Source organism: Saccopteryx bilineata, chromosome 1 (genome assembly GCF_036850765.1).
Source record: "Saccopteryx bilineata isolate mSacBil1 chromosome 1, mSacBil1_pri_phased_curated, whole genome shotgun sequence".
Lineage (NCBI taxonomy): Eukaryota > Metazoa > Chordata > Mammalia > Chiroptera > Emballonuridae > Saccopteryx > Saccopteryx bilineata.
Window position 1 is genome coordinate 231,188,562 of NC_089490.1, and position 121,896 is coordinate 231,310,457.

General features: G+C 40.8%; 1 long non-coding RNA gene across 1 annotated transcript; it reads left to right on the plus strand.

Annotated features, from left to right (window-relative positions):
* The first annotated feature begins 12,893 nt into the window (after positions 1–12,893).
* Positions 12,894–118,830, plus strand: LOC136320323 (uncharacterized). The gene is made up of 3 exons (XR_010728310.1): positions 12,894–13,018; positions 17,572–17,675; positions 118,704–118,830. It is a non-coding gene; the product is annotated as an uncharacterized lncRNA (long non-coding RNA).
* The last annotated feature ends 3,066 nt before the right edge of the window (positions 118,831–121,896 follow it).

Sequence of the window (121,896 nt, forward strand, 5' to 3'; positions counted from 1 at the left end):
CTGCAGAAAATTAGAAAGGATATGAGTCCAACTGAAGACAACAGAGGCATCACAAGTCAAGAACATTTGACTGAAAATATCTAGGTGATAAAATATATTTTTAAAGCATGTTTTCTGAGTCAGTATTGCCACTGCAAGTAATAGTAGCAAGCCACAAGAAAAGTTTTATTTGGCTCAAGTCCCCACCCAAGCCTCACTCTGACACAACGGACATTCTTGGTAACTTGGCAATAGAATACCTCCTGTTACAGAAAGGCCATGTTCTTGAACACATATTCATTCCTCCCTCTGGTGTCAGGGGCCAGTCAACACACAAAGCTGTAGGAGCCGATACCAGGCTCCCCTTCCTCCCTGGCTTGGCTCCTCTGTCCCACCCCTTCACCAGTCCTACTCCCGTATGTGGGCCTTCTTTGTCTGAAGGACTTGCTCGCAGCCTCTGCTCCAGACCTCTGTAATCACCGTGACTCTTGGTCAGAAAGTGTACGCATGGGGAAAACGGACTGTTGTTGGAAGTTGCCATCAGGGAAGGTGAGAGGTACTCTTTCTTCAACAATGTTCTTGCCTTTGGAAGCAGGGAGTCAGAACTTCTTGGACTGTTGTGTATTGCTCTTCATAGAGAAGTCTCATGAAAGACTTAAGAGTGAACAGGTTCTAGATACAGATGAACTTGAATTTGAACTGTAACTCTCCCACTAGTGTGTGAGCCAGCCTCCTACAGTTCCACTTTGCCCAGTACCTGAAGCCAACGCCTCAGGCAGTGTGGAACCACATGGGGACTCCAGTCTACCTGTTGTGCAAACAGAACAAGTAAAACATATTACAGATTGAATCAAAACATTACAGAACAAGAAGGAAGGTCCTGCAATTTCATGCAATTCTCCAGGAAGAATTTAATAGCTCAAACTCAGGCCATTCTTGTTTTCATATACTAGAGAACAGAGGGGAAAAAAAAAAGACAATAACAGCTGTAGATCAGAGCTTGAAAAGTGGAATTAACTTACTTTTGGTTGTGGTTCTTTAGTGGAATTAAATTTAATGTTTGTTTTTTGTTTTTTTTGGCTGATCATGACATGGAGGGTGATATTGTCCACCAAAGTGAAAGCATGTCTCTATTTCTTTGTCTGAGGGTGCGTGTGTAAATAGAAAGAACTGATCAACAGGTTCATTTTGTTAGGATAATAAACGCATCGCTAGGCATTTCCTTATTAGAGTAAGTGGTCATTGTGCTAATTGCCTGGAACCGAGGACCACCTGATGCTCACCTTCTGTCGGGGGGCCATCTGGCGGTTCTCAGTGGCGTAGCAGAGTTTGCAGGGAGCATCAGACATGGGCTCTCAGCTTCCCGCTGCCCCACACTTTTGTGTAGTTTGGGCTGCTTTTCTAAGTCAGGGAGATTTTCTTTCAGGGAAATGTAGGGAACTGAGAAGCCCTTTGTATCTTCCGGGATGTGAGGCGAATGGGATTCAAGTCCCCTGTAGCCTGGAAGGCAAGGGAGACCAAATGGAAGCTCACAATGGATGCCATTTTTTTAATGCATATTTTGTGTGTTTATTTGTAATATATATGTATTCTTACAATGAAAGGCGAGAGGAAAAAGATGTTATTAAGAAAAGAGAAAATACATATACTGTATTTATTGAAAAAAATCACATATAAGTGGATCTGTGCAGTTCAAGCCCATGTTGTTCAAGGGTCAACTCTGGTCAGAACAAAACCTTCAATGTAAGAGAAAAAAATGAATTAAGTTAAAACTGCATATTGTTAAGTTTTGTGGAAATGTCAGAACTAGTTGACATTTTATTTCTTAAATATTTGTGTAGTTCTTAACTTTTTCCCTAAAAAGACCTAGAAATAAGTGACAATCAAATAGCAATAAACACCTCTAGCCCCAGACTATTTTTTTTCTTTTTTTTTTTTATAATTTTATTTTTTTAATGGGGCAACATCAATAAATCAGGATACATATATTCAAAGATAACAAGTCCAGGTTATCTTGTCATTCAATTATGTTGCATACCCATCACCCAAAGTCAGATTGTCCTCTGTCACCTTCTATCTAGTTTTCTTTGTGCCCCTCCCCTTCCCCCTTTCTCTCTCCCTCTCCCCCCTCCCCCCATAACCACCACACTCTTATCAATGTCTCTTAGTTTCACTTTATGTCCCATCTACGTATGGAATAATGCAGTTCCTGGTTTTTTCTGATTTACTTATTTCACTTTGTATAATGTTATCAAGATTCCACCATTTTGCTGTAAATGATCCGATGTCATCATTTCTTATGGCTGAGTAGTATTCTATAGTGTATATGTGCCACATCTTCTTTATCCAGTCATCTATTGATGGGCTTTTTGGATGTTTCCATGTCCTGGCCACTGTGAACAATGCTGCAATGAACATGGGGCTGCATGTGTCTTTACGTATCAATGTTTCTGAGTTTTTGGGGTATATACCCAGTAGAGGGATTGCTGGGTCATAAGGTAGTTCTATTTTCAGTTTTTTGAGGAACCACCATACTTTCTTCCATAATGGTTGTACTACTTTACATTCCCACCAACAGTGTATGAGGGTTTCTTTTTCTCCACAGCCTCTCCAACATTTGTTATTACCTGTCTTGTTAATAATAGCTAATCTAACAGGTGTGAGGTGGTATCTCATTGCAGTTTTGATTTGCATTTCTCTAATAACTAAAGAAGATGAGCATCTTTTCATATATCTGTTAGCCATTTGTATTTCTTCCTGGGAGAAGTGTCTGTTCATGTCCTCTTCCCATTTTTTTATTGGATTGTTTGTTTGTTTGTTGTTGAGTTTTATGAGTTCTTTGTATATTTTGGATATTAGGCCCTTATCTGAGCTGTTGTTTGAAAATATCATTTCCCATTTAGTTGGCTGTCTGTTTATTTTGCTATCAGTTTCTCCTGCTGAGCAAAAACTTCTTAGTCTGATGTAGTCTCATTCATTAATTTTTGCCTTCACTTCTCTTGCCTTTGGAGTCAAATTCATAAAATGCTCTTTAAAACCCAGGTTCATGAGTTTAGTACCTATGTCTTCTTCTATGTACTTTATTGTTTCATGTCTTATGTTTAGATCTTTGATCCACAATGGATGCCATTTTAAGTTTGATGAGCTGAGAGCAGGGTGACTATGTGAAGCCCTGGAAAAACCCCAGAAGGTGGCTTTTCTCCCTTTTAATACTAATGTGTGACTAGATGCCTAAAAGCCAATTTGATTTCCTTGGGCACAGGCCTTGAAGGCCGCCACTGTTCCCAGCGGAGTACCAGCCTTACTTTCTTGAGACCCAGCCAGTGATGTGGCCGCAGGTTCATGCACTGCGCTAGAAAACCCTCTGGCATCACCCAATTAAATATATCACTATGTCACCTCATACACAAATACTTTCCCTTAGACAAATATAATACTTATTCCAGAATGGGGCAAGAAAAAAAAAAAAATATATATATATATATTGCATTTACTATCAACATTTTACAAAGCTTTCACATTTTTATGGAAAGTCCTACTTTCTGGGGTTTTTCCCCCTGTAAAGCCAGAAGGCACGGCCAGGGCCACCATCAGAGCAGCCCAGCCCTTGCAGGTTCGCATTGGATTCGGACAGTCGGTAAAGAAACCATGGAGCCAAAAACTGGTGGGCCATAGCCTTTAATCCTACCTTGCACCCGGCGGGCAAGTAAAAATACACACTGGGCTCCAAAACCCAGTCACACTCAGTGCTCACAAAGCCACTGACTTATCCGAGTTTCCTAGAATCAAAGGTTTCTAGCTCACCAGCCTTATTCTCCTCAGTTCCCCATCTCCTTCTTTATCCCAGATACAAACACTACACAAACTGGCATCTCACTCAGCACTCCGCCATCTTGGCTGCTTTTCCTGGCCTACTCCACGTGGCCTCCTCCCGCTGCTGGCTCTACTCTCTCTGCTCTCTCATGCTAACCTCAGGAACCAAGCGCCAAGTCCCGTTCTGCCCCCATTTTATAGTGTAGCTTCACAACCTTTAATCCAATATACAAAATAGGGTAGTCTCTAATACAAAGTCACTTCTCTGAGGCATGATTGGATTGTACCACCCCACATCAAAAAGGGTAGGAAAGGCTTAATCCCAAAACCAAGCCTCAGGCTACAACAATTCTCAACACACATTAATATCACCTGGGCAACGGCCTCTTTAACAAAGTGAGCATAATACATTTTATCTGCCCAACACCCCCCAAGGTTCTAGATGAATTTCCCAAAGTGCTAAGAAATTTTGGGCTCTCCCCCCTCTGGCCCAAGCTTCTGGTCAACCATACAATCTTGGAGTGGCATTTGCTTTGAACCTCTGCTGGGGCAGAGTTGATTATTTTTTGCACATGGACATTCAGATGCCAGACTTCAGTTTTTGTCTCCTGGGGAAGCTATCTCTGCATTGAAGAGGCAGGCTTCGGCCAGTTCAAAGAAATTGTGCAAGTGCAAATTATGGGAACCCCAGAGAACTAGCTGTATTTCTGTAACTGAATCCCCTCATGGTTCTTCTGAAGATGCTGTGGTTCTTGAAGAAGCAGTAAATGCTGCCTGGGGGGTGGGTGGGGGGATGTTGCACCAATACTCTACCTACCCACATTCCTCTGAAAGTATCCTGCGGGGTGGGTGCGGCTGCCCAGGCACAGGCAGAGATTAGGTAATAGCCCCTCCCCCTTAGACTGCAGATGTGTGAACTAGTTTAAAACTTTTATTAGGGCTTTTATTAGACTCCAATGCCGTCCCAGCCTCTTGACAGTTGCCAACTTAGCCAGTTGCTCACAAGTTACAACAAATTAGAAATACCTAATGCCTAAGCTATTCTTACACTTTGGGGGCAAAGTCCCTAACAAATCATCATCTTCCTTGAGACTCAGGTCTCCCTCTTAGAAACAGAGTTTGCAGGCAGAATGGCCCCCACCCGGAGCCGGGATTTCACTGTGGCTTGGTAATAACGGTGTGGTTCAGTTCTCTCGAGCCCATAAACCCCAGTCTCCTTTATCATTTTCTGCCTGGCCACAGAGTTGCCCTGTCTTGGGCCTTTGATGGCTTTCCAAAGTCATTTATTCTCTTCTTTTTATTGCATGTATTCCTTAAGTGACCTTACAGTTTCCCTGAGCACCAGGTTCACATCTTCAAAGGCTGCCATTGGCTCTGGGTCCTCAGAAGCAGTAACCATGGTACAGAGGATACTCCCCCCCCCCCCATTTTTCCTCTGTTGAGGAGGAAGGGGTTGCCGCTCTTACCTAGGGAGACACAGCAGCCTGGACTTGGCTTAAAAAGTTTTTATTACGTGCCAGTGAAACAAGCTTACCAGGCTGTCTAGCTCCTTCATCTGAGAAAGACATTAATCTTCCCCCTATTTAGACTGATTTAAAGGGGAGTGAATAGCACCAAGCAGAGGGCTCCCTTTCTCGATGTTAATGGTGTGCGTTGAAATGCCCCCCATGCAAGAGTCCCTAAACATTTTGCCTTGAAGTTTCAATCCAGGCACCAAAATAACCTTGTTGTGCCCTAATAGCTGCACCAAAACCTAAATCTTTTGAACCAATGAAATGACAGAAAGTGAAAATGATCAATTGAATCACTATGTATGTTATATTTGAACTTATTAAAAATATCTTAATACGTGAGTCATATTGTGAGGATTGACCACCTGATCCATAACCAATATTCAAAAAAATTGACACAATTTAGTGTGCCTCTGGTTTTGTCCGTTTTTGTCAGTTTCTGCTTAATTTCCTGCCACTGCTTCCTGTGGTGATGGTTACAAATAAAGGGTTTGCTGAAAAATTAAGCAGATGTAACCCATTTAAATCTTATTCCCTTTATTTGATAAACAAAATTAAGGCCCAGAAAGAAAAAAAAAGAAAGTTTCCCAGAAAAAAACCTCAGGTTTAAATTTTGGCTACTCTACCACAGCCTAGAGATTCGGTTGTGAACAAGTTGTCTTAGCCTCTCTGGCCTCAACAGTGAAAAGGTGTCAATGTTAACTAAATGTAACACTGGTGTGCTCATTAAATAAAGTGCATATTAAGTGTCTGGCATGGAATAGATGCTCAGCATTCTACTGTTTTCCAACAATCTACATCCTTTTTAAAAAATATTTATTTATTGATTTTAGTGAGAGATAGAGAGAGAGAGGAACATCAATTTGTTACTGTATGTGCCCTGACTGGGGATTGAACCGATAACCTCTGTGCTTTGGGATGACACTCTTAACCAACTGAGCTATCTGGCCAAGGCTCAACAATCTACATTCTTTCAATGACACAATGCTGTTTCCTGTCAAGAATAGCAAGGAAGAAAGTAGTTTTTATGTTATAATGATATCAGGTTAGACAGTTTCACTATATCTCCAACAGTTTTGATAATATTTTAGTTTTTAATAGATGGTTCCTTTTAATTTCCCAAACTTATAATTAAAGTCTTTTTAAAAAAAGATTAAGATATACTGGAGATATAACATGATCTTCATTTCCAACCTACAACATAAGTATTCCTATATGCTTATATTGCAAAATGATCGCCACAATAAATCTTGTTCACATCCATCACTACATATAGTTACAAACCTTTCTCTTGTGATGAGAACTTTTAATATGTACTCTCTTAGCAGCTTTCAACTACAGTTACTGTGATGTATGTTACATCCGCAGGACTTATTTATGTGGTAAGTGGAAGTTTGTACGTTTCGACCACCTTCACCCATTTTGCCCATCCTCCACTGCCCCTACAGACTCTGGCAACACCCAATCTGTTTTCTCTATCTATGAATTCATTGTTTTTCTTAGATTGCACATATAAGTGAGATCACCTAGTATTTGTCTTATTCTATCTGACTTAATTTCATTTTATAATGCCTTTAAGGTCCATCCATGTTGCTACAAATAGCAGGATCTCTTTCTTTTATGGCTGAATAATGATCCACTGTTTTTATATCCATTAATCCATCAGTAGATGCTTAGATTGTGTCCATGTCTTGGCTATTGTAAGCATCACTACAATGAATGGGGTGGGGTTCCCTTTTCACCATATCTTTGCCAACACTTGCTCTTTCTTTCTTTCTTTCTTTCTTTCTTTCTTTCTTTCTTTCTTTCTTTCTTTCTTTCTTTCTTTCTTTCTTTCTTTCTTTCTTTCTTAACTCAGTGAGAGGAGGGGAGGCAGAGAGACAGACTCTTGCTTGCTCCCCAACCAGGATCCACCTAGCAAGCCCACTAGGGGGTGATGCTCTGCCCATATGGAGTGTTTCGCTGTTGCTCAGCAACCAAGCTCATCTTAGCCCCTGAGGCAGAGGCCATGGAGCCATCGGGGCCAACTTGCTCCAATTGAGCCATGGCTGCAAGGGGTGGGGGGGGGAAGAAATAGAGAAGCGAGAGGGGGAGGGGTGGAGAAGAAGATGGGTGCTTCTCCTCTGTGCCATGACTGGAATTGAAACTGAACATTGATACACCGGGCTGATGCTCTACCACTGAGCCAACTGGCCAGGGCCTATTTCTTTTCTTAGTTATGGTCTTATACCCATTTCCATTAAATGTTCCTAGAATGTCACTTCTTACTGAAGTATTTTAGAAATATATAAGTAAATAGTCATGGAAAGTAAATTTCCTACACTTGCTGTGTTGGCAAAGATGTGAACAGAGCTTTTCCACCTCTAATGACTCTCTCTCTAAAGTCAGCAGTTACCAAAGGCCTCTTCATAGAGTGATTTATGGAAGAAAATAACAAGTGACTTACATCTTGGATACAAAGAAGAACATCTTTACTTGTTTACTTTTGGTTTTCATTTTCTCAGATTGTTGCCTCATAGAATTTCTTTCTTGAATGTGGATTTTTTAAATCTACTTATTTTTTCTCTACTCTTTTGATTATTTGGCTTTGTTGAACTTTAAGACGTTTGTGCAAGTAACCATTTATCTTTCTTCCTCAATGAAAGCTGACACTGGCTAATGCTGCACACCTCTGTGCAAGCTGACGTAGGGCATAATGCTCTGATTGTGGCTCCATGGCAACCAACGGGAGAAGCCAAGAGGAGATTTCCACGTAGGGTATGTCATCCAAACTCAGCCTCTGCCACAGCATGTGTGTTGTACTCAATATGATGATTTGCTGACCTGGTGTAATCACTCACTCTGTTCCAGTGACCTCAACCCGTCCCAACCTATAGTGCCCCCCCACACTTACCCATGTATATAATATTTATGTGTCTATATCTGTATGTGTATATTTTATATAAAGTTCTATGTTTTTTGTTTTTTGTTTTTTTGTTTTTCATTTTTCTGAAGCTGGAAACAGGGAGAGACAGACAGACTCCCGCATGTGCCCGACCGGGATCCACCCGGCACGCCCACCATGGGGCGACGCTCTGCCCACCAGGGGGCGATGCTCTGCCCATCCTGGGCGTCGCCATGTTGCGACCAGAGCCACTCTAGCGCCTGAGGCAGAGGCCACAGAGCCATCCCCAGCGCCCGGGCCATCTTTGCTCCAATGGAGCCTTGGCTGCGGGAGGGGAAGAGAGAGACAGAGAGGAAAGCGCGGTGGAGGGGTGGAGAAGCAAATGGGCGCTTCTCCTGTGTGCCCTGGCCGGGAATCGAACCCGGGTCCTCCGCACGCTAGGCCGATGCTCTACCGCTGAGCCAACCGGCCAGGGCTAAAGTTCTATGTTTTGTGCATAATATGTATCATCTGATATAGTCAATAATATTTAAATTATTAAGATGTAATATATCTATAAATTTTGTATATTGCACGTTATATACATACACAAGTACAGACATATTTCATATGTATCTTTTTTTGTATGGATATAAAATACCTATACCTCTATAGAGTCATACTGAACAGTATTTATTTCTGTGGATGGGTCCTGGAGATTAAGGTAGAAGAAGACTAATGTTTTTTGCAAGTTTTGTATTTTTTTCTTTAACTAGGTAACTAAAATAAGTGCCTCCCAGTCTTCATCTCTCCAGTGATCTTCAAGACAAACCAGGCCTTCCAGCATCCAATACATTGCTGTATATTTGATCTAAGTCAATGAGAATGTTTGCTGTTGATACTCACTTGTCTTTTTGGTCCTCTTTCTGCCAACACACTCTCCAATCTGCTGTCATTGTCATCCTGCTTCATGCTATTCCCTAAACACTTGATGGTAATTGAGAAGCCCTAGCGACTATCATCACATTAGAAGTTACATGTTCATGTCATGTCTGCATGGGTTACGTTCAGCAAATGAGCCAGTTACCTAGTGGCACTTAAAGAACATGGTACTCGGGGGGGACAAGGTTGATGGAGGAGAGACATGAGAAGATTCCACAGGTCATGTGGAGGCCCCTGAGTGACACTGGTGTGACATTGATGTAGGAGAAGAAGAGGATAGTATGAATTGACTCCAAGCTAAGGAGGTTACTTAGGTTTAACTTTACTTTTGGGTTAAGTGTGTATGGACATGTGTGTATAAACTCTAAAGGCAAAAAATTATGATTAAACATAGAAAACAGGGTACAGAATATTAGCTCATTTGCAGTGGGAAAAAATACAGGTTGTTGGTGAGAGACTGGTTATTCCATCTAGATTTTCCTAGCTTCAAATATAATGAAAGAAAAACAGACGCACTAATACGACGTTTATTTGGATAGGTGAGCTCATTGATCAGATGTCAGTTCTCAAAAGTTATTGTTCAACCTAGAAGATTGCAATTTATTCTCCTGTGTTATTTTGGAAAGATAACTATTTCAGTTTTATTTATGCTTGTTATATTAGTTTTCCTTCAGCTGCTGGTCCAAGAACCCCTTTCCACCATTGCTTCTGTCTTTTTTTTTTTGAGGTTTTTTCACGCATGTAAGCAAAATGTCAACTACAGATACAATTAAAAAATAACTAGCAATGATAAGAGTTTATAACACACTTTTTCAATCGTGATTTACACTCTACTTTGAACGGTAAATTGATATTTTGGAAAAATCAAAATCCTTTGAGAGAAATACACTTATAAAATAGTCTAATGTGTATAATATAAAGTAACAAAAATCATTGAGTCTCTAAAATAATATTAGTTTTTTAATGTCAATTTTTCTTTAACATCGACCTCTTTTTAAACTGTTTTATTGAAAATTCTACAGACAGTAGCTTATTTTTCCACCGACCTAAGCACCTGAGACTTTTGGCTGATGGATATAAGACTAATAAAATTGCCTATAAAATGTAACTTTATATCATAACTTACACAATGTTTATAGAATATATTCCGACATTTACTTTTTTTCCTCCCAAAAGCAAACATCCCCGTGTTTGTATGTGTAAATTCATTGTATTACCATGGAAAACAAAAAATAATAACCTGATTTTGGATAATGATCTCTGGTACTGGCTCTGTTATGTTATGTTTTATACATACCAATCAATAAATATAAAGAGAGGGCACCAAACTCACTTAGTGTAATTTTTTCAGAGCCTACAATGAAGGAAATGGAGTCATATATTTATTTTATTTTATTGTTTTTCTATGTGAACATTTTTTTAATTAAATTTAATGCAGTGACATTGATAAATCAGGGTGCATATGTTGAAAGAAAACATCTCTAGATTATTTTGACAATTGATTGTGCTGTGTACCCCTCCCCCAAAGTTAAATTGTCTTCTGTCTCCTTCTATCTGGTTTTCTTGTGCCCCTCCCCTCCCCTAACCCCTCCCTCCTTCTTTGCCAATCCCCCCTCCCCCCACCCCCCACCCCTGTTGCCATCACATTCTTGTTCATGTCTCTGAGTCTCATTTTTATGTCCCTTCTATGTATGGATTCATTTAGTTCTTAGTTTTTTTCTGATTTACTTATTTCACTCCGTATAATGTTATCAAGGTCCATCCATGTTATTGTAAATGATCCAATGTCATAATTTCTTTTGGCTGAGTAGTATTCCATAGTATATATGTACCAAAGCTTTTTAATCCACTTGTCCTCTGATGGACACTTGGGCTGTTTCCAGATCTTTGCTATTGTGAACAATGCTGCCACAAACATGGGGGTGCATTTCTCCTTTTGGAGCTGTTCTATGGTGTCCTTGGGGTATATTCCTAAAAGTGGGATAGCTGGGTCAAAAGGCAGTTCGATTTTCAGTTTTTTGAGGAATCTTCATACTGTTTTCCACAGTGGCTGCACCAGTTTGCATTCCCACCAGCAGTGCAGGAGGGTTCCCTTTTCTCCACATCCTCGCCAGCACTTATTCTGTGTTGTTTTGTTGATGAGCGCCATTCTGGCTGGTGTGAGGTGATATCTCATTGTGGTTTTAATTTGCATTTCTCTAATGATTAGCGATGTTGAGCATTTTTTCATATGCCTATTGGCCATCTGTATGTCCTCTTTGGAGAAGTGTCTATTCATCTCTTTTGCCCATTTTTGGATTGGATTGTTTGTCTTCCTGGTGTTGAGATTTACAAGTTCTTTATAAATTTTGGTTATTAACCCCTTATCAGACGTATTGTCAAATATGTTCTCCCATTGTGTAGTTTGTCTTTTTATTTTGTTCATATTGTCTTTAGCTGTGCAAAAGCTTTTTAGTTTGATATAGTCCCATTTGTTCATCCTGTCTTTTATTTCACTTCCCCGTTTAGATAAATCAGCAAATATATTGCTCCGAGAGATGTCGGAGAGCTTACTGCCTATGTTTTCTTCTAAGATGCTTATGGTTTCACGGCCTACATTTAAGTCTTTTATCCATTTTGAGTTTATTTTTGTGAGTGGTGTAAGCTGGTGATCTAGTTTCATTTTTTTGCAGGTAGCTGTCCAATTTTCCCAACACCATTTGTTAAAGAGGCTGTCTTTACTCCATTGTATTTCCTTACCTCCTTTGTCAAATATCAGTTGTCCATAGAACTGTGGGTTTATTTCTGGGTTCTCTGTTCTGTTCCATTGATCTATATGCCTGTTCTTATGCCAGTACCAGGCTGTTTTGAGTACAATGGCCTTGTAGTATAACTTGATATCAGGAAGTGTGATACCTCCCACTTTATTCTTCTTTTTTAAGATTGCTGAGGCTATTCGTGTTCTCTTTTGGTTCCATATAAATTTTTGGAATATGTGTTCTATATCTTTGAAGTATGTCATTGGTATTTTAATTGGTATTGCATTGAATTTATAGATTGCTTTGGGTAAAATAGACATTTTAATGATGTTTATTCTTCCTAACCATGAGCACGGTATATGCTTCCACTTGTTTGTATCTTCCTTGATTTCTTTTATCAATGCTTTGTAATTTTCTGAGTATAAGTCTTTAGTCTCCTTGGTTAAGTTTACTCCTAGGTACTTTATTTTTTTGGTTGTAATTGTGAAGGGGATTGTTTCCTTAATTTCTCCTTCTGACTGTTCATTGTTGGTGTATAAAAATGCCTCTGATTTCTGAGTATTGATTTTATATCCTGCCACTTTGCTGAATTCATTTATCAGGTCCAGTAGCTTTTTGACTGAGACTTTAGGGTTTTCTATATACAATATCATATCATCTGCAAATAATGATAGTTTTACTTCTTCTTTTCCAACTTGAATGCCTTTTATTTCTTCTTGTCTGATTGCTGTGGCTAGGACTTCCAGGACTATGTTAAATAAGAGTGGTGAAAGGGGGCACCCCTGCCTTGTTCCTGATCTTAAGGGTATTGCTTTTAATTTTTTCCCATTGAGTATGATGTTGGCTGTGGGTTTCTCATAGATTAGAGTCATATTTTATCAGAGAGTATTTTACTACCTTTATTTTCAAATGCTACGGTAAAGCTGTGTCTTGGACTCTCTGTGCAGCCTGAAATAATATGGAATCATCATCATCATCATCATCATCATCTCTCTCTCTCTCTCTCTCTTTCTCTCTCTCTCTCTTGATTTATAATAGGAAAGAGGAATTGGTTCCCATGACCATGAAAGCTGAGAAGTTCCAAGATTGGCCACGTGGAAGTTGGAGAACCAAGAAAGCTTGCAGTGTCTGTCATTCAGTCTCCAAGATGGCCAACCATGGGAGTTGATAATGTAAGTTCTGGTCCAAGTCTGAAGGCTCAAGAACCATGAGGGCCAGTGTCTTAGGGTGAGAAGGGATGGGTGTTACAGTCCAAGCAGGGACCACAAATGTGCCTCCTTCCACCTTTTTCATTCCAGGCTGTCTATGGATTGGCTGGTGCCCACATGCACTGGGGAAGGTGGTCTTAGCCCACTGACTCAATGCTAATATCTTCTAGAGATATGGTCACAGACACAGTCCGTGGGTTAGCGTTACCTGGTGTAGTTGACACATAAAATGAACTATCACATCTCACTGCCTGTTCCCACCTCTGGGTCTTTGCCTGGAGTAGTACTTTTTACAGATATCCACTTGGCTCACTCCTTTACCTCCTTTAAGGTTTTGCTCAGCATCACCTTCTCGGATAACCACGGTCATCCTATTTAAAATCACCCTCTCACCATCCAGCACCTTCCATCCCTTTTATTCTCAGTCATGTTTCTCTGGAACTCATCACTTTTGAAATACTGTGAATTCACATATTTATTATGACCACTGTCTGTCTCCTCACAGTAGATTATAAAGGTCATGGCAGGAAGAACATCTTTCCTGTTGTATTCCCAATACCTACAGCCATGTACATCGTAGCCTCAATACATATTGTTGTAAAAATGAATAAATAATTAATAGGTGTAGGTTACTTTCTCCAGACATTTATATTGTACTCATTAGTTACTTTCTTTTTTTTTTTTTAAGTGAGAGTAGGGGAGATAGTGAAACAGACTCCCACATGTGCCCTGACTGGGATTAACCTCACAACCCTATCTGAGGCTGATGCTCTAATCAACCAAGCTATTTTTAGAACCTAAGGCCAATGCTTGGACCAGCTGACTATTCTCAGCACCTAGGGTCAATGCTCAAACCAGTCAAGCCACTGGCTTTGGGAGGGCAAGAGTTAGAGAAGGGGAAGAGGAAGGGGGAGAGAAGCAGGTCATTTCTCCTATGTGCCCTGACCGGGAATCAAACCCAGGATGTCCATATACTGGGCCGACACTCTATCCATTGAGCTACCAGCCAGGGCCTCTTAGGTTTTTTTAAGAAAGGAATTTTAGTATTTCATAAAAATAACAGATCTATGATAACCACCACTGAAACTGATGACAACAAACATTATAATAATTTAGAGAAAAAAAAATCCCAAAGAGAGGGAGCCAGTAATAAAATGAGGCAAATTTGCTGAAGATCATAGAATTTTTCTCAACCATAAAAAAATAATAAATCAATAAATGTAGTGTTACTCTGCCAAGTATGACAGAACCCAAGTTGTAAGTATGTGACTCATTCAGCACAAGACAAGAGATGGTGATGCTTAAACCAAAAGACTTGATAGAAATGTGATTTGTTACTTATCGACCGATATCATCCCGTGGGGTGTCGCAACCCCTGAAGTTTCTAAGTCACACACTGAAATGTGTTCTGGGCATTGGTCTCCTTCTATTGCAGAGGAAGCCAGGTAGAAAGCTTAGCAGCTATCCAGAATGGACTTGTAATTGATCAGAGACTTGAAGGAGAAAATGACAAGTGGACCAGAAGAGGAGGGGCATAGAGATGGTGCTCACATTTCTCCTTCCCTTTCATTTCTGCACCTTTTTCTACCTCCACAGTTCCACTTAGTTTGTGGTTCCACATTTGGGCCTAAAAGGGGAAACACAATGTTGTCTTTTCATTTTTATTGAGTGTACTTTTTGTCCTCGCTAACGATAGATATTTATTGAGGAAGAAAAAGCTGTAATAGGTATTCAGAAGGAAAAGTCTTACAGAGGGTAAGTGAAATCAAGCAGTAAAAACGGTGGCTAGAGGAGGGGGGAGTGGAGACTTGACTTTTACAGACATCATATCCCACCTGGTAGTGTTGAACCACCATTTGGTTCTTCCCATATTAGATTTCAAATTAATGTCTGGAAGAGGTTCAGAAGGGGAAAGAATTATTGCAATCATGTCATGATCGTGTGCCAAAATGTTGCACATTGTTGCATAACCCATACTGCAATACCCTGCGACAATTTCCCATCAGAATAAAGTTGGGCCTTATTAAATGGGGTTCAGCATGTCTAGCAAACATTGTTTACATTCAGTCAAATGTTAGTACCCAAAGAAACTATAAAAGACATAGAAAAGAGGAATGGGCACCAATTTCTTCCAAAGTATTGAGCATGAAAAATGCCATCTGTTCTATTTAATTCTGAGGATTTCGTCCTCTGAAGTCAGATTCCTGCTTTGACTTTTTAGATTTCTGGGCTGTCTACCTACTGAAATATCTCCCACCATTTTTTCTCTAGCATCCACCTCCCTATCTTTAACTACATCTCCAGTATGAGCTAAAACAGGGGATTGAATTTGAGTAGCTCTAAGTTTTACATGCATTGGTTGGTTTCCCTAATTATAAGAGAAATGGGAGCTTTTGAACACTACCCTAGAGGTCAGTACAAGTTATCCCACTATAATTACTTTTAAGTTTAGAGTATACACAGTTAGATTCATAAGTAACCAGAAAGATATGGGAAATAACCCTGAGAATTTAATCTCTCTCTCTCTCTATTTGTATATGTATTTGATTTCTATAAGTCAGTTTCATACATATTTTCTCATTTTACATTTTCTACATTAATAAAATGATTTTGTCATTAATTCCCTTTTATAGTGTAGGACTGGATTTAGAGAAGCCAAATAATTAAATAACTAACCCAGAGTCACGTGGCTACCACATGGCAGAGATGGAATTCAAACTCAAGCCCAGCCGACTTTGAGGTCGACAGCCATTCAGACGAGGGAGCTCCTGTGGGGCATGGCTGTCAGGGAGGCACAGGCACACTTGTCTTTGTGGCTCTCTCTTGAGAGAAAAGACTTCCTGTGGTTTGCTTTTAGAACTCCCAAGCTCACCCCTTTCACCAACAAGGGGAACCCCACCCTGCCACATGCTACTCGCCCAAATACCACTTCTTTCTTTCTTCCTGTTTTTGCGCTTCTATCACACTGATTTTATTCTGCTTCCTGTGAAAGTTACTCCTTGAGGTGGCTTTTCCCTCAAGACATGGTGCAGGCATCAAAGACAGGATTTTGTCTTACTCATTTCACCTTTCCTCTGGGGCAAAGCCTGCTCCTGTGCACATAGTAGGTGCGCAGTAAACATTAAAAACATCAAAATAGCTGCATATGAGTGTGGAGAGCCAGGGCTGTGAGATCTCTTAAGCCCTGTGAGATCTGCATTAGCACAAGAGATAGAAAGAACGGTTTTCTTGGTACTGTAGTTTCGTCTGCTCTGGCCAAACATAGAAAGCTGTCGTGTGAATATTTTTGAACCTCAAAAACAATTTTGGTTTAAGTCTGGGTGGTGGTGGTGTGGGTGGTGGCTCTAATTTCTCCCACCCCCGTCTTCCCCTCTGATATTAGAACATGTAATCCCCACAGTGCTGACTGCTCTGAATTTTGTGAACAGCATGTCCTCTGGACATATTGTTGGGTACACAGCTCGCCTCTTGAAGAAACTTACTTGTAGCTTATAATTAAATTAAAGGATCAGCTGCTGCCTAGATGCCTTGTTTACGAGTTTCTCAGGCAAGAGGTAGTCATGTCAGAACTACTATTGTTATGAGTTTGGCTGTTTCCAATGAACCCTTTGCACAAGTCAGTTGCTTAGCACCCATCAGTCAGTCATGCACCTTGGCTCCGTCCCACTGTTTCCCCTTTGCGCTGGCACAAACAACTCTGCAAAGGAAAACACTTCGTAAGAAAAGTCATAAGCATTGGCTTAAAATAAAAACCAAACCAAACCCATAGACTGGACCCTGTGACCAACTCACGGGGCTGCTGCCTCCAGTTCCAATGGCCCTGGAAGACCACAACAAACACGTGAGCCCACGAAGGCAGGGACCATCTCCTCTGCCCTTTGTTCCATTGATGGAATATTCTAATATGCAGTAGGTGGAGGACTGAGTCCCTGGCTTGGCTATGATTGTCCCAGTGTTGGCAATGAGAGTCTCCTGCCCTGGGAAACCCCTCAGTGCTGGTCAAGCTGGCATAGTGTGTCACCCCAGCATAAGGTGCCTTATTAGTGCTGTTCACCACGAGACTCCCATTCTGGGTCAGTTTGTGAGCTAGAAGGCTCTGGACCATGGTGCCCAAAATACAAATCCGTGGTTAAGTCCCAGTGACTTTTTGCTAAAACATAGTCATGCAATCCCCAAAGGGTCCGTGAATATCCTTGACTCCAGAGCTTCCAACCCCATATGCCCGGTGGTCTTGGGTGTTGACATGCTGGTGTGCTACTGATGGGTTGTGGCTCTGCCCAGCTGAGGACTCCCTTGGCTTTTGAGGTGGCCGGGCAGGGCCTGCTCTGCCTTCAGCCCCCAGTTTCTTTCCTCTGGCATGAGCTCTCTCATCTTTTTAGCCCAGTGAGCTCTGAAAAATGACCTCATTTTCTACATGTGTCGTAAGAAGAAAAATGTTGGGAAGAACTAACTGTTCAACTCCAACCCATTCATTTTCTGGATGAAGCTTAACTTAGATCATTTTCTATTAAATGCAGGTTTGTATCAAAGCTGAGGCAAAACTGTTTAATTTGTCTGCATTCAGCCGATCCAGATGACTTAGATCACTGCCTGGGAAAGCCGATGAATTACGCAGTGACTGGTAAGTGACAGAACCCAGAAAACTGATAAGCTGTGTTGTTGTCCATTCACTTGCATCAAAGGTGCACAACCAGCAGGTGAGAAAAAGAAGAAACATGTTTCTGGGTGCTATCAACACAGATCTCTACGATACCTCACTTCATGTATGTTTTCAGTAAACCTTTTACCATTCACGTCTGAATTACCTTTAAGTTCAAGTCACCCAGCTCATGTCTCAGTTCTACACTAGAATTTGTATGTCTACAACATGATAGTTTCAGAAATCGAGACATCAGAAATGTAGACAGCCAAGTGAAAATCATAGACTCAAAAACCCCTGTTCCCAAGACAACAGGCATTTACATCTTTGCCAAATTATTCTGTAAATCAAAGATGAGTTCAAGCTCACAGTGGGGAAAGGATTCAGAGAGAAAGGCAATATGCACATAGAAGTCTCTGCTTCCAGGGTACCGGAGTCTCCGATTCTTGGTTCCTCTGCTGTTTCTCTAAGGCAGTGGGTGGAGAAGGGATGGAGTCTGTATATGAAGTTGGGTCTTTACAGATCAGAACTTGACATTGCGCCAAACTTGATTCCTGCCCAACTTCTGGCTCTTCGATTGCTTAATACATTAGTGGCCTCCTTCCAGTTCCCAGTGGTCGGAGCTCCACATCACACAGTCCTTGTCCCATCTGGTGCTAATTGGCACCCTTGTTGGTAGTTTCCAAAAGCAGAAAAGGAAAAAAAAAGGCTACCTTTCTGTCCTTAGAAGCTAGAAGCTTAGTACAGGCAGTCCTCAATTTAAATGGAGATGTGTCTTAAACTATTGTATGTAAATCAGTTGTTAAGGACTCAGAACATTTTTATTTTTCAATTACTGTTTATATTCAATAACATTCCAACTTAGTTGCAGACATACAGCACAATGTGTACTTTATGGAGTGGTTTCCAGATATTTCAAGTACCCATCGGGCCCATACATAGTTGTTACAATATTATTGACTATGTTCTCAATGCTATAATTGACATCGCTGTGACTACTCTTTACCTACCAGTTTGTGCTTCTTAATCCCTTCACCATTTTCACCAGGGTCCCCAAACCCCTTCCATTCTGTCAATGGTCAGTCTGTTCTCTCTATGAGTCTATTTCTATCTTGTCTGTTTATTTTGTTTTTCTTAAAAATATTTTGTTCTTTAGAACCCACATATAACTTTAATCATATAGTATTTGTCTTTCTCTGTCTGACTTATTTCACTTAGCATAATACCCTCTAGGTCTATCCATGCTGTTGCAAAAGGTAAGATTTCATGTTTTTAAAATGGTTGAGTAGCATTCCATTGTGAAGAACAGAATTTTCCAATGAAATACATCTGTGCCTGATGGTTACTTCCTCAGGTCAGCTCAATTCAAAAAATCTGTTTGACCCATGATGCACCCAAGAAACACTTCCCATCTTGATAGCCTGGAGCCATCATGCTGTTGAGGAGAGAAAGATGAATCTGAAGAGCATGTGGCTCTTCAGGTGGGTGGGGGGATTCTGGAGGCTCTCATGGTGGCTGGATCTTCAAGAGTACAGGAGAGAGAGTGACGGAGGAGAGGACCTTTTAAATAAAAAGAAGATACCTTAAGAAAGTTCTGGTTTGAGGATCACATATAAGAAAAGCTCCCAGGGGAATAAGTCACTACTATTTCCCAGAGATGTGCTCATAATTTTTCCCCAGAACAAGTGAAAGAGAACCCTAGGCTTCTAGTGAAAATCTCTGAGGATATAGGAGTAACAGAGCCAGCTGGGTAAAATACAAGAAACATTCCTATCTTTCTTTTATCCTTTGATAATAAAGACACACGCCTCTAGAAGTCCCTAGAAACAACTCACTCATTACGAGGAAAAGTAGCAAAACAAGAGTATAAAAGTGGTATCTCTGCCCCTCATGGCTCACCACCAAAGCAGCCCTGCCACCAAGGGCTCTGGCTCATGCTAATAAATTCTGTGCTAAAAGTCCCCCAGTGGAAAGGTAGTAATCATGTGGTTCTGTTTAATGAAAGTATAAACAGAGGCCATCCCTTTCTAATTCAGACAGGGAGAAAACTTAGGACCTGGGGTTCTTGGGGCAGTGACTCAGACATGAGCCATTAACTCGAGAGAGAGCCTGTGTTGACATGTACAAATTGGGTGTGTGTTTTGACTTGACTGGTCAAGGAAAAAGCCAGGTTGGGGGTGGGGTGGGTGGTGTGTGTGTGTGTGTTTAAGGAGAACAATAGGCAGGACAGTCCAGAAACAGTCAAAGTGATTGTTTGACAGGTGATCATTGTTTCCGTTTTGGTTTGTCACTTACATCAAGTAAATCACACCAGTTAAAGCTCATGGACTTCATGTTCAATATACTCTTGGTGAAGTTCTACCACGCAGCTCATTTGGGTGGGGACTGCACAGTTCTCATTTGGCTCTCTCTCCTCTACTTAAAAATTGTGCAGATCCTTTCTCTTCTGAAGCTAATTTCCAATGCTGCTTCTAACTATTCAGGCATTATGTCAGAAGTCAGCTCAGGAAACTGACAGAAATCTATGTAAACATATTCACATTAGAGGAGAGAAGGTTTTGACAGGTCTTAAACAAATACCCAGCTTGATTTTTATTTGTGACAGAATGGCTATAAGTCACTTGCTGACACTTTCTAGGAATCAAAAGCTCGAAGCACCCCAGACTGGAAGTCAGATGGTTTCTACTCTCCTGCCTGGCCCACTTTCACCAGTGGTTGACTTTCTGTGTCCTGGGACTCAGTCTTGTATTGGAACATCAGAGCTGGTCTACTTAATTTCTACTGCTGTAACATCCTAGGATTGTGATTCTCAAAAGCTTCTATAAAATGGATCACCATTGTGGGGCATTTAGACACTATTTATTTAGACATGCTTAATGTCAATTTTGGCTTTCCTATACATACCTGATCTTGAACATCACAGCTAATGGCAGGCAGTCTTTCCTATACATTTATAAATAACTAATTATACAGACTTTATGTCTCCAAACCTGTCCTTCCTGTAGATAGCAATGAAGTATGCTAATATTAAAGACTTAAATCCCACCATCTCTTGCCTTCTTATGCTAACATTAGTACCCCCACCCCCACCCCCCAATCATGGGAAATTCTCACTCTGTAGGTCTGCCCTGCAGACTCACATGGCCACAAACTTGTCAGATCTCATGGTACTGGGCACAACAGTTCTTAAGTTGAGCCTGTTGTTGCTCTACTGGGTGTGACAGGTATGTTTTTTGCTCTGCCAGGCTTGGCATTTTCACTTGTGGTTCTGCTGGTTCAGCTGACTACTAGTGGCTGCTGCTAATGCCGAGCTGGGTATAAAATCTTGTGTCAGATGCTGCCTTTATTCTACCGCTGGGTATCTGTCTCTGTACTGATCCAGGAGTGTGGCATTTCCTCCTGACTGACCACACTTAGACTATTGACAAGGCATGGTGGTCGATACAGCACTTGCTCTGCTGGAGTCCTTGGATGGCTAATCCTGTGTGCTGATTTTTGGAAAAAAGTGGTGGGGAGAAATTGTTCCTTTTTGCTAAGTTCTGCTAGAGGGGATTCCAAAGCAGAATCGCTTAGGTTGTAAAGCAAAACAACCATTTCAGCATTTACTTAGAACTGCTTGCTTTCTGTAATACACTAAGCCCAATGGGGGGTAAGTTGGGGATAAATCTCCAACTTGCTATGTTCAGAATCATCTTCCTCATGCAATGACTAAGGCTTTTTGACTGAGTCACTTCTTCATGCCTGCAGCCTTCCTCCCTCTGGACCAGTTATCTCCCAGAAGTTTCTTAGTCTTCATGTAAGTAGATTTATAGAGGCTGACACTGCCCTTCTGCCAGATGTCCCCAGACACATCTGAATCTCTTTTAGTCTCAAGCTGAGGCCTTTATTATAGTTGCATAAAAAGCTGGATAGAGTTCAAATTCTTGACAATATTTTCTGATTCCCTTGGACATTTAGACTCTGCCTTTCCACAAAGTTCATCCTGTGTGAGGGTCTGAATGCAACTTGTTAATATGCTTTGGTTATGGTTTGCTATGTTTGTATATGGTGCCTCCCTCTGAGCAGTAACCTTCTCAGAGGTAGAACTTGTTTTCTTCTGTTATGTCCTTTGTCATGTCTTGCAAAGTGCTGCTCACATACTAGGATTTTGATTGGAAGAGAGATATTCAGGCAGATCACTGGAAGGTGCTCTTGGAACTGTAAATAAATCTCACTTCCTTGAGCAATAATAACTCTACATGCTCAAAACACTGGGACACAGCTTCTACCAGATTTCCGGAGAGCCAGACCTCATGGTAATACTGACAGTATAGAGAGAATGAGTTTTCTTCTTTAGCTTGGAAGCACTGGACTATATTTTAGTGGTTTAGTATATAGAATAACATGCTGGCAAAAAATCCTAGGGAGATAAGCCCAAGGCCTTAAGAAGATTGTAATTACACACACAGAATTTTAAGGGACTGGAACAATTGGAGTAACTTAATGTTATGGTTAATTGCAGGTTAGTCAGAAAATCATTCTGATTTCAACACTTTTTAAATAATCCCTATAAAATGACCCAAGCAAAGTCCCATATAATAAACACAGCTCCCTCATTCTTTGATGTCTGAGGATTTTTCAAGCCTTTAGGTTAATAGTAGCAACATGGGTTTTCATTTATGTGTTAGGAGGCAAGATGGTGCAGAACACTGGCCTTTGCCTGAACCAACCACTCTCTAGTCCCTAGACATTGGTTTTAGGCAAACCTTTGACCTCAGATTGATACGCCCATGGTTCTTTTGTCTTCACTATCCCACTCTCAAAATTAAGTTTGTGATATTTTGAGGAACCAAAAGTATGTGTATAGGAAAATATCATGCAAAATTATTCCCTCTACTCAGACACACCCTTTTTACCATATTAGGCTTTTGGTTTGTTTTGTTTCTATGTATTTTGTGATCTTTTCCCCCCTCTGTGCATTATAATTTTAAATGAATCTTAGTATCCACATACAAACTAAATATCTACAAGTGATGAAATCATTTAAATTCACAGAAGAGTAAAAAATATATATATATAGTTTTTAAATAGTCCCTCTCAGGCCCTAGATGGGTGGCTCAGTTGGTTAGAGCATTGTCCTTATGTGCCAAGGTTGTAGGTTAAATCCTTAGTCAGGGCACATATAAAACTCAACCAATGAATGGGTAAATAAGTGGAACAACAGATCGATGTTTCTCTCTCCACTCCTTTCTCTCTCTCAAATCAGTAAGTAAATTAAAAAAATAAAAATAAAAAAGCCCCTCCCTGTACACAAGATATAATATTCTGATTAAATTATAGTGCATCAAGTGTAAAGGACTGCTCATAAAATCTGTGTAAATGAAAAACAAGCCACATGTAAAGGAGTAAGGATTGGATTGGTATCAGATTTTCTATATGCAACTAAATATTAGAAGAAAATGAAGCAATGTTCTGTGCCAACATATAGGTCAGGTGTGAGGACAGAAGAGAGATCTTTTCTGACTTCTAGGAAGGGTAACATTTACCTTTTGATGATGGATTTTAGGAAGTTTGTTGAAGTTGTGGCTTGAGTCCAGCAGCAGGAGGAAAGACCCAAGGAATGGAAAATGTGGAACTCAGAGAATGGGGAACCAACCCAGGAGAGAAAAGAGAGGAGTCCCCAAATGACCACTATACAGAGAAAACATTTCAGTCTGGTGTCAGAGAGGACAAAGAAACCCATGAAGGAGATTTCCTTTTGGGGGAAAAAGGGAATTCTATGTAATAGAAGCTTTGCATTAAGGGATAAACACAGAAAACAGGATAATCAGAACCTCTAAAAAAATGAAATCTGTGGTAGAAAGTTAGGATCACAATAATTCATCAATTAAAAGCACAATTGAAAGATTGAAACAGATTCCACTTAACCTTGGTGCTCCTGGGTGTTTGACTTTCATGGGTGTAGGGGTCTGCTTTAACTAAACATGGAACGCGCAGGAAAAGAAATATTATGCTAAAGCGTCGACCTGGAAATGCTGAGGTTGCCAGTTCAAAACCCTGGGCTTGCCTGGTCAAGGCACATATGGGAGTTGATGCTTCCAGCTCCTCCCCCACTTCTCTCTCTGTCTCTCCTCTCTCTCTCTCTCTCCTCTCTAAAATGAAAAAAAAAAAAAAAAGAAACATTATGCAAACACAAACCTTGGGCTGATGATGAAAAATTTTTGCAAATTTAATGTGTAATACGTCCAGAGCAGGAAAGTCTTATTTGTTGTGGAGTGTGCACAGTCTTGGCAATGCAGAAGTCAACATCTATCTGACAGGGAGGGGAGGGATGGAGGGAGGGGCTAGAGGAGAGGAAAAGGGTGGCAAGGTTCTTCAAAGGAGGAAGTTGAGCTACTAATTAAAATTGATGGAAAAGAAATTGTAGGTATATATTTTTTTAAATTCAGAGGTACACAATAGAATTTTTATAATATTAATATTACCATCAAACTTTGCAATGCATGAGTAGTAGGGATGGAGAAATATAAATGTGTTGTAGTGCCTAAAGGTGATTTCATAAAGAAATAGCGGTCTAAAATATTCTTTAATGTTAGGACAGCAGTCGCCAGAGGAATCCCATTGACTTAAAAGAACATCTTTCTAGGAGTGGGTTTGGGGTTGCTGAGAAAGACATTTGCTTTTGTTAACTCTAAGCTTTCTTCGTCCCTTAATCTGTGACCATCTACATGTTCTATTTTGTTTACAAATTTAAAAATGTAATGGCCATTCACTATGGATATACCCCCTTCCCAAGTGTTCATTCACTGCTTCCTTTTCATAATAATAACCAGATTTTCAACCCTCTGCACATAATTCCTATGCTTTAGAGCAAAGGGGCCCCATCCCACATCCCATTTTGTGACCCAGGGCTTGGATGAGGACCGAGCATGCACCCTAGATAAGGCCCATGGGACATGAGACAGAACTTGGCCTGGGATGTCTAGGGAAAAAGATTTTCCTTTCTTTTCTGGGTGCCATGGGGTGGTGGTGGAAGTTGTCTTAAGTTTGGACATGAACAAGGACACATCTCCTGCTGACAGCCACATAAGGCCTTGAAATGAAGGTGACAGAGCAGGAATCAGGGAGGAGGGAAGAAAAATGTTTCTTTAGAGTCTCTAAAAAGAAAATCACTGTTTAAAGAGTCACATAGGCTGGCCCTACCACTGGAATAGTTAAGTACGCGGGCCATTAAATTTTATATTTAAAGCCAGGGTAACTCAAGTTCTTTGTAACTCTCTACCAAAAGATTTCTGAAAGACAAATAAATAAAAGAGGAAAAGTACACTCTGAGAACATCTATAAGACAAATAACAGTATAGAATATTTTATAGACGTGTATGGGTTTCAAAACACACAGCCCTTTAATCTTTATATCGTCCTCAAGAGGTAAGAATTGTTATTTAAGTATTACAGACAAGAAAAAAAAAAGCAAAAACCAGAATAGTCAGGTGACCTATTCAAGTTCTCTGGGTTACAACTGACCAGATCTCTTGACCCTACATCCTGTGCTCTTTCCAAAATACCACACTGCAGGTGTCAACACGGGAACCAATAGGACAGAATTGAGAGCCCAGAAATAGATCTCTGCATATTTGGAACTTTAATGAGGGTAGAGGTGGCTTGGCATTTCAGTGGAGAAAAGAGGGATTATTCAATAAAAGGAACTGGAAAAATTGGTTGTCCATTTGGAAAAAAAAAAAAAAAGTGAATTTGGATTCCACCCTTACACCATACTCCAAATCAACTCCAGATGGACCAGGGACTTAAATGTCAAAAGCAAACTTTAAAACACTCAGTAGAAAAATATAGGTGGATATCTTTCCGACCTTGGGGTAGGGAAGGATTTCTTAAACAGGCACAAAAAGTGCAAGCCATAAAAGGGATGATTTATGATTCTGACTTTATAAAAATTAAGAAATTCTGTTCATCAAAAAACTTTTGAAAGAAGGTAAAAAAGCAAGCTGCAAACTAAAAGAAAATCATTTTGCAATGCATAGAACTGGCAAAAGTTTAGTATTAAGAATATGTTAAGCCTCCTATAAAATACTAAAGAAAGATCAAACAGCTCAAAAGAAAAAAGATTTAAAAAAATAAGTCCAAAATACAGGAATAGACATTTTCACAGGAGAAAAATATTCAGTTAACAACATAGGGAAATATGCCCAGCCTTTTTATAGCAATACAGACTAGCAAAGCAAGTTATAAAATATTGAATCAAGATTATAACAGATACCATCTTATGCTCAATTTCGTGCTAAAAGTTAAGATTTTAATCTGTACCCCAAATTGGCGAGGTTGTGGGTCAACTAGCTTTCCTTATATATACTGGTATAAGTTGGTTAACCACTTTGGAAAGCTACTTTAAACAGTCACATAGTCTGTGACCCAGCAATTTTCTAGGTATACACCAAAGAAAAGTCTTTCATATGTACACCATGAGAAACATACAAAAGTATTCATAATAACGCTGTTTGTAATAGCAAAAACAGATAACAAAAAGACAATCAGTAGGGAAACAAATAGATTGTGGGACATTGTGGAATACATTATACCAGGGAAAATGAACAAACCACAGCTAATGTAATGGTCTGATGCCAAATGATACTGGGTTCTCCGATGACCACACCATGATATTCTTAAAACACTCAAAGATGACTAAAACTTGGCAGTACATTTTTTGATCAAGCCTATCCATGTGCTAAAATCATTTTTACAATTGAGCAAGAAAATGATGAAAACATAAAATTCAGCATGTCAGAGCAGTACAAGAAGGTAAGGGGCAGGAGAGGGGCAGGGCGGTTGATGGAAATATTGTTCATGTTCTGATTCTTGAGTTCTGTGGTTGGTGTTTATTACGAACAAAGTAACAGGCAAGTGAAACAAATAAACAAATGAAAAAATGAAATGGAGTCAGGCATAGTAATGATGGTGCATCATAAATCGGGTCTCCTCATCCGTGAAAGGGGTAATAGATAATTGTTCCTAGCCCCTGGAGTTGTTATGAGAATTAAAATTCTTAGAACAATGCCTTGTACATATGTTTGATATTAATGTTTGTGAAGGGAGGGAGGGAGGGAGGAAGGAAGGAAGGAAGGAAGGAAGGAAGGAAGGAAGGAAGGAAGGAAGGAAGGAGAGCTAATCAAATTCTGCCCACTTGAAGTTTATTATTAAACAATAGCCCCGTGCAAAGAAGTGTTAGAGGGTGCAAGTAAAGGCCAACTTAATACTTTCAAGGAAGTAAAATATGAAAAGGTTTTTTTTTTTAATGTAAAAGTGTTGCTAAAATATAAATACACCAGTGGGTAGGTCTACTGGTTAATGGGTTAACATTCAGGCTTCTAATTTCAGAGTGGAACTTCATTGCCAGGATAATAGGAGGTGACATTTGTTTGATTTTCCTTCTTTGAGTTGTGGAAGAATCCTATAAACTCCTCTATAAATAACCAAGTAGAGGCCGAAAGTTTTCCTGTAACTTACAGCCTCAAGCCAGTAACCTCTGATGGCAGTCAAAGTGAATCAGCAGGGTGGCCACACTAGCCAGCGACTCCTGCCCCCTCCAAGGAGGCTGGACTGGGCAAGAGCATCTCACATGCAGTTTGTTCTGCATTCTCAGTAGTAGTGGCACTGTAAGAACTAATGCACGTGAAATATTCCACATAGTGCCTCAGAGCTCCTGCCTCAGTGAATGAAGCTCCACCCCTTGGCCACAGAACACAGTGTCCAGCTGTTAATGGAAACCATGCAGTGTTAACTCACAGCAATGAGAACGAACTCCCAGGGATGAGCTGTGGACAAGGACCCTGACTTCATCTGAGCCAAGGGTGAACTTGATTCAGTTCAGCAGCCTGAGTAAAATGCAAAGGACCCTGTGTCATGGTCCCTTTAAGTTGGAATGGGGAGGGAGAAAGTATGTTGGAGAGAGAGGTTGAATTGGTCATGGGTGTGGGTTCCATGCAGAAATGAATCACTTTTCACAAGATATATTAGTAGAAGTTTCTGGCTTCTTTGTTGTATTGTCTCCAAAGCCACCATTGTCTTTCATTTATTTCATGATTAGGTGTATAACTTATGAAGTGATCCTCTGATCAGCCTAGTACCCACCTGGCACCACAGCTAGTTAGTACAATATTCTCTAACTACCAATTTGTACTTCTAAATCTCTCCACCTTTCTTGCCCATTCCCCCAACCCCTATCCCCTCTGGCAACTGTCAAAATGTTCTCTGTATCTATGACTCTGTTTCTATACTTTTGGTTGTTTATTTTGTTTTTTTAGATTTCACATATAAGTGAAATCATCTGGCATGTGTCTTTCTCTGTCTGACTTACTTCATTCAGCATAATACCCTGTATGTCCATCCATGTTGATGCACATGGCAAGATTTCCTTCTTTTTCACAGCTGATTCATGTCTCCTTGTATATGCACCACTTTTTCTTTATGTATTCCATCTATTGATGGACACTTAAGTTGCTTTCTTATTTGGCTATGTAAATAATGCTGCAATGAACATAGAGGTGTATATATCTTTTCAATTTAGGTTTTTGAGTTTCTTCAGATAAATACTCAGTAGTGGAATTGCTTAGTCCTTTTTTGTCCCTTGTATTAGCTTTTAAATTTTATTTTGTCTGGGATAAATATTACTACTGCAGCTTTTTTATTCATTTTCATAGAATTATCTTTTCTCTGTCCCTTTACTTACAGTCTGCGTGTGTCTTTTGATCTGAAGTGAGTCTCTTGTAAATAGCATAGGTAAGAGTCTTGTTTGTTGTCCATTTGCTACTCTATGTCTTTTGATTGGAGCATTTAATTCATTTGGATTTAAAGTAAGTGTGTGTGTGTATAGCTAGCTTATTATTTATACTTTAAATTTTATTTTCTTCTTTTTTTTAAAGAAGACCTTTTAACATTTCTTGTAATATTGGTTTGATGGTGATGAACTCCTTTAGCTTTTTCTTGCCTGGGAAGCTCTTTATCTCTCCTTCGATTCTAAATGATAGCCTTGCTGGATAAAGTTAATCTTCCTTGTATGTCCTTGCTTTTCATCACTTTGAATATTTTGTGCCAGTTCCTTCTGGCCTGCATAGTTTCTGTTGAGAAATCAGCTGACAGTCTTATGGAAGCTCCTTATAGGTAACTAACAGCTTTTCTTTTTCTGCTTTAGAGTCTCTCTTTGCCTTTAGCTTTTGGCATTTTAACTACAGTGTGTCTTGGTTTGAGCCTCTTTGTGTTCATCTTGTTTGAGACTCTCTGTGCTTCCTGGACTTATATGTCTATTTCCTTCGCCAGGTTAGGGAAGTTTTCCATCATTATTTTTTTATTTTTTTATTTTTTTTGTATTTTTCTGAAGCTGGAAACGGGGAGGCAGTCAGACAGACTCTCGCATGCGCCCGACTGGGATCCACCCGACACGCCCACCAGGGGGCGATGCTCTGCCCATCTGGGGCATCGCTCTGTTGCGACCAGAGCCACTCTAGTGCCTGAGGCAGAGGCCATAGAGCCATTCCCAGCGCCCGGGCCATCTTTGCTCCAATGGAGCCTTGGCTGCAGGAGGGGAAGAGAGAGACAGAGAGGAAGGAGAGGGGGAGGGGTGGAGAAGCAGATGGGCGCTTCTCCTGTGTGTCCTGGCCAGGAATCGAACCCGGGACTCCCACACGCCAGGCCGACACTCTACCACTGAGCCAACTGGCCAGGGCCTTCATCATTATTTTTTTCAAATAGGTTTCAATTCCTTGTTCTCTCTCATACTCTTCTGCCCCCTCACCCTCAAATGATACAAATTTTGGTATATTTGAAGTATCCCAAAGGATCCTTACAGTATCCTCACTTTTTTTTTCTATTTTTTTTTCTTTTTGCTGTTTTGATTGAGTGTTCTCTGCTTCCTTATCTTCCAAGTAATTGATATGATCCTCTTCTTCATCTATACTACTGTTCATTCTCTATAATATATTCATAATTTCAGTTAGTGTATCCTTCATTTCTGGTTGGTCCTTTTTATGCTGTTGAGGTTCTCACTAAGTTTACTGAGCACCCTTATAACCAGTTTTTTAATTCTGCATCTGGTAGATTGCCTGTCTACATTTTGTTTCATTCTTTTTCTAAAATATTGTTTTCTTCTTTCATTTGAGACCTGTTTCTTTATCTCTTCATTTCTTCAGCCTCCCTGTCTTAGTTTCTATGTATTAGGTAGAGCCACTATTTATCCCAATGTTGGTAGAGTGGCCTTATTTAATAGGTGTCAGATAGGGCCCAGTGACTCGGCCTCCCTGACCACCTTCTCTGGATGTTCCAGATGTGCCCCCCATGTGGTCTGTGTGTACCTTCCTGTTGTAGTCAATCCTTGGTTCCTGTTGCCATGTCAATGGGAGGGATTTACCCCCAAGCTGATGGCCTAAGATGACTTGCCATGACCACTTGGAGTATTTGCTGTGCAGGGGCTGACCCCATAGAGTAGAATTCACTTCTTCTGGGCTCTGATACCTGCCAGCTCCACCCCTTGAGTGTGTCTTTGTGGAGGTGGTTGGGTGTGTTTCATCTTGGTCTGAAGCTATCCACCTGGTGTACTGGCCCTGGGGCTTCCTGGGAGGTACAGGCCAAGGTCAGCTACCGCCTGTGCCTTTTCTGGGGCTATCTGGCATGTACAAAGAAGTTTTCAGGGACTACTACTTGTGCTAGCCTTAGAGGTGCCTGGCAGAAACCAAGCTGTGAACCAAGGCTGGCTGCCATTAGGGATGGGCTTGGGGCTGCTTAGCAAAGGGTGCTGGGCATGCTGAGGCCAGATGCTGTTTGTTTAGGTTTTATGGACCCTTGAGAGATTTTGGGAAAGTCTACAGTATGAACCAAAACAGGCTGTTTGTATGAAAAAGCCACTGAGTAGGACAGGGTCTCAGGGAATCACCTGAGCAGGACAAATAGCCAGGTTGATGGAGACTCAGATACGGCTCATACTTGTGTCTGCAAGGGAAAGGTTCAGCAAAAGAATAGTGGTGTCTGCCAGCACTCCTGTCTGGGAGAAAGCTGCCCCTCCTGCCCTTGATCTGAAGCCAGACAATTCAGTTCCTCCCCATACATCCTGGTGCCCTTTGAGCTGGAGCTCAGTGAGTGAGTCCTTTAGCAGGTAAGTCCTTGTGTAGGCACTTTAGGAGGAATGCTAGGGAGCCCTCTCTTTCACTCAGCCATAGTTCCTGATGGCTTTTACAGCCAAAACTTATGGGGACTTGTCTTCCTGGCACTGGGACCCTGAGCTGGGGGTCCTGATGTGGAGCTGGACCTCTTTGCTCTTCAGGAAGGGACTTCCATAGCCTTGATATCCCTCCCAGTTTTTAATTGCCACCTGTAGGCATGGGGCTTGCCTCTTCTGAGTCTCTGCCTCTCCTATCAATCTGGATGTGACTTCTTTTTTCTGTCCTTGGTTATAGGACTTGAGTTTAGCTATATTTCATGTGGTTCTGAATGATGGTTGTTCTGTAGTTTAGTTACAACTTTGATGTGGTTGTGGGTGGAGATGAGCACAGTGTTTATCTAACACTGCCATCTTGTTCCCAAAGATCTGCTTTATTTTTCATTCATGGAATTTATTTTTAAAACTTTCCAGGTCATGGTCTAAAAAGCTTATTGCACTTTGCATAATAGGCATGTTCTCATTTGGACCTTTAGCAGGTTGGCCTTGCTTAGGATTCAGCATCAATTTTAGGTTGTCCATAATTGAAAGCCAGTTAAGAACAAAACAAAGCAATGGGATAGGAAAATGTAGGCTGCCTTGTCTACTGTTTCGTGACTCTCATTGTTAGTGAAATTCAGGAGGGAGAGATGCGATATTTCCAGAGGCTCAGTTTAGCATCACCAAAGCCTCTAGCCCCTGCCTGCCCCCTGCACATTACTGTATCTGCTTTATTAATCAGAGGGAAATTTATCATGTAGGATTTAAGGGAGATATTTATGGTGTCTCTGAGAACAAATAGCTTTGCCTTGTGTGAAGTCAGCTATTCTCTTTAGGAGATAAAAGGCCACAGCTGATGAGATAATAGACCAGGGGCCATTTGAGAATTTCAAAACAAAAGAACTTGTTGAAGCAGAGGGGATTTTAAACAGCATTGGCTTTTATTTTGTTCCTTATTTGATGAACAAGTATGGGAGTCCATTCAAGAAATCTGCTTAGGGGTGAATGGTTTTGATAGTTGGGGAAAGATGGAGACTCTCAAAGTTTATCAGGCATATAGTCCAAGCCCTTTCTCCCTGTGAACCTCAAGGAACTAGGAACCTAGGCCAAGGCAAACCAAGATGGCGCTGGGTGAATTTATCATAAGTCATGGCATCCTCCTAGCTTGTCAAAAAAGAGAACAGTTATGTGATATGTCTGTTGTGAGCACACAAATGCTGTTTTAAATTCACTGCACTAATGGTGTGAAGTGTATGATGTGGGTGGGGGGGCATTCTATCATTTCTTGAGCTTGTGGGGGAATTGTCCTAAATATATGATCTCCTGAAAGATGTGGTAAAGTAGCATGATGAACTGATTTTTGAAAAAGATTAGGGTCATCATGTGGAATTACAGGAATTTAAAAATGACTTAGGACATATTAAACACTATGAAAAGTAGAGATTAATATACACATTAAAGGTTATTAACAGCATTCGTATTATTACTATTAAAATCCTTGCATTCTGGCATCATCTGTTTTTATCCTCGTAATCTCCTGATTCCACACAGTTTCTTGTCCTTAGAAAACCATCAATAAATATTTGTGTGGTGATAAAGAAAAGGTAGTTGCACTTTTTAAAGTGACTGCAAAGCTCTGGAACCACAGGAGACAGAATAAAAGAGTCACCTTGCTTTATGAATAAAGCACTACCTCTTGGAGGTGTTAAATCTTCCATTTGTTCATTTTTTCAACACCAGCTCTTGGGAAAATTGTGTGGCATTATTTTCAACAATTCCCCTTAGGAGCCCATTAAGTGGGCTTTTCTGCTGACAGGAGAGATGTCTTTGACAGCTGGCCAGCGCTCAGCTCTCTGAATTCCTGACCGAAGGAAGAATATGACAAGGATGTAGGATATCTGACCTAGAGATTGCTCATTCTCCTCATGAGTCAACCTTTGAAGTCCAAATAAAAATCGTTATTAATCACGAAGGTTTCCTAGCGTTATGAAGTCAGGTGTTCTAGCCACTTTCTAAATTATTATGCTGTCGGTGGGAGAGGCTGACTCCGCCATGGTCACCTTGGTTGATCCTATGAATGGGCAGGAAAGAACAAAAGAATTAAAAGTTGGTTAAGCATTGTTGACTTAATCCTGCCCACAGCATTTGCAGACCTAAGGGCTGCCTAATTGCTGGAAAGGCAGGGCTGTTTTATTGGGGGGGGGGTTTGGGGGGACATTTTCCTGACTTCAGTGAAACAGAGTCTGTCCACATCTTTATTGGACAGTGAACGTGCCCATCATACTGATCAAAGGTTGGGGATTTGGGACATGTGGGAATGCTTTAAGATCTCACCTGTGGCTGAGACAGATGTGCATTTTGAAATGCTAATTTCTTTTCCTGTGAAGCCAGGTGTACAAGGAGAGAGCTAAGGGAAAAAGTTCTACTCCCCCATCCCAGGTGAAAATATGGATTCAATTCATTCTGACTGAATTAAAAAAAATATTTACTTACTTTTTGTCCCTTAAGTAAGCAGAATATTATCCTGGGGAAATACTGAAGTATGCTCGGAAGGCAAGAAGGAAGGAAGGAAGGAAAGAAGGAAGGAAGGAAGGAAGGAATGAAGGGAGGGAGGGAGGGAGGGAGGGAGGGAGGGAGGAAGGAAGGAAGGAAGGAAGGAAGGGAGGGAGGGAGGGAGGGAGGAAGGAAGGAAGGAAGGAAGGAAGGAAGGAAGGAAGAGAAAGGAAGAGAAAGGAAGAAAGGGGAGTGGAGGGGAAGGGAGGAAAGGAGGGAGGGAAGAGGCAGAGAAGGGAGGGAAGCAGAGAAGGGAGAGGAAGGAGAGGACAGTGAAAGGAAAGACTGCTGAGTGACCTTTAGTGCTATTTCATAGATACGTGATCCCTTTTGGTGCTCACAGTCTTTAGAAATTGGTGGTGGTTGATCATCTATAGACAAGAAAGTGGCACTCAGGGAGGTTGTTACTTCCCTAGTAAGGTAAACATTGTTCATTTATTATGTCTGGTATCTTAATTCCTTCTTATATTTTGGATATTCCTCATGCTCCAATGCTTCAAAATGGGACAGGGCAGGCAGTTGTGTACTTGCTACTGGAACAGAAAATACTGGGTGCTCATGCTCCCCACTCTCCAGCCTTCTGCAATGCTGTGGCCCAGGATGCCATTATCAGAGGCATCTGCCCCAGATGTCCCCTCAGAAGAAGTGGAGAGTGTGCTCATGCTCACTAGCAGTGACCCTACCCTCTCTCTCTGTCTGTCTCAGTGTCTCTCTTTCTATCTTGTTCTCTCTCTGCAAGAGTGGAGCCAAAAATCCAATGCGTAGTGAAGATGGCAGGGCATTCCTTAGTAAGGTTTTTCTGAGACTTGATTTTGGGTAGTTTCTAGAAGCAAGATCATACACCTTGATTTTCTGTCCCTTATAATATTTTTTAGCTACCCAATATCTTTTTTAAAGAAAGCTTTGTTAGTGACTATTTATTATGTGTCAAAATATAGAGAAGACCATAATAAGCCCCCGTATATCAAGCTTAAAAAGTTATTGGCACACGAACAGTTTTGTTCCATTGTATCCTTATCCACATATATCCCTCATCTGGATTATTTTGAACAAATCTCAGACCTTGTATTATTTCATCCTTAACACTGTCAATCTTTATCTATGAAATACCAATACAGGCAGTCCCCAGGTTACGAATGAGATAGGTTTTGTAGATTTGAAAATGTTTAAGTATTTATATACTCAGAAAGGTAAAAATAAATATTATGTTAAGACAACCATCTGTCTAAGGTGCATTTAATAGGTAAATGTACCTGTTCCAGATTTCATATAAATTGAACTAAGAACAAACCTACAGACCCTATCTCATTTATAACCCGAGGACTGCCTGTATTCTTAAAAAAGAATTGCCACAATACCATGAGCCTATATAATAATGATCATCCCTTAATCTCACTATCAATAGTTGATTGCAGGAGCCTGGGTGTGAGCATCTGTTTTAAAGTGGTCCTAGAAATGGAATGGATGCTTTTTCAATGTATTCTTTGCACAAACATTTGATGGGTACCACAGGTGCAGATAACAGAACCTGATTGAACTAATTTCATCAGTAAGCGATTTAATTATATCCTTGGGTGCCTACAAAATAGAAGGCTCTGGAAGCCTGGGATCTAGGCTGACTCCTGTGCAGCTAAATAAAGCCTGGAGACCGAGCCTCTAGCTGCCATGGAAAAGCCAGGCACATTCACCCGCGCGCTGGTCAGCAGGAGCACGGCTCACGTCCGGTCTGTGGTTTGCAAGTCTCATTGGGCAAGTCTGCGTGGTGCAAGCTGTCCCAGGGTGGACCTTGACTTATCCCCAATGTTAGCTCTCTTGCCTCCAGCACAGAATATGGTTTTCCAGCAAAAAGAATTTGATATAGTTAAATAAGTTAATGTGTTGTATCCAATGTATGTCCCTACCCTGCCGGCAATTCAAAATGAATAAGAGCCAGTTTCTGTCCTTAAGGAGCTTATGGTCTACTAAGAAGGCAGACACCGGAAGAGAGAAGTATCCTTCAATGTCACCAGCACAGTGTTAGAGACAGCTATTAACAGGGCCACCAATGAGTGATATTCTACATCTGGGTTTTGATTATTAATTGGAAAATGTGTAAGTTGAAGTGCTTAACTTTCAGGAGAAAAGTATTCTATTAGTAATGTGGGCTCCCTCAAACAGCAAAGGGTTTAAGGGAAGAGAGAAAGTGTTGGCTTCTTTGGTTGTTGCTTTCCTAAGAGACTGACCCTCTGATTTCCCGTGGGGTTCTTCTCCCTCTCCTCCAGGACACACTCAGTGCCATCATCTCCACTTTCTTAGACAGTGGTGCCCTGTGGGTTGCCCAGCTGAGGTTAGTCATCCAGGCCACTGGCAGAGAGGACTGGCCCAGGCGAAGCCTGAGGATGAATTTACTGTTAGCTCTTTGAGTCACAAAGCAGCCCCCCTCCTTCTCCTCGCCCCCGGTCTGAACCCCTTGTGTCCTGTTCAAAGATATTTCTCCCTCCCTTTGACTTACCTTCTGAATTCATTTTGGAAGAATGTATCCAGATCCTTTGGATCCTACTGGAATGTTGAACTCAGTGAAAAGTGATGTGGTTAAGAAAGCAAATACTAGGCTGAAAGATGTTCATTGGAAGTGGCTAGGGACATCAAAGAGACTGACGGATTTGCATTTCAAAAAGCTGGCAGGGGGGTAACATTGCTGCTTACCTCCTATCCAGCCCTTATATCCATCCTGCTTCTAAACTGGGGATTTGCTGCCAATGACTTTTCTTCCTTCTCATCCGGACAGAATAAGACTCTAGCCCCAGGAAAGAGATGTCTGGAAATGGTATTGTCCTCTTAAATCAAAGCCGCTCAAAGAAATGTATCTTCTTTATAAACTGTAGAACACCGTTGTGCACATTGGGTGAGCACCTACTACATTTCAGGCACGGGGCTTGAGCACATAGGTGCATGACTTCATTGAATCCTCTGAGTTGCTGAAAGAGTAGTATTGTCCTATTTTACAGTTCAGAAAACCGAGAGGTAGAGAGGTTAGGAAAATGGCCCCAATTGTAAGTTCTGGAGCAAATATTCAAACTCTGTTGATCATGTAAGGCACTGTGTGGTGATGTTGTGTTTTTAATTAAAAAATCACCCAAGATTGAGGTGTGGGGTGAAGGAAATATAGAACACACACAATGTTTAGTGAAATTGATTTTCCAGGGCAAGCGAGAGAGCAGAAATGCTCAGATAACCTGCCACACTGAGCTTCCATGGACAATTATGGATTGCCATGAAACAGGCATACAGAGGTGAGAACTGAAAGAACCTGGAAGAAGTTACACAGGCAGGGCATTGAGTGACAACGTGGTGGTGGTGGAGGCTCAAGGTCATTAGCATCAAACCCCAGGTTGGAAGGGACCACGTGGAAGATTAGGCACAGCACATGACCTCAGTCCCTGCTCCAACATCTTCAGCAGCAGGACATGTTCTACCTCAGGTGATGGCTCTGTTTTCACATAACTCTTAAACTGAAAGAATAATTGACTTTGTGTTCATCCAAAACCCACATCTCTGTAGCCTCTATGGCAGTCATCATCTGGTTCTGACTTCTGCCAGCAGATGCATTCACCACTTTCCACGTGACAGCTCTTCAGCTGCTTAAAGCACCTTTCCCAGCTCCGTCAGCCATGCTTCCTAGATGTGGATTTGGACCACTCACCATGCCAAGATCTCTCCTTTGGGCATATTTCCATGCCAGTTGCACTTGGAGGAAGGGATTTTGTTAGGTAGAGAATGTAAAATTGAATAAGACATGTTTAATGTCTTAAAGGCTCCCTTAAAAGGCAACTATATAAAATTAACTATTGCCGAAAGACTCCTTAAACATGCATATGTAGAAGTGGACTGTTAGAAGGGTTTAGACTGGAATTATGATCTCCCCTGGTTGGACACCACCATCCTTTAAGGAAACCTACATTTACATTAGCCCTTTGAGTCAGCCTCTAAATCTTTTTCACACCAGGGGCTGCTAAACCACAAACCAAAGGACAGTCACTGTAGAGGCATGGAATAGGAAGGAACATGGGTTTTCTAGGCTTTCTCATCCATTTAGCAATTCACGTTAATATTACCCACTCATTCATTTACTTACTTGTTCATCCATAGCATTTTACTGAACACTTAAATCTGTCTAGTTATCCATAACATACTTGGGTGGGGTGAATGTGAAAGAAATATGAGACATCACTCCCTGCCTTCAAGAAACCCATAATCTAGCTAGGAAGAGGGTGGGGAATGGAACCAATAAAACATTGTTAGTTCTCAAAGTATCGCATGATGGAATAGCATGAAATCAGAAATGCTGAGTTCTAGATGGAACTTTGACAAGTCAGTCACATCACCTCTCCAACCTCAGTTTTCTCATTTAAATAATAAGACACTTGGATTTCTCGGGCTTTTTCTAGTTCTAATGATTTATGCTTCCAATTACAAGATGACCGCAAGCTTCTTGCGGGCAGGGGTGATATTTGATAAAGGAGTTAATTCCCCATCAAACTGTACAGGGTTCATCTGGCATATCATTCAGTACATATTTATTGAATGGGCTCAAGATTGCAGATTAAATACATATAAGGTTCTCTATACCCCTTGGCTTCAGCTTAGGGTACAGAAGCAGCCCAAAGCAGCCCCAAAATAGATATGGGAGTTTATACTTCAAGTGTCACTGGGTGCAGTGGTCCAAAGATTTGCATAAACAGTCTTGATGCTCAGATAACAGAAATGACATATATATTCTCACATATGCCATGATTAAGGGTGAGATCCAATTGCATGCCTCCTGGTTTTCTTCAGGGTTCTTGTCCCTTTCTCTTTAGGTCTTTTTACCCCTAAAAGGCCTATTTTGCTCCTTTTTCTTACCTAAGTATTTGGTGGTCCATAATGAAAAGTTTGATGGACAGTCTATGATGTGCCACGTTAGTGATCCAACACGTATTGATTGATTTACCTTCTTTCAAACACTAGCAAGAGCATCTTCTCCTTGATACAATCAGATTTCTTGCCATGGAAGCAAACACACACAATTACTAGGTGGTCACCCTACTACATGAGTCTTCACCCACATAAAAAGTAAAAAACTATTGGCAGAATAATATGCCACAAGGTATGAAATATAAAGGCACCTGTAGTTTGGAAGTTGAGTTTGAAAAGTTACCTGTGTGCAGAAGGAGGAGGTGATAGGCTGTTTGGAAGACTCTGAATGTTAAACAGATGAATTCAAATTTGATACAAGAGAGAGGCACTGTGAAGTCTTTAGCTACGGGAAGGCTATGCCATGTAGTATAGTGATTTGGGGCCGTGTCCAATAGCCTCGTTAGTCTTTTAACTCCTTAAGGTGGAAAATCACAAGAAGGAGGAAGACTGGCAAAGAGCTGGTCCCCCTCTGTAGGGTGGTGACAGGCTTTTTTTCCTACAACATTTTGGATGAGGAGAATGGCCGTTTTGAAAATAAAGTCTATTGTAAGCGATTGTTAAAACAGCTACTTGAAACTTACAATGTCTTGGTTTTGAATGTAACTCTGACCTTGGGCGTTGTATTTCCCTGGCAAAACTTGACTCCCACCAGCATCCATGTGAGAGACCAAGAAATGAAAGCTCAGGAAACTTTGGCAACACGTATGCAAATGACATTTTGATGAGTTAACTGCAAGGAGATCAGGAACACATGGATTAAATCTTCCCCAGAATACCCACTGGCTTCGAGAGCAAAGGTTCTGTTTTGTTGACATCATGGAGTTTCGATTGTGCTGAACTTCCCATCTTTGGAAAAGCCATTGAGCTCTCTCATCAGATGTATACAGCTGTGGGTTTGTCTCAGATCTGCTTTATGGTTTTACGGCTTTCCAAGTGAAGCCAAAAGCCTTCCAACAGTCATGGCAAGAGGAAGATCTGGAAATTTTTGAAAGCATGTTCCCAGGCAGAGCCATCGCGGCCACAGCCTTTTATAGCTGGTACCTGCCTAAGGGCTAAAGTTACAAGAAAACTAATTTGGGATTTTTGTGTGTTTGGAGACGGTTCTGGGTCACCAACTTTGCTGGGATGTTCTAAATGGAAAATTTGGCCATTTCTGGTTTTCCTACAATTTAAACGACAATTAAATTGGAAAAACTACAATTAAAATGGAAAAGAAAACTCAAAATTTTCTGAACTCAGGAACACAAGCAGCGACTGAAGGCTGTTTGGCAGCTCGGAAAAGATGCAGTCACAGAAAAGAACATAGCAAAGCTTGGTGGCTGATTAAGGTCCCCTCCAGCCGTGCCTTTCTAATATCTAAGGTTAAGTGATCTCTGAAGTCACTGTTGCCCTTCTGCAGGGGGTTGGGGGGGAGTCAAGGAAAGGCTGGGTGACTTCTAACTTTCACGTTCTCAAACTACAGACAGAGTGTCCTTGGTGAAAAGAGTCTATTTCACATTTCAGAAAGCAATGCTAAGTTCATATGTGCATGTTGGCTATAGTCCTTTGTTCTGTAAAGTATCCACATAGAAAATCCAAAATCACACACACAAAATCTGACACAGTCAAAAGATGTGGCCACTGAATCCACGATGATGGTACCTCTAGATCTATCCCTTTTGGCCATCTTTCAGATCCGACTGTACTTGGCCTCTGCTCCCCCTTTTTGGGTTATCTTCCCATGAGCAAGATAGCCCCCTAAGACTTATTTCTTCATTAATAAAATAAAGATGTAAAAGAACCTACCCCATTGAGTTGCTGTGGTCATTAAGGGAGATAAAAATATGAAAGGGTCTCAGAAACTTAGCTAATAAAATGCCTCACTAATAAATGTGGGTGCTCCCTGCCTCTCAGAGCAAATGGTTGCTGTTGCTACTGCACAAATTTCTACAATAAAAGCAAAACCCAAGGCAGACAATTCTTTTTCCTGCAAAGCTTCTTAATGTGAGTAGTAACTGCAAGAGACAACGCTGAAAGCGAATAGGACCAGAAGAACAAAGTGAGAGAAAGAGTTTCTACTTTAAAAACAAACAAACAAACAAACAAACAAAAAGCTAATGATCTAAACTGCTAGAATTTTCCTTCCCTAATTTTCCTCTTAGGACCGATCCACGAGGTTTTGGGGACAGAAGCATGGAAGGACGTGCATGGACGTCCTTGTGTTTCCTGTTTTGTCTCAGCTGCTCTACAAACAAGCCCAGATAGCCCATGGCCCAAGCAAAAGGGTATAAACACTCACTTAGGAGACTCGGTGGTCAGCTCTGCTAAGCTCATGTCCCCATATGGAGCCCTGAGAACTTCTCATGAAGTTTCTGCTGCATGGATTTTACAACTACACAGAACGAGGACCACAATGTTGAGTTGTTCTTTGGAACTGTTCGGTGGGGACCATAATGGAAGTGGACCTCAGGAACTACAGAATACTGAAATAGAATTTTCTTTTGTCTCAGAAATTATCTTTTTCCCCACCTTTGTATGTGGCCTGAATGTAGGCAGCACATAAGATGGCTGGTGTGTAATGACATATTTATACAAGAGAAGGCATCTTCGTATGCATGATCAAAAGGAAAAGTATGTCTTCTATAAAGCTCTCCCCATGGCCACACTCTGTACTAAAGGTTCACATATGCTGTACTTTCTTTCTGAATCTGACAACCAACTCCATGAGATAATTATAACAGTCCCCATTTTACAAGTGAGGTGATGGAGGATTGACAGGGCACGGTGACTTAAGTCTAGCCAGGAGCCAGACATCCTTGCAGGGTTTTTGTAAGGTTCTGGTTAAGTAGTATCTAAAAAATTTCTTCATAAACTCTATATAATAGTATACAGAATTATTACTGTTATGTGCCTAGTATATAAGTATATGAAATGAAAGGAAGTTGTCTAGTGGGACAAGTCATGTTCAATTTGTCTTTGGAAAATGACATGTAGCTTTGATGTGATAGGTCCTAACAGTTTTATATATCCCACTAAGACATTCATTTATGTATTTGGTATTTGTTTGTGCTTGGACCACTGCTCAGAACAGTGAACTACTCCAGAGAAAATGATGTACAACCACCCTCTTTTTGGAGCTTACAAGGAAAATATGGACATCTGTAACCATAAGACAGAGTTGAATGTCAAAAATGCCATGAAGGGTCCGGCACAGGTCTGTGCGTTCTGGGTGAGGATGGTGGCCAGCAAATTACTTCCAGTCCATAACAGCAGAAGATGGAATCATTCAGCAGTGCTTTGTAAAGAAGCAGGCATGTCCGGGCCCTGATGGTAAGGGTATGATATGTGGGTGCTGGAGGTGAGGTGTGAAGAGAGGAAGGGGTGAGGAGAGCACAGTGCTCTCGGAGAAATAAACTCTCTGGACAAGACAGGACGACAGGGATGTTTTAACCTGCCCTCTCTCAAAGTAGCCTTAGGAGTTTCCTGATTTGTCTGATGAATAATTTGCATGTGCCTTCATGGATTCTTGTGGGAAGGAGAGATGGTATACAAACTCATAGATTTCTATTTTTATGACCAAGAGCAAGTTATCCCTGACTGATCAAGTCAATGACTAAAGATGACTAATATTTAGTACACAGGCACCAAAATTAATAAGTTACTAGAATTTCTTTAAGCCTATAACTCTATCCTACTGTGGTGTCTGAGTGCAAGATCAGGCTCATACTGTCTTTGTAGGCACCTAGATAGATGAGATAGATGTATGCCCGCCCACCCCCCCGCCATCCCTCAGTTTTCTCTGGAACAAATAGTTTACTGTACATCTTGTCCTAAGTCGGTGCTGGCTTTCAGTTTCTGCTCCTTTATGAAAAATCCCTTAAAGATGTATTCTTGTTTTATGTTTTAGTTCTTATATAATTGCATTCAAAGGCTTTGACCTTTGAATAATGATTAATTTTTTTCACTAACTTTTTTTCTTCTGGACAAAAGGAGTAAGGGGTGGGGCTCTGTGTGTCCTTTTTCCTGCCATAATATATCTCTCCTGCACTGTGCCAAGCTTTTTTTTTTTTTTTTTTGCTGCCCTTGGACTAATCTTGTTATCTTCAAGGAAGGAAGTTAATGTGCAGGTAAAAGACAGAGTTTGTGATTCTCTAGATGAGGGGCTGGATAATTTCAACCCATGAATCAGATCGAGTCTGCCATCTGCTTTTGTAAATAGAACTTGTATTGGAACCTGACCATGCCCATTCCTTCATATATGGTCTGGGGCTGCCTTTGCAAATGGCAGAACTGAATAGTGCCAACAAAGTCCCAGCAATCTTAAATTTTTACTCTTCGTTCCTTTACTGGAAATATCTTCAAAATGATAGCTTATTTGGGGGAAGAAATAGTATTCCTAAGAGGTGAATCAGAGCAGGTTATGGAAACTCACTGAGTGATTCCTTCAAAGCTTAGAGTGACCCGACCACTTTGGGAAAGATGATGTTACAAATCCTCCTTTTATCCCAAATGGGCACAATCACATCTTTGTTCGTGACAGTGGTCCTCAAAACACAAGTGATCACTTGACTAATAATCCACATAAAATTAGTAATCCTTTAACTTTTCCAGGCTTACCCACTCTGTCTCAGATTTTCCTTTCTTTACATCATTTTGAGTCATCCTCTAAATCTACCTTCTTGTCAAGCAATGAACTCACCCTGAAATTGTCCCCTGCCCTCCTTCTGCCATTGTCCCCCTTGTCTCATTCCTTACCAACTTCAGTTTTATCACGTACACACTCATGGCAAATAATACTCATGGGTCTTCTAGCACAATAGGTCTTCTAAATGATTTCTGATGACCTTGAGGATGAATGTAGATCTGAGGGGTGAAGGTCCAAGTCTGGGTTTTACCTACTGGATATTACATAGTTAATAGAAGCATGGCCTGAGCACCGCTCACTTTGAATAGCAGCACATCTGAAACGCAACAGCCTTGTCAAGTATCTGCCTGAGATGTCAGGACATTGAGTGGCTTCCTCCAAAACTGTGGACAGGAGAATTGGCTGTGAATGTGGCTCCGACAGACACCATGCTTTTTCTCCAGGGGCCTCTGGGAGGGTTCTCATTTTGTTCACATATATTCTGATGTTCTTACTGTTAAGTCATCGACTTGCACCATGAAAATGCAAGGGAGGCCATGGGATTAAAGAGCTGAAAAATCCTTTTTGTATTCATGTCACTTAACCCTGACAGTTTGGTAGCTGGATGGATGACAGGATTCACATAGCTCATAAATTGAGCTTAATCCTTTATTTTTAAAATGATTACCTTAGGAATTTTAGGTTACACTCTGGTCACCAAAATTGTGAAACATTTCAGATCATATTGGGAGGTATTACTGGTTTACTGGCCATGTCAAATGGCCAAGCAAACTGTTTACTTCTCACTTGAACTTTTATTTAAAATTCCAAATTTCACAACAGTGCAGATTTCCCCTGAGGGTGTTTGCTTAAAGTGGATTCCATTTAGAAATACTTGGTATGTTTCTAAATTATAAGGATTGATCTGCAGGAATAAAAATTTCAGAATAGATTTAGAATATTCTGGATATTTTGCAAAAGCATGCTATCTCTAATTCTATGAAATCCAACATTACAATTAATACCCAAAGCTTGGAAACCCAGAATTAACTCTAATAGGGAAAATGTTAGGAAAAAATATGCCACCACAGTAGGAAAAATACATATTTCTAATTATTGTGCTTTTTTTTTCTTTTCTTTTTCAAGATGTGTTTTTCCATGACACTTAAATATTCTTTAGTAGGTGGTCAGCAATTTATTGACAATTGGCAAACTTATACAAAAGCAACATTATCAAATTATAAAGCAAGTCATTGGAGAAAAAAAATGTAGGTTATGGGTGGGCTACTCTTGGGATTTGCAAACTCAATATTTGAAGTATCCTGAACTGAATTGTAGATGACAATTTTAAGAGGAGTGGGTGGGTGATTGCTATTGTCTAAGAACAATTTCCAAATCAGTTTAGAGGCATAAAGAACAATGTATAACAAAATCCTTGTTTTTGCAATACAACTATTGTCTTTGCTCAGGATTATGAAAAAGTAGAGGGTGCAATCAAAAGGAAGTACAGATCATTAGGGTAAATATTCCATTGATAACTTTGGCTCATACTAGTTCTCAAATCTTTTATTTGATGCAATTACCTCTTGATGACTGTAATTCTGAGTTTTAGCGAGACCTTTCTGCAGCCTTTGGCATAATAGATGAAATTTTAACACTAAGTTTCTCCACATAGCTGTTCTTGGAGTTCCCATCTCAGGCTCTTTCCACATGGAGTCCTTGCCCCAAGTCTCCCTATTCAGATCTATGATGTTCTTGCTTGTGAAAATGACCCCACTGTGGACTTTGTCTAACTACTGGAGGTGATGAAGGATGACTGTGGACTTTGTCTAACTACTGGAGGTGATGAGGGATGAGAAGGCAGTTGAAATGGTTGGTCCCTTTCCTAAAGAATGGTAGCTGGTCCCTGTCCATCCAGTAGGAACCATGAGGACTTAGCATATCAATCAAGAGCCCTGGCGACTCAGTCCAATCACGAGACAACCAGCAGCGAAATCCCAATTGAGGGGCATTTTATAAAACAACTGATCAGCACTCCTCAACACTGTTAAGGTCATCAAAAACAATGAAAGACTAAGAAACCATCTGAGCCAAGAGGGATTGAAGGAATCATGCTGGCCGATTTCCTGGGGTTTTCTGCACGTATCTTAGAAAAAGGACATGAGGTGAAAACTAAAGAACTCTGGGTGAAGTATAAACTTTGGTTACTAATAATTTATTATTATTGGTTCATTAGTAGTGATAAATGTACCATATTAATGTAAGAAGTTTTATAAAAGAGGGGAACTGGCTGTGGGATGTCTGCAATCTCTCTATACGATCTTAACTTTCTAGAAATCTCAACTATTTTACAAAAAAAATTATTTAAAAAAATAGCTGAATGAATCAGAGCAAAATCCACCAGTTCAAATGGATCCACTCGACATTGCACAAATGTCTTGCAAGTGTTGAGGAGCATATTCAGATTGTTATTTCTTTTTTTTTTTTTTAATAAATTTTTATTAATGGTAATGGGATGACATTAATAAATCAGGGTACATATATTCAAAGAAAACATGTCTAGGTTATTTTGTCATCAAATTATGTTGCAAACCCCTCGCCCAAAGTCAGATTGTCCTCCGTCACCCTCTATCTAGTTCTCTGTGCCCCTCCCCCTCCCCCTAACTCTCTCCCTCCCTCCCTCCCATGTCCTCCCTCCCCCCCCCACCCTTGGTAACCACCACACTCTTGTCCATGTCTCTTAGTCTCATTTTTATGTTCCACCAATGTATGGAATCATGTAGTTCTTGTTTTTTTCTGATTTGCTTATTTCACTCCTTATAATGTTATCAAGATCCCACCATTTTGCTGTAAATGATCTGATGTCATCATTTCTTATGGCTGAGTAGTATTCCATAGTGTATATGTGCCACATCTTCTTTATCAGATTGTTATTTCTATGGATAAATTGGTACAGTGTCTTTAAGTCAGAAAGTTGCAACCCTCCCGGATGGGAATGTTGTGGTGGGTAAGGATTTTGTGCATTGCAAATTTTACTTTTCATAGAACCATACAGAACGAGATGGAGAAGTTACCTTTGAATTACTCTAGTGCACATGTCTTATTTTACAGAAATGCACTTACTTGTTCTTTACCAGCCTATATCTCTATGAGAATATAAGGCTATACAGCTTGCAAGCTGCAGCATTAAAGGTAGAATCAGGCCAGTCCTTTCCCATTGTGCCATGTTATCTGCCCAGGTGTTATTATAATTTGGTAGCTATTTTAACATTCTGTGATCACAGGTACATTGCAATGTATACTTAATAACCCTAAAAGTCTTTGAAGTAATAGAAACACTCATTATTTTTATCACTAGTTTCTTCCTCTTCTTTGCCTTTAGCTTCCTATTATTTTTTTAATTAGTGAAATGCATATTTATAGTGAAAATGTAAACTAATACGAAAAGGCTTATAATGAAAACCAGCTGCTCCCTGCCTATCACTTTTACGTCCCTGTGCCATTTTTCTGGAAGAATCCACGTTAAACTCTTTTAGCTGACTAGTACTTGCTCACATGTTTCTAAATACATTAATAGGATATACTGCTATGCCAGTAGCAAAGTCCAGACTTAGACTTACTTAATACAGTCAGAATCTGGATTAAAATGATAGGAGAATGGAAGGAGGAGTTATATAAACATGAGGGAAATAATAGTTCCAAGAAAAGAAAAGAAACATTTGTTTCCATTCATTGGGAAGAGAGCTGATTTGTTGATCACCTTATGAAATGGGTATGATTATCCCATATTATGGATGAGAAAGTAAGGCTCAGAATGTTCAACTAACGGCTAGGAAATGGACTGGAACAGAGTCTATATCTCCTCATCTGTTCATTCATCTAACAAATATTGTTGAGGCTCTGTTCTGTGCCTGCTGGTGTATCTTGGCTGTTTTCAGTCCCAAACTCATGCCTTTTCCTCCATCACTATTGTCACCAAGCAGGCAAACATGGGGAGTTTGTATAACCTAAAATAACATAGCACAGGGTACCCATGGAGAGACAAAAGTAAAATTGGATGTTGGCATTTATTGCACCACCTGGGAGCAATGGAAGCCATGAAGGGCAGTGGTCATGGCAGACAGAGAATGGGCTGACAGGGAGGTCTGGTCATCCTAGTTAGGGCCTTCCCCAAACCCTGTACATTCAGCCTTCTCCCTAGGGTATGCAAAAGTGTTTGAGTCGTATCAAAGAGGCTCAGAAGTACGTAAGAAATGAACATGGCATAAATGGTCTTCATTCCACGTTTCCCAAGTGTATGTTCTTGGGAACCCCCTACCTTGTTTATAGATTGCAATTTAATATGACACTGTAAGCTTGTGTCACAGAAAACTCTTTGGAAAGTATTCTTTCTCCAACTAATTGTGGAATGCAGTTAGGCTGTCAGCTTGTGAGAATAAGAATTGTGTCTCCAGTTCCTACCATCGTTCCCTGGGCACCATCAGAGCTTGGTAACTAGTGAATGCATGCATACATGCATGAATAAATGAATGACTATAAGAATTGTGAACACTCTGGTGGAGCTATTGTCTGTAAGTGGTTTTGTTTGCTTTATTTGCTTATTTTAAAAGGTAGGGAGCTCTCACAGAGCCCTTCAAATGACATTGGGGTGGCTGCTTACTTCTCTTGGCTGCAGTACTCAGAATGAGATTAAATACTCCTTTGTTGGGTAGCCTTTCTCTCTGGCCTCAGAGGTGATTTGAGTTACCAAAATAAATAGGGACTTCTCTCTTCTTACCAAAAGATATTACGGGTTATCTGATTCTTAAAGCACTGCTTTTCAAAGTGGTTATCCCAAATGGATCAAATTTGGAAGGTGCTTTGTTTATCTGGCTCAGGGAGCAGCAGCAGTCAGCAAGCCTGCCAGAAGGAAGATAGGAAATCCCTTATCTGGAGGAATTTGATGAAAATAAACAAAAAGATGGCTACTATTTTAGGAAGGCACAACCTCTTACTACAATTTCATTTCCTTTCAAGAAAGAAGATGATAGGAATTTTTAAAGATGCCAACATATTAAGGCGTTCTCTACACGCATTATTATTCCCCAGGGTAATCCCCAGCCTCCACAACCTTCAATTCTTTTTTTGTCGAGTAATTTTTCTTCAACACATGAGTTCCATTAGCCGGTTCAGTTACATCCTGCCGGGTATCTCTACCTACTTAATTTTGACAACACCAAGAACTGGAAGTCTAAACCAACAATTCCAAAAATAGTTTCTTTGAAAACCCAAGATGCAATCACAAATAGATTGGATTGAAAAGTCCCCTGGATAATGTCTTCTTGGGTTCCTTAAAACAAAAACAAAAAACAAAACAAACAAAATACAAATGTAATGAGCCAACTCATCATACCAGCGGGTCCCAAGAAGCAAACCACAAAAATGCATTTATCTCTTTTGTTGAACTTAATGTAAATTTTTAGCTTGGAGACCTTATCTGGGTCTGTCTGTATTGTGCCTCTTGCCTGTGTCGGTAACACTGGACTGAAATGCAGGCTCCCATGGGACCCTTTTCATATCACCATGGGAGTGATAAGTACCAGTGCTCTTTGAGATAGGACCTTTCAATTCGAGAAGATTCTGTAGGAATTAGAGATAGGATATGAATTCTTTGTTGTAGTCGTATAAGCATTTTGAGGCAACCCCTCTTTCCATTCCCTCTGAGCAGAGAATTTGCTTCCTAGGGCTAACCCACCTTTCCAAACATTTCCCATTGTAAGGCCAGGGGCCACTGCTGCCATCACAGCCACCTGGCTTTTGCAGGTTTGCATTTGATTCGGACAGACGGTAATGAAGCAACAGAGCCAAGAACTGGTAGAACATCTTCCTTTATTCTAGACTCGTTCTGGCCATCAGGTAAAAAACACATGGGCACCAAAACCCATTCTTTCTGTTTTTTTCCCCTAGAATCAAAGGCTTCCACCTCTGTTCGCCTCCATTTTGGCTGCCTCCTCCCCTCCAACCATGTGTCCTCTCTGCCCTCTGCAACAATGTGGTCTCTCCCTTCTACAACAGCGTGGTCTCTCTTCTACCCCAAAATGGCCTCCTAGTTCCTCCTTTTAAAACTTTTGGTGCAAAAACCTTCCCCCAGCACACATTAGCACAACCAAGTCCCTTTTCCCAAGCATGAAAGTCATCAGCTGTATCACGTGAGAGCATCATTACATGAGCAGCGGCCATTTTTAACAATAAGAGTGAGCAAAAACAGAAAATACAGATTTTAAAACTCATTTGCTCAACACCCATCAATCCCTAATCCAACCCTCCTGAATTACCCACCATTTTCCACGTATGACAGACTCTTGTGATCACTGGTCTGTCTACATATTTTCCTTCTAAATGGAGTATCATTTTCCCTTCATCACTTCTGAAAGTCTTAACTATCATTTATGTTTCATCTCAAACTCTTTCTTCTGCAAGAATTATTTAAACCCTGCCACCTTCTGGAAAGTTATTCCCACCCCCCAAACTTTTTAGAATAAATTGTTTAGACTGCTCATTATATAGTTATAAAACACTTTCTTGGCTTGTTAATGACCTTTTTCTTCATTGTGAAAACAGGATTCAGCCTCTGAGGTAGGACCTTTCTTCTTTCCCAGTGTGACCTGTACACTTCAAACAAACTCTTAGAGAGCTTTCAACTCGCTAGCATGGTTATCTCCTCAAGGCACCCACAGCCAGCTTCCAAATGGCTATTTAAAAAGGATCTAACGTCAGCCTAAAGTCTCTTTTTTTCCAAATAGTCTAGATCTTGGGGTCGAGTATAGGTTACCTAAGAAGCAGTAGTCAATCTGACGTATTTCATTAACAATCAGTATCAAAAAGAAATGCAGAATAGAGAGCCTTCATTTTTTTTTCAAAGCCAACTTGTTCATTCCTCTGCAGTAAACTCCAAGGTAGGAAACCTAACCACGGTCACGTGGGAGTGAGGACTCCATGGGTCTAAGGAGTCTCCCTCCCTGGGAATAGTAGATGTAAACACTTGACATGTATTTATGTATCTATTCAGTCAGGTTTCCCAAAATTAATGAACCCAGCTCCAAAGGTGAATCTCTTTCTGAAGAGATGGATGCTAGTGTGCTTTTTTGTTAACATTTTCATGAACAAAAACAAAACTCTCATATCCACACAGCAACTAGTTACACTAACACAGATATTCACAAATGCTGGGGTTTTATTTTTCATTTAAGCTCTAGATTTAGACATTTACTATGCCCTTGATATGGTACTAATTTCTAGGAATGGACAAATAAGGCACTATCCCTACCAGATGGATGATACAATCTAAGTTCAACATGGGGGTTTTCATAAACAAAAAATTTTGTTTTCCTTCTTCTTCATATCTGGTCAACCTAAAAATATTGGCATGATCATTTTGGCTTGATTTTTAGAAGAGCACTATGTGTGCAGAAAAAGAAACAGTATTTCTAAGCAAGGAGAGTCTGATCAGAAAACAAAACCATACAAGTGTGTTCATTTGCTAAGTTTATTAACCTAGTTAGTGACACGTAGTCCACCCAGTATTAACAAGAGCAGTAGAGTTATTAGAGCTGTTTGACTTTGGTGGGTACATACCTGAGCTGCAGAGATAAACTTACTTCAAATCCTGCGTGATATGTTTTTCTAGGCATTAGTGCCAAGCATGCTGGCTCAAATTTCTGTCTCCATTTGAAAGCTTCCCTTTCTCGAACAGGAGACAAACTGTCGCTTTATTTATTTATTTATTTATTTATTTATTTATTTATTTATTTATTAGCAAATTAAAATCAGTTCAGAGTGCCTGGCCCCAACAGCAGAGAAAATGGTTTGCCTAATAACAGCTTATTTCTCTTTTCAAAGGTGGGCTTCTGCCTGATACCTCAATGCTTCTAGGGCCTTTTAAGACAAGGGAGTGCTCAGATCTCATGCCTGTTGGGTTGCAGCTGGCACCTGACACTGGTGCCATTCACAGAGCTGGTTAATGTCAGCAGCCATCGGACTGACAGGAGAAATGAGCTGGAGGGACACTTTTATGATAAGTACACTTGCAAGGCATTCCAACTTTCAGATCCTCCACCTAATGGTGGCATACTCCTGACTGCCTCCAACGTGGCCTTACAGAGTGCTTCCCTGTTTGGAGGTTATTGGAAAGGATGGAAGCAAGGACCAGTAATGTGGGACGGATCAGGGCCGTCTCTGAACCTGCTCAGACATCTTCCATGCTGCTTTTGCATCCGTCTGGTGTATGAGCTTTGCTCTCAGCCATTTCCTTTGCACTTTGCTAGCACAGTGTGAAGCCTTCTATTAGAAACAAGGTTTATTGCTTCCTTGCAAACATTTATTGGGTAGTATCTAAAACATGGTGTCAAGTTATAGTAATGGGCTGTTCCGGAAACCTTTTTAAGAATTTTAGTGTTTCAGAAAATGGTCCTCTGAGAATTCTTGTGTTTCAGAAATGAAAAGTAGTAGAGACTATATTTGCACACACACACACATGCATGCACACACGTGCATGTGTGCATACACACACATCCTCTGATTCTTTGGTAGAGCAGTACCATTTTTCTTTCAAGAGAAACATCTATTCTGAAGATAGGTCATTCTTGGACTTTCAAGGAGTGCGCCTCAGAGAACAAATATCCAGATTTGCCTGGAGATATTATTCATCTGTATTTATACTAGGTCATGACACACATTGTAATCCTCAAGATAATTTATTTGACATTACTATCTATTCAATCAAGCTCAAACCTCTCTACTTCACAAGGAAAGAGTTCTATGTGAATTCAATGCAGATTTTTAGAAATGTTGCAAGAGGGGAAGAGGATTTACTTTGAGTTATTATCGTGGAAACATTGACTGTGCCACCTGACTGTCGCTGTGCAAGCCTCCTTTCCTCCCCATGACATCTGGAGAATGCTTTCTATTGGAAAATGCCCAGGGAATGGTTTGTTGATTTAATAGATACTGATTAAACAGATTAATCAATAAATGATGAAATATCTTGTTAATATATGTCTTGTTAGAAGACATTAGAAGACTTTACCAACTGATACACTGTTGTTTTTCCTAAACTATTTACAAAGCACTGTACCAGATAAAGTGATGAAAAAAAACATTGAGGTTTGTTCCCTGCTGTGAGGGAGGACTTGTTAAAAATGAACAAGCCAGTGAAGGGAATGCCAGCTCAGTACTTTTACAACATGCCCGCCCCTCTTTGACTTTGCAGTGTGCTTACTCACAGCCTCTCCATTGAAGACTGCTTGCTCCCTATGTCGCTGCCCTGCCACACCTGCCACCATCTCTGTCAGCCTCGGACTGGACCTGCGGGGCCCCATCCAACCCCCTCTCCTCCTCCTTTCTTCCCCTCCCCTTTAACCTTCCCATTCCCCATTCTCAGTCATCCTTTAGATCCCAACTCCCAGCTTTGGCTTTGATATCCGTGTGTGTGTGTGTGTGTGTGTGTGTGTGTGTGTGTGTGAGTGTGTGTGTGTGTGTGTGTGTGTTTCCCTAGTGCCCAATACTTATGTCTATTCAGGGTCAGCACATTGGAAAATTCCAGGGAAGTTTATTATTACTATTATGCACATTATTATTTTGTACCCTAAAGAAAAAAAATGACCAAGTGACTGTCTGAAGAGGCCATCTTCTGGTACCAAAATATTTAAAGATGGTGAGGAGTAAGTCAATGTTCTCTTTATTTATAAAATGACATAGTCGAAATGCCTAGATTACTTGCAACTTCCCTCTCCCCCTAAAGAGATTCCTTGTTAGGATGCTTGTTATATAATTAATATCTCAACTACTTTACTATGGACTGTATTCCCCAACAATCATATGTTGAAGCCCGAACCCCCTTCAATGTGATGTTTTTGAAGATGGGAACTTGAATACCTAATTAAGTTTAGATGAGGTTATGAAGGTGGGGCTGTCAGCATAGGATTGGTGCCCTTACAAGAGGACTAAGAGAGAAATGGCCAGGAAGAGAGCTCTCACCAGAAACTGACTGTTAGTGTCTTAATACCCAATCTGTGGTATTTTGTCATGTCAGCTCAAGCTAAGACAGACAGCTAAGCAGAGTTCCTTACAGGTAGGTCCTGGTGGATAAAAAGATTATGTTTTTAAATGAGAAATTTAAAGCAATTACTTCCTGGGAGAAAAATCCCAGATTAAGGTTCTTAAATTTCAGACAGTAGAAACAAAGGTATTAATTCAACAGTTTCCTAATATCTTTCTGCTCTGGTCTGGTCTTCTGTTTTCCATGTGCTGCATTCAGGGATGTGTCGAAAGGACCAAATATATTATTCTTCTACTTAACCCTCCCTACTGCCCTGAAGTCTGCTATTGAACTTGATTCGTCAGCAATAATCTGTCTTTCTGGTGGGCCTTTGCATATGCTGTTTATTCCTTTTGTAACCCTGACCTCCCTGCTCCTCCTCTCCTCCACAGTTTTCAATAACTGAATTCTACTCAGCCTTCAGAATTTAATCAGTACATTATACTTTAGGGAAACCTCCCTTGGGTTCCACAAAGCTGAAATGATGTCTCTTGCCTGTGCTTCTAATTCATTATAAGCATCCACTTTAAGTCCCTATGCTGTGACTATGTACTTGTCTGTCTCTGTCCCTATATTATAGTGTCTTAGAAGGCGATGGCTATTTCTTCTCTTCAGTATGTATACCTAAGAGCTGAACCAATTACTCGGCATGTGTGTGCACATCAGTTTTTATTGAGAAAATGGTTCAATGAGTCATTTACTTTCTGGGTCTTTCTGACTAATATTGTTACTATATGACTCATGGTCACAAGTTCAAGATTGGTCCTCACAGCTGAAAATTGTATCTCTCTGGTTTGCGTGTCCCTGTGTTTCAGTCTCCTTTTGTCTCTCCTGACCCTCAAGTCCCAGTTATTTCCTGGCTTTCAGATAGGAGCACAGTGTGAAGATCTATTTATTCTGACTTTAAAGTTTGAAGCAGGAAAGAAATAGATTCCAAGCAACGTCTCTGGTCTTTCTGACTTTCTCCTTCATTCTCTGAACAGGAAGACCCGTTTGTAGGTTTTATTCTCTCTCCCTTTTTAGTTCTTTCCCCTTTATCATAATAAGATGATATTAATATGATTTAACTGCCTAGATTAACATGAACTCAGAGAATAGAAAACATCTCTTTCAACACTTCTTAATCTTACCAAATGATGCATACAGTAAAGTTACAAATATTTGTACTTTAGCCTTTTCTATTGCCTCCTGATAGAGGCGTTCTTCAGATGGTACTGTGACAGTTAAGACAATCTAGTTTTTTTCAAAACCGTTTTAGTAGAAACTCACTAAAAATCAGCTTACTTCAGCCAAGATCGATGGACTCATTGATGTTAATGTTTATGAAATTTTATGATGTTATGTTTGATGTGAAGGCTTAGCTTAGGAGAAAATGCGCTTTTCAAAACAGATCTGATTTAGACAAACTAGTTCTAGTTTCAAGTGTGGTACTGTAAAACAAAAGAAAACAAAACATTCGATTTTTTACTTAAGATGGTGGGCAATTTGCTTTCTTTTTGGTCTGGGATCTGATTCAAATGCCTTGATTCAGCTTATTACAGAATTAACTAAGCTCAAACTCAAAGGAAAAATTTTAAAGATGATTTTTATAGCAATGACATCATGATATAAAATGCTGGCATTTCATATTTTCCAAACAGAAATTTGGAAATAACAGAATACGAGTTAAACAAAAAAAGTTGAAATTAATCCAATTCTGTATTTTTCTTTCCATTTTTTTTCTAACCAAGATGTTTTATTGCCAGCTTGTACTTTGCATAATAATATATGATGAATTGTCCAGAAAAGACACAGTGGGTACATTTCTCTTAGCCTCTCTGTGCAATGGGAGGTCAAGTTCTAGGACAATATACTTATATAATTGTGTAAGATTTTTTTCGTATTGCTGTACAATTGATCACCCTGGGCATTTGTCAGATATGCAAATTCATGGAGGGACTGGTCACCAGAAAATTGAAAACACAAATCACTCTATGCAAATACATTCCTATTTCTAGACAAACAACCCTATCTCAAACATACAACCTATTAGCAATCTTACTAGCAATATTATCTAGGTGTATCGAAGCAACATAATCAATAAAATTTTGCATTTGTTTATTTAATTGCTCTATATTATTACACATGTGGGCTCAAACTGTGGACTTGAAAATATCTTGCTTAAATATCTCCTAAAAGAATTTTGAAAAACTATGAATTATACTTTTTAAAATATACACAATAGTTCATCACAATTTGAAATAATTGGCCAACGATTAATTCTCATTATAAATACTGCTATTATAAAATAATTCTATAAAGTTGATGACAAGCTGAAATATATTCTCATTAATAAATATCAAATATAGAAAAGAAATAGTTATTGTAAACATAAATATCCTTGTAGATGTATTGGGATTCTCCTCATTCGATCATTTAATGGAAACAGGGTTGAATATGATGATTTATTGCCAGTTGGAGGAAGAGTCAAATGGAAATTACTAACAAAAATTTTAAAAAAGCATTGGGTCACTAAGAAAGTGAGGAGATTATAAAATGTTTTTATTTTCAAGAGCATCATTCACAGGAGAATCTATAATGTATGCTTATTAAGGTATGGCAATTCTAATGTATAGTAGAGCGAGAGAATCTGATCAAAGGTTGATAGATGAGAGAAATTTTGAAAAGAAATGAAAATATTTTTCTTATAAGTCTGAATAAATGGTTAAAAGATAAAATGTTAACTAATTTTAATATATATATATAATTTCAAAATGTAATGTTGATCTGTAAGAAATGTTACAAAACTTTTTAAAAAACTCCTTAAAAAATGCAAAACATGCAACTGACATTTGAGATAAATTAACATGTTTGCTGGGCTCTTTCTTTTTATTGGAATGAGAAAAAGGAAGAGAGGGTGTGTTTTGTGCTAAAGTGTAACTTCCCAGGATACTTTTAATGAACTTTGATTGTTGAATCCTAAGATAGGTAAGTATGTAGATAAGTAGAGAGGTAAGTAAGTAGGTAGTTAGATAGGTAGATAAAGGCACAGGACTTTGCCTTGAGTTTGCTTCCAGGATGACATCAGCATTGCAGGCTTGAGTATTTCTTACTGATCCTTGCTTTGCTTCCACAAGTCTATTCCTCTGGGAGATGCATTCTTTGACAGCACTTAGAGAATTAAGAGGGAAGTCTTTAAACAAAAATTCACATTATTGTTATCCTAGTATAGAACTCTACAAATATTCTAAATTCAAGATACGTCAATAAGGGCTCAAGTAACCCCCATTCTTAAGCATAGGCTTTGCCCTTAGCAGAAATATAGTTAAGACAAGGAAAGGTATGAACCTGTAATGTGAGATTATTGTGTATCATTAAAGGAGGTTTGTCAGATGCAAATATTTTATAATATTCCTTATTTTCTGCCCTGGAGAGTTTTACACCTCAGTATAGTGTACCACAATTTGTTTCAGGATGGATGAAAATTACACTTTTCTTTGGGACACAACGGAAAATAATGACTGTGTAAGGGGACCTGCGAAGAAGAGGACCTGGCTGATGTAGTGAACACAGGTCAATTCTTAGACATCAGTTTTAAGGAAGAATAAACATAAGGAAAGAGGATCTAGAGATTGTCTCCCTTAACATCATTTATCATTATATACCTCCTTGGGAAGTATTTCTAGACCTCCATGGTTGCAGGGTTTATTGGTCCATATAGCCAGAAAGTTTAAGGGTAGAGCAGGAATCAAGGCAGATGTGATTTAATGCCAACGGGGGTCAGGAAACTATTACTTGCAAACCTCAGTCCTTTCCTACTGCGGAGATGCAATCAACCTTAGTATCTACTTTATAGGTGATTGTAAGAATTAAATTATACCTGATAAAATATATAAATGTGTGGAATTGTTAATAGTAGTAGTACATTCAACCTATTCCATCTTTTTTCATTCACCAAAAAGATATGATAGATAAAGTTTTATCCAAGATGCTTGATATTCTATGTATTTTTATGGGATTCAGAAATTGTGTTTGCAGTTTAGTTTTGTTTACAGATCATAACTTGGTCTAGAACTTTACGATTTTTTATAACATGATTCATAATGTTAAGACATGAAATGATTTTGTAGCTATATTCAGTAATGAGTAGCGCAGAGTTCTATGAGCATGGTTGGCTCATCAGAGTTTGGAGTGTGACTCTTGGGTTAACTATTAAGGATTATACTGATATTATGACTAAGGTATACCATGTCATTTGAAATATCTAAAACTACTAAAAAATATATCCTCCTTGATTCTGGAGAATTAATTTTAAAAATAACCATGACAAAACTTACATTCTTTTTTTCTAACAGTCTTATCCAAATAGAGAGCTGAGCTTCAAATTGGAAAATATCTCCAGTGTTTGAGATAAGGTCTTCTAAATTGAATATATAATAAATTCTAATTTGATTTAAAAGTTTTAAGTTAAAATTTCAAAACTTTTAAGTCAAAATTGAATTAAATTTTAAATTAAAATTAATTTAAAATTTTTTGATTTTGAAGGGTTTTTTTTTGAAATCTCAAACTTTCTTATAAGTAAATAGTCTACTTATCAATTCTATGAGTATGAATTATTGAGATATTGATATGGCATTATAAAAATTTTATTCTAGTCACTCTCCAAGGACATTGAGCAATGCTGGTCCCAAATATACTTAGGTCATTTAGTCTAAGCTTTATTTCTTGGAAAATTTGTGCCCAAATTTTTTCACTTTTACATAACTTTAGCAAGAACATCTGAGTCTTGGAAGCCAGAAAAAAGATGCACCAAATGAGGGACTTCATATTTTTTCCAGAAAAAGAAAAGTTTGATAAGCACATGTTAATAGTGACTCGAAAACCCATCTTTACTTATCTTCCACATATCTAAATGAAGATACAGCCAGACTGAAAAAATAATTAGCAAACTTTAATACTTTCACTTATATTATTTAATAATTATAAAGAAATTCTTTAGTGAGGAAAAGAGGATAAACAGTCATCCTACATTCAAGTAGAGTTGGATGAGGTAGAGCAAAATCAATTCTACCACTTCATTGATGAGGAAAATTAGAACCAAAATCTTAACCCCTGTTTTATAACCTCTTATACTTCTTTATAAGTTGCCTACAATCTGACCACTAGAAAGCATGTTGAGAAATTATATTAATGAATATAAAATAATTTCTGCATGGGTTAAAGTAGTTAACAATATTTTGCAGGTTTTGTGTAGCTGGGTATAATAGCACATAATACCATTAAGACATTACAAGCCACATAAGGAGTCGAGGGAAAATTATTTAAAAACTAGAGATATTTTTAAAAAAAGAGTAAGAGCAAGTAGTAAGAATAGGGTGGAGGGGGAAACAGGTGTAAAGAGGAACAAATATAAGGTGATGAAAAAGGATTTAACTTTGGGTGATGGATATACAACATAATGAACAGTTCAAATGTTATAGAAATATTCACCTGAAACCTATGTACTCTTATTGATCAGTGTCACTTTGTTAAAGTTAATTTTCTAAATAAAATTTAAAAATTAAAAAAAGAAGATAACATATTCCTTATTTGCTAAAAAAATAAAATAAATGTTTGTACATCTCTATAAAACCTAATGTTCCCCTAAGGCTCATTAGTATCTGCAGGGGAGTCAATGACATTTCATTCTTTTAATTTACATTAATATTATCTTTTATGATCTGATGTTCCAGAAGTATTCAAGGAGAAAAATTGTATAGTAGACAATTTGGGAGATATTTTCCATGATTGATGCCTCCCCAACAACCCATGTATACACATGTGGACACTTGAAATCATATCTATTTCATGAGACTGTGTTTCCAGTCACAGATGATTTTGATTTTTTTTTTTTATGATTTTGATTTTTATAGGAATCCCACTAGTCCTGAATCATCCTAAACATACTCTCTCTCCTTAGAGTTTGGAAATTAGATGAATAATAGTAGGTTCTACTAGTCTTTCAAACTGAGAACACATTAACTCCAGAGTTATGCTTGAAGAGGAAAAGGAGTAAATCCACAGAGAAATAGACATGATGCAAGAGTATGGAGAAAAGAAAAGCAAAATCAGAGACTAAGAGAGAAAGAGAGTCTAAGAGAGGGCTTTTTTTGGTGCCTGGTGGTATTTCTGTTGCTTTTCCAGTCTTTTCTCAAGCTCAAGTACACTCCCTGCCTTTGGGATCTATGAGAAACATTGCATTCTTACAATGATTTTCTTACCTTATTGCATGGTCTTGTCAGGAATACACTTTTCCATGTGAAGAAACTGCATTTTTTTTCATGCTCAATCAATATTTTGTGAGTGCTTACTCTATACAGAGTACTGTGTTCTGAGTAGGGTATGAACAAATAAGCAAATAATGTCACACTCACAGTCTGAAAGACAGAAATTAAGGATGGCGATTAGTAGAGAATACACAGCATTTTCTGTGGCCATAATGATAACAGCTGCCCTAGTGCAATGGTACTGGAGAAGCCTACCACGAGGAAGAAATGTTGAGGCTGAGGCTGATGGGTGGAGATTATGGAAGTCACGAACTTCACCTCTGTATGAATTAGAATCCAGCCAACCTTGCTTGCCAATTATAAATATCAAATACTGCTGGGAAGGGAGCATATTAAATTGTTTTCTCCCTACTCAGGTTTTCACAGGTAATTGTACAGTTGAAAAAAGGGGGAAAAAAAGAAAATCAAATGTGAAAATATCATTTAAAAAGAAAGTGAAGAACAGTTGATGTATTACCCCTCTTCCAGTGAATTGTGACTCCAAAGATCTAAGAATCTTCTTCAAACCCAGAGGCTCAAGTACAATTCAGGTGTTTAAGATAACTTAAAACAATTTGACCTCAACAGAGTTATTATCTCTTTGTGTTGGATAAAAGGAAATTAGAGAAAACTGAAGCTTGCCACATGGATTGTAGAACAAGAATTAGATAGATTTCCTCCTTAGGGGACCTGGCTTCAATTTAGTTAATTATCTAATCAAATTTATTTGTTTTAATTTTAGTTTCTTTATCAAGTCAAAGCAAGACCTTCTAGAACACCCCATCTGTGTAAACATAGCCATTACAGGTGAGAGGGGACAGGTTCTTTTTCTGTGCAGGAGTCTTTAATTTCTTTCCCTTTAATGATGGATCAGCTAAAGGACACACACATATAGTATTTTAACAAAAGACATTTTTTTTATAAATAAATTTTTATTTTAATGGGGTGACATCAATAAATCAGGGTACTTATATTCAAAGAAAACATTTCCAGGTTATCTTGTCATTTAGTTCTGTTGCATACCCATCACCCAAAGAGAGATCGTCCTCCGTCATCCTCTATCCAGTTTTCTTTGTATCCCTCCCCCTCCCCCTCTCCCTCCTTCCTTCCCCCACCCCCCGTAACCACCACACTCCTGTCCATGTCTCTTAGTCTCACTTTTATGTCCCACCAATGTATGGAATCCTTCAGTTCTTGTTTTTTCCTGATTCACTTATTTCACTCCGCACAATGTTATCAAGATTCCACCATTCTGCTGTAAGTGATCCGATGTCATCATTTCTTCTAGCTGAATAGTATACCTTGGTGTATATGTGCCCCATCTTCTTTATCCAGTCTTCTATTTTTTTTTTACAGTGATTACAAGCCTTTAAGCAAACTCTTGGCCAATACAGCAAGAATCCATAAAAGAGTAGTGTCCTTAACATGTTCATCAAGTCCAAGTTGGCCCCATCACCATGCCAAATCCCTGAAAAATGCAACCCAACCACAGTTCAGTCTGTTAGGAGCTGTCACCGGGAGCAGGAGTCCAGAAAAGGTCCACACAGGAAAAGTCCGCATGGCACTGGAATTGTTGTCACCATTCTATATTTTGCAGCTCATGTCCAAGTCCAAATGACCACTGCTTCTAGCTGGTAATGATTCAAGTAGACTGGAAAAGCCATTTGCAACATGCGTGGATATGGAGCTTCTGTTCTCCTCAGCCTGGAGAGTTGAGACCAGGTTGCTTTTCCCTGGAGCTCTGCGACTGTGGCATGGTAAAGAGAACCTTGAGATACACTAAGTTGGGTGGCAAAGGTAAATTCATAATACAAGTTGACAAAAGGAGGAAAGAGAGCTCTAAATTAGGAGTAGGTCCCAGCCTGAAATATGAGTGGGGCATTGAGGTAGGAGGGATAAAGGAAACACTATATATTAAGCAAAGCAGCAGAAATAGGACTATCAACACCCACAACAGAGATCTTTGAGGGAAGAATAAAAAACCTGACTATTCAGGCAAAACATAGTTAAGTGGCCCTTGTGCCAATAAGATCAGTTTACCTGCTTCTTGGAAGAAATACCCTAGGCTCGTCCACAGTGTCGTAGATGGGGCCGACGGCCCTGGGCACCTTCAGCCTTCAGTGGAAAACCCCAGCTTTCTGGGTAAGGTTAGGTCATAGGTGGCTGGGGCAGAGCTGGAAGAGACTGAACCCTCCCTTAGAGGAGCGAGGGGGAAGCCTACCTTCCAGTGTCCCTGTTTCCTCACAGCAGAGGCATGTAAGCCTGGCAGGCTTTACCTCAATGACCTTCCTTTCCACTATTGAAGCAGGATCCAGATGGCATCCTATGAGACCCCTTTGGGGCGTTGGAGCCTTTAAGGGTGTATCCTAAAAGCTGGTAGTTCCCCTGATCTCTATTGGGCTTTTTCTGCCACTAGGTATCTTAAAAGCCATGCTCAGAAGATCTCGCTGAGGGGTTTGAGGATCCCCATCCGCCTATATAAATCTTTTCCACATATCTGGAGCTATTTGGAAAAAGACAAAACAGTGTTATTAGCTGGATCTAATAAAGAAGGTAGTAGTTTGCAGGCAAAAAATATTTGGTGTCTCCTGTTCATCAGCATTCAAAAGAAATGTAAATATTTTTTTTTTAAGTAAAAAACATGATATGGTAGACCTGTAGGAGTCATTGGCCTGGTGTGCAGGATTCCCGGGTTCGATTCCTGGCCAGAGCATACAGGAGAAGCGCCCATCTACTTCTCCACCCCTCCTCCTCTCCTTCCTCTCTGTCTCTCTCTTCCCGCCCGCAGCCAAGGCTCCACCGGAGCAAAGCCACCCCGGGCACTAAGGATGGCCCCATGGCCTCTGCCCCAGTCGCTAGAATGGCTCTGGTTGTAACAGAGCAACACCCCAGATGGGCAGAACATTCCCCCCTGGTAGGCATGCCAGGTGGATCCCGGTCAGGTGCATGCGGGAGTCTGTCTGACTGCCTCCCCATTTCCATCTTCAGAAAAATACAAAAAATAGATAAATAAAAGAAAAAATACTACAAAAAAAAGGGGGGGGGTATTCCCTTGTGCTAAAGCTCCAGGGAGCATGGAGTGAGTTTGAGTATGTCCTATGAAACATGGAGCTCTATGTTGACATATAAGTCTTTGAAGAAGGAGGAACTGCTGAAATAGTTCATCAGCATTTGTCCCTAAGACAGCAGTCTTTATAGTGGAAACACCATACGTAAATATTTGCTCTCTGTCTATAGATTAAGGGGGGAATATGGCAAATGCTGAAAAGCCATGATCTTTTTGCCCCTCCCCTCCCCCAACCCCCTCCCTCTTCTCCCCCCCACCCTGTAACCCCAACACTGTTGTCCATGTCTCTGAGTCTCATTTTTATGTCCCACCTATGTATGGAATCATATAGTTCTTAGTTTTTTCTGATTTCCTTCTTTCGCTCAGTATAATGTTATCAAGACCCATCCATGTTGTTGTAAAAGATCCTATGTCATCATTTCTTATGGCTGAGTAGTATTCCATAGTATATATATACCAAAGCTTTTTAATCCACTTGTCCTCTGATGGACACTTGGGCTGTTTCCAGATCTTTGCTATTGTGAACAATGCTGCCATAAACATGGGGGTGCATTTCTTCTTTTCAAACAGTGCTATGGTGTTCTTGGGGTATATTCCTAACAGTGGTATAGCTGGGTCAAAAGGCAGTTCGATTTTTAACTTCTTGAGGAATCTCCATACTGTTTTCCACAGTGACTGCACCAGTCTGCATTCCCACCAGCAGAGCAGGAGGGTTCCCTTTTCTCCACATCCTCGCCAGCACTTACTCTGTGTTGTTTTATTGATGAGCGCCATTCTGACTGGTGTGAGGTGATATCTCATTGTGGTTTTAATTTGCATTTCTCTAATCATTAGTGATGTTGAACATTTTTTCATATTCCTGTTGGCCATCTGTGTGTCCTCTTTGGAGAAGTGTCTATTCATTTCTTTTGCCCATTTTTGGATTGGATTGTTTGTCTTCCTGGTATTAAGTTTTACAAGTTCTTTATAAATTTTAGTTATTAGCCCCTTATCAGACGCAATGTCAAATATATTCTCCCATTGTGTAGTTTGTCTTTTTATTCTGTTCTTATTGTCTTTAGCTGTGCAGAAGCTTTTTAGTTTGATAAAGTCCTATTTGTTTATCCTGTCTTTTATTTCACTTGCCTGTGGAGACAAATCAGCAAATATATTGCTGCGAGAGATGTCAGAGAGCTTACTGCCTATGTTTTCTTCTAAGATGCTTATGGTTTCACGGCTTACATTCAAGTCTTTTATCCATTTTGAGTTTATTTTTGTGAGTGGTGTAAGTTGGTGGTCTAGTTTCAATTTTTTGCAGGTAGCTGTCCAGTTTTCCCAACACCATTTGTTGAAGAGGCTGTCTTTACTCCATTGTATTGTCTTACCTCTTTTGTCAAATATCAGTTGTCCATAGAGCTGTGGGTTTATTTCTGGGTTCTCTGTTCTGTTCCATTGATCTATGTACCTGTTCTTATGCCAGTACCATGCTGTTTTGAGTACAATGGCCTTATAATATAACTTGGTATCTGGAAGTGTGATACCTCCCGCTTTATTCTTCCTTTTCAAGATTGCTGAGGCTATCCGGGTTCTTTTTTGGTTCCATATAAATTTTTGGAATATGTGTTCTATATCTTTGAAGTAAGTCATTAGTATTTTAATTGGTATTGCATTGAATTTATAAATTGCTTTGGGTAATATAGACATTTTAATGATGTTTATTCTTCCTAACCATGAGCACGGTATATGCCTTCACTTATTCGTATCTTCCCTGATTTCTTTTATCAATGTTTTATAATTTTATGAGTACAAGTCTTTAATCTCCTTGTTTAGATTTATTCCTAAGTACTTTATTTTTTTGGTTGCAATGGTAAAGGGGATTGATTCCTTGATTTCTCTTTCTGACAGTTCATTATTAGTATATAAAAATGCCTCTGATTTCTGAGTATTGATTTTATATCCTGCCACCTTGCCGAATTCATTTATCAGGTCTAGTAGTTTTTTGACTGAGACTTTAGGGTTTTCCAGATATAATATCATATCATCTGCAAATAATGATAGTTTTACTTCTTCTTTTCCAATTCGGATGCCTTTTATTTCTTTTTCTTGTCTGATTGCTGTGGCTAGGATTTTCAGAACTATGTTGAATAAGAGTGGTGAAAGGGGGCACCCCTGCCTTGTTCCTGATCTTAAGGGGATTGCTTTTAATTTTTGCCCATTGAGTATGATGTTAGCTGTGGGTTTGTCATAGATGGCCTTTATCATGTTGAGGTATGTTCCCTGTATTCCCACTTTGCTGAGAGGTTTGATCATGAATGGGTGCTGGACTTTATCAAATACTTTTTTTGCATCTATTGAAATTATCATGTGGTTTTTCTCCTTTCTTTTGTTTATGTGGTGAATCACATTGATAGATTTGTGAATATTGTACCAGCCTTGCCTCCCAAGAATAAATCCCACTTGATCATGGTGTATGATTTTTTCCATATATTGCTGGATCCGGTTTGCTAATATTTTGTTGAGGATTTTAGCATCTAAATTCATCAGGGATATTGGCCTATAATTTTCTTTTTTTGTGTTGTCTTGCCTGGTTTTGGAATCAGAATTATGCTCGCCTCATAAAAGGAGTTTGGAAGTCTTCCTTCCTCTTGAATTTTTTGAAATAGCTTGAGAAGGATAGGAGTTAGTTCTTTGAATATTTGGTAGAATTCACTTATGAAGCCATCAGGCCCAGGACTTTTCTTTTTTGGGAGTTTTTTGATAGCTGTTTCAATCTCGTTTGTTGTAATTGGTCTGTTTAGGTTTTCTGATTCTTCCAGATTGATTTTTGGAAGATTATATGATTCAAGGAATTTGTCCATTTCATCTAGGTTGTCTAGTTTTTTGGCGTACAGTTCTTCATAGTATTTTCTTAAAATATTTTGTATTTCTGTTGTGTCAGTTGTTATTTCTTCACTCTCGTTTCTAATTTTATTTATTTGAGTCCTCTCCCTTTTTTTCTTGATGAGTCTCATTAAAGGTTCATCGATCTTGTTTACCTTTTCAAAGAACCAGCTCCTGGTTTCATTGATCCTCTGTATTGTTCCTTTAGCCTCTATGTCATTTATTTCTGCTCTGATCTTTATTATTTCCTTCCTTCTGCTAGCTCTGAGCTTTACTTGCTGTTCTTTTTCTAGTTCTTTTAGATGCAGGGTTAAGTTGTTTATTTGAGCTTTTTCTAGCTTCTTGAGGTATGCCTGTAATGCTATAAACTTCCCTCTCAGGACTGCTTTTGCTGTGTCCCATAAATTTTGAGTTGATGTATTCTCATTATCGTTTGTTTCTAGGAATTTTTTAATTTCTTCTTTGATCTCAATGTTAACCCATTCGTTGTTTAATAACGTGCTATTTAGTTTCCAAGTGTTTAATGTTTTTCAATTTTTCTATTGTGGTTGATTTCTAGTTTAATGCCATTGTGATCAGAGAAAGTGCTCGATATGATTTCAATCTTCTTAAATTTGTTGAGCTCGCTTTTGTGCCCTAATATGTGGTCTATTCTAGAGAATGTACCTTGAGCGCTTGAGAAGAATGTATATTTTGCTGTTTTAGGGTGAAAGGTTCTGAAGAAATATCTATTAAATCGAGTTGATCTAATATGTCCTTTAAGTCTGCTGTTTCTTTGTTAATTTTCTTTCTTGAGGATCTATCTAATGATGTTAATGGAGTATTGAAATCCCCTACTATTATAGTATTGCTGTTGATCTCGCCCTTTAAGTCCATCAAGGTCTGCTTTATATATTTAGGTGCTCCTATATTAGGTGTGTAGATATTTATAATGGTTATATCTTCCTTTTGGATTGCTCCCTTTATCATTATGTAGTGACCTTCTTTATCTCTAACTATGGTCTTGGTTTTAAAGTCCATTTTGTCTGATATAAGTATTGCTACCCCAGCTTTTTTTTCATTTCCTTTTGCATGAAATATTTTTTTCTGTCCTTTTATCTTCAGTCTGTGTGCATCTTTTGTTTTAAGGTGTGTCTCTTATAGACAGCATATGTATGGGTCCTGTTTTCTTATCCACGCAGCTACCCTATGTCTCTTGATTGGATCATTTAATCCATTAACATTTAAGGTTATTACTGATATGTAATTGTTTATTGTCATTTTTTTTTAAACTGTATTTCTCTTTTGCTATATTCTTTTTTTCCTTTGATCTGTTTACAACAGGTCCCTTAGCAATTCTTGCAGCCTTGGTTTGGTTGCAGTGAAATCCTTGAGGTTTTTGTTGTCTGTAAAGCTTTTTATTTCTCCTTCAATTTTAAATGATAGCCTTGCTGTATACAATTGTCTTGGTTATAGGTACTCGTTCTGCATTACTTTGAATATTTCTTGCCATTCCCTTCTGGCCTCAAGTGTTTCTGTTGAGAAGTCAGAAGTCATCCTTATGGGGGCTCCTTTGTAGGTGATAGTCTTTTTTTCTCTAGCCGCTTTTAATATTTTCTCTTTATCATTTAGCTTTGGTATTTTAATTATGATGTGTCTTGGTGTTGGTTTCTTTGGATTTCTCCTTAATGGAGTTCTCTGTGCTTCCTGAACATGTGAAATGTTTTCCTGCCTTAATTGGGGGAAGTTTTCCGCTATAATATGTTTGAACAAAGTCTCTATCCCTTGTCCTTTCTCTTCTTCTTCAGGAACCCCTATGATGCGGATGTTATTTCTCTTCATGTTGTCACAGAGCTCTCTTAGAGTTTCCTCAGACTTTTTGAGTCTCTTTTCTTTTTTCTGCTCTGCTTCCGTGCCTTTATTTATCGTGTCCTCTAACTTGCTGATTCAATTCTCTGCTTCATCCATCCTGCTTTTAATTCCTTCCATTGTATTCTTTATTTCAGATATTGTATTTGTCATTTCTGACTGATTCTTTTTTATTATTTCAATGTCCTTTTTTATATTTGTTATCTCTTTATTTATGTTTTTGTAATGGCCATCTATGCTTGTTCTAATATCTTTGAGCATCCTAACAATCTTTATTTTAAACTCTGCATCTGGTAATTTGGTTATATCTGATTCACTTAGGTCCTTTTCTGGGGATTTCTCTTGGTTTATTTGTGTTGTATTTCTCTGCCTCCGCATTTTCTCTTCACGGGAGTGGCTGTGATCACATGCTCGGTGCACAAGGGTTGGTGGCCTTGGCCTTTGCCCCGCCCCTGTGTGTGATGTTATGTTCGGTCCTGAGGGCACTGGCGAGCACCTTTGCTCAGCTGCGGGTCTCCACCTGTTTCTGGGCTTTCGCCCTGCCCTTGCAGGAGGATCCCACTCGAGGAACGGCTACTAGCCTTGGCTCTACCACCGGTCAGGGCTGCATGCTCAAGCTCAGCTCAGTAGCGGAACTCCGCCTCTTCTAGGCTTTTGGCTCCACTCCCGTGGGAGGAGCTGGCTACCAAGTCAGACTGCAAGCCTGGGTTGCACGGGCAGTGCAGGGCTATGCTCCTCTGCCCTTGCTCAGGGGCTGGTCTCCACCCTTTCCGGGGTTCCCACCCTTCTCCCGGAGGCTGGATTACAGGGTGCCGGCAGCTGAGCTTGACCACTTTTGCACGCCCCCTTCTCCCCAGCCAGGCAAGATTGAGCTCACACCTGAGCCCAGTGGTGGCCAGCTGGCTTCCACCCCTGCCAGCAGAACCGCGCTTTTGTCTCCCGCTGCCGCCCACCCTCCCGCGAGCTCTCAGCCGCGTGGGTGGGGGCGTTGCAGCTCAAACCCTACGACTCACTGCTGTAGACCCGAAAGCTCCCTCCTTCTATGCGACTCTGCTCTGAATGCCATGGGGGGGCTTGTTTGGCTGCTCTCCTGCTTCCCTTTGCTGGTATTGCTGTTTCTGGGGGAAATATTCACTTCAGCTTTGGGGAGTGACTTGTCCCAGGGGTTAGGGTGGCTATCTCCCAAAATGTTTCTCCCTATGCCTCCTAGATTACACTCTCTTCCTGTTACTCTGGTCCTCTCCTCTCTCCTTCCCTTCCCCAGGAGCCCCAGGTGATTGGTTTTGAGAGAGATGTTCTGCGTGGTCCCTTTAAAGAAGGATCCTGGGTCTGAGAAATCAGACTCTTTCTCACAAACAGTATCCTGACTTGTTTCCAGCTAAATACTGTCCTTACGCCTCTTCTGGGCTCTGGGGCTGCAGGCTGGGGCTTTGTTCCTGGGGCTCAGGACCCTTTCCCCTCTGCTAAACTCACTTCCCGCCATGTGAGTCTCTCCCTGCTGCCGTTCGCTCCGAGGAACTGGGCAGCCCTCTCTGCGTTTCCGTGTTTCCAATTTTCCTACCAGTCTCGGTGTGGTTTCTTCAGTGTTTCTTGGTTGAAGAGTCCTCTTAGTTTAGTCCAAAGTTGGTTTTTCCAGATGATAGTTCATAAAATTAGTTTGTAATCCACTTTGGTTCTGGGAGGTAGATGCTGGTATGCCCGCCTACTCCAGTACCATCTTGACTCCACAAAAGACATTTTTTAATGCTAGGTTAATATTAATAATCAGTGAGCTAAGTGTAGGTGGGGAGCACCTGATCAGACTGGAATAGCTAAGTGAAGGATGCAGAGCAGGAAGGAATGTGAAAGGTTGTTATATTTGGACCAAAGAGCAGGAGGGGAGAGTAGGAAGATACTGAAGAGATAAGCAGGGGCCAGATTATGCAGGGTTTAGAAGCCACAATAAGAATTTGTAAATTTATCATAAAAGCTGTCAAAAATTTTTAGGCAGAGAGATGATACCATCAGAGGTACATTTTAAGATGACGGATTAGAAGGGAGTGCATATAGGAATTTTTGTTAGAAAGTGATTGCATTAGTTTGTATGGCTTGAACTAGGCTACGGAAGATGGTTAACAGAGAGAAGGGGGGGATGGATTTGAAAGAGATTCAAGAGATAGAATGTATTTGATGATTAATGTTTTCTAAGGAGAGAGGGAAATCCAAAAAGGATGGCCATGTTTATGGGTTGGTAACACTGGAGAGGAAGCAGGTTTGGGTCAAGGTCACTGAGCTCAAGGTTCTGGTGAGAGCTAAAAGAAGGGGCCAAGAAGACAGATCTGGAACTCAAAAGGCATATCTGGGTACAGTTTTTGAATTAATGCTCACTGGTATGTAGGTGGTACTTGAAGCAATGGGTATCCTTTGGGATTTCTTAAGATTTTACAGAGTCAGAGTGAGCAGGCCTGGGATAGAGTCCTAAGTGGCTCCAAGTCTTAAAGATTCAGTGCATGAGGAAGCTAAGAAAAGAGCCCCCCCCCCCAAAAAAAAAATCAGCAGTAATGAGCTACTGGGAGAACTCTGGTCATATGTACAAAAATATTTCTTGGACCAAATTTCTAAATAACTCCTATAAATGTTTGAGGAATCTCAAGTTTCTCTTTGAATTACAGGGAAATACATTGACTATGACAATTCGGCACCAGTCACCCACACGGATACCTTTGTGGGAGAGTTGTGCTAGAACACAGGTCTGCTTACTCTTAGTATAGAAGTCTTTTTTCTGTACAATAATCTAATAGCTCTATTCTTTAGTGATTCTACTCAAAACTTTGTCAGAGTCAGTGAAAGGGTACAATGCCTCAGGGCAGGGGTCCCCAAACTTTTTACACAGGGGGCCAGTTCACTGTCCCTCAGGCTGTTGGAGGGCCGGACTATAAAAAAAAAATTATGAACAAATCCCTATGCACACTGCACATATCTTATTTTAAAGTAAAAAACAAAACGGGAACAAATACAATATTTAAAATAAAGAACAAGTAAATTTAAATCAACAAACTGACCAGTATTTCAATGGGAACTCTGCTCCTCTCACTGACCACCAATGAAAGAGATGCCCCTTCTGGAAGTGCTACGGGGGCTGGATAAATGGCCTCAGGGGGCCGCATGTGGCCCGCGGGCCGTAGTTTGGGGACCCCTGCCTTAGGGGAATAAAAATACTAAATGGTACCTGGCAGAGGAAGTAGGCTTCCAGATTCCTAATTTACTTTTGAGCCATATATGTGTAGCCAGGATGTTCTGCCATCTTCCCATTGTTGCCCAATGGGAATGAGAGATTAAATTATTCCAGTGCCTGGAGTCCACCTGGCCACTAGAGGGCTCCAACCACACAGGTGATAGGTTGTTGTAGAGGTAGCAGGGCCTACAACAGCCTGTTTCAAAGGCTATCTGTGAAACCAATGTGTTTTTCTACATTTCAGTCATACAATAGAGTTAGTGTTAGAAACACCGGCTGAGGGAGGAAAAAAAAACAACAGATGAAGTGATTATATTTCCCTCTGCTTGGAGGTCTTTTCCCAACTGCATGTAATTTACACAGGTTGGCAATCTACAAAATTCTTTGTTAGCAAATTATAGTGTACAATTACTTCTTAGCTCTCCCTTTGTTTCTTTACCCTCTTGTTCCTATGAATCATTTTATCCTTCTTTTCTCTTTTGTAGAGTTTGTAAAGGGAAAAAAAAGCAATTAAAACTGAATATAAGAGTTCTGTTCCTACCACTGGCCTTCTGGTCTACCACACTTACCTGAATGCTTCCTAATATGTATAATGTGAAGTTATTTTCAGTGTCCCAAATCAGGAACCATGCTCCAGCAATGGATCACAACTTTTTAAAGTGAGATATTGTAATCACGTGTCACCCCCAAATTCCTCCAGAATAGGCCAACCATTTTAGAATACATTAGATTGGAAACCTGTCTCCTTGCAGGATCTTTGAACAATTTTTTTTGAGTGGTCTTGGGACACAAACTCAGGGACTGGAAGAACTGTAAGAGGCAGCTCATGCTTTAACCCTTCTAATCCTATCCTGGCCTATACCTGTTACACTAATGTCTAGGGGCTCCTGGGTCAAGAAATTCAATTGTAGCTATATGCTCCTCTTCTAAAGAAGGTGGATTCGCTAAGTGTAGAGTAAGATCAAAGAGCTTTTTCTGCTTCCTTTTAAAAATAAGTTAGTTCTACTTTGGAGCCAGAGTGTTTAACATCTCTAGCAGACCTCTAAGTGGGTATATCTGCCACCAACAGAAAGCCTCACCAACATTGACATCTTCGGAAAATTACAGGGAAGAGCAAACTCACCATTCAAGTTAGCAGCCAGGTGTAATGGCCTAGACAATCCAAAATGAGTAGAATCTCATTTGGATCTATTGTACATCCTGCAGTGTGTGGGTTAGGGAGTTACTGTGTTGTCATTTTCCTCATCTCTTAGTGATGAAACAGTCACAGTAGTTAAATCTATTCTCTGGATGAGCAATACATATTTTTTGTCTGATGGGTTTCTCCTTTTTTTTTGCTTTTATCAGTGACAGGTTATATAGGAGTGTCATTTAGGACTTTCACATACAGCATTCCTGCACATATTTTATGGTGCAAAAACAAATCATAAACTACAAATGAATATATTATAGGGTTTAAATTGATTCATGTTCATGAAGCTCCTTACTGAATGTGGGTTACACTATATTTGAAGCCATTTAAAAATTACAAAATGTGTTCCAAATAGTTTTTTTAACCAAAGAGCATAATCAGATGGTTCACCTGATTTGTGGATTATACTCTGTATGTTTTGATTTTATCAACTGAAATCACCTTTGATCTGAAAAATGTTTGAAATAAACTAGACTATAAACAGAGGAATCAGATAGCTTCTCCTAGAAGTCACTGCTTGGATGCCTACCAAATGCTTCCTGATTGCCAACAGAAGGGTTATGCACACAGTTTAAGGGACACCAAAGAGAAGAACATTTTATGTAATCGAACCATCACGTGGCGATCCCTTGTTAATGATGGTACAAATGCAGGAGTTCAAAAATTGACAAGAGCACCCTCTCTCAACAGTTTCCTTTACCCATTGCGACATGGCCATTGGGATAACTTCTGAAGGAAGTTTCCCTGCATGGCCTCATCTGTTTTCCTTTCTCCTACCTCTTCCATAAATGAATCATGAGCAAGTTTTGGAATCCCTGGTAAAGATGAAGATGGATGTTTCCCTTCGTAACGCTGGTCTCCCTTCTTCATAAAGTCTTTGTTAGTCTTCCAGTGATATATTTGTTCATGTAAGATGGGTAGGCTGTGAAGGAGGGGGGACGGTAGGAAAGAGTAGGGGAAGATTGGCAGAGGTGAGGGAGATGGGTGGTGAAGCCTTTCTACTTGAAGAAAATGCCATTGTCCAAACAGAGAACGAGTCACATGTAAACAGGAATGACATCAATCATTCCTCTTTTTATTAATGTCCAAAGCCACAGGATCCATCTGTCACTGTATCTATCCTAAATCAAGCTCACATGGAATATTCCGCTGGTTCCCTGTGCCAAAGCATAAGAGAGAATCTTGCAATAAATGTGCATTGATTTGGTTGGGGGAAATATAAGCTACCACAGAATTGAAACAGATTGGTCATTCATAAACTCTGGAGTTATGCCTTTTATAATTTTTTTGTGTTTGCATTAAATATTATGCATGGGTCCTTGTATTAGTTCCAATTTAATGTTATGGCAAACTACTGACTGAGCAGATCTGTTTGCCATGTGGGTTATAGGCATCTGTTGAATATCAGGGAATATAATCAAGTGACTTGCCAAGGACTCCATTGGAGAAGTGTCATGTGCATTTTTCTGAGTGGAGAGCCCCCCCCTAAAGCATACTGACCTACAATAGTGCAGTAATTCATCAGAATTGGGGAGAGCGATTGTCAGCCAGATGTTAACGTGTCACAAATAGATAACTACCTTTCTCATTTATCACAACACCAATGCAATTTCTTATATCTACTTCCAGAACTTGCAGATCCCAACTCAAACTACCTGTGAATTTGATTCTTTTTCTATCACGGAACTTAAAGAGCTGACCTGAGTTTGGGGTAAAGTATAAAGCAAGGAGGTATATATTTTTAAAGACAACTAAATACACTTTAGTGACAATAATTTGTAATTTAAAAATTTTCTACACTAGGAATTGAGACTCACTTCCTATGGGACCAAGGATTGAGTTGAGTTTTTTTGTTGTTTCATTTGGTCAGTGGTCCAGAGAGTCTTTCTAAATATAAAACATAAGAAACACGTGTGTCATTGACTGTTTTTACTAATGTTTTCACAATACTGTCATATAGATGCACTATAGTTGGATCTGGACAGCAAAAATATTGCACTGGGTTAGATAGATGTTTTTGTGTCACCTTTGTCTAAAGTTGGCTAAATTTTGTTTTAAAATCTATTTTTCTTTTTGCATGGGTATGTCTTTTATTTCTGTGATTTACAGCAGGGTATAAAGACCAAGTTGTGTACAATCATGTTTTAAAAATGAAATTTAGTCACATGGATAGTTTTCTCTCTGACTGGTTAATTTTAGCATACGTCAGTAAGCTGTCTGGCCATTCTTTTATTTATTTATTTATTTTTCATTTTCCCGAAGTTGGAAACGGGGAGGCAGTCAGACAGACTCCCACATGCGCCCGACCGGGATCCACCCGGCATGCCCAGCAGGGGGCAATGTTCTGCCCCTCTGGGGCGTCGCTCTGTTGCCTCCAGAGCCATTCTAGTGCCTGAGGCAGAGGCCATAGAGCCATCCCCAGCGCCCGGGCCATCTTTGCTCCAATGGAGCCTTGGCTGCGGGAGGGGAAGAGAGAGACAGAGAGGAAGGAGAGGTGGAGGGGTGGAGAAGCAGATGGGCACTTCTCCTGTGTGCCCTGGCTGGGAATCAAACCTGGGACTCCTGCACGCCAGGCCGATGCTCTACCACTGAGCCAACCGGCCAGGGCCTGGCTGGCCATTCTAAGTATATATTTTCTTTCTTTTGCACAAGGCGACTTGGCTCTGGTCTGAAAGGAGGAAGAGCTTCTCTTTGCCATGAGCTCTTGCCCTCGCCTGAGCAGTGGATGTCCTCTCTGCAGGACTTCCCGCATGGCTGCAGCTCTCTAGCCCCTTCCTGGCCTCGAGCCTCGCTTTCCCTTTGAATTGAATACGCGCTGTGTGTAGTTGGGAGTCTCTGTCCAGCTAGGGAAGCCTACTGCAACAGCAGGCCACACTCTGCCAGACTGCCCACCTCCCTTTCTGTGCATTGGACTCCTCATGTGCCACCAGAGGGTTCTTGTCAGATGGTAAAGGTGGAGACTGGGCCTATTCACCCAGAAAAATGGTGGCTGCCCAGGGCATGGGTCCATGTACCCCATGTCCTTTCCTACAACCCCTGTTTTTCTGCATGGCCCCAGGTCACCATGACCTCATCACAAGGAAAGCCCGTGACTTATTTAGTCTCTAGTATCAGCACAGGGTCAAGATTAAAGTGGGGCTTCATGACTATTTGAATAAAACCAATAAATGAACATCTCTTATGCCAATTTCAGACAGAAATCCTTCTAGTCCTCCTTGAACACCTTCATAAAGGTGCCCTCTTATTTCAGGCTCTGTCTCCTCCCCATATTGTCATTCAGTGCCATGCTCAGCCAAAGCCATAACACTAAGCCACCTTGTGCTATGGTCCACTTTGGCTGTTTTCCTGGCCCAGAGAAATAACGTGTTAGGTATGTGAAGAAACTGCTTTCTGTTTGGTTCTCATATGGGAATGTATCTCTGAGTTCCCTCCTGGGTAGGTAGAGAAACTATCCATGAATCTATATAACAGCCAAAAATTGTTGGGAAGGAAATGAGCCAATATAACTGATTATGGGTATTCATGTCTTAAACAGCTTACTGCCCTTTAGTTTTCTCTTTGATTTGACTTCTGTTTCTTATCATAAAGCAGAGATTGGCAAACTATGGCCCTGAGGCTACATCTGACCTGGTGCCTCTGGTGCCTGTTTTTGTCAATAAAGTTTTATTGGAACACAGCCATTTTCATTGATTTTTCTCCCTACAACAACAAGGTTGAAGATGACTACTCTTAAGTACTTCATATGAGTAAAATTATATCATGTTTGTTCTTTTATACCTGGTTTATTTCACTTAACATAATGTCTTCAAGGTTCCTCTACATAGTGGCATGTGCTAGAATTTTCTTTCTTTTTAAGGCTGAAACTAGTCCATCAGAGCACCTACCATGCTTGTTTGTTTGTTCATTTTAGAGAGGAGAGAGAGAGAGAGAAAGAGAGAGAGAAAGGAGGAGGAGGAACAGGAAACATCAGCTCCCATATGTGCCTTGACCAGACAAGTGCAGGGTTTAGAACTGGTGACCTCAGTGTTCCAGGTTGACGCTTTATTCACTGCACCACCACAGGTTAGGCCTTGCCTACCATGTTTTGTTTATTCATTCATTCATTGATGAACACTTGGGTTGCTTTCCCCCTTTGGCTATTGTGAATAGTGATGTTAAGAACATGGATATACAAATGTTTGAGTCCCTTCCAATTCTTTTGAGTCTTGGTTCAGAAATGGAACTGCTGGATCATTTTTAATCCTAGTTTTAATTCCTTGAGAAAATTTGTATATTATTTTTATAGTGATTGTATGATTTTACATTTCCACCAGCAGCACACAAGAATTCTGATTTCTCCATATCATTGCCATCACTTAAGTTTTTCTGGCTTTTCAAAAATAGCCATTCTAGTGGGTAAAAAAAGTATCTCGTTGTGCTTTTGATTTGCTTTTTCCTAATGATTAATAACATGGATCACCTTTTCATGTGCTTGTTGGCTATTTGTACATCTTCTTGTCTTCTTTTGGGAAATAGTTATTCAAGTCCTATGGCAATTTTTAAATCAGGTTGTTTTATTTATTTACTTTTGTTGTTGACATATAGGAGTTCTATATATATTATGAATAATAGCCCCTTATCAGATAGGTGATTTGCAAATATTTTCACCCATTTTGTGGGTTGACTTTTCACTTCATTGGTAGATCCTTGGACGCGCAGAAGCTTTTAATTTTGATATATTCAACTTATCTTTTTGTTTTATTGCCTGTGCTTTTGGTGTCATATCCAAGAAATCATTGCCAAGTCCAATGTCATGAAGTTTTCTTCTGTTTTTCACCAAGAGTTTTATAGTTTTAGCTCTTACATTTAGGTCTTCAATCCAGTTTGAGCTAACTTTTGTATATGATATAAAGCAAGAGAGTCCAATTTCATTCTTTGGCATGTGAATAACCAGTTAACCCAGCACAGTTTTGTTTTTTTTTTAAAGATTATCGTTTCCTTATTGAATGGTATTGGCACCCTTGAATATATTATTCATCTGTATATGTAAGTGTTTATTTCTGAGCTGTTTGATTCCATTGGTTCATATATCCATCTTCATGCTGGTATCACACTGTTTTTATTACTGTAGCTTGTAGTACATTTTGAAATTGAGAAGTGCAAGACTGCCAGTTTGGTTCTTCTCTTTCCGACTGTTTCAGCTCTTTAGGGCCCCTTAAGATTTCATGTGAATTTTAAGAATTTTTCTCATTCTGTAAAGAAAAATGTCGTTGGGTTAAATATACTTTTTCAGAGAGCACATCTCTGACATAAACGCAAATCTCCCCTCTCTCTCTCAATGTGTGACCTGAGCATTTTCTTTGGTTCTGCTCTTCACTTTTTTTTCCGAGGTAAAAACTTTTTTATTTGCCTAGAATGTATTTCCTTTGTCTCGCCACGTATAATTTAGACTGGTGGACGTGGAGACAAGGTTGGCATCACTTTTCTTGGGCAGTTACTTCTCTCTGGGGTTGCTACCACTCTTTGGAGGTTTCTGCCTTCTGTCTCTGTGCAGAAAGAGAAGGCACAGGCCTCAGGCAGCCACATCTTTGAGCTGCATGATGGTTCATGGGAAACTCTCACTCTGGCTGATGTAAACATGGTCAGATGGCTAATAATGCTTGTGTGGAGCTGGTCAGAACACAGCTGGAAAACATAAAGATTCAGCCTTCCTTTGCCAATGGGATTTTAATGACCAAACCACAGAGGTTTGGACGATTTAAATAAAATAGGGCAAATGGAAGAAAAATTCAATATCCTTACAAAAAAGGAAAGAAAGAAAGAAAGAAACAAGTGATTTGTAATCGGCAGGATTGTAAAACTGATGTTGTGTTGGAGGGAGAAGAAGTAGAAGCATTTCTTGAATATGAACAGCAGACACCACTTGGAGTTTCAGTATTTGACCCAATAAACTATATTATTAAAAATTTGCAGGCAGAAATCTGAAATCTCTTCCTTTTTCCTTTGGAGGTTTGGTTTGGTTTTCTTTTTTAGCTGTCTTCCAAAAGAAATTCCAAAGGTGTTTTTTTTTTTTTTTTTGACAATTTTATCATTTCTGACTTAAGCCTGTTGCAAATCTCTTTGAAACAAGTAGGCCCAAGGGTGGCTCGAGCAGCTGCCTGACATCCACGCCAATGTAAAAAGTCTCTTCCATTTTAAGTGCTATACTTCGCCGTAATCAAATCCAGATGCTTAAACCATTCAAAGATTACCTTTTACAGTGTGAACAGAAGCATGAATGTAAGTGTTATGTTAAAATGTAGTTAGGTTCCAATTGTTCCAAAGCTTTCTGAGTGTGTCTGAAGGAGAGTTGAGGCAGAGAGACCAAGGGAGAGGGGGAGCTAGCAAAGTAGTCCTGGGAATGTCTAACCACACAATCACTGGGGAGAGACATAATTAGATTAAGAACTGACGAGTATATATAATTAACAGCAAAGAGACCAGGAGGCTCCCTCTGAGACTGGGGTAATAACTCAGCAAGCAGGGGCCAGGTTTCTCCTCTCATGTAATTCAAAGGGAATTCCCAATATGAAGTGAAACTGAGCTTCCACAATTCAATACTTTGTCAGCTACCGTAACTTATCTTGACTTCCCAATGGAGCGATGAGGGAAAGTTCCCATTGTTTCTCGTATGCTGCATGTATAGCACAGGCAAGCTCTCAAAGTCTTGCTTTGTATCACTTGATTCTTGTTGATATGCTGACACATACCCTGATTTTACATTCATAGTTAGTAATGCCTTACCCACACCGGTGTGCATCAATACCCAATTGTCATGTCAGAATAAGTGACTTACGTTTTCAGCCACCAGAATGCCAGTTGGTTAAACAGTAGACCAAATCCATGGTATGGCCAATGTAAATATTTGCGCAGTCCAACTGTCCGACTGTTTTTGCCTTTAGATCAGGGGTCCCCAAACTTTTTACACAGGGGGCCAGTTCACTGTCCCACAGACCGTTGGAGGGCCACCACATACAGTGCTCCTCTCACTGACCACCAATAAAAGAGGTGCCCCTTCCAGAAGTGCAGCAGGGGGCCGGATAAATGGCCTCAGGGGGCCGTATGCAGTAGTTTGGGGACCCCTGCTTTAGATCAATATTAGGGCAGTGCTTGAAAAATCTTAGTGATCTACCTGCAAATGGTTGAGTTGATTGCTTTTCTAGGAAAAAAAGAAGATGGGTATGGAAAATTTTTACCATTTGATATTTTCATCCAAGTACATTTATTACACATAGGCATGGTGTGAGAACTTGTATTTCAAATATTTCAGAATGGAGAATTCATATTTGAGACCAAAGATGAAAAATCCTAGTAGCCTTTTGAACTGAGAAGTTTCTGCTGAGAACCCAATTACTTCATCTGAGGGTCTTGATTTCTCTTTTGGAAAATGAGGAAGCTGGACAAGATTTCTAAGTTTCCTCTGCTTCTAATATTTTGTTTCTAAAGTTGTCAAGTCAGGTCAGATCCTCTGCATGGGAAAAGTGTTTCTTATAAATATGGTTGCAAAGGTTCCCTGTCCTAGCATATTCAAAGCTGGCACTTTTATGTTTCTTTATGTGATGAGACAAAAAGATTTCATCTGTGGGAGTCCACAAACTTCCTTAAGTGAGGAGACTTAATATTACTTCCTTTCTCCAGTGTTGGAGGGTTATAGTGTTTCTGAATTTGGGGGATTCAGAATTGAGATATTAGGGGAATACTTGGGTGCATCAGAGTGGTTGACAGAAAAGAGGGAAAGTTCCAAGTCACCTGAATCAGGTCCCAGAAGAAAAGGAACCAGAGCTAGAGGATCCAGTTTCATAGGGAATGGAGAAAATGGAATACCAAGGACAAGGTGAAATAAATGATGGAGACAGACTTCTCAGGCAGGAGAATGGGGGCATCCTCAAATTGTAGGGATCTGGAGAAACAGGCAGCCTGGCAGATTTTGACAAGAGTTGTTGTGGACAATACACGTAGATCTCCCTTTATGTTCTTTAAGAACTTCAAGTCAAGACGAAAATTCCTGCTCCTAGCATGCTCCTTGGAATATGGCTTATCCCAGGATGGCTTCACTCAGTTATAACAATAAAGCCAACTTTGCATTCACAAGAAGTACCTTTCTCTTTTCTTCTAAGCAGTAGTTGGCTTTCCCTTCAAAAACAAGTTCACATGTCGCTTCCTTGGAGTAGTTTGCATTGTGTAATTTGACCTCTGTCTAAGCAATTGGTTCTTCCTAACTACTCCTGAAGCATTTTTAAAATTACCTCAATGATAGGACTTATTAAAGTCTGGCACATTCTGTACAGGAATACATTTGTCTTCTTCCTACACCTTGGCTTGATCAGATCTGTATCCCTGATACCTTGAATATACCTTACATGTTACATAGAACCAGGACATATTGGACTGAACTGAATAAGATTCAACAGATTCAGTCTGGTCTCCATCAGTCCAAATATCCAAGTCTGTACTGTGCACTATAGTCTAGATACAATAGTATTTACATGCAAGGATTAAAAATTTTTATATGACTAGAATATAGAGTGTTAGCAGAATGCTAACTCTAATTTTTTCCTTCATTTTTGTGCCTGAGAAGACAGAATGCTTATGTGACAACTTAAAAGTCTAAAGCAGTCTTCTTTTATCGTCTCCATTTCTTGTGTGTTTGAGCCTGTTATTTGGAAAGGTTATAGAAAAGAACCAAAGGAAAAAAATATATTTAAATTGTCCCCTTTTATTGGGTTTTATGATTAAGGAGATTTGTATGCCCAAAGTTAAATGAGCCTGCTCAAATTCTTTTGGAGCTTAAGGGGAATATAAATAAAGAGAGAAGGAACACTCTCTGTTCTTGCTGGGGAAACTATTTGCCTGGTGCCAGGTTCGTGATGGCAGAATAAAGTGATTCACCAGGTCACTGGAGTCACTACTCTCCAGAGTCTGCTTTTGCTTAGACGCTGTAGATAGTTCAGGGTGGTTACAGTTGGAATTACACACATGATCGCCTCAATTCTACCCTTTATTCAGTGATTGAAAACCTTGTCTTTGGGCTCACAGCAGACGCTGGTGGGCCAGCCAGCAGCCTTAATTTTATTTCTGTCTCGCTGACAGAGCCTGCCAGCCCTCCAGGTTTTCACGTGGGTATTCACCCCTGCCCCATGTGATTCAGGAGTGATTATCCCCAAGTCCAAAAGTGAAGTTAAATTGGGTATGCTCGTGACAATCGGCTTCAGCATGGGTCAGACACATAATGATTGTGATGGAGATATAGGGCAGGACATATTAGACTGAACTGATAAATTCAACAGATTCAGTCTGGTCTCCATCAGTCTAAATATCCAAGTCTGTACTGTGCACTGTGGTCTAGATACAATCACATTCACATACAAGGATTAAAATATTTTATATGTAGTAATGGAAGTAAAGATATTTACTTTCTGGAAGGCACCCGGGAAAGATTCCTTTTAGGCCTAAGTAATAATAAAATGAAGAAGCTGTCTTTACATATACATATTGTAGTGCCTAACTTCGGTGTTTGGAACTGCTGAAGAATAAAGCTGACCTGCTGAGGCTGACAAGAAAAAAAAAAAAAAGATGCACAGAACCTCCACCCTTGATATTGCCTTTGATCACCAAATTTTGCATTCTGGTATCCTGCCACCTTAGCATGAAATGCTAGGTGAGAGGAAGAATATACTTCATTGTTTAAGATCCTTAGGCTGTTATTTTTAAATTATTTTCTGCCACAGGCATTTTAACTGACCTAGAGAGAAGGATAGAGGAGAATTACAGAGATATAGTTATCTTGGCTTATGATATAAGGAAAGTAAATTCAAAAAAGAAAGGACAAGAAAAATTACAATTATAGGTCAAGTAGAGGGTCTTAAATGTTTTTGTCAATCTGAATATTTTTTCAGACATATGTTTTTAAATAAATAAAAGACATAGGCTCGCAAAAGTATATTGAAACTTTCTCCCAGATTAAGACTCCTACAAGGATACACAATTCAATGTGACACTTAACCTTTTTTTATGACATTAAGTTCTCAGAATCAGGATGGCTATGTACTCAAGCCCAATGCCAGTTTGTTCAATGGCTAAAAAGCAAAAGGTTCTGTCAAAGTAATCATCTTCTGTTTCAAACAACATTATAATAAACTTAACTAAAAATAATCTGAATTTAATTACATTGTTTTTCTATACACATGCTACCAGAGTCATCACCGAGTGGCAATAATTGTTATTTTATTTCCCCACTTCCTGGAAGTAAAGATATTCACAAGCAATGGAAGGGTACTACTCTTTTTAACAGAAGGTGCTGTGAGGTTGAGTGTATTATTGGTTCCAAGTGTATGTGATGTCTCCTTCTCCATTCATTAGGCCCATCCATAGGGTTCCTCCCTGGACCCTGTCTGTGGTAAGATTATACTTCCCACCTTAGTGATATCAAGCATGATTTGACCAATAGGATGTGGGCAGAAGTGATATGTACCACTTCCCACCTGAAGCTTTGGAGCAAGTCTTGAGGTTCCACTGTCATTCTTTTCCCTCTGTTATGAGCACATGGTACCCCAAATTGGGGTCACTGCTGTAGCCTGGATCCCAGAATGATGATACATTAAACAGAAATTTAATTTGTCTACAGGTGACAGGTCCCAGGAACAGGCACTATACCTTTGTAGTTGTAAGTCACTCAGATTTCAGAGTTATCACCAAAAGATAACTTAGTGTGAAGTAATGAATACAAGTTGATATGTATGAGGAATCTTTCTGATTTCTCCACAATTATCCTCTTTTCTGTTTCTATGCAACCTCTAATTTTTAACTTCTTTTTAAGTATCGGCTTTATTATTTCTCAAACTAAGGCACATGGTAGACATTTAAATGTTCTTTATTATTTGCGATATTCTTTTGGTAAGATTTTCTTTCCTTTTAAATTCACCATCCGTCCAGCATGAGTAGTGAGTGGGAAATTGGTTGTATAGTTAGATATACACTATACAAGTGATATAGTTAGATCACTCCCACTATGGAACATGATGTAGGCTCAGCCTGAAGCCAACATGTCTAGGTATGGCCTTTTCAGTTGGAGGATTAACTAACCAGAAGTGAGATAAGGCCATATGAACAATATAAAAAATATAGATTAAAATTTAAAATGTACTTAATCATCTTGATATATATATATATATTTTTTTTTTTCATTGTCAGCACACCCAGCCTTCACATACTGAAGTTTAAAGTTATCACATTGGCTGAAAGCATTCAGCTTCCCTAGACCACAGTTGAGGCCCCCAGAGAACCCATCAAGATGAAGATAACGATTTTCTGAGAATAGGGGAAAAATTTTTTTTAAGTCAAAATGCCCCTGCTGTCCTGGGAGGTACTGACCTAATTTCCATTTATCATGGTCACATCTGTGCTTCTAACTTGCTTGATAGCCCTTTTTTTTATGACTCAACATGAAAGGAATTTTTGGTTTCATGGAACGCTGTCAAGAAAGCAGAAGAGCGGGGTCTGTCCTGGCAGCATTCCCAGGTCTAAACTTTGTGGAGGTATCCAGGGAAGAGCTGTTATTAATTGACATTGACAGTCACGTGAGATTGGTCAACTCCTGGTGATCCACGACTGTTTATTCAAGCCCCAGGCAACTTGGGTTCCCTTTCTCTTCCTTGAAGCCTCCCCTTATGTCCTTTTGCTTTTTATTAACACTTCTACCAGAAAAGCAAGACAGTGCATACTCAGCTTTGTTAAGTAGCTTGGGCAACGGATTAGCATGGAGAATTCTAACTCATTGAGATTTGGAAACGATAATTTCATGCAGGAAAGTATGCTGATCATTAAGTGTTGGCTGAAAACCACTGACATAGAGACCCAACTGAACTCCTTTCACCTTGACCTTGAGTTCTTGTGCATTCTTTAAGACATGATTCCAGGATCACCTCTCCATGAATCCTTCCCAGACTCAGTCAGTGGATGCATCCTTGTTCCAGACCATCTCTCCTAGGTCCTTGCACAAGCTTTCATCATGCTTAACTATCGCACTGCCTTGCTCTCAAATATAGGACAAACCAATACTGTGACAAAGTAAATCAGATCTCTGGTGCAAACTGTTAGATTTTTCCATCAAACACATGGAAAAGAGTCCACATAGGTTGTTTCAACACTTTTTTGAATACAGAAGCACATTGTTTAATTGAATTTTCCAGCATCATACTTGTCATTTGGGTTTAGTGGTTGGGTGCAGATGCAGCTCAGATAAGCAAGTGGACTCTTGGTGGAATTTGTAAAAAAAAAAAAAAAAAAAAAAAAAAGATACCTGATTAGCTTGAGGGGAACCTAAAATTAAAGACATTATACTTAATGTGACTTCAATACAAATACATATCGGGTGAAACTCAAATAGAGACGAATTGAATATATTTGTCCATGAAAAAGGAAATAATTATTCTTCTGTAAAACTGATAACTTTCTGTTATTTAAAATCTAGTTTGCTTGTTTGTTTATTCAGCAACAAGGTCTGAGGATCTAATGTAAAATATAGTCACTATAGTTGATACACTGTGTTCTATCACTGAGATTTGCTAAGAGAGTACAGCTTAAATGTTCTCACCCAAAATAATAAGAATAAATAAGTAAATCTCTGAGGAGGTGAGCGTGTTCACTAACTAGTTGTTAGACGATAGGAATCCATTCACAAGGTATATTTATATCCAGTCACCACGAGGTACAATTTAAATAGCTTACAATTTTATTTGTCAATTACATCTCAAAAAGACTAAAAAAAGAATAATGAAGAAAAACTATAAACTATGCAGTTTAAATCTATATTTATATTTATGCAATTATAAATCTATTGCATGCCTATTTGGTATTAAGTCTTCGCAATCTAGTGTGTACCAGCCACAGTTCAAATGTTCAATAGCTACACATGGCAAGTAGCTCCACCCTGGAGAGCACAGGTGTAGAAAATGAGTCACAGAGAGGCAAGAGAGGAGGCAGGGAGGGGTTCATCCTGAAAATCGTCCTGGGAAGAGACAGCGGTGTCCTGGACTATGGTGACATTGATGAATATGAAGTGAAGTCAGTGACTTTGACATATCTATATTTTGGACATAAAGGCAAGTAGCATGCTATGACTGCTACTTACTGGCTAAATGATCTTGGACAAAAAAATCTTTGAAGAACAAGTTGCTCCTGAGTCAAATAGGAATAATACAGCCTTTCGCTCTTCCAGTTGAGAGACGGGGATGAGATAATCCAGGGACAGTACCTATCAGAGTTTCTGGGACAGAGTCAGCCCTTGAAGTCATATGGAGGTGGTCTAAAGGAAGAACTCTAAGACATCAAAGGAGACAGAGTATTTCTGAAGGTTAATCAAAGAAAGTCCCTTTAAAACAGAGCCCTGAGGGACAAGTACACTTGAGACAGGCAGACATGATAGAAGCAGGTCTCCCAGGAGGAGTTACTGAGGTAGCAAATCTGAAGGCACAAGGAAAAAATGACAAGCAGTTAGATTTGGACCATGTAGAGGTTGACAACAAGGGAGCCATGAAAGATATGGCTGGGAAGTGATGTGGTTGAGAATGTTTGGACTCTCAGTTACAGAGTTAAATTTTATTGTGCAAGTCGTGAGAAGTTTTGTTCTATTTTAACCAGAGAAGTGACATGAAAGTGATTTTTTTAAAGGAAGATCAACAAGGCCAGTAGTGATTAGGTGAGATTAGAGAAAGAAGAGATTAGACTCAGCAAAACTAATCAAGAGGCTTCTGTGATTGTCCAGGCAAGAGACAGTGAAGGACTAGGGTAGGTAGATGAGTGCAAAAATGTTCCAGAGAAATATGTTGGCGCCACCTTGTTTTTCATTCCTTTGTCCAAACTTCTTTGTAGTGCTCTATTTCTGCTTATATAACACTAACTTCACTGCTTTTCAAAAATTAGAGGCTACACAGACTAACAAAACAAACATACCTGATGCCAAGTATTAAATATGTGGGCAAAAGAAAAGATTGAAAAATAAGATTTATCCATCATGGTTGGGAAATCAGTTTATCCGTATAAGCAAATCTTCCAGGTCACTGAAACGTTTCTATTTGAACATTAAATATTTTGAAGTTTTAAATTTATTGGAGTTGTCTACATGTCTAGATAGTTGCATGGAAAACCTGTGTGTGTGTGTGTGTGTGTGTGTGTGTGTGTGTGTGTGTGTGAGAGAGAGAGAGAGAGAGAGAGAGAGAGAGAGACTTATTTTAATTGAAAGAGCCAGGGACTTAGATTAGTGAATACACATTCGTTTCTTGCTGTGTGACCTTGGACAAGTCGCAAAAGCTCTCCTATTATAACAGTCTATTAACCTATCGAAACAGAGAAGCCAGAAGAGTTTCAAGGGGGTTAACATTTCATTTTGGTAACCCTTCATCTATTACTCGTTTCAGAAAAATGTCCAAAAGAGAGGCACAAACCCTGCAGGTTTATCTCTCTAAATGAAGGAGAGATTAGCTGTTTTTTAAGAAGGGATGATTTTCTTCTCAGAAATATAGAAATCGACACCGAAAGACTGCATTTGCCGGAATAGATTGCTTTTGAAATCAGAGATTTGTGCTAAGCTCAATCCCTCTCAAGTTCTCTGTTCTCCTCACTGTTGTCATACATACTGCGAATGATAATTTCTCCTTAATAATGCCTTTCTTCTGGAGCCGCTGCGTGTTACTATTGGAAGAGCCTCTTCTGCTATTTCTAAGAAATAAGGCTTTACTGAGAAAGCCTCTTGGACTTCTTGGACAGACAAATCACCCCTTATTCTGCATGTATTGGACAAGAATGTTGCTGAGTGAGGAGGTCCCCAAAGCCCAGATATAAAAGCTCAGAAGAAAGTGTGTGGTTAAGCACATTCCTGCATTCTCTAGGCTCTCAACGTGGAGAAGTAGCTTGAGATGTTTCTCATCAAAAGCTGGAAGATGCACACACTCTCTGACAAGCAAAGCTATTCAGACAACTTGTTTAAAAGGAAGGTCAGCTTTAGAATTCCTCCCCTGTTAGGCTCTTGCAGTGATAAATCCTAGAACTAGGACTTGGAAGACGTCTGAACTAGTGGGGTCAACCATCCTCCCCTCCATCTGCTCCAATCTTCAGTCCTGGTGAAGAACACAGGCCATTGGTAGCTCATCAGCCTGTTTTCTAAGTTAGTGATAGGAGGGCTGATGTCTGTAAAGCTGTACATAATGGAATCATTGCTAGTTTAGAACTGTATCCAAAACTTAGAAATCATATACTCACGTATGCACGCACACAGGGCAAATATCCCAAATTAAGCAGTTATGAGAGAAACACGTCCTTTCTTAAGTATTTTGTTGTCTGTGCAAAAGGAGAAAAATTAGCCTGACCAGGTGGTGGCACAGTGCATAGAGTGTCGGACTGGGATGTGGAGGACCCAGGTTTGAGATGCTGAGGTCGCCAGCTTGAGCACGGGCTCATCTGGTTTGAACAAGGCTCACCAGCTTGGACCCAAGGTTGCTGGCTCGAGCAAGGGATCACTCAGTATGCTGAAGGCCCACGGTCAAAGCAAATATGAGAAAACAATCAATGAACAACTAAGGTGTCACAATGACAAACTAATAATTGATGCTTTTCATCTCTCTCTTTTCCTGTATGTCTGTCCCTATCTATCCCTCTCTCTGACTCTCTCTCTCTGTCTCTGTAAAAAAAAAAAAAAAAAACAAAGAGAGAGAAAGAGAAAAATTAGTGATTGATGAGTCTTCATTATCGGGACACTTCTATCATAAATTCTCACTATGTGTATTAAGCACCTGGTGCACCTTTTCTGTGCACGAGGCAGCAAGAACAAGGTCAGGAGGAGCTTGTGTCCGGTAGAGAAGCCTGCGCAGACATGGTAATGGTGTTTTTTTTCTCCATGAGAGCCGTCTCTCATCTGGCCATTGAGAGAAGTCCTTAGAAACAGGCTCATTGCACTTTTATGTGACAAAGATAAGCATCTGGTTTTATTAGAAGTGGTATGAATTTGCACAGACAACAATGTCCTCTTGTATTTCCCTTTCAGGTCCTGAAATATATGTATATCACATGGCCACATGTGTGCGTGGGAATGTGCACATATATGCGCATGCACACATGAAGACTTTACTTCCCATTTTCATTTATTTCATAAATAGATTTGAGAGTTTCTCACTGCCTGGAACTCTGTTGCCTGCTGAAATAGGAGGAAGAATAAAAATAATGATGATGTCTCATGGAAGTTCAGTTTTCAGGTGTTTGTCCAGTGACTACATCAATGCTTGTGAGCACAACCTGCAGTAAATGTTTCAAAGGCAAACACCTCAGTTCCATGAATCTGCAGAGAAAAATGGCAGGCTCTAAGAAGAGACAACGGAGTCAATAAATTCTGCATTCAAAAGGCAGGGATAACTAAAATTTATCAGCAAGAAAGTCTCTTTGTGTGCGTTTTCCAAAAGCTCACTGAGTTTATAAGGGTTTTTGGTAAGCTTTCAAGATTCTAAACTTGAACCTGGTATGGTCTATAGTTCCCCTGTCGCTATACAAAGCTCGTTCTGACTATAGTCCATTATCAACTACGTTCTCTTGTAATTTCTTACACATGGAGAGACAAGATGACAGTCAGTCCTGACTGGATTTTCCAAAGTTATTGTTTTGCGTTGTCTTGGATGCCATGAAAGTTCTTATTAAGAGAAGACACTGGGCAAACAGGAATGGCTGACCCTCAGAGGAAGTTCTGAGGCAGCTTCTTTGTGTGGGTACCCACACATTTATACTGTATAGCCCAAGTCATGCCCAGGTCCAGTCCTGGGCCTTTCCAAAATCAGCCTTTTTATGTCTTGCATGTGAAATAAAAAATAAAGCCATCTTTGACTGCCAAGCCACAGAAATGATGGTTTTGATTCCAGGTGCGTCAGGTAATAGAACATTTTGGACTTGCATTTTTGCTTTACAATCAGTTTATATCCCTTCAATGACATTTTCATGACTTGTGTGTGTCTGTTTGTGGAATTTTTTTTTCTTTCTCTGCATAAGTCCATGGGATGTTACTTGTTATGCATTTCATGTTGGTTTTTAAGAAACTGGATCATTAAACCCACATCCCCTGTTCTTGCAAATGACCTTCAAGGATAAAATGAGGGGAGGGCTGTTATTTTTAAGAAGAAAGGAAAGCTTTGTGAAGGACCATACTGGGCGGACTTCACAGAATCGGATTCTGTTCTCTCCATTGTTCACCAGAAAACTGCCCGTCTGATCTCCAAAGTAATGGTTTTTTTATGCTCCACCAGAACTCAGTCTCCCAAATAATGAGACTGATGTAACATGGGGAATAGTCAAAAGGGGATAAATCCCTGATGTAAGAAAGCAGTTTGCTCTGTAGATCCTTAAAGAGTTTAAGACGACAGTGATGCTCGGAGGTACTCGCCACACTGCTGAGGTAAGCACAATGCTTTAACATGATCTTGACACCCACAGCCTGATTAACAATTAGCCAGAGATGTCCATGGTAGCTCAGCAGACCTCTTTATTGTATTAAGGATGTGTTTTGTTGCTAAGAGTTTGTTTTGCCTTTTTTTTTTTTCTTTGTTAAGGATGAGGTAAGATTTCTCCAGTTGGAAAACCCCTCATTTTGCTGACTTATAAAGAGTCTGTGATGTGTTGTGAGCCTCGGCTTTTGTTTCCTACCTTTAGTTTGGTGCCACCGATGAATAGCCTTGCTCAATCAAAACCTTCATTTTGTAAGAGCTGGGAAGGCCCAGCATGGTCCCTTCTGCTGCTGATCTGATTGGTAAGCTCAATAAGTAATCACCTTTTACCAACCAGGTACAGAAGTGGGACACCCCAGATGACAACCAGATGGCACAGACTAAGAAGGATGTGACTACTAATTACCGTGTTCTCTTGATCACCCAAAATAGGCAGTGTTATCACTGCTACATTGCAAGAAAGATTTAAAGGGATGCATTTTGCCTTTTTCTGTGCATTATCTCATTCTCTGCCTGTCCACACACACTGGTAGAATTAGTAAAAGGCGGTTTTGAAAAGTAGAACTGTCAGCAGCAGGCAAATAGATGCATTAAAATTGTACTCTCTGGTCCCCCACCTTCTGGGGCAGGCCCTTCTCATCAGTTGGGAATATGTTTTTCTTTGGGAAAACAAGCAGATTATTATTGTTTACTTTGGGAATCCATAGTCCCACATTTCAGCAGATGCTCAGAAGGGAAACAACATGCCAGTACAGAAACTAACACACGCCTCTGGTTATACAAAGTGAGGCTCACTCCCAAAGGGACCCTGGTGCGTCCCCAGGTGCCCATGATGCTCACGTGTCAGGTGTCACCTTGGAAAATACAAACTGAAATGTGACTTTTAGGAAAGTGCCCATTGTGTCAGGGAACCTATACATGGGCATGCATGAGTGTATATAAAAATGCTAAAAAATGTCCTTACAAACATATGATCTATTTGGTGCCACAAAGTTCTCATGAAACAGAAAACCATGATGTCAGTGCGCAGAAGGCATGAACACAGCAGGCGAGTTTAATAGTGTAATGGCGGGGAACACATGGAGTCCCCAGAGACTCCACTGGGGAAGTGGAGTCAACCTCCCTGTAGCTGCTGGGGAAATTTTGATCTTTTGTGCCCACAGCTCCCCCATGCTGGCTTGAAAAGGATGCAAAGAGCCATAAAAATAAAAATGAAGTCAGGTCAGAGATGCCTCAGTCAGAGGTGCTGTACCTGAATTTGATTGTGGGGACACAGCACTCTACATTATTGCCTTCCGCATAACTCCTGACCCAGGGGACACCTAGCCGTTGCACCCTCTGCTTAGGACTCTCAGTAATAATGGGTTCACTGGGGGCCTATTGTGAATGTCAAGGGATCCAGAAGCCACATAATCATTCTGGTTTCCTGCCTGGTACTTGTTTACAGCCTACGTCTGGATTCCCTGGGAATTTGGCATGTGGGCAGGAGGTTCATTAGGGAGAGCCTTGGAGAACACCCCTGGGGAGACGCGAGCACCGCAGGGTGAGGATCGGCACTGGAGAGGCTGATCTGCCCTGAGCAATAGAACAAGGTCTTGGCCGATTACTGCGTGGGGAGCTCCAGAGTTGAGAGCCATACAAGGTTTTTGCAGATGGGGCTGAGTGCCAGGACCTCACACCTGCAAGTCCATGGTCCCTGGAGGCAGGCTGTTTCCAGAAAGGGCCTGACCTTGGGCAGGGCAACTCCTTCAGACTGAGGCAGTCCCAGAGAGGGCCTCAGAGGAGAGCTGTCAGACGCTAGTGCTGGGGGGCAGCTGCAGGAAGTGCAGTAACCTGGGCAGCGTGCGTCAGTGTTTTCTGAGTGGCTTCCCCATGGACTTGCAGTACTGTAGGAATTCAGGTGATGAGGAAAAAAATGAGGCCAGGAGTGCCCTGCTGATGCTTCATGCACGGGGCAGGCAGTACTTGAAAGTTAATTTGGACAATGGGGAGTTTTCAGGTAGTTCCAGACAAGATGGGAGAACTTAGGGAAATACTAAATTTAGTGTGGACAACATAAATGAATGGAAAATGGTGGCAGTGTGCTTAGCCTGATAGTAGCATTTCACAGAATAGTTATAAAGAAGGATATATATAGGGTAGGGGAGTTCATCTAGGTGACATGGGGTAGAAGAAGGGAAAGAATGTGGGGAATCTTGGCAGGGATAGAATTATTTCTAATATTCTTCTTTAAAATGTATAGTCAGTATATAACATTCTGTTACTTTCAGGTGTATAATATGATTATCTTTTATTTACTTCCCTTACAATATAAGCACCCCACTAACTCTAGTAATCATCTGCTGCCATACAAACTTATCACACTATTATTGACAATGTGCCCCTTCTAAATTTTTTAATCTCTTAGCATGCAATTGTTCGTTATGTTCCTCTTTTCAACTTTTTTTTTTCTTTTTCTTTTTTCTGAAGCTGGAAACGGGGAGAGACAGTCAGACAGACTCCCGCATGCGCCCGACCGGGATCCACCCGGCACGCCCACCATGGGGCGATGCTCTGCCCACCAGGGGGCGATGCTCTGCCCATCCTGGGCGTCGCCATGTTGCGACCAGAGCCACTCTAGCGCCTGAGGCAGAGGCCACAGAGCCATCCCCAGCGCTCGGGCCATCTTTGCTCCAATGGAGCCTTGGCTGCGGGAGGGGAAGAGAGAGACAGAGGAAAGCGCGGCGGAGGGGTGGAGAAGCAAATGGGCGCTTCTCCTGTGTGCCCTGGCCAGGAATCGAACCCGGGTCCTCTGCACGCTAGGCCGACGCTCTACCGCTGAGCCAACCGGCCAGGGCAACTTTTTTTTTTTTTTTTTCCTGAAGCTGGAAACAGGGAGAGACAGTCAGACAGACTCCCGCATGAGCCCGATCGGGATCCGCCTGACCAGGATCCACCCAGCACGCCCAGGGGCAACGCTCTGCCCACCAGGGGGCGATGCTCTGCCCCTCGGGGGCGTCGCTCTGCCGCGATCAGAGCCACTCTAGCGCCTGGGGCAGAGGCCACAGAGCCATCCCCAGCACCCGGGCCATCTTTGCTCCAATGGAGCCTTGGCTGCGGGAGGGGAAGAGAGAGACAGAGAGGAAGGAGGGGGCAGAGATGGAGAAGCAGATGGGTGCTTCTCCTGTGTGCCCTGGCCGGGAATCGAACCCGGGTGTCCCGCACGCCAGGCTGACGCTCTACCGCTGAGCCAACCGGCCAGGGCTTTTCAACTTTTTAATGCCTATCATCTCTGTAGTCTTTTTCTTCTTTTATTAATAATATTAGTAAGTTGATATTTTTCTTATCAGTCTAGCCAGAGGTTCATCAATTTTATTGATTTCATTTGTTTCATTGAATTTTCTGTTTTCTAGTTCATTGGTCTCTTTTTTATTTACTGTCGCTTACTTTATATTTAATATTATCTCCTTTTCCTGGTTCCTTAATGAAAAGATTTAAATAATCAATTTTAGACCTATTTTATTTTCAAATATTATTACTTCAAGCTATATATTTCCCTCTAAGATTCCTGAAGTTCCTATGTCCCTTGCATGTGTCTGCAAGAATATAAATGTGTATGTGTGTATACATACACATTTATACTGTTATATATAATGATATACAATATGCTAATATTACATAAATAGTGTATAGCATCTTCTCACTTGCTCTATAATTTGCCTTTACCAGACGCTGTGTTAATAAAAACACATGGTAGGCAGCCCTTTCAGAATGGTTTCTTTCACTGAGCATGTGGCCTGGCCCAAGAGCATATTCATTTCCTTATTACAGTTCACGATTCCACTGTACAGATGTACCCAGGTTTGTTCATTCATTCATCCACTAAAGGCCATCTTGGTTGCTTCCATTTTGGGCAATTATAAATAAAGATGTTGCAAATATCTTCATGCAGAGGTTTATAACAGATGTTTTAGTGTAGACAGACGTTTTCAAATCAGTTGGTAGATACCTAGGAACAATGGATTGCTCATTTTTCATTCCCATTGATAATGAACTATACACATAGTTCCCGTGGCTCCACATTTTTGCCAAAAATTGACATCTAACCATTCCAACAGTGGGCAGTGGTATCTCATGTCATTTTAATTTGCATTTCTCTAATGACATAGGAGGTTGAACATCTTTAATCTGCATACTTGCTATTTACATATCTTTTTCATGAGATGTCAATTCAAATCTTTTGTCCTTTTTAAAATGCTGTTGCGTGTTTTCTTATTGTTGAGTTCATGGCTTTTTCAATCTTCTTTGTGGTGAAAAGAAAAACACTGGTAAACATTGCTGTTACGTAGTGAAGTACAATGGTTGTCTCAAGGAAAAACGTTTGTGTGTTTGAGTTGCAACCTAAAATAGCTGTTTTTATTTTTATTTTTTATTTATTTTTTTTTAATTTTTTTTTTTAATTTTTATTTTATTTATTCATTTTAGAGAGGGAGAGAGAAAGACAGAGAGAGAGAGAGAGAGAGAGAGAGAGAGAGAAAGGAGAGAGAGACAGGGGGGAGGAGCTGGAAGCATCAACTCCCATATGTGCCTTGACCAGGCAAGCCCAGGTTTCGAACCGGCGACCTCAGCATTTCCAGGTCGACGCTTTATCCACTGCGCCACCACAGGTCAGGCTATTTTTATTTTTAAAGAACACCAGTTTTATTTGGGGAAAAAAGTGACTGCTCACTGTGGCAGAGGTTGCCAGTTCGATCACTGGTCAGGGCACATACAGGAATAGATTGATATTCCTGCCTCTCTTTCTCACTCTCTTCTTTCCTCTCTCTAAAATCAATAAAATAAACATAAAAAACTTTTTTATGATGAGACTGGTAGTGATATTCATAAACGTAATTTTTGATAGTATGTAATATGATGTATCAACATTTAGAAGAGCTGCTTAATTTAGTGTACAAATATTTTCCAAGTGATCAATGTATAATTTAACAAAATTATATATAGGTATATGATCCATTCAAAGTATAGAATCTGTTAGTGGATTTTATTTTTATTTATTTATTTATTTATTTATTTTTTGTATTTTTCTGAAGTTGGAAATGGGGAGGCAGTCAGACAGACTCCCGCATGCGCCCAACCAGGATCCACCCGGCATGCCCACCAGGGGGCGATGCTCTGCTCATCTGGGGCATTGCTCTGTTGCAACCAGAGCCATTCTAGTGCCTGAGGCAGAGGCCACAGAGCCATCCTCAGCGCCCGGACCAACCTTGCTCCAATGGAGCCTTGGCTGTGGGAGGGGAAGAGAGAGATAGAGAGGAAGGAGGGAGGTGTGTGGAGAAGCAGATGGGCACTTCTCCTGTGTGCCCTGGCCAGGAATCAAACCCAGGACTCCTGCATGCCAGGCCGATGCTCTACCACTGAGCCAACCAGGCAGGGCCGTGTTAATGGATTTTAATATAATTAATATAAGAAAAATTTATATTGATGAGACTTCATATTTCACATTGCAAATTATCTTTAAAAATGACTACTTCTCAAGTTCTGGCACACTTCCAAGAAATATCCACAATTACCTGTAGAGACTATTAAAATACCCTATCTTTTCCTAACTATAAGTTTTTATAAGGCTGGATTTTCTTTATACACTTTAATTAAAACAACCTATGGCAACAGATTAAATGCGGAAGCTGATAGGAGAATTGAACTGTGTTCTTATAAGACATTAAAGAGATTTGTGAAAAGCAAAACAATGCCATTCTATACTTCCTTTGTAAAAATTAATTGTGTTAATATTGTTAAAATCTTAAGTTTTAATTTATTACAGGACAAATATTGATAGATATAATGCACATAAACAAAAAAACTGTGATGGTTGTCAATTTTTAAGTGTAAAGTCTTGTTGAGATGATAAAGTTTGAGAATCACTATTCTAAACACTACTTAAGCATCACCCTATAGCCTTTGATATATTTGAATTTTCATTTTTCTTCAGTTCATCATATTTTCTAATTTTCTTTCTTCTTCTTTGTCCTATGATTACTTAGAAGAATGCACTTCAATTTCCAAATACCTAGGGATTTTCCAGATAGCTTTCTATTTTTGATTTCTAATTTAATACCATTGTGGTCAGAAAACAAACTCTGGTTTCAATCCTCTGAAATTTATTGAGACATATTTTATGGCCCACCATATAGTCCATCTTGGGGAGTGTTCCATGTGCTCTCGTAAGAAGCTATGTTTTGTAGTTTGGTGTGTAATGGTCTACACATCTTCTTGATTGACCCATTTTACCATTATTTAATCTCCTTCTTTATTTCTAATATTATTCCTTGCCCCAAAGTCTAGTTTATCTAAAATAACACAGCCAATTCATTTGGGTCTTGATTTAAAAAAATTTTTTTCTATAGTCTAACAATCTTGGACTGTTCATGATGTGTTTAATATGGTCATATTCAAATTGTGGTTGACATGATTGGTTTACTTGCTTTCTGTTTATCCCATCTGTTTGTTATTCCCTTTTTTTTCTTCTTCTCTCTTTGGGACTACTTGATTTTCTTTTCAGCATTTCCTTTTACTTCCTTTATTGGCTTACTAACTAATAGATCTTTGTATGTTTGTTTTGTTTTGTTTGTTTTTTAGTGGTTACTGTAGGCTGTGCTGACCAGTGCAGTAGCCCCTAGTTCTGTGTGACTCAGTTCCTTAGTTCAATTCCTTAGTCACAGTTGCCACATTTCCAAGTGCTTCTTATCACAATGGCTAAGGAATATTGTTTTGGATAGCACAGATATGGAACATTTCCATCATTGCAAAAAATTCCAGGAGATAGCTCAGCTCTAGGCTTCACAATAGGCATCTTTAGCTTAGCAGTCTATGTTTAAATAACATTGAATTACTTCACCTTTAACGTAAGAACTTTCCAACAATATTTATCCATTTTGCACACCTGTTCTTTGTGTTTTTGCCGTATCTGTTACTTCTGCATATGACTTAAATCCAGGACACATTATGATTTTGACTTTCAGTGGACAAGTATCTTATTTAAAAATCAATAAATGAGAAAAAAGGCATTAAACTACACATTTACCATAACTAATAATTTCAGCCCTTTGTGTGAGTTTGCATTCTATCTGTAATTGGCTTCCTTCAGCCTGCGGCCCCTCCTTCAGCATTCCTTGCAGTCTGTGTCCATTGGCCTCAAATAATCTCATCTTTGGTTAGCCTGAACAATATGTGATTCTTCTTATTGTTATCAGACCATAATGCAGTTTCTGTTTTTTTAGCTATCTTCAATTTTTTTTCTTTTATTTATTTGCCATTTGTTTTGTATCATTTGATTATGACATCTCTTGGTGAAATTTGCTTTGATTGTATCCTACTCTGGGTATAATGATATTTTTGGATCTATGGTTTATTGCTTTAAATAAACTTGGAAATTTTGGCCATTCTTTCTTCAAATAGCTTTCCCTCCAGTCCTGTGTTTTGAAACTGTGTCAAAGACTCTGCCTGATACAATCCCATAGGACACTGAAGCCCCATTCATTTTTTGTCAGTCTTTTTTCTCCCTATACTTCAGTTTGGACTATTTCTATGGCCCTATGTGCAAATTCCTTCTTCAGTGTCTAATCTGCTATTATATCCATATAGTGAAATATTTATATATAGTAAAATATTATATATAGTAAAATTTCAAATAGTGCCTACTTTGACCCTAGAGATTTTTTTTACTACATGAATTTTCATTTTAAAATTTATTGTATCTATGCTTTCATTTAGCCCTCTACACATATTTATAATGCCAGTTTTAAAGGTTTTGTTGTTTGCTAATTTCATTTTCTCGGGCATATCTCAGTCTGTTTTAATTGGGTGATGTCTCTTCTATTTAGGGGTCATATTTTTTATTTCTTCACATGTGTAGTAACATTTTATTACATGCTAGATAAAATAATTTTTGTGTTTCTGGGTGTTTGGATTTTGTTTTCTTTTTTTTCAAAAAAGAATGTTGAATTTTATTTTGGCAGAAAGTTAAGCCACTTGGGGGAGGCCTGTTTGTCCTTTTGATGCTTATTTTCACACTTTTCTTGGTGTGTTCAGTGTGGCCTTTCTCCAGAGATCATTTAACTGACTCAGAGGCATAGTCTTTCCAGGGTTCCTACCAGATGCCTCCTGTGTTAGACAAAGTAGCTCTGCTCCAATTACTCAGCGCACGAATGTTTCCCAATGCTGTTCCACCTTTAGAAAAATTGCTCACTTTTCCACAGCTCTTCTTTAGCAGTTGTTCTTTGCCAGGATTCATGGAGTCTTACCCTGTGCACATCATTCAAGTTTGGTTTTCAGACAAACACTTAAGGAACCCCTATGCAGATTTCTGAAGCTCTCCTGCTGCTTAGCAACCTCCTAACTGATACCCTGCTCCACAAATCCCAGTGCCTTCAGCCTCTCTCCACCCTAACCTGTCTCCACAGTGACCTGCTTTGGTCCTCCTTCCTGTTCTAGGATCTAGTAACCATGTCTCCAGGCAAAACTCTGGAGTAATAAAAAGGCTTCTGTCCTTTGTTTCAGTTTGCCTAAAAACAACACATTCTTGTGCTGACAGCTTTTTAGTGTCTTCAAACTGTGGTTTGGTCCAATTTTCTAGTTGCTGAGAGTAGGAGGGGTAATTAGTTGGTACCAATTATGCCATTGTGGCTAGAAGCAAAAGTCAACATTTAGTCTTGATACTGTGTGAAATGGGAAAAAATAATGAATGATTTGATGAAAATAGTGACGTGATAAATATTGTATGTAAGAAGGATCAGTATTGAGAAAGACACATTAACTAGAGGGCAATCAGACTAGGATAAGGAAGACCATTTCGGAAGCGGTAAGTGAAGGATAGGATGAGTAGTACAGCTTGACCTGCTCACAGTGGTGACAATGAACGCTTAGCTGCAGGTGGATGGAACAACTTGTCTCAAGGATAACCATAAGGCAGAGATATGGCTGCGGACTGGAAGGATAACTGCAGGAAGAGAGTGTTCATAAATCATGAAGTTTACTGAGCACCTCCTGTGCTCTAAAGGCTTTTCATATTTCATCCGTGTGTTCTTCAGAATAACCCTGTAGATCAGGGGTCGGGAAACTTTTTGGCTGAGAGAGCCATGAACGCCACATATTTTGAAATGTAATTCCGTGAGAGCTATACAACGACCTGTGTACATTACGCATTATCCAATAAAAATTTGGTGTCCCGGAGGACAGCTGTGATTGGCTCTAGCCATCGGCAACCATGAACATGAGGGGTAAGAAATGAATGGATTGTAATACATGAGAATATTTTATATTTTTAAAGTTATTATTTTTTTATTAAAGATTTGTCTGCGAGCCAGATGCTGCCATCAAAAGAGCCACATCTGTCTCGCGAGCCATAGGTTCCCGACCCTTGCTGTAGATGTTAAAATTCCCGATTTGTAGGTAACGAGACTGAGGCTAAAAGAGGTTAAGTAACCAAACAGTCAAAGTAGCTCGTAAGGACAGCCTTCAACTTCAGGCCTGGCTGTCTGCAGACCAGATCCCAAGCTCTGTCCTCAGTCATATGTCCTCTCTACCATGAGGCAGATGTAGCCCTTAGATGCTGTATTTATATCAATGGAGAAATAGTAGCAAAATTATAATCATAAAACCTAAGACACTCTCCCCAAGTAGATGAGAAGTTTCAAATCCCTGAAATCTACAAAGTCCCACCCAAGTGGAATGTAGAGGTGCTTCTGTCATCTCCTTGACATACTGGTTCATTATAGATAATATGACTTAACTCCAAGTCCCAGATAATGTCCCATTGCCTGTGGCACACTCACAGATGATGCTTCCAACGTCTGTTTATTCAGTTCCCTGATGAACTGTTTGCTTAATCAGCTTGATGGTATGATCTATTACTAAGAGTTCCAAGTACATCAAAACCATCTTCTGTTTTGTTTTAAAAGCCTCAGACTGACGTTGGGAATACAAGAGAAAATAGAGGCATGATTTTCTATCTTGCCAGAATCAGCATTAAACAAATGAATAGGCTGAAGATAAAATAACCAACATGGGCATTCTCTGTGAAACAATCAATGATTACCAGACATCCACCAGTAGCCTTATGGACATGGCTGTTTTAACACTGGACCAGCAGTTAGATTGATCCTGACCAGAGCGACTTAGTGATACTCTATATAAAAGGACTTGTCTTTAACTGTGTAGCCTCTGTGACTCCTTCGCTCTCTTCTCTGTTACTACCTTGTTTTTCTTCTCCATCATTTGTACTGCTGGGCCTGCATGGACCTTCTCATCCCAACAGTTAGCTACTGGGAAGTTCTCTCAATAGCTGGAGAGCTGCAAATGGAAAGGTCCTGAGAAAGAAAGTGTATGTGTGTGACTGTGTCTATTATGCATGTCTTGTCTAATCTAATTGCTGTCAAGTACAGTGCAGGGGAAGTATTAGCCAGAGGCATTTGGTAAATATCAAAAACAGAGCAGATCACTGACTGTGTTGTTATAGAACAGGGGTCCCCAAACTTTTTACACAGGGGGCCAGTTCACTGTCCCTCAGACCATTGGAGGGCTGGACTATAAAAAAAACTATGAACAAATCCCTATGCACACTGCACATATCTTATTTTAAAATAAAAAAAAACAAAACGGGAACAAATACAATATTTAAAATAAAGAACAAGTAAATTTAAATCAACCAACTGACCAGTATTTCAATGGGAACTATGCTCCTCTCACTGACCACCAATGAAAGAGGTGCCCCTTCCAGAAGTGCGGCGGGGGCCGGATAAATGGCCTCAGGGGGCTGCGTGCGGCCCGCGGGCTGTAGTTTGGGGACCCCTGTTATAGAACCTGCTCTAACAAGCACCCAGGAGACTTCGAGGGCCCTATGTAGTAGGCCCAGTAGAGGCTGAACTAGCCCCCCAATCTTTCTCTTTTCTACCTATGGTTTGTTATGACATTTCCGAGCAAGATAAATGAATGCTTCGGAACATGGCCCCTGACCCACTGGGCTTTTCACCCTCTTGAAGAAGTCCTGCCAGGAATCAGTTTCCATGGCGAATGCCAGAGGATGGGTCAGGCTCATCTCTTTCACCCCACTTAGCTGAGCTACAGATGTTATTCATATTCACCGCCGTGTCCAGCCCTTTGACAAGAGCTACAGAGTTCCTTGGCTCAATAAAAATCATGTGTCATCGAGTTCCCTGGGTTAAGTGCATGCTACTTAGGAAAGCATTTTCCTCTGTCTATTTGTTTGATGAGATGCTTGCAGACCTCCAACATCTGCATTTCGGTTGCAGCCTGCCTTTTCCTGTCCCGTGGTGGCCCAATGCCCTTTGCTTGGCTCTGCTTCGTTCTGCAAGGTGGTTACTACCTCTGCTCAACTCACACGCTACTATCTGTTGGCAATGCTCAGCATCGCTTTGAGTCCGGTGAAATGTTGATACTCTCCCTTAAAAGTGCAGAATGCTGGGAGCAAAGGGAGGAGGCACTGTAGCTTCACACGGTTTTATTATTTCCTGGCCTCACTCTCGATCCCAAAGGCTGCAGATTGATTCCAAATGTGCCCTGCAGCCAATCCCATCATTACACGGATATTAGGTCCTACAACCCAGCACTGTGGCTTCAGCATCTCCGGGCCCCGTGAGACCGTGTGTGGGTTGAGTTTTGACATTAAGAAAAAAAAAATAACCTTGTAGAACTGATTGAAAACATATACAGTGTGGCAGAGCATGCCACACTGGCTCTTAGCCTGTGGCTTCATCGATTGGAACAGAAAACATCAGCAATCGATGCCACAAAACGGTCATTAGAAAATAGACACATCTTTTCATTTCCTCTGTGGCAGCAGGTAAAAGCTGGCTCTGTCCGCACAACTTAATATGCAGGCTCGTCAGCTGATGTGTAAAATCTCTGTTATGGAAAACTCTTCTTTTCTGCTATGGAGTGGAACCTCACCCTTCCTGCCTTCTTGGGGGTCATCCATTGAAGGTGTCTTTGGCTAATGTAATGAACAATTTTATTCTCTTCCAAAGAGATCTAATTGTTGTGTAAATGAAATGGAGGAAAAGGTGTTTCTAAGATCACATTACCATCTTCCTCCCTGTTATTTCAGAAATTGAAGCCAAATAAGACTACACAGTAAAAGGTTTGAATGAAAACAATAAGAAAGAAGGAAATTGTGTATGGAGGGCTTTTTTCATGACCATGTATGCACGGTTTAGAAGATGCCACTCAAAGTTCCTCAGATATACCAATATTGTCTTTCCAGTTCATTGTCACACTGCCTTCTCCTACACACACACACACACATGCATGCCTGCACATGCATGCACACACATGCACACACGCACGTGCACACATGCACATACACTCTTGTTCTTCTCTGATGCTGCCATCTTTAAGGGCCTAACCCTGACAATCACAGGATGAGCTCAGCTGCCCCAATTTTGTGCTTCGTTAAAATTCTGTTCATGCCTCTCTTATAGCATTTACACCCTCATTATTGCTCATGTCTGTTTTTTCCCCTCTAGTAAATGTTTGGTGAAGCCAGGGACCACATCTTACTGAGTCTACCCATCGCTTAGCTCCTAACACACAGCAGGTTTTCAATAAAGGCTGAATGAATGAACTATAAAACTATAATTATTCTAAGGAGGATCTTTTTGGAAACACTTTTAAGAGAACTAAGGGTCAATATTGCGGCATCTTGAGGGCAGTGACTTTTGTATATTTGGTCTAGTGGTCATTGTCAGGTAGCCTCAGACACATTTGCTTAACCTCTTCAAACACCAGTCTGCTCATTTGCAAAATATTATCTGACATATTGTGAGGTTACAGTGCAATCATTCACATAAAGTATGGTAGCGTTTGACACCAGCTTAGATGGTAAGACTACAGGTTGGCCTTATTGTTAGAGATGACACCTTCATGCCATTCTCAGGGTATCCCAACACCACAAAGTGGGGACTTTTGTCTTTTCTTCATTCCCAGCCATTTGGGGACAGCACCTGGGAAGCGCCCAGCACATAGCAGGGCTTTGGTCAGTGTTTGTTGACTGAATACATGAATATAGGTTGCTTGCCCAGGAGAAGTGATGGGTTGCACGGCTTTCTGCCCACTCTCTGGCTTTTCTGCATGTTTACAAGGTAGCTGGCTGGGTGTTTAACACAATACGATGAACAGTGCAGTGACTGAAGCAGATGATTGAATTCCCTGAGATGTTTGGCTTAATGACCTGATTTGTAGGATCCATGAGTATGCAAGAATGAAATGGAGAAGGTAGGAGATTAAGAAAAAAGAAAAAGGCGAGGGGCATGTTCTTTCTTGAAACTCTTTCAGACCTGGAAGAGAACCATGTGTTGAAGTGACCCAGGGCGAGTGAGGGGATGGATACTAAACGACCTCCAGAGCCCCTTTCAACACTGACAGTCCCTGAAGGAGATTTACGGACCCACGTGAACTGATCCCCAGCCAAACCTTGGTGTGCCGCTTTGCCCCCACTTGGCCAATCTTCTCTCTTCATTCACGATGGCAGCTCCTTCCAAACCCACCCGGCCCCAGTTCCCCCACTGCTGGAAATTACCCTGGCCTGTGGCCCGGAGGGAGTGGCTGGCACCGCGGAGGTGGGATGTGCCTGACTTGTACTTAAAGGCAACAGCTGGGCGATACACACAATGTGAGCAGAGCCAAGTGTGTTTTATGGACAGGCCTCCCATGTGCAATCCGACTTTCCCCTCTTTGCTGACTTGGCCAGTTTCACAGTGGTCACTGCTGGAGCACAGGAAGCACATATTTGCTACAAAGTCTCTCGGGAGACGCACATGGCCCTCCGATGAGCAATAATCCAGATTTCTTATTTTATTTTATTTTTCTTGGGGATAAGTGTACTTCTCTGCCAAAGGACATATTTTAGGATTCTCTTTTGGCTGCTCCGGAGTAGGGGGACATGCAAGGGCCTGGTGATTTTTTTTTTTTTTTTTTTCCATACTTCAAGGGGAAGGTGGATTCTTATGTTAAAAAAAAAAAAATAGGAAGGGGAAACAGACTGCATGCACCCAATTAATCTGTCCCCTCCAGGGAAGGAGGCTTCAAGGGGAATGTTGAATTCATTAACCTCCTGGTGAGGAGGCAGAACATCTGGGAGGAGAGAGTAATGGGTTATTTGAATCATTGTAGCCACACCTCTTGTTTAGAAAAAGCCAATTACGCTGTGCAAATATTTCGTGGATCACAACATCTCTTGGCAGCTAGACTTGCTTTTTCATTGTGAAGAAAAGAGAAAACAGAAATTGACAGAACTGGGCAGGGGGGGGGAGGCTATTTCGGACAGCTCCCAAGAGGGGCAAAGGTTGAATCCATGTCATGTTCCCCGGGCGAGGACCTGGGGACTGCAGAAGCATTGGGTTTTAGCATCATTCTTTATGGATGCTGGTGACCAAGATGGGGAAGAACTTCACGGATGCTGACTTGAATCGCACCTGTATCGGATTTTGTTTTGTTTTTAAGAATGGCCGTCCTGGCCGGTTGGCTCAGCGGTAGAGCGTCGGCCTAGTGTGCGGAGGACCCAGGTTCGATTCCCGGCCAGGGCACACAGGAGAAGCACCCATTTGCTTCTCCACCCCTCCGCCGCGCTTTCCTCTCTGTCTCTCTCTTCCCCTCCCGCAGCCAAGGCTCCATTGGAGCAAAGATGGCCCGGGCGCTGGGGATGGCTCTGTGGCCTCTGCCTTAGGCGCTAGAGTGGCTCTGGTCACAACATGGCGACGCCCAGGATGGGCAGAGCATCGCCCCCTGGTGGGCAGAGCATCGCCCCATGGTGGGCGTGCCGGGTGGATCCCAGTCGGGCGCATGCGGGAGTCTGTCTGACTGTCTCTCCCTGTTTCCAGCTTCAGAAAAATGAAAAAAAAAAAAAAAAAAAAAGAATGGCCAAAAAGTGAGTTCATTCAAAGTCTGGGCATGCAAGTGTTGCCAGAAACGGGGATGAGAGGAAGGAAAAAGAAGTACCAAAGTCAAACACTGAGAGGGATTTGTGGAAAATCATGATTAATGAGAATGGGAATGATGATGTCCATTGAAGAGAAATGAGAATGAAAAACCTAAAGACAGAAGAGAGGGAAAAATGATGAACAAGAATCAAAATTAAAGTATTCCATGAGGCCCTTGCCAGTTATCTCAGTTGGTTAGAGCATCATCCTGAAACGCCAAGGTTGTGGGTTCAATTCCGGGTCAAGGCACATATGGGAATTAACCGATGAATGTACAAGTAAGTGGACAACAAAGGAATGCTTCTCCCTCTCTCTTTTCTCTCTCTAAAATCCATCAATAAATTTTAAAAAAGCATTACCTGAGGAATTTTTGTAGTTTAATATGATGTTTTAGCTAAACTGACAAAACTTTTCACGCTATAAATAAAAGCAACCAAGGAGAAGCCCCTGGTGTTTGTTAAAAGATGTCCCCAACAGCCTTCCCCAGGTGGATTCCCCACCCCTCGGCCCCGGCTGCAACCTGGCTGCTCTCCACTTCCCTTGTCATCAGACACTTTGAGTTTGACATCCTGTGTCTCCAGCTGCTGGTCAACCTTTATCTTCTAACTTACAGCTTCTCTTTTCTGGCTGTCCACTTCTGACTGCCAGCCTCCGTTTACCAGTATGGTCACAGATATATTACTCTCTGAGTTCCTCCCCTCTGCTGGCTTACTTGGGTTTTCCTCCCACTCACGGGGTCTTCTGGGGGTGTCCTAGAGGGCTAGAGTCCCACAAGGGGTCTTTCTCTGATGTCTGCCTTATCAGGTTTTTTTTTAAAGTAAGATTTTTTTTAATTTTTTTATTTTATTTATTCATTTTTAGAGAGCAGAGAGAGAGGGAGAGAGAGAGACAGAGAGAGAAGGGGGGAGGAGCTGGAAGCATCAACTCCCATATGTGCCTTGACCAAGCAAGCCCAGGGTTTTGAACCAGCGACCTCAGCATTTCCAAGTCGATGCTTTATCCACTGCGCCACCACAGGTCAGGCTGCCTTATCAGTTTTTATTCATTTCCTGTTTACATGTTGGTAGACCAAATGGAAGCTCAGCTCCAAACCTCCCTGGACCCTTTTCTGTATCCAACCGCATGTCCCAGACTTGATCCCTTACCCCATCCCTCTGTCTCCCTGGTCCCAGAGGCCAGGGGAAATGACAAATGTAGACCAGGAAGGACAAACCTTCATGATGATGGTGGAGGACAAATACGTGATGTATGAGAACAAAGACAAGGGCCAGTGTTATCAAGTAGCCAGAACTTGGCTTTGAAGTCCGGTACTTTCAATGTGGGGTTCCATTCCTTTTCCTCCTTTTCTTCTTTTGAACACCAGTGACCACCAGTGTGGAAGGGAGGAAGCAGAAGGGCAGGGGGAGGCAAACCAATGGGATGGCTCTCCATTCCCTCCCGTCCGGAACCCCTGCAAGTCATTCTGTTGAGAAGCCCAGCTGCAGGCGGTTCACGCACAAGCATGGAAGTACAGCCATAAGTCAGGGTCTCTTCTGTTAGAAATTTGAAAATGAGGAGAAGGAAATGGATGGTGTGTATGTGGAGGGGGTGGTAGCAGATTTCAGAAAAAAACTGCTCGGGACTGAATGACTTGAGCCAGTCTTAAGTTGAGTAGAAGCTTTCTGCAGGAAGAGAGAATTTAAGAGGTGGGAGAGTTTTAATCAGAGAATCACTGATTAAAAAAAAAAAAAAAAAGACAGCCCTGGCTGGTTGGCTCAGAGGTAGAACATTGGCCTGGCGTGTGGAAGTCCCAGGTTTAATTCCCAGCCAGAGCACACAGGAGAAGCATCAATTAGCTTCTCCACCCTTAACCCTCTTCTTTCTCTCTGTCTCTCTCTTCCCCTCCTGCAGCCAAGGCTCCATTGGAGCAAAGTTGGCCCAGACACTGAGGATGGCTCAATGATCTCTGCCTCAGGTGCTAGAATAGCTCTGATTGCAGCAGAACAATGCCCCAGAGGGGCCGAGCATTGCCCCTTTGGGGTATGCTGGGTGAATCCCAGTTAGGTGCATGCAGGAGTCTGTCTCTCTGTCCCCCATCCTTCTCACTTTGGAAAAATACAAAACAAAACAAAACAGAGAAAGGCAAGTGTGAATGAAAACAATTTACCTGTGGAGATGAAATTACCTTTAGAACATCAGTGATTGGGTTGGTATTTCCCTGTCATAGAAGGAAGAAGGAATGACTAAATGCTGGGTAGTTGTAATAAGACAAAGTCCTAAGAGAAAGAAGGTGAGGAAGCTCTATAAGTAGGGGTGACATGAGTTTAAGATGATCCATTCTTCATATTCTGACGCAAAGAGAAGAATGAGACCTAACATCACCTGATTTGTTAACTAGAAGGCTGTGGGTCAGTTGTGATTGTTGATTGCTTTAAGAAAAAAAATGTGTTGAAATAAATGGAAACAAATATATATGATCTGAGTATAAGGCATTTTTAAACAAACAGTATTAAAAATAGTCGTGTTTATTCTCCCCTGCCCCCCCCAACCTGACCTTGATTTAAATTTTGTGTCAGTAAGACAAATCTAACTAGAAAGATGGCAAATGTTCCTTATGGAGAAATTGTCAAATTTCAAGTTTCAATCAACTTTTTATTGCGACGGCTTATGAATCCAGTTAATTTGGATTTTGTTTTAAAATAAATTTGATTCATTTTTATTATAATTTGACATAAATCTGAAGCAAACAGCTTGTCATTCATGCTCCGACCTATAAAAATAGGCTATGGTAAGTTCACTTAATGGAAAAAAAAGAAAAGAAATGATAAGTGTATTCTTTAACAATGGTTCTTTGTGGACTTTTGTTTTCATTAGATTTTTAATAATAAAAGGCCACTTGGTTCAGGACAGAGGGGTATAATAAATGCAGCACATTAAAACAAAATAAAACATACATTACCCAGCTGTCTAATATTGAATCTGACAATTTATCAAGTTGACCCAAAATAATAAACCTTACTTTGACGGGAAAAAAGAAAGTAAAATTGGGCCCTTTTTGAAAAGAAAGTCATATTGCTCAGGGGACTCTCCACCTCAATACTGTCAAAGGAGGAAGAAAATTTATAAAACATGGAAGTTGAAGGAATTTCTATGTATTCTAGAACTAGGATGCATACTATGTTGTTAAAAGTGGTGGAATCTGGGAATGTGTATTCAAATTTATTAACTTTTTGCTTTCTGTGAAAGATTTGAGTCTTTGGTGACGAATATAAATATATCAGACACTATCATTAACAAGATAAAAACCAAAGGAATAATAATGCTAATAATAATCATAAGTTGTGTCTTGAATGCATACCATGTGCATTGTTTGTCTGTGGTTTTGTGAACCGTAGACAGTTCCTGTCTTTGGATATTGGACTTGGATGGGTAGATTGGGCAGACACATGCCCCCAGAGCATACGTGAGTAGCACTCTGCAGGTTAGGATGAATGCTAAGTGAGTTCAGACAAGGGCTACGGCTATTTGGAGGAGGCCTTGGGATCTGGAGGGGCTAGAGAAGGCTTTAAGAGGTAGAAGGTCAGATGGATAACTCATTACTCTGTCCTGTTTCAAAACAGAGCTTCCTGATTTGTATAAGTAAAGATGAAGGAAGAGAGGCCCAGGTTCCAGCTGTCCTTTCATGGCTGACTTTCAGGCCAGGGCTACATGGTGATCCTCCCTGTCTCCTCACCACGTCTTAGCCATCCCAGCCTCCCCGTGTTCCTCTTTGTGCAAGTGGGCCGCTCATTAAAAGGATTGAAAGGCATAGATTTATTTATTATTTTTTTATGACAGAGACAGAGAAAGTCAGAGAGAGGGACAGACAGAGACAGATAAGAAGGGAGAGAGAGATGAGAAGCATCAATTCTTCATTATGGTACCTTTGTTGTTTATTGGTTGCTGTCTCATATGTGCCTTGGCCAGGGGGCTACAGCAGAGTGAGTGACCCCTTGCTCAAGCCAGCAACCTTGGACTCAAGCTGGAGAGCTTTTGCTCAAACCAGCTGAGCCCGCGCTCAAGCTGGTGACCTCGGGGTCTCAGACCTCGGGGTCCATGTCCCAGTCCCATGCTCTATCCACTGCACCACCACCTGGTCAGGCTAAATTTATTATTTTAATCAAAGGTTGTTGACTCAACTCTAAGAACAAGGAAGAAGGCAAATAAAAAGAAGAAGTTGTGAACTTGAGTGGGGAGAACGGGAAAAAAAGAACAGGAATATAAATTCATGTCAGCTCCCCCTCACCTATTGAAGTTGTCCCAGAGGCTTCTTACACTATCTTGGTTTCTTGGATCCTTTTTTTCTTTTTGCTGTTCTGATCGGGTGTTTTCTGTGTCCTTACCTTCCACACGGCTGATGGGATCCCCGCTTCATCCACGCTTTTGTTGATTCCCTGAACGTAGTCTTCGTTTCAGTTGTTGTACTCTCCACTGTTGGCTGTCGGCTGATTCTTTTTTTATGTTTTCCATGTCCGTTTTTCTGCTGAAGTTCTCACTGAGATAATGGAGCATCCCTATAACCAGCATTTTGAACTCTGCATCTGGTAGATTGCCTGTCTCCATTTTGTTTAGTTCTTTTTCCGGAGTATTGTTCTCCTTTTTCATTTGAGACATGTTTCTTCGTCTCCTCGCGTGCCTGGACAGGTCAGCTCCTCCCTCTATGTTCCTGGTGCCTTTTGAGCTGCAGTCAGCAGGTATGGGGACTTCTCTTCCTGGCACTGGAACCCTGGGCTGGGGTGCTCAGTGTGGGACTGGAACCGCTTGCTCCTTGGGGGCAACCTCTGCCGCTGAGAAAGCCCTCCCAATTTTTCACTGCCACATGTGGGTGTGGGAGCAGCCTGCCTGCATCTCTGCCCCCTACCAGTCCTGTCATGGCTTCTCCTATAAGTCCTTAGTTCTAGGACCTTTGCTTTGCTCAGCTAGACTTCAGGTAGCTGGTTGTATTTTCCTATAGTTGTGGGGGGATGCAAGCACAGCGTTTACTTACTCTGATCTTTGTATGAGAACAGAGCAGAGATCTAGGTAGCTTATAGCAGCTCGAGTCTTGGTTAAACCTGAATGATATTTGGCACCGGAATATTAAATTGACCTACTTCTGGACCTTTTGAATAAATAACAGAGCTACTAAACTTGTCACAGAAAGACTTCACTGAACCAAACATTATAATTCTTTTCTATTACTTTGTTGATACCCAAAACGATAATTATGAGTTATAGGATAGTCTGCACAGTCATTATAAGCTGTGCATTTGGGCCCCTGCATTACATTAATTTGAAGGGTAGGGTAAATGGTTGCATGCATCTTTTCAACACACGTCATAGTCACAATGAGTGGGGTAGTTTTCTCAGGCAGACGCTTTTGAGAATCTTAGAGAAAAAATTGCGAGAATCACGGAGAATGAATATAGTCGTAAATTCCTGCCCTAGAAAGGGGAGAAATTGGTTAACAAAACAAAAAGTCAATAGAGAGGAAGCCCAAGACCCTGCCAATATGTGGTGTAAGAATGCAGTGGGTTTGGGTTGGTCAGGGTTTCCAAGCTAGCCTTTACATATTTGGATTAAGCAAAGTGCTTTTTTTTTTTTTTCTCCTTAATTTTTCAACCCTAATGTATTTGCAGGGACATTTGATCCATATGTTTCTAATTCATTTACTCTAACTCATCAAATGTTATTTTGTAAGACTATTCTCTGCTTCGAGTTTTTCTAAACAGTCTTAAGAAGGTCCCTAAACTACAAATGGGTAGATGTAAGGGGCACCCCTGCCAAACCTAAATTGCCTTGAACAGAGATTTAAGTAGAAGACTAGCATCTATTTTTAAAACTTGGCAACCTGTCGACGCCATTCTGCCGCTGACTCAAACAGAATCAAGCACAATTAGCTAGTATTTTGTCTAAATTGTGGATGCTAAAAGATTGTTGTTTCCTAAAAATCTATGGGAAAAGGTTCAGTTCTTCATAATAACTAATAAAATGACCTGCATTCACTTTTCCCTAGAACTTTCTGAGAGTTCATTTTCAGCCTTGCTTCTCCTCATGACTCCACAGACAACACAATCAATAGTCATCTTCATTGTGTACTCGAAGGAACTGAAGCCCAGAGAAATCAAGCCCCTTTCCCTGGGTCACATAGGGATGTTGTAGCAGAAGAGGACCTGGAAACCAAACCTCCTGGCTCTAAACTCCTGGATTGTTGGACAAATAGTGATGTCTGTGTCTCTTCATGGCTCATATAAGGGGAGACAGTATGGCAGCATGGTGACCCAGTATACATATAACTCACTATGAGTGTCACTAAAGGTCTTGTTAATGACAGGCCAGACAAGACACAGAATTCTTTTTCCAGGATACCTATTCCCTTCATGTGGGGTCCAGAAGCCTTTCCTTAATTGGTTAATACATTAATTATCTAATCCCTTTCTTTAGGTGATCCAGTTTTAGGTTTTAGGCCTCAATATGAAATAACAGTTGCAAAAGAATAAACTATCTCTTCCTTCTCCAAACTTACCCAAGAATGAGACATGAGTCTTTTCCTGGTCACCGACATTCTCTGTGATAAAAATGCCACATTCCCTGGAAAGAATGTCCAAAATGGAAAAATAAGAATTCCATCTTTTGGGGAAAGCGTCACGAAGGTTTCTGTTTCAATTCTCTATTGCCACCTGACAAACTGTCCCCAAATTTGGTGGCTTAAAACAATACTAAGTTTATTACTTCTCAACATTCTGTGGATCAGGAATTCAGATGAGACACAGCAGGAATGGCTCATCTCTGGTTCATCTGATGTTTTCTGGGGATAAAATAGCCACTCATGTCCATGGCAACTCAGCTAGGATCATTTGAACACCTGTGAGCTGGTTGAGAGAGTTTATCAGGGGTGAGAGAGTTCAATGGGTCCAGGCTCTTACTGTTGGCTGAGCTCCTCAACTGTTCTCTGTGCAGCCTGTGCCTCATCCTACAACCCCCTGTCCTCTCTTGGCCTTTTCATGTGGTATCTCCAGCCACTGGCTACCCTGATCCCTTGAATGGCAGTTGGGATCCAAGTAAGAGAGAGAAGAAGCTGCCAGCTTTCTTACTGGCACCATTTTCTGAATGGGCATAGTGTCAGAGTCTTCCCCTAAAGAAAACTCATATGCCTTTACAAAACGTTCTTTTTCCATATTAGCTAGAAATACCCCCGACAGTTACCGTCAACATCCTATGTAACCTTGCATGAACTACCAAAGAAGCAGTATTCCACTTCAGAACCACTCAGTCAGCCCTCAGATGCTGTGAGACCCTAGCATGATAGCAAGTCAAAGGCAAAGTTCAAGTGAAAGATGGAGTGGTGGCCTTCTTCTTTGCTGAGGGAATGTACCTCTCAAATATGTAACCATTCATTACTTGGATTCTGGCCACAGGCTGACTTGTATGACTTTCTTGACATTAGACAGTGCATTAGATTGAATTGTTGGCTCCCATACCTAACCCCAGCCCTTTTCATGTGATTTTGTAGCTCTCATTAGAAGCAGAATATGTTTTCCTAGTCCATAACTTTGGGTTCAGCCAGTGGACTTGATTTGGCTGATGGAATACAAGAAGAAGCGACAGTTGCCAGTTCCAAGAACGGGTCATAAGAGACATGTGTGTCTCCACTGGGTCCTCTTCATGCCTTTGCCATTGCCATGAAATAAACATGTCTGGTTGGTCCACCAATCACATGATGAGAAACATGTACAGCGGACCCAGCTCCAACCTGGAAACCAGGATATGCCTCATGGAGGCCATACTGACCCCCAGCTGACCAGCAGATGTGTGAGTGGGAGTAAGCATCATTGTTTAAGAACACTGAGTTTGGGGGTGTCGTTATCATGGAGCATTATTCTGGCAATAACTGGTGAATACACGTGGCAAGAGTCAATCAAAAGAGGAAACTTTTCCCATGACTCCAAGTAATGGCGGTCACTATGAAATTTTGAAATCATCAATTCAAAACTATCCAACCACCTCCAATGCTAGGATTCCTGTATTATCAAGTGGTCTCCAAATTCTGCCAGACCAAATGAATTCCTGGCTTTATGGTGTACTTGAAAAGATGAAAATTATAAGCCAAGAGGATGAAAATAACTCTTAACGGATGCGCTGATGCGTATCTTGAGTTGATGGGAAGTTGCTGAGATGCGTTTACAATAGTGGTAATGCTGGCCTGACTCCTGCCAATTGCTAATGTGGGACTTGGAGCAGCTTTGGAAGCCAAGAGGTAGAAACAAAAACTGTGTATTATCCAAACAATGCCTGTTGCCTCAAAGCCAACAAGAGCCTTGGTCATGCGATGGTCTTAGCACTTTGGCGCATAGATCCATGGTGACAGATGCTAATGCAAAGATTGGGGACACACAGCTGTTACGGGACACAAAGACATCTCAGTGGTCAAAGCCAACAACTTCCCTTCCCCTCAGCTGCTGAGTCATCAAAAGCATTTTATTTGATAGAAAAGCGATTATTTTGTCAAATGCATTTAGAAATGCATGTTTGCAGGTTGCCTTCTCATTAGCTTGATATCCAACGTGATCACACCTTAGTTGATATTTTTAACATTCCAACCATATAAAGGCATCATTATCTATAATACATGGAAGACAAAAGCAGAAATAGGTTGAAATGTACCTTACATTCAATGCAGGAGCCATGAAAAGAGTTACAGTTTGATTTCAACTTTTGCAACAGAAGCAAATAGCACTTACAAAAACTGATGTGAAAATACAGTTTCATTTCTTTTTTTTTTAAACAGAGAACACGATTATTTTATGAAGCTGGGTCTCTGTTCTGATTTAAAATATTTTGTGTTAGTGCAGCAGCATTAAATATATTGTCTACAGTATCTCACCCTTACTCTATAGGTTATGTCAACATGAAATTCCTGAAAGGAATGTCAATGAAACATGAAATTAATTTTGTGTGGCTTGCTGGCTTTTGCCAAAACAGCAGTCATGTCTTTAAAGTGGTTACTTAAAATGCAGCTATGTTCTGTCTATGGAAAGTTTAATTTTTCTCTTAGGATTTGGTCCTTTTATTATTCCTCCTTACACAACTGAAGGAGCTCAAACCTCACATGCCTTCGTGGCATTCTGTGCCCCAGAAATCTGTAAGACCATTCCCAAGCAGGGGCCTAGAGTAAAATCTAGCATTTATCTGCTGGTCTGTGCTACATAAATGGCAGCTTAATGCTTTTTATGAGAGAGAAAAGGGTCAAAAGATATTGTAATAAATCAGTGGTGGTGAGGATGAAGAGAAGATTATGGGAATGCTTTTGGGGAGACAGTTCAGTTACTTGGACACTGCAGGTTGTGTAGTTTCCTACGGTAGTCAAAACCTTTGCAGCTCAGGTTCTTATTAAGTGCTATCATAGCTGGCTGAGAGGGAGAACACTGGACACGGAATTTCCCCTGGATACCAGTTCTTTCCTCACACTCCCATTCAACATTGTCAGAATTGTTTTGGGAAAAATAAGTTACCCCTAGCTTCCAAACCAAGTTGTGTCCTTGGGGAAATGCCTAATAAAAATGCAAAATTGACATGCCTGTTTAGAATGCTTCATCGACTCATGAAAAAAAAGATTTTAATTAAATCACCATTTGTCCCCACCTAAAAAACTTTTACATACCTATTTGATTAATGACAATATACTTAGGACCATGGGAAAGTGTTGAAGCCAGAAAAGAGAGTTTTTTCAGAAATCCTCCTTGTTGTAGATGCATTGTCATTGCTACATGCTTGACAAAAATTAGGCCACAGTTATATTTTATAATTCATGTCAAGGAGTAGTTATTTAGGATACGGTTTGGATCAGGTATTATGCCAGAACCTTTCTTTTTTTTAATTAATGTTTCTTAAGTGAGAAGTGGGGAGGCATAGAGACAGACTCCGGCATGCACCCTGACTAATATCTACCCAGCAAGCCTCCCTATGAGGTGATGCTCTGTCCATTTGGGGCTGTTGCTTCATTGCTTGGAAACTGAGCTATTTTAGCGCCTGAGGCAAGGCCATGGAGTCATCTTCAGTGCCTGGGGCCAATGTGCTTCAACCAAGCCATGGCTGCAGGAGGGGAAGAGAGAGATAGAGAGAAAGAAGGGAAAAGGGGAGAGGTGGAGAAGCAGATTGGTGCTTCTCCTGTATGCCGTGACTGGGAATTGAACCTGGGGCATCCACACACTGGGCCAACGCTCTACCACTGAGCCAACCAGCCAGGGCCTCTTTTTGCATGTTCTGTGATGAGCCTCTATTGATGTTCTGTGATGATTGCTCTTCAGTCCCATAGGGGAGCCAGAGTGGTACCAGAGGAAATCCAACTCAGAGTAGAAGGCTTACAGGAAGCAAGGGACTTTCCCCTTGACCCTTTTTCAAAGACTCATCTTTCTTCTGGTTCTTCTCACTGTCCAAGAAGTAAGAGCTGGAGAGTCTAGACTTGGTGGGCCCAGGATAAGGGTAAGGAAGGGAGCTGAGGAAGCTACTGTATTTTTCGCTCCATAAGATGCACTTTTTCCCCAAAAAAAGTGAAGGGGAAAATGCCTGTGTGTCTTATGGAGCAAAAAATATGATATTTTATTAAATATTTTAACACACCGTTTGGTTCAGAATTGTTTTTTCTTATTTTCTTCCTTAAAACCCTAGGTGTGTCTAATGGTCAAGTGCGTCTTATGGAGCAAAAAATACGGTACTTAACCTACTTTGACTTTTAACAGGCCAAAGGAATTCTCCAGCTAAGACAGGATATTAGTCAACTGCCCAGAGGCAAAAACCCCAGAAAGGAGTTGGGGTTCATACCAGTATGGTATTTTTCCCCGCTGAGAAAGAAGGAAGGGGCTGGAGCCACGAAGTGTGGAATAATAAAAGGCTTTATTGAGTACAACATGCATCCCGCCCGACGAGGTCCTCTGGTCCCGGGGGAAAGAGACTAGAGGAGTCACAAGGAGTGACCTGCGTGAGAGATATTTAAAGGGTCCCTAGGGTGGTCAAGCTAATATGACGTGGTGAAATCTCATTGGGTGACGGAGGTGTCGCTCTTTTCCAAAGGGCTCCTGGGAAGTTTCTTTTGGGGTGCTGGGTGGTGGGCAGTCCTAGCCAAAGTTTCTGGGAGGGCCAGAGTTCCCCACATAACCATCCCCCATTTTCCACTGAACTTACATTCTGACCTTTTGTGTTAAATAGAATAGGGGCGCCGTTTATTTGTCTGGCTACTTCCTGCTGATTAGGGGCATTGTGGGGAGGGGGAGATCAGAAGGTGGTGGCTTTGAGGGGTGTCAGGAGGAACATCTGTTTGGCCATGACTGGAGAAACTTCGCAGATGGGTCCTATAAGGATTTAAAAAAAAGAGGAGTAATAGGGGGATTTGTAGGGTCCAGCCTTTTGATGAGCTGGAGATGGATGGAGTCCAGTGGTTCCGACTGCCAGTGGTTCTGTATGGAGGCAAACTTGAGGCAAAACTGCATGTCAGGAGTGGCATAAAAAGGAGAAAGGGGTCCCATCCATTCCCATAACCGAGACCTGTGAGGGAACTAGAGATTCAGAGTGTGATGGTAGAAAGAAAAGGTAGTCCCAGTGTCCACAAGAAATAAGCTGGACTTACCCACTAGTTGCAGCATACCCTGGGTTCTCCGAGTCCAGGCCATGTCCTAGGAGTTTGAGCGATGTGCCCACCTGGCTGGATTGGCCTCCCATTTGGGCAGCTTGTCCTCCATGTAAAGGTGCTGAGGAAAAACCTGTTGCCCAAAGGGGCAATCGCTCCGCCACTGACTGGACTGCTTGCAGTCAGGGCAGGGCTCAGTGGGCAGCTATGGGCAGGGGCCCTGCTGGGACCAGTGATCCTGCTTGCCACACTTAAAGCAAGCTGCTGGTGGGATTTTCTTTGTGGCTTGGACTTGGGTCAGGCACTTCCTGTGCCTTGCCTCTGTTGCTCTGCTGGCCTCAGGGTTGCCACAGAGCCTGGGTTTGGAGCATTACCTTCTGCTACATGTGGGCCTGGCGAACAACCTTGGCCTGTTTCTACTAGTTGGGACCATTAAAAACTTTAAATGCTGTGTTCACAGGTCCCAGATAGGGGTTTGGGGGTTGAGAATAAGAGGAGGGAGCTCGTGGGGAGTCCGGCACCCAGGTCTGGCAGGAAACACTGGAGCCAAAGGCAGGACAGGGCCAGAACTTCCTGCAAGAAAATTGGGGTTGGACATCCTGAAAACAGGTATAAGAGCCAATAGTAGGAGAATGGACTGACAGAGGAGGGACTTAAGAACAGTGGAGAAGGGAGGGGCCCCTGGCCAGCAGGGAGGAGAAAGAGAGAATGGTAGTGGTGAATAAGAAACAGGATTTTGCAAAGGGAGGGGAGGGGGCTCTCAGAGGGAAGAGACCCAAGCACAAAAGAGGTCCACAGAGGGATTAGAGAGAAGTCCCAAGAGAGGGACACCCCCAAGTGTCAGGCAGGAGGGAAAGAGAGTTGGGAGTCTGTGAAGAAGGAAAGATCAGGAGTGGAGGTTTCAGATGAGGTTTCTCTGGCCAGAAAAAGGCCTGCGTGGTGGAACAGGTGACACAGAGATTAAGGATGGGTGCATGAATAACTAGAAGCTGTGAATGTAAGAGATCTCCAACCAGCTCCCAGCTTTTTTGGCGATAGTTAAATTGGTGAGGGTGTAAAAATCAAAAGTCCCTTCAGGAGGCTAATTCAGTGGGTTCTGTGGCCTGGTCACAGCGGAGAAGAACAGTTTCTTCTTCTTTAGGGATGGAGATTCCTGTGCCCCCATGGCCACCCTCAGTCCTCAGAGTGGCCAGATTTGAGAACTGGCATCCCAAAATTCAAGCTCTGGCCATGAACGGATAAGGTAAAGTGCATGTGCTTGGGATGTCTCCACGAGCACACATGCACTCGGATGGAAAGAGGTCCCTGACTTAGCTATAGTTTCTGGACAGGGAGTCTCGACAGAAAGAACTCAAGGGTGGCTGGAGACAGGGGACTTACCACACTGTGCACTGAAGTGGTGGAAGGCCGGAGGTCCTGGTTCTTTCTCGGGGGGAAGGGGAGAGGAGCAGTCCTTGTGGACTTCAACTCCTCCCGGGTTTCGGCACCAAAATGTAAGGTATTTTTCCCCACTGAGAAAGAGGGAAGGGCTGGAGCCACAAAGTACGGAATAATAAAAGGCTTTATTGAGTACAGCATGCATTCTTCCCAATGAGGTCCTCTGGTCCTGGGATACAGAGACCAGAGGAGTCGCAAGGAGTGACCTGTGTGAGAGATATTTAAAGGGTCCCTAGGGTGGTCAAGCTAATATGACGTGGTGAAATCTCATTGGCTGATGGAGGTGTCGCTCTTTTCTTCCTTGGAAGTTTCTTTTGGCACTCTTGGTTGTGGGCAGTTCTAGCCAAAGTTTCCGGGCCTGAGTTCCCCACATGACCATCCCCCATTATCCACCGACCTTACAATACCCTATAGTAATAACTGATTCTGGAATCACAATAGGCAACTGAAGAAGGATTTTAATTTCCAGGGTCCCAGCCATCACTCTCCCTTCTGCCTGGGGGCATAATTAACATGTCACCAATTCCTGCTAGGTAGCGTGGGCATTTTATCTAGGGAGTTTTCATTTTAACCCAAAGAACAATTCATATGCCTTTCTATCTTTAACAAAGGCCTTTCCATGTTAAGTATCCCCACACCCCCCAACAAGAAAAAAGAAACAAAACTAAACTCAATTTGCATAGTAGGGATTTCAGGTCAGTAGGATTGAGATTTGGGAGCCAGGAGCCTTTAAAATTTTCAAATTACATCATTTAGGTGCTTCTTCCTTTACCTACACACACACAAAATAATCCTGACAGATATACTTTTAGGATTGCATCACTTGCCACATTGCCCCCAAATTCTATTATAATCCCTAACTTCACACAGGAATAGACCAAAGAGACGGCAAGGACCATGGGGAACCAACACCTCTGCTAAAACTCTGTGGATAGACAATGCCTGCTACAGGCGCAGAGAGAGGTGGCTGACTTCATTCATTCAGAATTAGATCAGAATTTATTCTGTTTCTCATCTGGGAAGGTGAGGTAAGAGGCGAGGTGATGAAGGAAAATATATGTATGCAGTGGCTTAATTGACTTGTACTCTTTTACAAGCGACAACCCATTGTTTTTATTCTTTTCATATGTTCTTGAACTCTCAGAAACTCTCAAAGCAACCAGGCCCTATAAGCGCAGAACCATAATGTTACACTACTGCGATTTCCATTCTCATTCACCCTGCTCTTATGGTGTTCATGCGTCAAGAAGATAGTGTCATCTATGTATTTATTTCTTAGCATGAAAATCTTCAGAACATCAAGGAGAGGGGGTGTGGACAATGTTTCAAATTTTCTTTTGCAGGAGCTGTCACTTGGCCATGCTGTCACAAAGCGTAAAAACAGAGGGGTAGGGACAGGGGCTGAGCGAATCTATATGGCAGATCTTGTACTACAAGTGTTTGTGGTTAACCGAGAAACGCATTATGAGTCAAGCCTTTGGGAAGGGATGAGTAATTAAAGACAAATGCATGACATAATCATTTACACACGGCTGAAAGGTTTTAGATGAAATCTGGCCTGACCCGCTGCTCAGCAAGTGTTATCATGGATTCTTGAGAAGCCTTCATTTATTTACTTTCTAATTTGGCCCATGTGTTTTATTGAAAACAACAAAAAAATTTTTTTCTTGTATTTCCCATAGGAAATAGCCTGAAGCCTGGTGGTTAATAAGGTTGGTGTATTTGGGAACAGTTCTCCCGGGTGCAGTGCACCAGCAGACCCTGTGAGCACCATGTCAGCTTGAAATCACCTCATTTTGGATAAAGCCAAGGAACTTTGTCATAAGCACAGTTGCTGGAATGAGTTCTCTGATAGTTAGGGAGTTTACTGTGTAAAACGTAATTTTGCCATGATAACAAAAATCATATTTACTGATCTTTTTGCTTTGCAAGTCTTTTACCTCCCCCCCCCCCCACACACACACACATACCTTTTGGCTTCATCCTAGATTTCGGTCACCATCTATATTAACTTGACGTCAGGAAACCAGGTTTTGGAGGAAGAGGCAGGATCTAGCCTCCCTGCTTTCTTAATCCTAGCACAATAATATAAAACACACCATGTAACTGCAGGAGATGGCTTCAAGACTTTTTTTTTTAACAAATGCTATCAAGTTTTAGCTGCTGCCTTTATTAAGTGCAGAAAACGGGAGTAAGGAGGGGGAAGGGATGACAGAACAGAGAGGTCCTGCCTGAGTCTCTACCTTTTGTTCTTTTTATTTGAGGAGATGGGGACTTGTGAAAGCAGGCAGGTTTTCAGCGGAATAAAACAACAGGGGGTTCTATGTGGTGACCTAACCCAGTTCCTCCAGGCATTGCGGAACATTGTCTCAAAGAGCTACACCATTTGTCTTAGGGAAGAAGGAGAAACCATGATGACATTCATCCCACCCAGAGAGAAAGAAGCTTAGAATTCAGGGCCCTTAACCCACACATTACAGTGGAAGAATTAAATACTAGATACTGGCATCCGTTTGCCTTAGAGCAGTGGTCCTGAACCCCCGGGCCATGGACCGGTACTGGTCCGTGGGCCATTTGGTACCAGTCCACAGAGAAAGAATAAATAACTTATATTATTTCCATTTTATTTATATTTAAGTCTGAACAATGTTTTTTTTGTTGTTGTTGTTGTTTTTTGCAAAAACCCTCCACTAGTCAATTTTGATTACAGCTCACTCTAATGCATGATTGGTCTGGAAACAAACCAGCAAACTATCCAAGTTTTGCTTCTGATTATTATTATTATTTTTATAAATAAATTTTTATTTTAATGGGGTGACATCAATAAATCAGGGTACATACATTCAAAGAAAACATTTCCAGGTTGTCTTGTCATTTAGTTCTGTTGCATACCCATCACCCGAAGAGAGATCGTCCTCCACCACCCTCCATCCAGTTCTCTCTGTACCCCTCCCCCTCCCCTCTCCCTCCTTCCCTCCCCCCACCCCCCTTAACCACCACACTCCTGTCCATGCCTCTTAGTCTCGCTTTTATGTCCCACCAATGTATGGAATCCTGCAGTTCCTGTTTTTTTCTGATTCGCTTATTTCACCCCGCACAATGCTACCAAGACTCCACCATTCCGCTGTAAGTGATCCGATGTCATCATTTCTCCTAGCTGAATAGTATACCATGGTGTATATGTGCCCCATCTTCTTCATCCAGTCCTCTATTTTTTTTACAGTGATTAAAAGCCTTTAAGCAAACTCTTGGCCAATACAGCAAGGATCCATAAAAGAGTAGTGTCCTTAACATGTTCACCAAGTCCAAGTTGGCCCCATCACCATGCCAAATCCCTGAAAAATGCAACCCAACCACAGTTCAGTCTGTTAGGAGCTGTCACAAGGAGCAGGAGTCCAGGAAAGTTCCCCACAGGAAAAGTCCACATGGCACTGGAATTGTTGTCACCATTCTATACTTTGCAGCTCATGTCCAAGTCCCAGTGACCGCTGCTTCTAGCTGGTAATGATTCAGGTAGACTGGAAAAGCCATTTGCAGCATGCGTGGAGATGGAGCTTCTGTTCTCCTCTGCCTGGAGAGTTGAGACCAGGTTGCTTTTCCCTGGAGCTCTGTGACTGGCATAGTAAAGAGAACCTTGGGATACACTAAGCTGGGTGGCAAAGGTAAATTCATAATACAAGTTGGCAAAAGGAGGAAAGAGAGTTCTAAATTAGGAGTAGGTCCCAGCCTGAAATATGAGTGGGGCATTGAGGTAGGAGGGATAAAGGAAACACTATATATTAAGCAAAGCAGCAGAAATAGGACTATCAACACCCACAACAGAGATCTTTGAGGGAAGAATAAAAAACCTGACTATTCAGGCAAAACATAGTTAAGTGGCCCTTGTGCCAATGAGATCAGTTTACCTGCTTCTTGGAAAAAATACCCTAGGCTCGTCCACAGTGTCATAGATGGGGCCGACGGCCCTGGGCACCTTCAGCCTTCAGTGGAAAACCCCAGCTTTCTGGGCAAGGTTAGGTCATAGTGGCTGGAGCAGGGCTGGGAGAGACTGAACCCTCCCTTAGAGGAGCGAGGGGGAAGCCTACCTTCCAGTGTCCCTGTTTCCTCACAGCAGAGGCGTGTAAGCCTGGCAGGCTTTAGCTCAATGACCTTCCTTTCCACTATTGAAGCAGGATCCAGATGGCATCCTATGAGACCCCTTTGGGGCGTTGGAGCCTTTAAGGGTGTATCCTAAAAGCTGGTAGTTCCCCTGATCTCTATTGGGCTTTTTCTGCCTCTAGGAATCTTAAAAGCCATTCTCAGAAGATCTCGCTGAGGGGTTTGAGGATCCCCATTTGCCTATATAAATCTTTTCCATATATCTGGAGCTATTTGGAAAAAGACAAAACAGTGTTATTAGCTAGATCTAATAAAGAAGGTAGTAGTTTGCAGGCGAAAAAGATTTGGTGTCTCCTGTTCATCAGCATTCAAAAGAAATGTAAATTTTTTTTTTTTAAGTAAAAAGCATGATATGGTAGACCCGTCGGAGTCATTGGCCTGGTGTGCAGGATTCCCGGGTTCGATGCCTGGCCAGAGCATACAGGAGAAGCGCCCATCTACCTCTCCACCCCTCCCCCTCTCCTTCCTCTTCATCTCTCTCCTCCTGCCCGCAGCCAAGGCTCCACCGGAGCAAAGCCACCCCGGGCACTAAGGATGGCCCCATGGCCTCCACCCCAGTCGCTAGAATGGCTCTGGTTGTAACAGAGCAACACCCCAGATGGGCAGAGCATTCCCCCTGGTAGGCATGCCAGGTGGATCCCGGTCAGGCGCATGCAGGAGTCTGTCTGACTGCCTCCCCATTTCCATCCTCAGAAAAATACAAAAAATAAATAAAAG